A 144,179-nucleotide genomic window follows, 5' to 3' on the forward strand; every position below is an offset into this window, starting at 1 on the left:
GGGTCTTTCTGCTGGCATTGAAGCAGGATTTTTTGCCCATACTCGGATCTGAGTTGCAGGCCTGGGTGGCAGTCCCAGGGTGAAAAGGAACACTAGCATATCAGAGTTTGTGGCCACAGTGGAAGGGGGAACTGTCTCCACAGTTTCAGAGCAGAAGAGAGTTCTTGTGGTCTTCTTCTTCACAGACCAGAGCACAGGCGAGGAGAGTAGTTAACACCTCTCCTTAGAACATATTACCTTGGAAGAACTGAAAACTTACAGCTCCCTTGAAGTGTCTCTGAAAACAGCTTCACCTCTGAAGCTTGGGATAGTGTGCCCTCCACCATAGAAGCAGAGCCCTACCTTAACAAAGAGTTAAAAGTCAACTAACAGGCTGGGAAAATGAGCAAACAACAGGAAAAAACAACTCTGACAATAGAAAGTTACTATGGTGAGAAGGAAGATCAATCACACACTCAGAAGAAGACAAGAAGGTCAAAGCTCCTACATCCAAAGCCTCCAAGAGAAGTGTCAGTTGGTCTCAGGCCAAGTAGAGCTTAAAAAAAGAGGTAGAGGAAAAATTGGGAAGAGAAATGAGAGCCTGTCAGATTGGCTAAAATCACAAAACAGGAAAATGATAAATGCTGGAAAGGATGTGGGGAAATTGGAACATTGTTACATTGCTGGTGGAGTTGTGAGCTGATCCAGCCATTTTGGAGAGCAATTTGGAACTATGCCCAAAGGGCTATAAAAATGTTCATACCCTTTGACCCAGCAATACCACTTCTAGGGTTGTATCCCAAAGAAATCACACAAGCGGGAAAAGGACCCATATGTACAAGGATATTTATAGCGGCTCTCTTTGTGGTAGCCAAGAATTGGAAAACAAAGGGATGCCCATCAATTGGGGAATGGCTGAACAAGCTGTGGTATATGAACGTAATGGAATACTATTGTGCCATAAGAAATGGGGATGATACAGACTTCGTAACAACCTGGAAAAACCTACATGACATAATGCTGAGTGAGCGGAGCAGAGCCAGGAGAACATTGTACACAACCACAGATGTATGGATTCCGTGAAGACCAACCCTGACATACTTCGCTCTTCTCAGCAACGTAAGGTGCAAGGACAACTCCAGGGGACTCACGATGGAGAATGCTATCTTCATCCAGAGAAAGAACTGTGAAGTTTGAATACAGATTGAGGCGCACTACATGCTCGCCTTTTTTGCTTCTCTTTTGTTTTTGTTTTTGGGTTCTTTTTTTTGGTTCTGTATCTTCTTTCTCATGATTCATTCCATTGGTCATAATTCTTCTGCACAACTTGACTGTGTATAAATTAATTCAATACGAAGTTATACATGGTAGTTATATGAGATTCCAGGCCATCTTGGGGAGGGAGGGGGGAGGGAGGGGAGAAAATCTGGAATTCAAAATTATGTAGAACCATGTGTGGTAAACTAAAAATAAATAAATAAATTTTAAAAAAAATAAAAAAAAATTGGGAAGAGAAATGAGAGTGATGCAAGAAAATCATGAAAAAAGCCAATAGCCTAGTAAAGAAGACACAAAAAATACTGAAGAAAATAACACCTTAAAACCAGACTAGGACAAATGGCAAAAGAGATCCAAAAAGTCGATGAGGAAAACAAGGCCTTAAAAAGTAGAATTGGTCAAATGGAAAAGGAGGTCCAAAATTTCATTGAAGAAAATAATTCCTTAAAAATTAGAATGGACCAAATGGAAGCTAATGACTTTATGAGAAATCAAGAAATTATGAAATAGAACCAAAAGAATGAAAAAAAATAGAAGACAATGTGAAATATCTCATTGGAAAAACCACTGACCTAGAGAATAGACCCAGGAGAGATAATTTAAAAATTATCGGACTACCTGAAAGCCATGATCGAAAAAAGACCCTAGACATCATCTTTCAAGAAATTATCAAGGAAAACTACCCTGATATTCTATCAGAGGGGAAAATAGAAATTAAAAGAATCCACCAATCACCTCTGGAAAAATATCCTCAAAGGAAAACTCCTAGGAATATTGCCACCAAATTCCAGAGTTCCCAGGTCAAGGAGAAAATACTGCAAGCAGCCAGAAAGGAACAACTCGAGTATTGTGGAAACACAATCAAGATAACACAAGATCTAGCAGCTTCTACATTAAGAGGCCAGAGGGCTTGGAATATGATATTTTGGAGGTTAAAGGAGCTAGGATTAAAACCAAGAATCACCTACCCAGCAAAACTAAGTATAAGACCTTAGGGGAAAAATGAGCATTCAATGAAATAGAGGACTTTCAAGCATTCTTGATGAAAAGACCAGAGCTGAACAGAAAACTTGACTTTCAAATGCAAGACTCAAGAAAAGCATGAAAAGGTAAGCAGGAAAGAGAAAACATAAAGGACCTATTAGTTGAACTGTTTACATTCCTACATGGAAAGATGATATTTGCAACTCATGAGACCTCTTTCAGTATTAAGGCAGTTGAAGAGAATATACATACATACATACATACATACATACATACATGCATATATATATAGACATATAGATATATAGGCAGAGGGCACAGGGTGAGTTGAATATGAAGGGATGATATAAAAAAAATAAAATTTAAGGGGTGAGAGAGAGATATATTGGGAGAAGGAGAAAAGGAGAGATAGAAGAGAGTAAATTATCTCACATAAAATACTCAAGAAAAAGCCGTTACAATGGAGGGGAAGAGGTGGGAGGTGAAAGGGAATGAGTCAACCTTATTCTCATCTGATTTGGCTTGAGGAGGGAATAACATACACACTCAATTGAATATCTTGGGGGGAAGGGAATAAGAGGGGGCATGATAAAAAAGAGGGCAGATTGAGGGAGGGGGTGGTCAGAAGCAAACACTTTTGAAAAGGGACAGGGTCAAAGGAGAAAATAGAATAAATGGGGCTTGTGGGATAGGATGGAGGGAAATATAGTTAGTCTTTGACTCATGACTATTATGGAAATGTTTTGCATAACTATGTAATATGACTGTTATGGAAATGTTTTGCTATATCTATATCTATATTGAATTTCTTGCCTTCTTAATGAGGGTGAGTGGGGGGGAAGAAGGGAGAGAATCTGGAACTCAGAGTTTTAAAAACAAATGTTAAAAATTGTTTTTACAATCAACTGGGAAATACATTGTACAGGCAATGGGGTATAGGACTCTCTTTCCCTACAAGAAAGTAAGGGGGAAGGGAATAAAAGGGGGAGGGTGGGGTGAGAGAGGGGATGGTAGACTGGGTGAAGCAGTAATCAGAAAGCATGCCATCTTGGGGGGGGGAGGAGAGAAATGGGGAGAAAATTTGTAACTCAAAATCTTGTTGAAATGAATGTTGAAAACTATAAATAAATAAATAATAGAAATAAAATAAGACCAAAAATAAAAAAGAAAAGAAAGAAAACACAGGAAAAGACAATCAAAACAAATAAACTTGCTATGTTTTACACACTCATACAAACAATAAATAAGGCTCCAGGAAAAAAAATTTGAATGGAGCTTGTGGAAACTTTATGAGAAATCAATAAAACAAAACCGAAAGAATGAGAAAATAGAAGACAATGTGAAATATCTCAATGGAAAAACAACTGACCTGGAAAATAGATGCAGCAGAGAGCATTTAAAAATTAATAGATTACCTGAAAGTCATGTTCAAAAAAGAGCCTAGACATCATCTTTCAGGAAATTACCAAGGAAAATTGCCCAGACATCCTAGAACCAGAGGGTAAAATAGTCATTGAAAGAGATCCCAAAATGAAAACTGCCAGGAACATTATAGTCAAATCCAGAGTTCTCAGGTCAAGGAGAAAATATTGCAAACAGCCAGAAAGAAACCACTCAAATATCATGTAGACACCTTCAGGATGACACAAGATGTAGCAGCTTCTACATTAAAGGATCAGAGGGCTTGGAATATGATATTATGCAGAGCAAAAGAGTGAGGATTACAACCAAGAATCACTTCTTCAGAAAAGCTGAGTATAAAATCCTTTGGGGGAAAATAGGTATTCAATGAAATAGAGAACTTTCAGGCATTCTTGATGAAAAGACCAGAGCTGAATAGAAAATCTGACTTTCAAATACAAGGCTCAGGAGAAGCATAAAAAGGGAAATGAGAAAGAGAAATCATAAGGCATTCAATAAGGTTAAATTGTTGACATTCCTATATGGGAAGATGATACTTGTAACTTCTAAGAACTTTATCATTATGAGGACAGTCAGAAGGAATATACATAGAGGGTACAGATATGAGTTGAATACGATGGGATGATATCTCAAAAAGGAAAGTTAAAGGTTGAGAAAATACACTGGGGGAAGGGGAAAGAGAGGTAGAATGGGATAAATTATCTCACGTAAAAGAGGCAGGAAAGAAGCTTTTACAGTTGAGGGGAAGAAAGGAGAGGTAGAGGGGAGTGCTACAACCTTACTGTCATTGGAATCAGCTCAAAGAGGGAATAACATACACTCTTGAAGTCTATCTTATTCTTTATTTGCTCAGTTGTGTACAACTCTTTGTGAGCCCATGTACCATACACCCCAGGCCCTTCTATTCTACACTATTTCTCAAAGTCTGTCCAAGTTCATGTTCATTGCTTCCATGATATTATCTATCAATCTCATCCTCTGCTACCCCCTTTTCCTTTTACCTTCTATCTTTCCCAACATGAGGGTCTTGTCCAATGAATCCCGTCTTCTCATTATATAGCCAAGGTAGTTAAGCTTCAGCTTCAGTGTTTGACCTTCCAGTGAACAGCCTGAATTAATTTCTTTAAGTATTGACTGATTTGATCTACTTGCTGTCTTCTCTAGTACCACAATTCGAAAGTGCTGATTCTGCAATGCTCAGCTTTCCCTTTAGTCCAACTCTCATAGGCGTACGTGGCTGGAAAACCATACTGGAAAACCACTACTGGAAAAAACCATAGCTTTGATTATATGGTCCTTTGTTGGCAAGGTAATTTCTCTGTTTTTTAGTATGTTGTCTGGATTTGCCGTAGGTTTCATTCCAAGGAGAAAGCATCTTTTAATTCCATAGCTGCAGTCACCATCTGCACCGATCTTTGAGGCCAAAAATATGGAATCTGACACTGCTTCCATTTCTTCGCCCTCTTCTGTTTGCTGGGAAGTGGTGGAACCAGTTGCCAAGATCTTAGTCTGTTTTTTTGTTTGTTTGTTTGTTTTTTTAATGTTAAGCATCAAGCCAACTTTTATAATCTCCTCTTTTAGCAGATCTTATTGTGATGGAAAAAAACAACTAGAAATAGCATAACTTTTATGCTTCTTACTGTTTTACATATTTCTTTCCTCAATGGAAAGTTCATTCTTCCCAGACACATGATTATTATATGTCAAAAGTTATTGTGTGGTTAGTATGTGATAGCTTCACATTTTCTCTTTCAAATTGGCCAAACAATAATATGTTAGATAATTTAGTGCCAGTGTGTCAAGAAAAAACAAAACCCAAGTGTCTGGCAATACTGAATTAACTTTATTTATAGTTCATAGACTTCAATGCATTCTCATTGCTACAAATTAGCACATACTCTTCCCTCTCCCTGCCTAACTTTGTCTCTGCTTTCTGACTTTTTGAACCCTCCTGATTGATCCTTCAAGGTCCAACTCAAGTTTCACTTTCTCCAAATTGTGATGAATGAAAAGTGTGAGAGATGTAATTAATAATAACATTATTAGCTATGGCTAACAAATACATAACAGAGGCTTTCTCTTGTAAACTAAAGATGCTGCCTGGAGAACACTGAATGCTTAAAATGTCTTTGGGAAAAGGAGTGTACCTGAGGGTGGAAATCAACTCTGATTGGTTAAAAATCAATGAGGGGGTAGACATATTAATGAGAAGGTTGGCAAAATGTCTTCAGCTCCTTCTGTTGAGAATGTGACCTAATCATAAGACTTAGTCATCTCCAGCAATTGAGCCCAAAGAATCCATCTCTACCAGACCACTCTGCCTAGTTTTTCCCTTCATAAACTGGGTCACCTTAAATTCTAATGGAAAATTGCAAGGACAGGGGCTTATTACCTAAGAGCAAGATCTCACCTAGACTGCATTCTGTTTGTAAGGTCTTCTAATTAGGTAGGGTCCCACCCAAGATCTGAAAAGCATATACTCTGAGGATTTGGGCAACCTCTTCTATTAGCAATGTCCTTCAGAGACTGGCTGAATAACCTATAGGGGCTGGTTTCTAAATGAAGAAAGGAAGGGAAAACCTTAATCTTAATTTAATAATTGTTAATTAGTATGAGAGACAAATAATTTGTTGTGGTTGTTGAGTCAAATCTCACTCTTTGCAACCCCTGTTGGGGTTTTCCTGGCAAAGATACTAGAGTGTTTGCCATTTCTTTCTCCAGCTCATTTTACAGATGAGGAAACTGAGGCAAACAGGGTTAAGTGGCTTGCTCAGGGTCATACACAGTAAGCATCTAAGGCCAGATTTGAACTCAAGAAGATGATTCTATCTGATTCCAAGTCCAGTACTGATTTACGGAGCCACCTAGCTGCTCTCATGTAGCCTGTACCCTTTCTATATTATTCATTTGTTATTTACTTCCTTGTCATCTTTGTTTTTATCATTAAGAGTAGGGAATATGTTTTGTAATTTTTTGTATTTCTTACAACATCCAGCACAATATCTTACATAGGAAGGCTATAGGAATATATATATGTACATATATATTATTATTATTATTATTTTTAAATTTAATTTACTTAGTTCTTTTAAAAATATTTTTGAGATATTTTTAAATCTCAAAATTGGGAGCTCAGATGAAAGTCTTCCTTAAGACCTTCATTAGATCAGAGCTATATACAACTACTGTTTTGCACAATTCTGAAAAACATCCAAAAGTACTTTTTCAATTAAGGGGGAAAGAGGTCATCCTACATTGTACATAGTATTTTTCCCACAACAGGTTGCTACAGATTGATTTTATGTAATTGCTGGTGATCTTATATATCATATTTCATCTATCACAGATATTTGCCTATGCACCTTTTCATGAACAATATCTTTTGGTTAGCATAATATTGATATGTTCTAAAGTAGCTAAAATACATTGTCTTATTTCAGATTGTAAAAGCAAAACAAGTTTTTTTCTTTTCATTAATGAATTTTTTTTAGTTTTCAACATTCACTTCACATTATTTTGAGTTTCAAATTTTCTCCCTATCTCTTCCCACCCCCACCCAAAGACAGTGTGCATTCTGATTACCCCTTCCCCCAATCTGCCCTCCATTCTATCACAGCCTTCTTTCCCCCTCCCCCTGCTTCTCTTATCCCCTTCCCTTCTATTTTTCTGTAGGGCAAGATAGATTTCTATACCACATTGCCTGTGTATCGTATTTCCCAGTTGCATGTAAAACATTCATTTTAAAAACTTTCAGTTCCATTCTCTCTCTTCCTCCCTCCCCACCTACCCTAATTGAGAAGGCAAGCAATTCAATATAGATTAGACATGTGTAGTCATGCAAAACACTTCCATAATGGTCATGTTGTGAAAGACTAATTATATTTCCTTTCATCCTATCCCACCCCTCATTTACTCTCTTCTCTCATTTGATATTGTCCTTCCTCAAAAGTGTTTGCTTCTGACTACCCCCTCCTCCCATTTGCCCTCCCTTCTATCATCTACCCCTCTCTTAGCCACTTCCCCCCTGATTTCCTGTAGGGTAAGATAGATTCCCATACCTAGTTGAGTGTATGTGTCATTCCCTCCTTAAGCCAAATCTGATGAGAGTAAGGTTCACTCACTCCCTCTCACCACCCACCTCATCCCCTCCACTATTGAATGCTTTTTCTTGCCTCTTTTGTGTGAGATAATTTACCCTATTCTACCTCTCCCTTTCTCCTTCTCCTGGTACATTCCTCTCTCTCACTCCTATATTTCCTCCAACTACACTAAGAAAGGTCTCTTGAGTTACAAATATCATTTTTCCATGTGCGAATGCAAACAGTTTAACTTTAATAAGTCCCTCATGATTTCTCTTTCCTGTTTACCTTTTCATGTTTCTCTTGATTCCTATATTTGAAAGTCAAATTTCCTATTCAGCTCTGGCCTTTTCAACAAGAATGCTTCTTGAAAGCCTTCTATTTCATTGAATGTCCATTTTCCCCTCTGAAGTATTATACTTAGTTTTGCTTGGTAGGTGATTCTTGGTTTTAATCCTATCTCCTTTGACCTCTGGAATATCATATTCCAAGTCCTCTGAATCCCTTAATTAATGTAAAAGTTGCTAAATCTTGTGTTATCCTGATTGTGTTTCCCCAATACTTGAATTGTTTCTTTCTGGCTGCTTTCAGTATTTTGTCCTTGATCTGGGAGCTCTGGAATTTGGCTACAATATTCCTAGGAATTTTCCTTTTGGGATCTCTTTCAGGAGGTGATCAGTGGATTCTTTCTATTTCTATTTTCCCCTCTGATTCCAGAACATCAGTGCAGTTTTCCTTGATGATTTCTTGAAAGATGATGTGTAGGCTCTTTTTTTGATTATGGTTTTCAAGTAGTCCAGTAATTTTTAAATTATCTCTCCTGCATCTATTTTCCAGGTCAGTTGTTTTCCTTTTGTTTTTTAAATTTATTTTTTATTTTTAGTTTACAACACTCAGTTCCACAAATTTTTGAGTTCCAAATTCTCTCTCTCTCTCTCTCTCTCTCTCTCTCTCTCTCTCTCTCTCTCTCCCTCCTCTCTCTCCCTCTCTCTCTCTCTCTCCCCCTTTTTCCCAAGACAGCATGTAATCTGATATAGGTTCTACATATACCTTCACATTGAACTTATTTGCATAATAGTCCAGTTGTAAAGAAGAATTATAACCAATAGAATGAATCATGAGAAAGAAGAAATGAAACTGGGGCACGTAGATGGTGCAGCGAATAGACCACTGGCCCTGGAGTCAGGAGGAGCTGAGTTTCATTTGGGCCTCAGACACTTGACACAGACACTTGACACACTTACTAGTTGCGTGACCTTGAGCAAGTCAATTAACCCCAATTGCCCTGCCTTCCCCCCTCAAAAACAAACAAAAAAATGCTTAGAACTCCTCTTTTTCATTAAAGATCCACTAAAAAAGAAGAAATGAAACCAAAAAAGAAGGAAAAAAAGAGAGCAAACAGTTTGCCTCAATCTGCATTCAGACTCCATAATTCTTTCTCTGGATGTGCATTGCTTTTGCCATCTTCACTCTTTTGGAACTGTCTTTTAACCTTGCATTGATGAGAAGAGCCAAGTCTATCAAAGTTAGTCCTTACAGATATCATGTGTCTGGAATCATGTATAATGTTCTCCTGGTTCTGCTCCCCTCACTCAGCATCAGTTCATATAAGTCTTTACAGGATATAATGAAGTCTGTCTGCTCCTCATTTCTTATAGCACAATAAGTATTCCGTTACATTCATATACCACAACATGTTCAGCCATTACCCAATTGATGGGCATCCCCTTGATTTCCAGTTCTTTGCCACCACAAAAAGAACTGCTATAAGTATTTTTGTACATACTGGTCCATTTCCCACTTGTGTGATCTCTTTGGGATACAGCCCTAGATGTGGTATTGCTGGGTCAAAGGGTATGCACATTTTTATAGCCCTTTGAGCATAGTTCCAAATTGCTCTCCAGAATATCAGGATCAGTTCACAACTCCACCAACAATGTAACAGTGTTCCAATTTTCCCATATCCTCTCCAGCATTTATCATTTTCCTGTTTTGTCATGTTAGCCAATCTAACAGGAGAGATGTGATACCAAAGAATTATTTTGATTTGCATTTCTTTAATCAATAGTGATTTAGAGTATTTTTCATATGGCTATAGATATCTTTAATTACTTCCTCTGAAAACTGTCTGTTCATATCCTTCGACCATTTCTCAATTGGGGAATGAATGTACTCCTATAAGTTTGACTCATTTACCTGTATATTTTAGAAATGAGGCCTTTATCAGAGACACTGGTTGTAAAGATTCTTTCCCAATTTTCTGCTTCCCTCCTAATCTTTGTTGCATTGCCTTTGTTTGTACAAAAACTTTTCAATTTAACATAATCAAAATTATCATTTTGCATTTTATAATGCTCTCTATCTTGTTGTGTCATGAATTCTTTGCTTTTCCATAAATCTGATAGGTAAACTATTCCTTGCTCTTCCAAATTGCTTATAGTATCAGCCTTTATTCCTAAATCATGAACCCATTTTGACTTTATTTTTGTATACTGTGTAAAATATTGGCCTATGCCCAGTGTCTGCAATATTATTTTCCAATTTTCTCAGCAGTTTTTTGTGAAATAGTGAATTCTTAACCCAGAAGCTGGATTCTTTGGGTTTATCAAAGATTAGTTGCTGTGGCCATTGATTACTGCATTTTGTGTACCTAATCTATTACGCTGATCCACCACTGTGTTTCTTAGCCATTACCAAGTAGTTTTGATGACTGCTGCTTTATAATACAGTTTAATATCTGGTATGGCTAGGCCACCTTCCCTAGCATTTCTTTTCATTAATTCCCTTGATATTCTGGACCTTTTGTTTTTCCAGATGAATTTTGTTATTATTTTATCCAGCTCTGTAAAGTAATTTTTGGTAGTTTGATTGGTATGGCACTGAAAAAATATATTTAGGTAAAATTGTCATTTTTGTTGTATTAGCTCAGCCTAACCATGAGCAACTGATGCTTTTCCATTTATTTAGATCTGACTTTATTTGTCTGAAGAGTGTTTTGTAGTTGTGTTCATATAGGTCTTGGATTTGTCTTAGCAGGTAGACTCCCAAATATTTTGTAGTGTCGACAATACCTTCAATGAAATTTCTCTTTCTATCTCTTGCTGTTGGGCTTTGTTAGTAATGTATAGGAATGCCAAGGATTTATGTAAGTTTATTTTATATCCTGAAATTTTGTTAAAGTTAATTTATTATTTCAAGTAGTTTTTTGCTTGAATCTCTAGGATTCTCTAAGTAAATCATCATATCATCTGCAAAGAGTGTTAACTTAGTTTCTTCTTTGCCTATTCTAATTCCTTCAACTTTTTCTCCTCTTATTGCTAAAGCTACCATTTCTAATACTATATTGAATAATAGGGGTGATTGTAGACATCCTTGTTTCACCTCCTATCTTATTGGAAATGCATCTAGCTTATCCCCATTACATAAAATGCTTGCTGATGGTTTTAGTTAGATGCTACTTATAATTTTAAGGAAGACTCCACTTATTCCTGTGCTTTCTAGTATTTTTAATAGGAATGGGTGTTGTATTTTGTCAAAAGCTTTCTGCCTCTGTTGAGATAATCATATGGTTTCTGCTACTTTTGTTCTTGATATGATCAATTATGCTCATAGTTTTCCTAATATTGAACTAGCTTTGCATTCCTGCAATAAATCCTACCTGGTCACAGTGTATTATTCTCATGATGAGTTAGTGGAATCTTTGCTAACATTTTATTTAAATTTTTTTTTTACTTTTTTATTTTTTTAAATTTATTTTTAGTTTTCAGTTTTCATTTCACAAGATTTTTGAGTTACAAATTTTCTCCCCATCTCTACCCACCTGACAACGCAAGATGGCATGTATTCTGATCGCCCCTTTCCCCAGTCTGCCCTCCCTTCTATCAACCCACTCCCCACCCCCTTATCCCTTTTTCCCTTACTTCCTTGTAGGGCAAGATAGATTTCTATACCACATTGCCTGTATATCGTATTTCCCAGTTGCATGTAATAAACAATTTTTTTAAATATTTGTTTTTAGAACTCTGAGTTCTAAATTCTCTCCCTTCTTCCCTCCCCACCCATCCTCCTTCAGAAGGCAAGCAATTCAATATAGGTTATACATGTATCGTTATACAAAACACCTCCATAATGGTCATGTTGTGACAGACTGATTGTATTTCCCTCCATCCTATCCTATCTCCCTTTATTCAGTTTTCCCCTTTGACCCTGTCCCTTTTCAAAAGTGTTTGTTTTTGACTACCTCCTCTCCCAATCTGCCCTCCCTTCTATATCCCCCCCCCTTATCCCTTTCCCCCCTGCTTTCCTGTAGGGCAAGATACCCAATTGAGTATGTAAGTTATTCCCTCCTTAAGCTAAATCCAATGAGAGCAAGATTCACTCATTCCCTTTCACCCTCTTTCCTTCCATTACAACAGCTTTTTCTTGCCACTTTTATGAGATAATTTACCCTATTCTATCTCTCCTTTCCTCCTTCTCCCAATATATTCCTCTCTCACCCCTTAAATTTTATTTTTTTAGATATCATCCCTTCATATTCAACTCACCCTGTGCCCTCTGTCTATATATATGTATATTCCCTTCCATTACCCTAATACTGAGAAAGGTCTCATAAGTTATAAATATCATCTTTCCATGTAGGAATGTAAACAAAAAGTTCAACTTTAGTAAGGCCTTTATGATTTCTCTTTCCTGTTTACCTTTTCATGCTTCTCTTGATTCTTATATTTGAAAGTCAAATTTTCTCTTCAGCTCTGGTTTTTCCATCAAGAATGCTTGAAAGTCCTCTATTTCATTGAATGTTCATTTTCCCCCAAGGTCTTATACTCAGTTTTCCTTGGTAGGTGATTCTTGGTTTTAATCCTGGCTCCTTTGATCTCCAAAATATCATAGGCCATGTCCTTCAATCCCTTAATGTAGAAGCTGCTAGATCTTGTGTTATCCTGATTGTGTTTCTACAATACTCAAATTGTTGCTTTTTCAAGAGGTGATCAGTGGATTCTTTCAATTTCTATTTTACCCTCTGGTTCTAGAATATTAGGGCAGTTTGCTTTGATAATTTCTTGAAAGGTGATGTCTAGAGCCTTTTTTAACCATGACTTTCAGCTAGTCCAATAATTTTTAAATTATCTCTCCTGGATCTATTCTCCAGGCCAGTGGTTTTTCTAATGAGCTATTTCACATTGCCTTCCACTTTTTAATTCTTTTGGTTCTGTTTTATAATTTCTTGATTTCTCATAATGTCACTAGCTTACACTTGCTCCATTCCAATTTTTAAGGCATTATTTTCTTCAGTTAGCTTTTTAGACCTCCTTTTCCATTTGACTAATTATGCCTTTTAAGGCATTCTTCTCTTCATTGGCTTTTTGGAGCTATTTTGCCATTTGGGTTAGTCTATTCTTTTAAGTGTTATTTTCTTCAGTACTTTTTGGGTTCCCTTTAGCAAGCTGTTGACTCATTTTTCATGATTTTCTTGTATTACTCTCATTTCTCTTCCCAATTTTTCCTCCACTTCTCTTACTTGATTTTCCAAATCCTTTTTGAGCTCTTCCATGGCCTGAGACTAATTCATATTTTTCTTGGAGTCTTTTGATGTAGGATCTTTGACTTTGTTGACTTCTTCTGGCTGTACATTTTGATTTTCTTTGTCACCAAAAAAAGATTCTGTAGCCTGAGTCCTTTTCCTCTGCTTGCTCATGTTCCCAGCCTATTGCTTGACCCTTGAGCTTTTTGTCAGGGTATGAGTGCTTTCAGAGTGGAGAGTCTTTGTCCCAAGCTTCAGCGGTTTTGAGCTGCTGTTTTCAGATCTACGTCTATTCTGAGGTGGTATGATATTCCTCTCCTGGCCTGTGCTCTGCTGTGATTGCAAGCACTCCTTTCTGCCATGTAACTACAAGGATGACTCCCTCACCACAGTCACTGCCAGCTCTGCCACATCAGCACTCCTCCTCCCCCAAGGACCACCAACCAGGACTGCAACTCAGATCCAAACAGGGCAAAGCAAGAGAATCCTGCACTCCTGCTCTGATCAGATGCTTGAGTCCCACCCATACCCCCACTGTCTGTGCGCCTGGAGCTCTGGAAACAGCCCCCATTGCTGCTGCTGCTGCTGCTGCTATACCACTGCAACCACCTCCAGCACCACGGGGCTCTGGCTGGACCACACCCTTCTCTCCCCTAGGTCCAACAGAGTTTTCCCACTGACCTGCTAAGTTGTCTTTAGTGTTTGTGGGTTGAGAAGTCTGGAATCCACCAAAGCTGCCTGCTCTGCCCAGTCTGCTCTGGCCTGGTCTCTTTTTGCACTGCCCATGCTGGGCTGCACTCCACTTCCAGCATGGTTTGATAGATAGTGATCATCCAGGAAATTTCGGGCTGGAGACTTGTTTCACTCTGTCATTTTGTGGGTTCTGAAGCTCTAGAATTTGTTTAGAGTTATTTTTTACAGGTGTTTGGAGGGATTTGGGGGAGAGCTCAAGTGAGTCCTTGTTTTCATGCCTCCATCTTGGCTCCACCCCACTAGCTTATTTTTAAAAGCAATTTTATACACAAACTGGGATGGATAGTTTTAATTACCAGAAGATACTATAAAATAACATACACGACATATAAAATTACTTTTCTCAAACTGTTCTGCACAGTCCTGATGTTCCATACAATGTACATAGGACTTTCAGTAGAAGTTTCATGTATGTTAAAATTTTATATTGTTCTGGTTCCCCTGATCACTTTGCTCCCCCTTTCTGTCAGTATAGTAAATATTCTGTATAAAGTGGCAGTATCAGGAAGTAAGATTGCAAAGGGGAACCTACACATCATGTACAAACTTTCCAAAGATCAAAGGAGCATAATTTGCAGACCGTATCATATATTAGACAGAAATCACATCCTGAGACTATGGGCTAAATCAGGGAAAGTCATCTGGGCTTTGTTATCAGGGATTTTTGGTCCTATTATATATATATCTCAGAAAACTCCAGACATTAACAAGCAGAGCACCAAGGGGTGCTGATAACTTTGAGGTGACATGTATATGTTAAATTTAAAATTTTACTGACAACTTTGAGATGAAGTGGTATGTCAATGAGCTAACCCTAATGATGCCTTCCTTCCTCACCACCCTATCATGATCCCCACACCATCTGATTCTGTAAACTTTTTTGATGCTTGGCTCTGTACTCTCTGTGCTGTTTTCCCCCTACATTCTCTATGTCTTGTTAAAGTGTGATTGCCACCCAGCCTTCACACTGTCAATGTGATTTTTCCCAGAAGTACTGGAACAACTGGACTGCCTGTCCCACTTAATAATTTTAAATTAATTAGAAATTCAATTAAATTGGCACAGAGGGAAACAGTTTTGGCCAGCTAATTAGCTAGGTGGATCCAAGCATTTGGAATTTTAGCTAAGAGGTATAGAGGGCTAGCAATCACATTGCTTACTTTGTAATTATTCAGAGGTATCTTGCCTGCCTGTTGCACTGTCTGCTTCAGGAAGTAGCAGAACTCGTTCACATTCTCCAGCCTGCCAGAGAGCTATATGCTCCCTTTCAATTGAAGTGTATATAAAGGGTTAAAGCTGTTTTAATTTTAAAGAGGCAGGTTTTTTCTCTTCTGTGTACCTGGTGTCTTTGTACTTCACCTCTCTTCCACCTCCTCTTCACCCCCAACTGCTTCCTTCTTGCCCGTAGTAAATTCCTACCTGCCTTCACAATCTGTAGCCCTCATCCTCAAAATCACCCCAACCCTTCCTCTTTCCCACCAGGGGTGGTCCTTTACCCTTCTCTACTGCCCCACATCCACAGCAAACTGAAGCAACCCCATAACTTTTTCCTGGCTGTGTTCTCCCACCTCCCCTTAATACATGGAAATGTTTGTTAAAGGGTAGGGCCTTTTAGTCTAGGGAAAAAGAACCATTTTTATGCTCATGTAGAAGTCCCTGGAAAATGGACAGGCCAGGCTTGCAGTCAGGAAAACTCATCTTCCTAAGTTTAAATCTGGCCTTAGATACTTACTAGCTGTGTAACCCTGGGCAAGTCACTTAACCCTGTTTGCTTCAGTTTCCTTATCTATAAAATGGGCTAGAGAAGGAAATGCCAAACCATTGATCTTTGCCAAGAAAACCTCAAATGGGGTCACGAAGACACAACTGAACAACAACAGCTAAGTTGGGGTTTTTTTTGGCTAGTTAGGGGAAGGAAGACATTCCTTCTGTCATATAGAAGCATGGCCACAGGTGGACTGCTTGGCACCTCTCCAATGCTGGCCACAGTGGGAATACCCTGCACCTGCGGAAGAATAAGCCTGCATAAGGTAGTTTTGGGGAAAATGTAAGCACAAGCCACATGTCTGCAATGGACCTTAGGGGATCAGAGAACTGCCAACAGAAGTCCAACCCCCTCTCATTCCAGAGTCTTGAGGACTGTGTATCTCCTTCCTGGTTACTGGTTACCCTGGTAACCAACATAGCTAATGATATGATACAGAGGCAAGGAAGGTGGCTTGGAGTGTCATTGTCTTATATTTGCTATTGTTGTTGCTGGAGTTGCTTTCCTAGTCTGATGGATTCTGGCCTCTGCTGAATTCTTAGAAGGTCCCAATCTGAGTTTTGCTCTGAAAACTGGGCAAGTTTTGATTGAGAAATCCCCTGTTCCCTCACTCATTAAGGACCCTCAAGAAATCACCAATTTCGAGCATCTGTTGGGGCACTAGAGGAATTTGATTGCATTTGCCAACCGCTGCTTGTCACAATGATAATGGATAACAGTGGAGTGTCTTCTGAAGAGGTAAGCTGAATATTCACCTTGACTCTACCCATGCACCCCCTTCCCCTTCTAGGAAGACAGAGTTGAGGAAGCAGAAGAAGAAGATCTAAAAGGTAAGGCATCCAACCCCCATTGCTAGACCAAGCTTTCTCTCTCACCACGGGTAGGAAAGGAAGCTGATGACGGATTGGAACTGCATGATGAAGTTAGCTTGAGATACAGAACAGGGAAGACTTGACCCTGAAGGCCAGAGAAATGAAACGATTAGCCTCTATGTGTAGGGATGCATAGTCACTGAGTGCCCACCTAAAAAACCCTGGAGAACTTAGGAAAATAATCACACCAATGCCCGGAGGAGGGTTTTCTGGGCCTGGAGGGCTATATAGCCCTCCCTCTTGTCCATCACAGCTAAGGCACAGGCCCAATGGACTATTTTAGAGAAAGGCCAGGCTTTGGCTCAGCTCATGGGCAGGCACTATGTTGTGTGTTTATCACAGTACTGATATACCTACCTTGGAGGAGGTCTGGAAGAGACCAGAGAATGCCCAACTCGATGAGGAAGCCAAAGTTGTGTTTCTGAAAGGAGCCCCAGAGAACCTCTGTGCCATTCTCCTCATGATGGCAGGCACTGAGACTGTGCAGTCCCTGTTAGACATCCTGGACCTTGTAGAGAAACACTAAAGTAAGCCTGAGCTTCAGGTATTTGCCATCCAAGGGAATGGGGATCACAGAAAAAGGGGAGGCAAGTAGAATAATAATAGAGAGAACACTGATCAGGGACCAAGTCCCAATCTGAGCATAGCAAAAGGCATCCATGGCAAGGGTCCTTGAGACAAAGGACAAAAAGATTGGCATGTGACAGTACCCTGTACTGGAGAACAAGGGATTTAGACTTCTGCAGTTTTGTGCCAAAATCTCCAAAGAAATTCAGACCCTTATAGGTATAGTACATGGAAAAAGACAGGGAAGTTCCAACGCATGCCAGAGGCTCCAGACCTCTGGCAAAGTGTGTTTGGCAGAGTCCTTGAAGGACCCCATAGAAACCTGCCAGCTCTAAGGACACTGGGCCCCCTGTTTCAACAATCCGGCTAGCAGCTTCTGTCGGGGTGAAAAACCAACAATCAGCTCACAGAACGCTGCAAAAGCCCAGGTTCTTTTGATCTGCTTTACCAAGGAAAGCAACGTTAAGGGGTTGACAATCTTACTTTAATCCAGCATACAAATACCATTCACTTAGTTCAGGGGAAAAAGCCAGCACCCTGAACTTCAGAGCAAATACAAACAAATTACAAACATCAACAGACAGACCAAATACAATTCATAGTTACCAACATCTGAGTTCAGCCAGGGAGCTCATAACAATGGCTGGCCCAGAGTCACGCATGCCACTACTGCTGTGGGTCAGAGCTCCAAAACAGGAAAGCCAACCTCTGGGTTTATATGTCTTGTTCAGGGTCAAGGGTGAGTCACACATGCAACTCACCCACCTGACCTAAAACCATCACAAAAAATGTGACTTAAACCCATGTGGTCTAAAAGCCTCTGATGTCACAAACATGTCACTCAAACCCATGTAAACTAGGCTTTCCCTTGAGGCAAGGAGGACATCAAGGACTCCTAATTTAATCAAGGAAATAAAGGCCAAACTCTTCAAGGGCACTTGGTTGAATTAAGTGCTAAGAGCCCATTTTGATTGCCAATACGCCCCCTCAAGACAATCACCTGTTCATGACACGGTGCTGTGGGACCCTGGAAACCAGCAGTATTTTAATAAGCTGCTGAACACTGGATTTCATGTCACCCCAGTCCCAGGCATGTACAATGGGGCCCCACTAACCCCATATAGGTAATGATAGATGCCACTCTTCAAGGCACCCAGACTACCATGGATCTCATTATGGGAGAAATCAGAGTACATCGCTCTCAGTAGTTAGAATCCCTGAGCATTCTACTCCCTTGCCCATAATTGGCATGGATGTCCTATGACATCATCTGGCCACTTGGAAAAAACCTAAGCTGTTAGTATTGACCATAGGTAAGGCCAAGTGGGAGCCAGTGTCTTCGCCCCTCCCCATGAGAATTGCTAACACCCCATGGTATAAGCTTAGGCAAGGGACAGAATGCCAGCATTCCATTGTAAAGGATTTACTTATTGAAGGTGATTATCCTCATAGTCTCTCCATTCATAGTCTCACCAGTCTGGCCTGTCCAGAAAGCAGGCAAAGATGAATGGAGATTAACTGTGAACTATAGGAATTTGAATAAGGTTGTTTCATCAATTAAAGCCCTACTATCTAGTATTATAGAGGTGAGAGAGGACGTTCAATCCTCTGGCTACTCTTGGTTTGCTGTCAAGTAGACTTACCTAATATGTTTTACCCTGTGCCCATATCTGCACCCCCAAATTGCTTTTACATTTGAGGGGGTACAATATATTTTCACCAGGCTACCTGTGGAATATCTGAATAGCCCCATAGATCCCCATAAAATACAAGCCCCCTCACAGTATGCAAAATTCTTAGGATACATATGGATCCATAAGGTCAAGGACATCCCTGCCCCAGTCTGAGATTAGCTAGCTACTCCTCCACAAAGCCCTCATTGCTGTTAAGAGGGCACAACATCCAGTAGGTATGTTTGGGTTTTGGAGACAACATATTCCCCACTTCAGAGCCATACTTGCTCCCACTTATCTGGTCACACCAAAGTCCTCCACCTTTCAGTGGGCCCCAGAGCAACAGAAGGCTCTAAGTGAAGTCAAGCATTGCCACTAGTACCACCAAGGGATGACTTCTAGGTAGAGGCCTTAGCCACAACCACCCATACGTCCTGGAATCTATAGACTCACCATGATGGCAAAAGACTATCAATGGGATTCTGGAGCAAGAAGCTCACAGACGCTGCTACAAGGCATTCATTCCTGTGCTGGCTGCCTACTGGGCTCTGATGGTCACAGAACCCCTTGACAGGCACACATCCTGTCTCTCTAAGAACCGAATTAACTATATAGCCCTAGGCTGAAGAAAACAGTCCCTGTTAAAATGGAAATGGTATTTGTAGGACAGGGTAAAACCAGGCCCATAGGGAGTTAGCAAGCTAAGTGAGTGACACAAATCCCATTATGACCACTTGTTTTTGGAGATACACACCCTCCCCCACTGATCCATTCACTAAGTGGGGCCCACAGAATCAGCTGGCAAATGCTGATAGGAGTGACGCTTATTTCACAGAAGGCAATGCTTCTGGTTCTAGTGAGAATTGCCACTGGGTAGCTGCAGCCTTCCACCCTGCAACTACTACCTCCTTGAAGGCTAATGGCTAAGGACATAACACTAGTGGGCAAAGCTGAAGTCCATTGATCTATCCATGAGGGACTTGATGAAGCACGACAGGAGCTCCCTCCTTATCTACACTGACTCCTGGGCAGTTGCTAATGGACTTGCAGTCTGGTCTGGCAAGCAGGCCCAAGGTGTCTAGCAGATCTGAGGTCATTCAGTATGGGGAGCTGAACATTGGAAGGACCTTGCAGGATATGCACAGATCTATCTCATTTGGGTCAGTCATGTCTCCACCCAAATAGGAAGGGCTACAGAGGCAACAACTCAACTTCGTGGTTGACATCCTCACATGACCAGTTACCAAGAGTGCTCCTGTTACTGCACAGGACATACCCCATATGGAAAGAGGGCTTGTGAAATGGGCACATGAATGCTCTTGACATTTAGGGACTGCTGGACTTACACAATGGTTGAGGAGAGACAACCTCCACCACACCCATTGACCAGGTCACAAGGGAATGTGAGATAGTATTGCATTCTGCCTCTGGAAACACGGTAGCATTGTTAAAGAGTCTGCATCTCACCAAATTTAGCAGGTGGACTTGATTGGATCTTTACCCTTTCAAGCTGGGGCTATTAAATATGCCCTCACCACTTCCAAACTGGAGCTATTGAATATGCCCTCACCACACTTTGGGGGAGGTGGTGAGGTAGTACAGTGGATAGAGTACTGGGCCTGAGGTCAGGAAGACTCATCTTCCTAAGTTCAAACTGGACCTCAGATACTCACTAACTGTGTCACCCCGGGCAAATCACATAACCCTGTTTCCTTCAGGTCCCCATCTGTTAAAAATGAGCTAGAGAAGGAAATGGCAAACCACTCCAGTGTCCTTGCCAAGAACACCCCAAAATAGGGTCATGAAGAGTTGGATGTGGCTGAAATGACTGAACAACAAAAATAATAGACCCTTATATGAAACTTTTGCTGTATCACTCATGTAGGAGTCCCATAGCCAATGACGTCACAATTGGACTGTCAAAGGAAATTCTTGCACCTTTTGACCCTCCCATAGCCACTCATAGTAATCAGGGCATGCATTTTGTAGGCTGGACCATGCAGCAATAGGCAGATGACACTGGTATTTAGAGGTCTATCCAATTGCTTACAGGAGCATAATGGACTCTTAAAAATCACCCTGCTCAAGCTTCTAGGAGGAAATCAGAACCCAAGTGGGTGCAGATGCCTGAAGCATTCTGCACACTGAACAGCCCCTCTTCACCCCATGGCTCCTTAAGCTCCCAATCCAACACCTACAGTCCACCTCCTTGTCCTTGCCTCATTCTCCAGGGCAAAGCCAATGGCCTCAAATGAAACCCTAAGGGAATCCTAGACCTTCCAACCACCAGCTTTAAGGGGAACTACACTGCTTTCCCTCATAGTGGTCATGGACCAGAGGGTGAAGGAGGATGAATTGGTATGGGTGGCCATGGAATCCCCTAACCATAGAAGAAAGGGAAACACCCATAGTGGCAGTAATCAAGCCATCTCAGGCTACCAAGTTCACAACAGGTGGGATGATGAGGGCAGCCCTGAGCACTGATGGCGTGATTCCTTCTCCCCTCCCCCATGCTCCCCACCTCTCTCATGTAACTGCCAAACCACAGTGGCAGGGGAGGGGGTAGGGAATGGAATGAATAAGCCATAAGACCAGTAGAGCCTTTCACCCAACAACACCAAGGTGATAGTCTCAGCTCCCAACAAGGGACACTGAGACTATCAGAAGGAAATTAGAACATATACTCCAACCTTCAAGAAGGCAGCAAGTAGCACAGAGAGTGCCAAAGAAACTACTGCACTGCTGACGCAAGACACTCATGAACCAACAACTGATGGACTCGTCTCCAGAGGCGTTGACTCCTGGTAACAAATCTGCCGTGCCACCAGCTATGGAAGACCAGGTAGCCCCTAGACCCCATCTGCCCTTCACAGAGTCCCCAGCCATCACCTGTTTAATAATCTACTTGCCCTCAGCCCCAGCTGGAGAGGAACCCACTGACTTTCTTCTTCCTTTTCCATTAGAAGAAGAAGAAGGAGGAGAGGGATCAACTGCAGGTACAGCAACTTGGGGTACAGCAGTGGAACTTCCTGGGTGATCAAATGGGGAATTCCTCAGGAGGACCCCCAAGAAACCCCAGAAGCTTTGACCAACCCAGAAGTCCCCCAGGTGCAGGGCCAAAGGACAGCTAGAACCCAGAGTCAGGCCTCAAGCCCTACCAGTCCATATGGGACCTCATATGTGCTATTTTTCCAGGACCCCAAACACTGATAAATACAGCCCTCACAACTGCATCCATTCCTCTAATCGTCCCAATCTTAGGAACATGGAGACACTCAGTGATACCCATTGGATCCATTCTACCTGAACTGACCTTTTTTATTTATTTAATTTAATTTTAGTTTACAACATTCAGTTCCACAAGCTTTTGAGTTCCAAATTTTCTCCCTGTCCCTTCCCCCTTCCCAAGACAGCATGCAATCTGATATAGGCTCTACATATACATTCACATTAAACATTTTCACATTAGTCATGTTGCAAAGAAGCATCATAACCAATGGAATGAACCACAAGAAAGAGGAAACAAAATAAAACAAAAAAGAGCAAATAGTGTGATTTGATCTGCATTCAGACTCTGTAATTCTTTCTCTGGATGTGGATAGCATTTTCCATCATGAGTCTTTTGACTCACTTTTGATTTGAGTTGTCTTAGAACCTTGCATTGCTCAGAAGAGCCAAGTCTATCAAAGTTAGTCATTGCACAATGTGGCTGTAACTGTGTACAATGTTCTCCTGTTTCTGCACCCCTCACTCAGCATCAGTTCATATGAGTCTTTCCAGGTTTTTATGAAGTCCATCTCCTCATCATTTCTTATAGCACAATAATATCCATTACATTCATATACCACAACTTGTTTAGCCACTCCCTAATTGATGGACATCTCCTCAATTTCCAGTTCTTTGCCACCACAGAAAGAGCTGCTATAAATATTTTTGTAGATGTGGGTTCTTTTCTCATTTGTATGATCTCCTTAGGATACAGCCCTAGAAGTGGTATTGCAGGGTCAAAGGTATACACATTTTTATAGCCCTTTGGGCATAGTTCCAAATTGCTCTCCACAATGGTTGGATTAGTTCACAACTCCACCAACAATGTATTATTTTTCCAATTTCCCCACATCTTCTCCAGCATTTATAGTTTTACTGTTTTGTCATGTTAGCCAGTTGGACAGGTGTGATATGGTACCTAAGAGTTGTTTTGATTTGCATTTTTCTGAACTGACATGTCTTAACCAGTTAGCTCAACATTCTATCCAGGTGCAAATGGGGACCATTGAGACCCATGCATCTGCTCCCACATCCTGGCCACCTTCATGTGTCTATGTGACAGATGAAATCTGAAATAACCGAGGAAAAAAATGGTTCAAGGTTCCAAGCAGATCAATTTATTAAGCAGTGCATGCCAATTGCATAATAGATCAGAACCGGAACTCTTCAATTTGTTACTGAACCTGAAATGCAAGAGGGGAGACAGATTTTTATGCATTAAAAGAAAACAATTAACAGGATCTAAACCAGGATGCAAGATTAGGTCATCTGATGTCTAATTGGAGGAAAGATTAGGAACTTTTCTGTGTAGGGAGAAGATAAATGAGTTTTGAGAGTGGGGGGGGAGAGCAAGCAGGTGGATTTCTCTGGATGTGAAACAGGCATGATTAGCAAGAAGGCGGAATTTACAGGAAAATGAAACTTGGGTCTTAATGGAGTCAGTTTCACAAAACAGAGTGAGTTTAGTTCACATAAGTTCTTCAATTCCCCACTTTGATTAATGAGGGAATGGTCAGCCCACTCCTGCTATGGATCACTTATCTATAAGATTTTTAACGTGATCATGCTCACCATCAACATTACAGAACAAGAAAAGACCATTGGGAAGCATCTTCTCAAATTGATTAGTACAACAGCCACAGAGTCTTACAACGATAATAATGATATACAAACCTCGTTAAATAGACTCTATAGGTAAACTAAGTCAAGCTATAGATCAGACTACTTAGAGCACTCACAATGGACTAATTTTGAGAGAGGAGATTTCCATGTCATCAAGGTGACCAAGAAAACTCAGCAAACACAAACAACATGAAACAAAAAGCCAAAGCAATACAATGATGATCATCAATATTAATAACATCAAATCTTCTTGTATGCTAGTAACCCACTCCCAATGTCTATTTAATCATCATATTTTGAGTCTCAGATGTCCCATGTGTGGGAAATCTGGTGCCTGGAAATATCTTCTCATAGACATTCTGGAATAGGCTTCATACTCAGGACAGCTCTGAAGGGAGCTCTGCTCCTTTGGTTCAGAGTCACTCGTAGAGATTCCTAGATAATTCTACTAAAATGTGCTAATAGAAAAACTTAGTACAATCTCTTAAATTTGTTTCTCTAAATCTGAAACTTCAGAGAATTTCAGTTTTTATATAGTACTTGCTGTTTCTTTCTTTACCTAAATCCTGTACCTGATATAAGAATCTTAAAAAAAGAAAATTCATGGGGGTCTGACTTGTAAAACCAACTCTTCTCTTTTAAAATTACCAGATACTTTAAAATGGGAAAATAATTCCACTTTCTTTACAATTATAAATGCAATTTTATATGTAAAACCCTTAATCCAATTTTGAAAACTTATTTTTAAAACATACTTAAAGCCTGAATTTCCACAATAAATACATTTGGAAGTCACTCATATGCATATGTATATAGTTCTCAAAGGAAACAGTCTAATCCTGTTGCTTTCTCAAAATTTACTATTCCATTTAATTAGAAAACTTTTCTATTACATTTTAATCTTATTACTTTGTCTAATTCCTCCACTTAGCAGAATATCTATTAGACAAACACATATTTGTCATTCAAACAACATGGCCAGCCCATAGGAGTTGTGCTCTCTTCAGTAGAGTTTGAATTCTTGGCAGTTCAGCTCAAGAAAGGACCTCAGTGTCCAGCATCTTATCTTTTTCAGGTGATCTTCAGAATTTTCCTAAGACAATTCAAATAGAAGCACTTCAATCTTCTGGCATGGCACTGGTAGACTGTCCAAGTTTCGTAAGTATACAACAATGATGTCAGCACAATGACTCTGTAGACCTTCAGTTTGATAGGCAGCCTAATACTTCCCCTTTCTTACACTTTTGGAGCGTCCCAAACCCTGAGCTAGCTCTGGCAATGCGTGCATCAACCTCATCATCTATGTGTACATCCCTGGAAAGTATACTGCCAAGACAAGTGAACTTATCCACAGCATTCAAAATTTCTCTGTTTGCTGTAACTGATGGTTCCATGTATGGGCAACTCCAATGGACTGGCCACATTGTTCTAAAGCCAAACGTACATTTACCTAAAAGACTATGTTACAAAAAATTCACAGTCAGAAGAAACAGCATGGAGACATTCTCAAGGTGTTCTCCAAAGAACTTCGACATTGATTGTGAGACATGGGAGGGACTGGCACAGTACCATCCAGCATGGCATGCCTGCATCAAAGAAGGAGCTGTGCTCCATGAGCAAAGCCAAAATACAGTAACTCAAAAGAAATGTATGAAAATTTAGAGACCTCTCCAGTCCAAATGTTCTTTCTGCCTGACCTGTGGTAGAGCCTTCCAAGTTCATACTGGCCTGACCAGGCACAGCCAGACACATTGTACACTGACCTCAACATCATGATGTCATTTTGGTCCTCTTCAAGTACAAAGGACAACAATAGCAATAGGAGGACATTATCTCTATGTTATTTGACCACAAATACAGATTAAAATTAGAAGATTTTTCATACTTGCATCCTATTATAGGAATTCAGAGATGTTTCAATATCAATTTATTAATTAACATATTTAGTTTATGCACTTACAAAACTTCTGCTGCTCACCTGCCCTGATTATAGAAATTTACTATGAAAGGAAAAGAAGGGACATAGTTATAACAATGTCAAGACTTGTTCCCTCAAGGGCACAGACTGACTTAACACAAGCCATAACAGAGGAAAACCTCCCTTAGCTCTGTTTGATTCTAGGCACATCATATCTGACAACTAATTATGTAGTAAAGCTCCACATTGTTCACAGGGTATCAAAAGCCAGACTCGGGATTAACCAGGTAGGGAAAGTCCCTATCCAGAAAGGAAGTAGCACAACGGGGAAACTGAAGTTCCTACCTTAGGCCACTCCAAGGTTGTCCCCTCAACCTTTCCCAGGTACAAACATTGACCCATAGCAGTTCTCACACTGCAGTACATGCCATTTTCTACTATTACCTTCATGACAATTCAGACAATTATTCCTATAATTAAAATGAAATTACAGTCCCAAGAGTTTTTACCTCAAATAGCAAAATTTCACTAACTATGACTTAGGGCTTGAATGTTATTGATTTTCTCATGTTTCCCTAACTGTTACATGTCATTTATCCTTTATTTATAAATCAAAACTAAACACATTCTGGGGTTTCAAATATACGTTGAATACCTGAGCGTTGACTCAATGTAATGAAGCTACATCTTCAAAAGACTCCATATATTTTCATAATTTTTAAGTGATAGCCCAAAGTTTTCAAATGAAAATTCACTCTTTATTATAGTAAACTTATAAATTTCCTTTCTTTTGGCAGAATGTGGTTAGTTTTGATTTATAAATAAAGGATAAATGACATGTAACAGGGAAACATGAGAAGAGGGGATCCTATTTTTTCAGTAAGGTTCTCAAACTTCAGTACTTTAGATTTTGCACCATGTGGTCAGGTGGAGTGATAAGATCTTATGATCTTATCTTGATCTTACTTGAATACAAAGTCTAAAGGGACCTCACAGATAAATATATATATATATATGTATATACATATATATATATGCATATGTATGTATGTTTTTTAGCTTTTATTTATTTTTTTATTTTCCCTAGTTACATGTAAAAACAATTTTTAACGTTCATTTTTAAAACTTTGAGTTCCAAATTCTCTCCTTTCCTCCCTTCTCAACAACCCCCCATTGAGAAGGCAAGCAATTTGATATAGGTTATACATATGTAGTCATGCAAAACATATCCATAATAATCATGTTGTGAAAGAAAATAAAGACAAAAAAACCTCAAGAAAAATGATGAAAGCTTAAAAAGTATGCTTCAATCTGTATTCAGACACCATCAGTCATTTCTCTGGGGATGGATATCACCTTTTATCATAAGTTCTTCAGAGTTGTCTTGAATTGTTGTATTGCTGAGAATAGCTAAGTCATTCATAGCTGATCATCTTACAATATTGCTGTTGCTTTGTATACAATAAAGTTCACTTTGCATCAGCCAATGCAAGTCTTTCCAGGTTTCCCTGCTCATCATTTCTTATAGTACAATAGTATTCTATTGTATATCACAATTTGTTCAGTCATTTCCCAATTGATGGGCTTCCCCATAACTTCTAATTCTTTACCCCAAGAAAAGAACTGCTATAAATATTTTTGTACATGTGGGTCTTTTTCCTTTTTGTTTTTTATTTCTTTTGAGATACAGACCTAATAGTGGTATTTTTACGTCAAAGGGTATGCATGGTTTTATAGCCCTTTGGGCATAGTTCCAAATTGCTCTACAGAATGATTGAATCAGTTCACAACTCCACCAGCAGTACATTAAAGTCTCATTTTTTCCACATCCCCTCCAACATTTGTCATTTACCTTTTCTGTCTTATTGGCCAATCTAATAAGTATGAAGTAGTTCCTCAGAGTTGGTTTAATTTGCATTTTTCCAATAAACAGTGAGTCAGAGTATTTTTTCATATAGCTATAGATAGCTTTTATTCATCTGAAAACCGGTCATATTCTTTGATCATTTATCAGTTGGGGAATGGATCTTATTTTTAAAAATTTGACTCAGTTCTCTATATGTTTGAGAAATGAGGCCTTTATTAGAGAAATCTTCAAAACTTTTTTTCACAGTTACTATTGCTAACTGTATTTCCCTCCATCCCATCCCTACCCCCATTTATTCTATTCTCTCTCTCTTTTCACCTGTCCCTTGCATCGCTCTCATTTCTCCTCCCAAATTTTCCCCTACCTCTCTTACTTGATTTTCAAAATCCCTTTTGAGCTCTTCCATGGCATGAGACCAATTCATGTTTTTCTTGGAGGCTTTGAATGTAGGAGCTTTGACTTTGTTGTCTTCTTCCAAGTGTATGTTTTGATCTTCCTTATCACCATAGTAACTTTTTTTCTATTGTTTGCTCCTTTCCCCAGCCTATTAGTTTATTCTTAACTCTTTGTTAAAGTGGGGCTCTGCTTCCAGGTTTGAGGGCGCATTGTCCCAAGCTTCAGGGGTTTTTGTGCAGCTTTTTTCAGAAATACTTCTGTGGGCCTGTAAGTTTTCAGTTTTTCCAAGGTGGTATCTAAGGAGAGGTGTTTACTACTCTCTTGGCCTGTGCTCTGGTCTGTGAGTGACAACGAGCTCTCTTTTCTGCTGTGTGAGGAGTGACTCCCTCCACAGCTGCCCCAAGCTCTGCTATGCTAGTGCTCCTCCTTGCCCTAGGACTGCCACCCAGTACCCGGATCCAAGTATGAGCAAAGCCACAGAATCCTGCCTTAGTGCTGAGCAAAATGCCCCCTATAATCTCCTTCTGACCAGTTATTCGATGTGGGCTGAAAGCTCCAGGAGCAGCCACAGCCACTGCTGATTCAGTCACTTCCAAGGCTAGCTGGTTTGTTGGGGCCAGGGCTGTTCTGGTGTGGCCTGTGCTGGACTATGCTCCACTCTCACCCAGGTGCATTAGACTTTTCTTGCTGAATTTCCACGTTGTCTTGGTCTGAAAATTTCTTTCACTCTGTCTTTTTGTGACTTCTGCTGCTCTAGAATTTGTTTAAGTCATTTTTAAAGTGATTTGAAAGGGTTTGGAGGAGAGCTTAGGTGAGTCCCTGCCTTCGCTTGGCCATATTGGCTCTGCTTCCCCCAGGTAAAATATCTTTTTTTAAAAAATTCATATAGTTTATTCCCTTGAAGCTAGCAGATACATGATCATGGAATCAGAAGCAAACTTCTCTGATTGACTGGAAGAAGAAAGACAAGGTTTAAGTAACAATTCCAACTCCAGTTTATAATCTCCATATCAAAGAAAGGAAGTTCTTAGGTAAACAAGACAATTGACAAGGTAGGATCACTTAGAGATTACAATCACAAGATGCAAATGTCTCCAGAATATCAAGATAAGAGAAATCCCACTATTCAGGCTGCAGACATTTTGTCACCAACAGGAAGGATACCCCTTGTCAATCTTATCTGGTCTTTGAAGTTGCTGACACAGAAAGGGGCATTTTTAGAATAGAGCAAAAGCAGTTTGAATGCTTTGGATGTTATTGGGGTTCAAATAATCTGAAGGGATTGACATTTCCTCTTTTTGGTTGAAGGTGAGCGAAAGCAACACCTGTAGACCAAGAAAGGTATGACTCTTCTTCAGGGAATGGGAAAGGAATTTCTAAAAAATTCTTCCTTTGCTGACCAGGGAGCTGAGCTAATCTCTGTATCTGGAGTGGGCCCCTCAGACAGAGGGAAAACAACCCTGGACGGCAATATTCTGTTTGCTAAGGCGGTAGAACATTTGCAGGCCAAAGTCAGCCTAGTCGTACCCCTGGTAACAGGAGAAAACAATAATGCAATTGTCCCTTTAAGATTCAAAAGTCTCTTCCCACACAGCTGTCTGGCAGGGGGCATCATCAGTGAAGTCCTCTGGTCCTTGGTATTTGTTCCAGCCATCTCTAGCACAGCATCTCAGCATCTTCTTCTTCTTGGCTTCTTGTGGGAACCAGCTTTCTTTCCATTTTCCTACAAAAGTTACCTTAGCATAATTTTAAGTTACCATTCTAATCCTAATACCCTGATCATTTTTACAAATTCAAAATTGGAACCTTGACCAATTGTCATGTTTAAGAAATTCACATCAGGACCCAATTTCTTATACTTTACATTAACCTATTATTAATTTCCCCACCAGGAGAATGAGATTTCACTAAGGAATTAACAACAGGCTCCAGTACATACATAACTACATTAAATGACCAATTTTAAACACAGTACACATAAAATCTTAACCTTTTAGTCATGCCATGTTTCTTTGATGGCATTTACAAAATAAACCACAAGCCATTCTTCTTTTAACATTACTAATTGTAACAAACACATCTGTGTGACTTTTAACCCCAAATAGTAAATTAATATTAACTATTTTAAAACAAAATATACTCCATTAAATATTGAACAATTTTCAAGTATCTAGTTTTATCATATACTTTTAACAGCTCAATTCATAATCTAATAGCATCCAGACAGAAAAAGAGAAGTTATTTTGTCTAACAATTTTTCTGACAATGGTTTCTCAAATTTCACAATATAAGAAAAATTTTAAGAAGTACAATAACATGCATGATATCACGTATTTAAAACACAGAGAAAAATTTATTACCACTCAGATGACACCAATTCAGTTTTCTGTATTACTTTGTGTAAAAAATATCATTTGGCATTTTATACTAATCACATTCACATATAATTATATACTAATCACACACAATCATAATCACATGTAATCACACACTAATCACTAATCACCTTATATAAAGTGATCCAATTAAAGAAATAATCCATAATAATAATAGTCAACATTTAGATAGAGCTTACCATCTTATCAAACACTTCACAACCACTATATAATTTTCATCGTCACAACAACCTTTGATATAATTTTCCCTACAGATCAGGAAGCCGAGGTGAACAGTGATAAGATAACTTGCTTAAGCTCACACAGCTAATAAATTTCTGAGATGGGAGTATAACTCAGGTTTGCCTGATCTGTGGAGTTTTCTAGCATTTTTTTTTTATTTGATGCCATAATTAATTGTTGTTCATTCAGCTATGGCTATGGTTCATGGGGTTTTCTTGGCAAAGATACTGGAGTGGTTTGCCATTTCCTTCTTTAGTGGATCCAATGGATCTTTTTTTTTTTTTTTGTCAGATAAGCAGAGGTTAAATGACTTGCTCAGGGTCACATAACTAGAAAGTATCTGAGGCTGGGTCTACCTGACTCCAGGCCCAATGTTCTATCCATTGGCTTACCAGCTTCCTGCCACAATTAATAGGAGAATACATTTTGCCATATCATAATTTAGTTGCAGGACAAATCTAAATTTAATCCAATCTGGATTTACAATCAAAAATCAAAATCTCAATTTCCCAAGGCTAGTAGGCACTTGTGCTTAAAATTTACTACCCAAAGTTAACAATTAGCTCAATTTCAAAGGTTCCTGATAGCACTTCTACCTTTCCATAAACTCTTTATGTATTTTCTTTCAAATGTCACCCAAAGAGCCAAATGAATTCCTTTCATATTCATAACCTAGCCCTACCCTCTCTTTCCCTAAGGTTTTTCAGTTTTAACCTCAAGTGAAAGATAAGGAGAAATTCCATGTGGCAGCCTCAAATTCCCATCCCCTTGCTTTGGAATTTACACTGTGGAATACACCCCTGAAATGATCTTTCCACTGAATTTCCAATCATATCCCAAACTATCTAAATAATCTTTATTCCACTGAATTTATCCTTTGAAATTTATCACAAAATTTTACATAACCCCAATTAATAGCAATACTGTTACCTTTTTGGGTTCCTAAGAGCTTGCAAGTGTATGATTACTTTCTAATTTTCTTTGGTTATATTGCTTCTAGTTTATTTAAACAATTAATTGTTATATAAAGTTTTGGAAGTTCTATTTCAACCTTCCTAAAAGATATTCCTAGTTCCTGATCACCTCCCCCCTTCCCAGAATTGTGAGTATCTATCCAGGGCCTAGCAGTCCATGATGAAAGTGGGGGTGGGGCTGGCAATCACTCCTCATGGAACCCTCTTCAGTTTAAATCCCTTTGCACTCTTTAAATTTTACTCATTTTAAAGTTTCTCCTTGATGCAAACAAGCTTTTCTCTTTTCATGGTCAAGAAAGAGTTAATAAGAGGCAACTGTTAAATTCAGATAAATTTCAAAATGCAAACCACACACTATTTTTTTTTTCACTCTGGGATTTCTTTCAAACTAGCTGCTTTCCTTCATTATACTAAAACAATAACTCAGTCTTCAGAGAAAAAGTGATCTATGTACTTTTTAGCCCTGAAACTTTCACAGAATTTAATTCTTATTTTTCCTTAAAGCAAATTCTACAGAGTGCTATCCCAAAATTCACAAACATATTTCAGCTTATGTTAAGCTTCTGCTAAATGCTTTATCAGATAGGACAAAGAGAGAGGGTTAGTTCCTGGAATTACCCAAGGTCCCAAGAGTTCTCCCCTATAATTTAAAAATGATTAATCTCTAATCTCCTTAATCTCCAAACCTCCAAAATCTGCTAAGGTGTTTTTAGCAGTTAGCATAATTTGGAATCTCTAATTCATTTATGATGCCACACATTCCTACAAAGCAGGAAAAAGTTTTCCTTTCTTTGATTATCTGACTTTATCTCTCTAATCCCAACATAGCCAGGGCTGAAATGACAGAGAGTGTCTTGCAGGTTTTTCTTCCTCTTTAATCCAATCTCCTGCTGAAAGCCTAAAGTGGGAGTTACTCCCTCTTACTGGGACAGAGTTTGGCATCACTTTCAAATAGAAAATTATGAAATGTCATTAATCTTCCCCAGCGTACTTAGCTCTCTGGCTGCAACTTTTTCCAGCAGTCTTTAAGGCTGGCTGCATTTTCTCCTTAGAAATCTTTCAAGGTAGCATAATCTACAGACAATGAAAATAACACAAGACAAAGATTTTCTGAGCATTTTACAAAGAAACAAAAACACAAACAAAATAACACAAACATACTTTCTTGCCTCCTTATCTCCTACTGAAAGTCTAATCTCAAAGTCTTCAATTTGTCATAATTAAAAGTCCCTTCCTCAGGCCAATTTTGGGATCCATTTGGATTTTTACATATTTTAGCATAACCTGAGAGCTCTATCTCTTAGCTACCTTCTCCATTCCTGTTTGAGAAGTTCCAAGGCAATAAGAATTTCCCTAAGACCCTGTCAATTTAACAGCTGACACTTCCTGTGGTCTCATGGCAAGAGAAATTTTTTCCAAGGGGGAATCTTTTGGTATTTTACTGTTACTGGAACCCATCATTTCCTTAAAGGGAGTATCTCTTCCCCAGCAAGAGGGGGGTAAACTGTCCCAGGAAACACCTGCCCCAATAATGTGGGGGCTTACCTTAGCTTGGAAGAATTTGAGATTGAGGAAGGGAGTCTGATCTCTGGGAGTAGTCTTCCGTGAAGTTTCTGAAAGCCTGTCCTGGGTGTCTGTGTCCTGGCTGGCTTCACCAAAAGCTGTGACTGGTGAAATCTGAAATAACTGAGGAAACAAGTATTTGAGCTTCTGGGAATATTGATTTATTAATCAATGCATGCTAATTGCATAACAAATTGGGACCATGCCTCCTCAGTTTAGCCCTGGACTCCAAATACAAGGGGAGACATATGTGTTGTTGTTCAGTTGTGTCCAATTCTTCATGACACTTTTCTTGGCAGCGATACTGGAGTGGTTTGCCATTTCCTTCTCCAGTGTGTCCCCATTTTACCAATGAGGAACTGTGACAAATAGAGGTTAAGTGACTCTCCCAGGGTCACACAGCTAGTAAGTGTCTGAACCTGGCATTGAACTCAGATCTTCCTGACTCCAAGTCCAGTGCTCTACCCACTGCACTGCCTAGCCTGCCATTTTATGCACTAAAAGATATAAACCGGGATACAAAATTAGGTGATCTGATTTCTAATTGGAGGAAAGATTAGTGACTTTCAGAGCTGTTATGGGAATGAGTGAATTTCAAGAGTTGGGAGCCAGGAGAGTGAGCAGGTGAACTTTTCTGGGTGTGAAACAGGATGTCACTCAATTCCAACAATTGAAAACAGGTAGAATTGACAGGAAAATGAAACTCACATCTTGGAATCTTATAATGTGGAGTCAATTTGGTTCACACAATTCTTTCTACTCCCTTATCTAGGAGGATTTTGTGAAACTCCAAACTGTGTAAGTTTCTTGAAATTTGCTGGCCTGTCTTGCAACAATTTCCTGAATAGGCTGGACTACCCCCTATCTGGCTGGTCCAGTATAGAGGCTCCCTAGCAAAGAGCAATCTCCGCATGGCAATGGCCAAAGCTGATGCCTCCACACAGAATCTTACTCAATGTTGGGCATGTTACAACCCACCAGAATTTGGGGGAGGATGATTCACCAACACAGCTAACTCCTGCACACTTCATCTCACTAAAGTTTTGCAACTAGATGAGGGAAAAACACCTTTCAGTCATTCACTGCCCATGGACTACTTCAGCCCCATAGCACAGGACTCTGTGTAGCATTCCTGACAACACCAGTAGGTGTCACAAATTGTTCAGGTACTGCCCCCACAAGATGTCTCCAGATATGTGCCCCCAATGGTCAAACTTCAACACTATAGTGTTGTTCTAGGAAACCTAGAAGTCACAAAGATCAAAGGAGCATAATTTGCAAACCATAGTATAGAAACCATAAAATTACATCCTGAGACTATGGGCTAAATCAGGGGACACCATTTAGTCTTTGTTGTCAGGGCCTTTTTGTCCTATGATATATACACCTCAGGTAAGCTTTATTCTAAACATCCACAGTAAAAACAGCAGAATGCTAAATGATGCTGATAATTCTGAGATGATGTGGATATGTTATCTTTAATGTTTTCCTGACAACTTTGAGATGGTTTAGATATATTAATGAGCTAGCTTCAAGGTGGTATGGATAAGAGTTAGTCCCCTGCCAATAAAAACTCTAAAAATGAAACCCCAAACTCTTTCCCTCCCCTCCGCACTCTTCTTCCATCTTCATCTAGGTCCACGCTACTGAGTGCTTCCAATTCTAATCCATTGGTTACTCTCTGTGCCTCCCTTCCTCCCCATTCTCTTCCTCACACTGCACTTCAATGCCCCATCCCCATCTCCATGCTATTGGCCTCTGTACCCCTCCCCACTTTCCACTACTTGTCTCTGTGCTTTCTGTGCTATTTGCCGCTGTACCCTCTGTGCTTTATTAAAATGTGATTGAGGACTCATTTTTCACTGCCATTGTGTTCTTTCCTGGCAAGTGCCCAAAGAACTGGGCATCTGCCCCATTTGGTAATTTAACAAATTAATTAGCAATTTACCATACTAGTGATATTTTACCATCTAAAAATAATAAATATAAAATAATGGACTTAATTTCCTCTATTTTGCTTCAACATTTCCTCAAGCTCCCTCCCATCCTAGTTTCTATCCCAAGGTCTTTCATATATAATAGCTCGTATTTTTAGGGATATAAAACAATTTGTATACATTGTCTCATTTGACTCTCAACAACACTTTGAGTAATAATAATAACTAATATTTATATAGCAGTTTGAGGTTTGTAAAGTACTTTATTATCTCATTGGATCCTATTAAGGAGTAGGTACGATTATAATCCACATTTTATATATGAAGAAGCAACTAAGAGAAATTAGCTTGCCAGAATCTGAGACAGGATTCAAACTAGGCCTTCTTGCCTTCACATCCACTATTTTATACTGTGCTATATTTATTTATTTATTTAATATATATTATATATATTATTTATACCACTGCCCACTGAACAAAAAGTGCACAGCCACAAAAGTGAATATTTTATATCACAAATGTTACTTTTTTCTATTTCTAAACTTGAAGCTACTTAACTATAGTGCAAAATAAACTCTCCCCAAAATGATCTTTTGTCTCCGTATTGTACTGTAAATGTAATTTACATTTTATTTATTTGTTTTTCTTACTTTTCTTTCTTTATGCAGACCGAAGGAACAGCCTCACTGAAAATGTCTATTTTTAACTTATCCAACTCCATTATGGGCAGTGGAATTTTAGGACTTTCATTTGCTCTAGCAAACACAGGAATGATACTATTTTTGTAAGTATCAATAATGAAGTGATTTGGCTTTGACATCCACTCCAAAGTGTTTGCATTTTTAGAATAAGATTTGGAAAATGTTTTTGGTAGTTGAGAACTTTCTGATTTTCTTGCTATTACTAGAAGATATTTAGGTAGCAGTCTATATTTTAAAATTATATATATATGTGTGTGTATATATAGATGCATATACATATATGGATATATATATATATATATTCATATACATCTATATTATTTCATTTGATCCTCATGATGGCCCTGTGAGGTTTAAGTAGTAAAAGTAGAATTATCTTCATTTTGTAGGTGTGGAAACTTAGCTATAGAGAGGTTGACTTAACCAAGGTTATAGAGCTAGCAAGTGACAAAATTCATGCTTTGTGACTTCAGATCTACTGCTTTTTCTGTTACCAGAGCTGCCTCTCACTAACTTGGGTAATTCACCAGTTCTTTCCCCCTAAATTCCAAGGTCCATTTTTTACAAATGGGTGTGTCAGTCTCAAAATGACTATTATTTGATTACTTAGAGTTCACCTAGCTATTAAGTAAAAGGAAAATGGGAAATCATTTTTAAAACAGTATGTGCCATGTATCATAGTGACATTTGAAAATAGAAATTTAATATGTGTGTCTTCTTTGTTACTTCAAAACTGGTTTGTGTGGACCTGGTCATCAGAGCTTAGCAAGAACTATTAGGTGCTCTCTTATTATCTCTTTACTATTAACTCTCTAACAAGGAACTTTCAACTCTCTATTAGCCATTTTGTTCTCATTATAAGAGAAGACAAAATTGAAATAAGCCTGAATAGTTTTGCCTTTTCTTTTTTGTTCATTATTTTTTCCATCCATGGGACCATTTCCCTTAAAAAGCCACAGAAATGAGTTGTGTAGGAATGATACTGATTTTCAGGGTGTTTGAAAGGGATATGGAGGTTCTAGAGTCTCAGCTCTATTATTGATTTCTTGTGGAACCTTGGATGAATCATTTTTGTCTGTACCAATGAGACTTCAATCTCCCTCTGCACATGAGATTTCTAACTCCTTTGGCTCCCACCTAATCTCCAACCTCAAGTGAGAAGAGGAGTGACCACTCTCCCTCCATCTCCTGCTGTATATGGCCCCTGATGGAAGAGGAAGAAGAAAGTTAGTGGGGAGTGGGACTTCCATCTCCTGCTGGGCAGGTTTGACTTCTATCTCTTGCTGCATGTGGCCCCACATAGGAGAAGAAGAGGAAAAATTGGTGGGAAGGAGGACTTCTATCTCCTGCTACACTGTCTCCTGCCTTCTGAGGAAAAAGGAAAAGTGAAACAGGGCATTCCATCTGATGGTATGCCTTCTATCTTTTGCCATACTTGTCTTCTAACTGATCTCCAGCATTTTCTGGGAAGTGTAGGGTCACCTTGGATTCAGTGATAAATATTCTAACACTTAGTCATGCCCTAAACATTCCAGTGATTCTGAACTCCTGTAGGTCATCATTCAAATCCTATTCTTCATGCCCCATGACCCAAATACTTATTCCTACCCGCTCAACCCTCTCACTACATATTCCCAATGAAATACAACCTACTCCTACCACTGTACTAGAAAGCCTGTTTCATAGGCAACGAACTTCCCTTCATCCTAAATCTTTTCCTTTCCCATTCCTTCCATTTTGTAGCAATTTCCAAGACCTGGTTCCTCCCTGTGCACACAATCTCCCAATCACACCTTTCCAGTCGCAGGTGCACCTTCACTCATTTTCCTCAGCTCATTGGTTTAGGCAGGTGAACCAGAATAGTCTTTGCTCTTTACTGCCACTTCTGAGTTTTATCCCTACCTCTACCACTCAGTAACCTCTTCTCTTGAGGTTAATGCAGTCCATATTTACCAACCAATAAATCCTGGTTTCTGTACCCCTCCAGCTCACTCTCTCAGTGAGTTCAGTGCCTGGCTCACAATTTTTCTCTCCTGTCCAAATCTCGCTCTCATACTAGGGAACTTTAGCATACATATTGACTCTCCCTCAAAAACCAAACACCTGCTCATTTCCCATGACCTGCTCCTCTGCCCCACCTCAGTCACACACAAAAATGGTCACACCCTTGATCTTGCCATCTCCCTCCATTTTCAAGAAGTCTGAAATCCTCTTATCTGATCATAATCTATTGACTTTCCATATCTCCCTCTCTCCTCTCTTACCAAACCCTACTCTTCATCTACACTATGATCTCCAATCCCTCCACCCATCAAGTATGTCCTGGGCCATCACTCTTCTCCCTAGCCACTATCTCCTATTTTCCCCATCTTGACCCATTGGTGAACCAATTCATATCTGCACCATCTTCTTCTCCTGTGTCTCTGGCCCACTTATCATATCACTCATTGCTCCCTGCCAAGCCTTGGATCATTCCCACTATCCAGTGCCTTTGCTCCTACACACATGCTGCTGAACAAAGGTGGAAAAAGTCATGCAATTGTTCTGAGTCCACTACAAATTTATGTTACACAGCATCAACTGATTCCTCATTGCTGCTAGGCAAACCTTCACCTCTCATCAATTCATGCTCCTACCCTTCACACCAGCTCTTCCAAACCTCTGCATCCTTTCTCAAATGTTCTTCCTCCCCCGCCTTCTCAGCTGAGAACCTCACCTAATATTTTACAGAAAAAAATGAGGCTATCTGCTGTGAGCTTCCTGGAACTTCTCCCCTCTTCCTCATCTACTGTCACTTAGGTGTCTTCTGCAACTCTTTCCTTCTTCACCCCCATCTCACATGATGAAGGGGCCTTATTTCTTACCAAGGTTTATCCCTTTTCCCTGCTTGAGACTTTATTTCATACAATTTCCTCCAACAAATTTTCCCCTCTGCCATTCCCATCATCTCACAGACCTTCAATCTTTCCCTGTCTATTGGCTCCTTCCCTACAACCCACAAATATGCCCATGTCTCCCCCATCCTCCAAAAACTCTCACTTGATCATTTCATCCCTGCTGCTAGCCTATATTCTGCCATTTGTGGCTAAAGTCCTTGAGAAGGCGATCTACGATAGATGCCTCTGTTTTCTCTCCTCATACTCTCTTCTTAACCTCTTACAATCTGGCTTCTGATTTCATCCTTACACCAAAACTGCTCTCTCTAAAGTTATCAGTGATCTCTTAATTATTAAATCTAATAGTCAATCCTCATCTTCTTGACCTCTCTGCAGCAGTTTTTGATATTGTTAATTACCATCTTTCCCTTGATACTCTCTTCTCTCTAGGTTTTTGGAACACCACTCTTGGTTCTCCTCTTACCTATCAGACCACTCCTTCTTACTCTTCTTTAGCCTTACTCTCCTTTCCTTACTCCTACTTTCCTTAACCTTCCTTTTGCATATACTCTACAGGATATTTCTTCTTCTCCTTATTTCCATTTTTAAGACCAAGATATAACAGAACCACTGCTAGGCCTTGTTTAATTGGACTCCTCCTATGAACCTTGATAATGATAGCGTACACAGAGGACACACATATCATCTCCCCATATCTGAATGTAAGCAGTTTATACTTGTTTAGTCCTTTAGTGTTTTTAGAAAACAGAAATGAGTGTTGTATCTTTCAAAAACCTTTTACTTATCTGTTTATATAATCATGTGATTTGTATTTCTTTTTTATCAATATGGTTATTGATATTCATATTTGTTATTATTGTTACTGACATGAGTTATATTTAGATGAGTTATATTTAGAGTTTTCCTGGTATTTCTTGCTAGAACAGCCCTGAATTCTGATTTAAATATAAACTAGTTGTAGCCTATTGTAGCCTATTTCATTTAAAATTTTCCATCAGTAGCCAAGATGATGGAGTAGAGGCAGCAATCAAGATGAATTGTCTCAAAATTTCCCTCCAAACAACTTTAAAATAATGCCTGAAATCAAATTCTGGAGTGGCAGTGCCAACAAAAGTTCAGAGTGAGACATTTTTCTAGGCTAATGCAATTTAAGAGATCAACAGGAGAGGTCTACAATTACTAGATTGGATTCCAGGCCTGGAGAACACCAGCTACAGGCCTTGGCAGTGCCTACAATAATGGTAGTGGAAGTGCCCAGAGTTCACAGCCCAGAGATGACAAGGAAATTAGAAAGAGATTACAGGGGACCCTTTGCTGTCACTGAGTGCAGGACCTGGTTCTGTGTGTCAACTCTATTGCCCATACGCAGTTCTGAGTCACATTTCCAGTACACAGAGGAGCATTTGTGGTCAATAACAAGGGAGAAATGCATGTGGTCACAGTTCCAAGACACAGGGGAGTACTTGTACTTGCAGCTTCAGGGGAATAGATGGCTTGTGTACAATTTCAGAATTAAGAGGAGAGGTTGCAGGGGAGCAAGGGCCCTTCCTGGGTAAAGACCAAAGAGCAGATCAGGTGTGCAGAGACCACACCTCTCCCCAGATCACACCACATTGGAAGCACCTAAAACTTACAGACCCCCAGAACTAGCTCTGAAAGCAACAGCATGAAAAAACCTGAAGCTTGAAACAAGGTCACTCCTTCATCCCCCAGGGGAACAGAGCCCAACTCTTACATAGAGTCCAAAGTCAAGAAATAAGTTGGAGAAAATGAGCAAACAACAACAACAAAAAACTTGACCATAAAAAGCTACTACAGTGGCAGGGAAGACCAAAACACACACTCAGAAAAAGACAACAACATGGAAACAACTACAAGCAAAGCTGAAAAGAAAAATGCATATTAAGCCCAAGTCCAACAAGAATTCCTAGAAGATTTAAAGAAAAAAATAGCAAAAGAAGAGTGATGCAAGAAAATCCTGAAAAGAGAACTAATAGTATAGTAAAAGGGGAACAAAAATACCAAAGAAAATAAGATCTTAAAAAACCAGAATTGGCCAAAAGTAAAAGAGGCACAAAAATTCACTGAAGAAAAGAATTCCTTGAAAAGAGGCTAGATGGTGCAATGGATAGAGCACTGGGCTTGGAATCAGGAAGACCTGAATTCAAATTTGGCCTCAGACACTGACTAGCTGTGTGACTGTGGGCAAGACACTGTAAAGCCAATCAGGAAGTGAAAAGATCTTTCCCACCCATTGAATAGGCTTCAGGTGGGGCCAACAAAGGGAGGTCTGATTAGAGACAGGCCCACACCCTTTCACTAATTAGGTGTGAGGCCTCAGGCTGGTTAGCAAACTAGTTGTCTAGTTTGAGAGAGATGGGAAGCCCTCAGAGCCCTAAGGGGAGTTGCTAAGACCAGAGTCAATGATATATGCCTGAGTTCTAGTCAATCAGATGATGGCTAAGGACTGTATAAAAAGCGAATAGAGCTTGGAAATGGCAGAAGCTACAGAAACTGAGAAACGGAGGACTAGGAGCAAGAAGGAGAAGCTGAAGAAACCGAGAAATGGATTCAGGAGCTGAGGGCCAGCTTCCAGAGGGTGCAGAGAGGAGAGTGCTGAACACAAGAGGGAGTTTCAGAACTTAGAGTCAGCAGAGCCACAGGAGAGAGTGCCAAGCAGTGACTTAGGATTTGTGAGTGATCTTCTTATAGGAGGGTCCTAGCATTGAGGGGAAGCACAAATATGTTCTGGCTTGCTTCTATAATATTCTGTTGTAAACTGCTTGTTACTCTAGTGAGGTGGGATTATTGGTTTTGGAATGTTGTTGCCATGATATTGAGTTGGGGGCATTGGTCTTTGGGTCTGATCCTTTGCAGTCTAAATAAATGTTATGCTTCCTCTGCCTTCTACCTAGAGAATTCATTATATCCTGTACTTCCAAACCATTCAGGCATGCTCATGGTCCTCTTCAAGGTCATGAATTTTGCCTTAATGATATAGACACTAAACCCCTATTTGCCTCGGTTTCTCATCCATAAAATGAGGAAACACTGAAGAAGGAAATGGCAAACCATTCCAGTATCTTTGCCAAGAAAAGCTCATAGACAAATCCATGGAGTCACTAAGAGTCAGGCATGACTGAACAACTAAATAAATGAATGAATGAATGAATGAATAAATGAAAAGCAGAATAGGTCAAATGGAAAAGGAAGTACTAAAGCTCACTGAAGAAAATAATTCCTTAAAAATTAGAATTGGGTAAGTGGAAGCTAAAGACTCCATGAAACATCAAGAAATAATAAAAAGAACAAAAAAAAATAGAAGAAAATGTGAAATATCTCATCGGAAAAACAGCTGACCTGGAAAATAGATCTAGGATAGACCATTTAAGAATTATTGAACTACCTGAAAGCCATGATCAAAAAAAGACCCTAGATATCATCTTTCAAAAACTTATCAAGGAAAACTTCCCTGATAACCTAGAACTAGAGGGCAAAATAGAAATTGATCACCTGAAACTGATAACCTCCTGAAAGAAATGTCAAAAGGAAAGGAGAGAGAGAGAGAGAAAGAGAGAGAGAGAGAGAGAGAGAGAGAGAGAGAGAGAGAGAGAGAGAGAGAGAGAATAAGATGAAGGGAAATACACAAATACAGTTAGTCATCACCACTGTGAATGTGAATGGGACGAACTTACTGACAAAATGGAAGTGGATAGCAGAATGGATTAAAAACTAGAATCCTACAATTTATTTACAAGAAACTCACTTGAAGCAGAGAGACACAGAGTAAGGGAAAGCAGCTGGAACAGAATCTATTATACATCGGCTGAATTAAAAACAAAACAGGGGTAGCAATAATAATCTCAGAGAAAGCAAAAGCAAAAATTAGACCTAAAAGAGTTAAGGAAGAAACAACATCTTGCTAAAAGGTACCATAGAGAATGAAGTAACATATCAATACAAAACATATATGTGCAAAACATACATGGTATAGCATCCAAATTCTTAAAGGAGAAGTTAAACAAGTTATAAGAAGAAATAGACAGTAAAATTATACTAGGAGGGGAACCCCAATTTTCCCCTCTAAGAACTAGACAAATCTAACCACAAAATAAACAAGAAGAAGTAACTAGACTTGTAGAAAAGTTAAATATGATAGACTTCTAGGGAAAATTGAATAGAGATAGAAAGGAATATACATTTTTCTCAGTGGTACATGGCAGTTACACAAAAATTGAGCATATAGTAGGGCGTAAAAACCTCACAAGCAAATTCAGAAAGGCAGAACCTTTTTCAGACCATAATGCAATAACAATTATTTTCAATAAATGTCCATGGAAAGATAGATGAAAATTTAATTGGAAACAAAATGATCTAATCATAAAGAATGAGTCAAACAACAAATCATAAAATAATAATTTCATTAAAGAGGATGATAACAATGAGACAATATACCAAAATATTGAGATGCAGCCACAGAAGTACTCAGGGGAAATATGTATCTTTAAACCCTTACATCAATAAAATGGGGAAAGAGCGGATCAATGAATTGGGCATGCAACTAAAAAAAAACTTTAAAAAGAACAAATTAAAAATCTCCAATTAAACACCAAAATGGAAATCCTGAAGATTAAAGGAAAGCTTAATAAAATTGAAAGCAATATAATAAATAATACTTGGAAGTGGTTTTATGAAAAAAAATAAAATAAATAAACCATTGGTTAATTTGTTTTTTTTTTAAAAAAAAGGAAAACCAAACTACCAGTATCAAAAATAGAAAGGGTGAATTCACCACCAATGAAGAGGAAAATAAAGCAATTATTAGGAACTGCTTTGCCCAATTGTATGCCAATGAATCTGACAATCTAAGTGAAATAAATATTTAAAAAAAATATAAGTTGCCCAGATTAACAGGAGAGGAAATAGAATGCTTAAATAACCCCATCTTTACAAAAAAAAACTGAACAAGCCATTAATAAATTCCTTAAGAAAAAATCCCCAAGGCCAGATAGATTCACAAGTGATATCTACCCAAACATTTAAAGAACAATTGATTTTAATACTATATTAACTATTTTTAAAAGTACACAGTAGTAAATGACCTTAGGATTCTAGTATTTGATAAACTGTAAAATCCAAGCTTTTGAAACAACAAATCACTATTTGACAAAAATTGCTGGAAAAACTAGAAAGAAATTTGGCAGAAACTAAGTAGAGACTAACATCTCATCCCATATACCTAGATAAGGTTAAAGTGTGTACATAATTTAGACATAAAAGGTGGTATTATAAAGCAAATTAAGGGAGCATGGAAAATTTTACCTGTCATATCTAGATAAGGGAAGAATTTGTGACCAAACAAGAGACATAGAGCATTACAAGATATAAATTGGATAACATTTATTACATTAAATTAAAAGTTTTTACATGAAGAAAACCAATGCTGCCATACCCCACTGGGGTGGGGTATGATTATAACAAGTTTCTCATAAAGGCCTCATTTCTCAAATATATAGAGAACTGAGTCAAATGTATAAGAATATAAGTCATTCTCCAATTGATAAATGGTCAAAGGATATAAACAGATAGTTTTCAGAATAAATGAAAGAACTATTATAGTGGAGGAAAAGATAGGTGGGGGTGGCTGGTAGGCAATTTTTGAACCCTACTCTTATAGGAACTGGCTCAAAGAGGGAATAATATACACATTCAGTTGGGTATAGAAATTTATTTTAACCTACAGAGGAGTATGAGGGGAAGGAGATAAGAGAAGGAAGGACTGATAAAAGGTATGACTGATTGGGGGAAGTGGTGGTCAGAAGCAAAACACTTTTGAGAAGGGACAGGTGAAATGAGAGAGGAGAATAAACAGGGGTAAAGTAGGTTGGAAATGCACAGTAATCATATCTGTGAGAAATAATTATACCAAGTTTCTCTGATAAAAGCCTCATTTCTCAAATATATAGACAATGGAATCAAATTTATGAGTATAAGTTATTTTCCAATTGACAAATGGTCAGAAGATATGAACAGGCAGTTTTCAGATTAAGAAATCAAAATTATCTATAGTAATATAAAAATGCTCCAAATCACTATTGATTAGAGAAATGTAAATTAAAACGACTCTGAGGTACCACCTTACACCTGCCAGATTAATTAATATGATGGAAAAGAAAAATGATAAATGTTGGAGGGGATGTGGGAAAATTGGGACACTTAATGCACTGTTGGTGGAGTTGTAAACAGATCCAACCATTCTGAAGAGCAATTTGGGACTGTGCCCAAAGGGCTATCAGTCTATACATACTTGTTGACCCAGGTCAAAGTTCAAAGGCTTCTGTATCCCAAAGAGATAAAAGAAAAAGGCCCTATATGTACAAAGATATTTATAGCAGCTCTTTTTGTAGTGGCAAAGAATTAGGATTTGAGTGGATGCCCATCATTTGGGGAATGGTGGGACAAGTTGTGATATATGATTGTGCTGGAATACTATTGTGCTATAAGAAATGTTGAGAAGGGGTTTTCAGAGAAACCTGGGAAGACTTATATGAATTAATGTAATGTGAAGTGAGCAGAACCAGGAAAACATTGTACATGGTAATAGTAATATTGTATGATGATCAACTATGAATGATTTAGCTATTCTCAGCAATATAATGATCCAAGATGATGCCAAAGGATTTATGATGCAAAATGATATATACCTCCAGAGACAGAACTAGTGGAGTCTGAATGCAAATGTGGAAGCATACTTTTTAAAATTTTATTTTTCTAGGGTTTTTTGTTTGTGTTTTCTTTTGCAACATGGCTTATATGGAAATATTTGTTAATGACTACACATATATAAACTAACAAATTGCTTGCCTTCTTAAGCAGGAAGAGAGGGTAGTAAGGGAGGAAGAAAATTAGAAAAAAAACAGGTAAAATAAATCAATAAATAAAATAACTGGGTGGTTACAAAATATTTCTCAAAGACAGATTTAAATATCTTAACAAATATTCACTCAATATAATTTAAAATGATAATACTACCTAAATTAATTCAATTATTAATTGCCTTGTAATCAAAGAATTACTTTATAGAGCTAGGAAATTTAATTAAAATATTTATCTGGAGGAAAAAAATGTCAAGAATATCAAGGAAATTTGAAAAAATGAGAAGAAAACAGTTATGAGATCTCAAGCTTTACTATAAAGCTAAAATTGTCAAAACAATTTGTAAGTGAATAAGATATTAAAGTTTGATCAGTGGAACCAATTAAACACACAATAGACAAATGAGCTTAGTAACCTAATGTTTATCAAAGCAAAAGATATCAGCTATTGGGGTATGAATTCACAACAAAAACTGGGGGGAAAACTAAAAAGTGGTCTGGCTGAAAATGGCATAGATTAACATTTCATATTGTAAATCAACATGAGCCATAAAAGATTATAACTTAAACAAATTTTTGGAGCATAGAAGAAATTGCTTTTTGTATCTATGGAAAGAAGAATTTATGACCAAGCAAGAGATAGCTTCATATGACGTAAAATACATAATTTTGATTACATAAAATTAAAATGTTTTTTCACAAACAAAACAAACGAAGCTAAAATTAGAAGAAAAGCAAGAAACTGGAGGGGGGGCAGGGAGAGAAATCCTGGTAGCACATTTCTCTGATAAAGTTCTCACTTCTTAAATAGATAGGGAACTAAATCTAATAACAAGAAGAGCCAATCCCCTATTGATAAATGGTCAAAGGTTATGAATAGGCAGTTTTCAGGGGAAGAAATCAAAGCTATCAATAGCCATATTAAAAAATGCTTTAAATCACTGATAATTATGCAAATTAAAACAACTCTGAGGTACTGCCTCAAACCTGCCAGATTAGCTAAAATGACAGAAAAGAAAGTGACAAAAGCTGGTAGAGTTGTGGGAAAATCAGTATACTAATGTGCTGTTGGTGGAACTGTGAACTGGTCTAATCATTGGGAAAAAATTTTGGAACTATGCCCCAAAAAGCTATTAAACTATGCCTATCCTTTTGAATCAGCAATACTGCTGGTTAATCTATATCCCAAAGAGATTTTCAAAAGAGGAGAATGCCCCATATGTATAAAAATATTTACAGCAACTCTTTTTCTGGTGGTCAAAAATTAGAAACTGGGGGAGGGAATGCCTACCAGTCGGGGAATGACTAAACAAGTTATGATATCTGAATGTGTTGGAACATTATTGTGCTGTAGAAAATGAAGGGGATGGTTTCAGAAAATCCTGGGAACATCTCTATGAGCTAATTCAAAGTAAAGGAAGGAGAACCAGGAGAACAATAAAAATAGTAATTAATAAAATAGTAATTAATATAAAAATAATCAAATTTCAAAGACTTATTCTCTCTGATCTACACAATGGCCAACCAGAATTACAAAGGACTCATGATGAGACATTCTATCCCACACCAGAAAGAGAATTAATGGACTCAGAGTGCAGAATGAAACATATTTTTTAAATTGCATAGATGATATAGAAATGTGTTTTGCAAGTCTATACATATGTGTAAGAGTTTTGTTTTTCTTGCCTTCTCAATGGGTAGGGAAAGGTAGGGTCATAGAAAGAATTTGGAAATGAAAAAACTTAAAAGTGTTTATGCATTAAAATATAACATTCAAATAAAGTATAAAACTTGGCATCAATATTCATTAGAGATGTTAGTCTATAGTTTTCTTTCTGTTTTAACTCTCCCAAGTACAGGTATCAAGACCATATTTGTATCAGAGAAGGAATTTGATAGGACCTCTTCTTTTCCTATTGTTTCAGGCAGCTTTCATTATATTAGAACTAATTATTCCTCAAATGTTTGATTGAATTCATTTGCAAATTATTCTGGCCTGGTAGCTCATAGCTTATCCAATTTCTTTTTTTTTTTGATATTGGGTTTTTAAGCCCTGTATTTCTTGTTTTATTGATCTCGTCTTTATAATATTCATCCATGTCATTTGTGTTCTAATAATTTCCTTATTTCTTCTTCATTTGTTACAAATTTATCTTTTTTTTCCACTTTTTAATTAGATTTTCTTTCATTCAAAAAAAAATCACTTAGCTAATGCTTTATCTATTTTAATTTTTTTCCTCCAAGAAACCAGCTCCTAGTTTTATATAATCAATTCAGTGGGTTTTTTTTACTCCCAGTTTTGTTTTCTTCATTGTTTTCTTTTAAAATGTTCTTTGATTTTCATTTTTGTGTTTAATTGACATTTTAAAATGTTCGTCTTTAGTTTTTAAAGTTTTTTTGTTGTTTTTCTAGTTGCATTCCCCAGTCATTGATATGTTCCTTCTCTCTTTCATTTATTAGTGTTTAATTATATAAAATTTCCCCCAAGTACTGCTTTGTCCACATTCCATAAATTTTTGAAAGTTTTTTTCATTGTCATAATCGTCAATGAAATAAGCTATTGTTTCTATAATTTATACTTTAAGATTACACACTCTTTGGGAATGTTAATTTCCAGTTAATTTTAATAATTTACTTGGCAGTTTTTATTAATTATAATGTTTCTTGTATTTTGTTCCATGTTTCATAGTTCTGCTTTTTTTTTTTTCAATTTTGTGAGGTTTAATGCCATAGTATATGGTCAATTTATATAAAGGTGACATGCACAGTTGAAAACCTATCCCCATTTCTATTCCAATTTGATAATAACTAGAAGTCCATCATCTCTAACTTTTCTAAAATTCTATTCAAGTCCTTACTTTCTTGTTTATTTTTTTGGTTAGATTTGTCTAGCACTAAAAGGAATACATTGAGGACTATCATTTATTATATCTCTAGTGACTATATCTCTATAACTCATTTAGCTTTTCAATTTAGTATTTAGGTACCATAGTACACACATGTGCATTTATATAATACACATGCATATATATGTGTATTTAACATTGGTATTGATTCATTGCCTATGATATCTTTCATTTTAATGTAGTTTCCCTGTTTATCTGTCATAATCAAGTCTAGTTTTGCTTTTTTGTCTGAGATAATGATTGCTAATCTTTAGTTGAAGTATGTTAGATTATCTTACAGTCCCTTATATAATTCTCAGTTAACATTTAAGTGTTTCTTGTAAATAAATACTATTGAATTTTGCTTTCCAATCCATTCTTTATCCTTTTCCATTTTGTGGATGAGTCACCCTATTCACATTTATGGTTATGACAGTTAAGTATATTGATTTCTCTCCATTCCATTCTCTTATAATTTTTCCTTTCTTTGTTTCCTGACTCCTCTTTACAACAAAGAAGGTGATAAGAAAGAAGTGTTTTATGCCTGGTGACACCTGCTCCTACTTCTCTTGCCCAGAGCCCAGTCATAGTTTCTATCCTTTCTTTTTCCCTTTTAAACACCTCTTTTCAATCTATGCTCCAAGAATAGTTTATTTTAGTTATGGCTAATCCCTACCTAAATCTACCTTCCTTCTTATTTCCGCCTCTCCCTGCTCCACTTTTCTCCTGTTTCTCTGTTGAGTGAAGTGTATTCTGCACTAAACTCTGTGTATATATGTATTGTAGAATTGAAAATTGGTGTCTCACTTTTTTACATTATTTTATTGTCTTAATTAATTTACTATTTATTAATAATCAAGTTGCTGTGTGTTGTTACTGTTCAGTTGTTTCAGTCATGTCTGACTCTTTGTGACCCCATTTAGAGTTTTTTTGGCAAGGATACTGGTGTGGCTTGCCATTTTACAGATGAGGAAATTGAGGCAAACAAGGTTAAATGATTTGCCCAAGGTCACACAGCTAGTAAGTATCTGAGGCCAAATTTGAACTCAGGTCCTTTTGACTCCTAGTGTAGCACCACCTAGGTGTCCCTTGTGTAATTAGTTACTCTTCCTTAATATGTGAACTTGAACTCCCTCTGAACACCTTAAACCCACAGCTGTTAGTTCCCTATTTATAACACAAGCCACCCTCCACCCATTAAGTTCTCTCCCTCAGTACTGGCCAGCCACAGAATTCTAATCTATATTCTAATTTATCAGAAATCAGGAATATGTAAATCACATGCTCTCTGTTCTCCCTCAGAAATTGCCAACCATGGGACTTTCCAGAGGATATCCTGCTGATAAACTGTTGTAACTTGTGATTAGTAACCTATACTTTTGTTATGTCAGATTTATGTCCCTGTCTATTTTTAAGGTTTCTTTGTATGACTATAAACAAGCTAATTTGATTGTCAGATGTATCCTTGGCTACTGAAAAAGTTTAGATCCCTTTCACTGGCATTTGCTATCCTTGCTATTAAATTGAATGTGCTCAAAACTTTATTGCCTCAGTTTCTCTTTATCACAGATTTCACTCACAACAATATTCTTCTTTCCTCTGCCCAATCCATACGAAAGTGAAGTTTGCATATCACCTGTTCTCCCCCAAATAGAAGGGTCCTGCTGCTGGGTTCCTACAAGCTTTTTTTGCTCCCAAAGTGGTTTGATCCAGGTCAAAGCAAGAAAACTGCTTTCTTGATATGAATTCTGAAAGGGCCTCACCTGGATTTGGGTCTGAACAGCACACCTGTGGGTTTTGCCCCTAATTGGAGCTTCAATAGGCTGCTGCTAGACACAACCACTGTTAGCTAGCTGGAAGCTCCCAGGAAATGGAACTACAGGGTCTGCTTTGGTCTGACCTCCATGTCCTGATTATTCAGACTAAGCTGAGGACTGCTTAGTTCTGTTCCTGCTCCTTGCCCAGTACACAGCTTTGGGCTCCTGATCCCTTCTGGCTTTGGGCTCCTACTCCTAGCCTTCTGCACCAGATTTGCAACCTAACTCTGGGGTACCAGGGACAGAGATGCCACTTGATACCTATTATTGCTCCCTGGATAATGTTAGGCCTACCCCCAAGTAGTATATCCAGGATCTCTTCTTGCCCTAATATTTACAGCCCCCAGTTCAGTCTCTGTCTTGGAAAGTTTCACATAGTGCCTTTCTTGCTAAATCCTGTCCCTTGTCCACAGACCTCTCTGTCTTTTTATACCAACCTAGGCCAAAAAAATAATCACTCACTGGGATTTTTCCTTGGGTTTCCCAATTGGGAAGTTTTTTTAGATCTTAGAAGAGTAGGTGTGATGTGAAGCTGTTTTGACTAGTCTTTTCAACATGTATCTTGCCAAGATATGCTGCTTGTCTGTGATATTGTCCTTTCTCTTTTCTTCTTTGCATTAAAGAATTCAGTGACTCAGTTTTCTTTCTATTATTTTCTTTTTAATTTGCCAATCTATCCCTAGCTCTCTTCTCTCTACCCCCACCCACTGAAAACAAAAGCCTTGTAACAATTATGCTAGCCAAGTGAAACAAATTCCCACACTGACCAGGTCTGAAAATGTGTCTTACTCTGTACCTTGAATCTATTACCTCTCTGTTAATAGATGTGTAGCATGATTCACCATTGGGCCTCTGGAATTGTGGTTGGTCATTGCATTGATCCAAGTTTTTAAGTCTTTCAAAGTTGTTTTTTTCCTACAATAATGTCATTACATAAATTTATCTCCTTGTTCTATTTGCTTCATTCACAAGTCTGCTCCAGTTTCTCTGAAAGCATCTTTTTCATGATTTTTTACGGCACAAGAATAGTTCATCACATTCATGTACCATAATATGTTCAGCCATTCCAAAATTGATAGAATTCCATACATATTTTTAATACCTATTCATCTATGTGGCACGGTGAACATAGAGATGGACCTAGAATCAGGAAGACCTAAGTTCAAATCCTGCCTCAGACACTTAGCTGTGTGATTCTGGGCAAATACCTTGAACTCTCCTAGCCTTAGTTTCTTCATCTATAAAATGGGAAAATGATAACACCAATTCACAGAGTTGTTATGAAGGAACTCAACTGGAGATCTATTTCTAAGTTGATTTTGAACCACTGATGATTTAGTGATGACAGTGAATTGAGTAACGTTTAGTTTCAAAAGATGATCATGTAGTCTCAGAGGGACAAAGAGAGTCTTAAGATTGAATAAACTAACAAGGGTTAATTTGAAATGCTAGTTGATGAAAATGAATGTGTTTGGATCTTTTTCTTTTAGAGGAAAGCTTCACTGTTAAAATATGATGGTGCTAGTTTAATCATGAAGATAAGTGACCTACACATATGACTATGGGAGAAAATGGCAAACATGAGCTAATCCCAATCCTGTCATTACTAAATAAGTAGGCATGAAGGCAAGATATTTTTTGAAGACAGACTAGAAAAAAAATGGTGGAGTAGGAAGAAGCACCATAGCCCAGGTCTCTCCCACAACTACTCCAATAAAGAGCATCAGACCAAGGAAATCCAAGAAAAATATGAGTTGATCATTTTTTCCATCCCAGATCAGCATAGGAATACAGTTTACTGAGGACACTGAGTCCAGGGACTGAATTGGGGCTTATGGTTGTTCACCAAGGAAAGAAGAGGTCCTGGATCTAGCAGGAATGAGCCTGGTGATGTGCAGGAAGCAGGAACAAAAGCCAGCTGTGCTTCTCTTTCTACTGACTGCTTCCCTGCTGTCTACAAATATGTTTATGATTTTAAAACCAAAATGAGATTTCTGGAGGAAAGAACCAGAAAAGAAATGAAAGCTTTGAAGGAAAGCCATATGTGTATAATGTGAAAAAATAGTGTAGTACAAACAGTATAAAGTCTTTTCTGAGCAAGAGAATACTTGAAAATTTGAATAGACTAAGTTAATGACTCCATAAAACAACAAGAAATATTTTTTAAAAGTAAAAAGACTGAAGAAATAGGAGAAAATGTAAGGCACCTGAGAAACAACTCACCTGGAAAAAAAAGATCAACTAGAGACAATTTAAGAATCATCGGACTACTGAAACCCAGGACCAAAAGGAAGTATAGATATCATATTTTGGAAATTTCCAAGAGTTATTAGAACCAGAAGGCAGAGTACAAATGGAAAGAATTCACTGGTCACCCTCAAAAAGAACCCCCAAAATGAAAACTCCCCAAAATATCATAGCCAAAATCTAGAACTTCTAGGTCAAAGGAAAAAATTGCTACAGACAGCCGGAAAGAAAGAATTTAAGTAATAAGGAGCATTAGCTGAACTCTGAATGTCAGGAAGCAAGGTTGGGGAGTGGGCAGTGGCAGGGGGTGGCACCTGATTAGTGATGTCAGATAAAGCAACAGCAAAAACAGACTTGACTAAAATATAATTACAAGGAAACTTACTTATGATGAAAAGTACCGTAGGCAATGAATTAATATGTGTACTTAATGTATATAAACCAAATGACATCTAAATATATAAAGGGAAAGCTAACCAAATTATGGGGAGAGATAGCAAAGATACCTTTTGCACCTTTTCCATTCTACTAACAAACTTATGCCTCAGCAACCTTAACAGGGTCCATGGGGGTAGAAGCCCTGTCCTTTATTGCTATAGAACTCAAGGCTAAGAAGCAAGGTGAGCGTATTCAGTAAAGATATCAAGTGCTTCACAGACTTATGAAAAGAAAATATTTTTATTAAAATAATAAAGACACTTTTAATTACTTAAAATAGACTGGAGACAGTGATATGTTGTGCTCTATTAAGTCAGGAAATGGATGGATTCTGAAGCAATACCTTGTCAAAAGTTTCTTTTATTTTCTCAAGTAGATTTTCTGTTTTGAAAAAAATCAGAAAAAGAAGAATATATGACATATATATAATATATATATGTATGTATACATGTCTTGTTGATCTTTTTCTCATCTCAACTTTGGCTTAATTACTAAGGATTTCAAGTAAATGACCTTTTCTTCAGAAGAGGATAATGAAAAACATTAATAAAAACATTACAAAAACATTAATGTTACTGTTCAGATTGTCCCTTTTATTTTGCATGAATATTAAGATTCTAACACCAGTCAGGAGATGATTAATCATTATTATAAAGGAACCAGAGATTTAAAAACAACAAACTTCTCTATGCTCCAAATACACATATCCAAAAAAAAGTTACAGAATTTTGTAGCTAGAAGAAACTAGCATTAAAAAATTTAAGCCCCTCATTTTTCAAATTGGTGAAACCAAGGCTCAGAAGAGTAGTTTGTTGTTGGTTTTTTGTTTGGTAGGTTGGTTTTGCTCCCAGTTAACACGACATATCACTGGTTTTAAGAGTCCTCATTCCCCTTTGCTCCCATATCCTGTTTAAAAGATGAGCCACAAATGCATATTTAAAATGTAAAAAAAATTTTTTTCATAATGTTATTTAAGAATTACCTGTACAGATCCAAGGAAAGAATTGGGGTTTTGAACTGGACAAGGGCTTTTATAGTTACTTGGGTTCTGATTAGCAATTTTTAAAAGTATGTTCTTAATGTAGATTTTTAAAGAGGGAATGAGTAATAGACTGCAACCTTGGGGTTCTCTTAGCAGAATGATTTTGCCCATTTAAATAAATCTTTGCCTGTCTAAAAGTCCAATTCCAAAGACATTTTCTTTTTAGCTAATTATAACAAATTTTCCCCTTGTTTTAGGTTCCTTTTCATTTTGGTATCAGGCCTGACTAGTTATTCAATCTATGTTTTGTTGTCATGTGCAGAGATGACAGGTAAGTTGTAACAAGATTAAATTTAGTTAAGTGGAAGAAGGACAGAGGGAAAGATTTTCATAATGATTTTATTAGCCAAATTTCCTTTTGCCCTTTCAGGAGCCTGATTATGTAGAAACAGCAATTGGAATAGCAGTCAAGAAATGTCTTTGGTGCTCACTTGGGGCCAAGGCAAAAATGCAGTATCGATTGCATACTTTCAGTGTACATAAAGCAAGTGAGAAGTACAATTTAAAAGGAACTTTCAATTAGGCTTTTCTCAGTTGATATCTTACTCTTAAGAGTTCTACTTTATTCCCCAGTCCATATGATATTTAAAAACAAGTATCCTATGTCTTCGAATTGTAACCTCCAGATTTTAAAAGGAAACGGATTTATTCATTCTCTCTTGGGCAAGTTCCAAAGAGAAAACATTACTTCTGAGCTAACCTTGAAGTATCTACTATTAAATTACCTTAAAAGTATAATCCCTGAAGGTTTATTTTCTAGTCTTGTTCCATGCTGAATTATATTTGCAATATATTTTCTACATTAGCCAGAGCATTTAGATACTTGTTATTGTACACAGACTATTACAAGAACCCGGAACATTTGGCTCTAAATTGAGGATCTAGCTGTTTTTGTTTTCCTTTGAGCACTAGGTTTTGGAAAACCTAAGTATTTTGAGCACAAGTCATAAAGAAATGTAAACAGGATGTAAAAGAAAAGAATGGATTTGTCTTCCAGTAACCATTTAAATCAGCACCTTAAATGCTTTGAATTTCAGTTCGTGTGCATTGGGCTCTGGCAGACATATCTGTCATTCTCATTTTCTTCCTCGGTATTTTGATAGCTTGATTTGAGCACCCCAAGTAAATTCTTTTATTTATGAAGCATAGTCATTGATAGAATGAAATTAAGAAAAAACATATCAACCCAAAAATAATAGGAAAAAAATACATAAAACCCAATTTCATATAACTTCAATTACTTCAGTCAAGGCAAATGCAAGCATAAGCTTGATTATTTGAGCAACTCAAAGCAAAACACTGTTTTGGTGGGGCGAGAGGAGGAGCACCAGTGTAATTGCATCAGTCCTCTATTTCATTTTTACTAGGTAAACTGGGCCTAGGATTAAGATTTAAACAGTAAGAATGTCCAAAACAGAACTCCGCTTACTTGAAACAATTAAAAAATAAGCCATTAGATTACTTTGTATGCTTTTACAGCCAAATCAAAAAAGAGAAATAGTGATCATGCTTTATACTTAAACATTTTTAATGAGGAAGTTTTGAAATAATACTTCATTCTTATGACAGCCCAGAACACTGCCTGTTTTTGGCAGGATAGGAATAACAGGATTGAAGAATGATCACTGGATCTTGGTTGTTTTGATGTTATGAATTCTATCACTTTTTATGTTCCTTTAAATTTACATAGGATGTCTGAATTTTGAAGAGATGGGTGGGAAAGTCTATGGCAAAAAAGGAAAGTATGTCATATTTGGAACCACCTTTGTCCAGAACCTGGGAGGTAAATGCAACATGATCTTCCCCCCTTGTCTCCCTGCCCTAACCCACTACCTAACAAGCATGTCTCTGTACACACTTTAAAATGGAATGAATGAAAGTATTTTTCCTTTTAGTAGTTGTGCTTTGTTGGCCTCATCGATTTAATGTGAGAAAACCATGGACATTACCTGCCCTTATAGCTAAAATGATGTGTAATGTGCAGTATAGACTAATCTCATCTTTTGCTTATAGCCAATTAAATTCCCAGGATTTGGCAATACTGGTTTTCTATCTTAATGAATTAGCCTGAGAACAAGGCTTTGTAACCTTTTGTATGGCTTGCGATATGAACTACACTGTCTCCTTTCTAAATAATGTTCTTATTTTCCTCCTTAGCCATGCTGAGCTACCTTTTTATAATAAAAAATGAACTGCCCTGTGTCATAAAAGTTCTTATAGGAAAGCAAGATGAATTTTTGTAAGTTAAAAGACTATTTTTCTGTTCTAACTTTAAATTTATATGTGGACTAATCAGAGTTTTGATCTTAATAAAATTCTAGTTGACTGAACCTTTGGTAGATTGATTGGGGATGAGAAAAATAAAGGGGGAAAAAGTGAGACACATAGGTAGGAAACTTAAAAGGTTTGGTAGATAAAAACTCATTTAACATGAAACAAAGGGATACTGTTGGAATTTTCTAGGACCCTAAACTGAAGCCTGTATCTAGTTTACATGAAATTAAATTTATTGCAGTATTTTCAACAGACTTACAGCTTGCAAAAATGGAAGTTATAACCACATTGTTGAAGAAAGGACATGCTAGGAATGAGTGTTTTATATGATCTGGACCTTCCCACAAAAGATTCAAGTAGTCTTGGACACATCTGACCTATAAGTCATACTTTGATTCCATTTTATTTAGCAATTCCCTTTTACTGTTATTTTTTCTTTTTTCCTTCAAGGGAAAATTATAGAAGCCTGTAGTCCTAAACCACTCATTCTTATCATAACATGCTAAATATAGGGAAGTAGTGGGGAAAAAACCTACCTCTCATGAATTTTTACTTGCTGACACTAGCTTTACAAAACATACAAAAGCATTTTCTTTTAATAATTGATAGTATGTATATATTATAACCTGACTGAATTTGATATGTGCATTCAATTTTGAAGTCATTTCAATAATTCAAAATGAATGCCATATTTCAAACAGTGGGTAAGAAAAAAGAGTATTAGAAAGGTAAAATTATATAAAATCTTAAATTATGGAAAAAGAATAAGAAATATACTATAAAATTGATATTTGAGTGAAAATAAGTTTCTAACAAAATGTTTTTTATATTTAAAATATCTTACAGAGCATGGTATGTGGATGGTCGACTACTTGTTGTTTTAGTTACCTTTGTTATTATTTTTCCTCTCTGTCTCATGAAGCACTTAGGTAAGGAAAGATTCTGTATTACTTTACTTTTAGTTATGCCTAAGTGAATTAAAGACTCAGAAAAATGCAGCTACTTTCATGTCTGTTGTTACTAGTATAAAGAGGAAACATGCATGTCAGATTCAACCTTGAAAATTTGTGCCTTCTGCTATAGCACATCTTTTATGCCCACTCTTCTTCTTTTTTCATTGCTAAGACATCTCCCTCCACTATCTCCTCTTAGATGAAGAAGTGGCCCTCTGCTTGACAAAGAAATGCCTCTGCATGTGCCCTTAACCTTATCCCTTCATGACTGCTATAGCAAATTGTTCTCACTATCATTTCTCCTCTCCCTTACTTTCCATATCTTCATATCTACTGTCTCCTTCCCTGCTGCCTATGAATATACCTTATTTTCTTCATCCCTAAAAAAAACCCTCACCTGATATGATCATTCACATTTGTCCTTCCCTTCACAGTTAAATTTCTCAAGAAAATTGCATACAATTGGTGCCTTCATTCCTTTCCTTTTTCTCTGTTCTCTACCCCCTGCAATCTGGTTTCTGATCTTCACAACTGAAAATATCTTCTTTAGAGTTGTAAGTCTCATTTTAATCGCCATATTTAATAGCCTTTTTTAACCCTGATCACTCATGTTATTGTTGAACATTCTTCTTCTGGATATTCTCTCCTCTCTAGATTTTCATAACAGTGCTCTTTCCTGGTTCTCCTTTTGACTATTTGCTGTTTTTTTTCTATTGCATTATAATCTTTAAAATATGTGTTTAACAATTCTGCTTTTCTGAGTTGCTTTGCAAGCTTTTTATGTCCTAGTGTGTGTTCAGTTTTTCTTAAGATGCCATGTACAACTGAGAAATATGCATACTCCTTTCTAATCCTATCCAAGAATCCATAAAAGTTTATCATGCCAAACTCTTTAAAGAATTCTATTCAGGTCCTTCATTTCTTCCCTGTCTTATTTGTCTTATTCTTCCCTGCTACCATATTAACTCTTTATCATAGGACTTTTTGTTTGTGTGTATGTGTATGTGTATATGTGTGTATGTTTGCTCATTCTTGTAGCCTACCTCTAGACTGTGGACTTTATGGTAAGACTGAGCTCTGTGCATTGTGGGCTTCAGACTAGAAGCTAAAACTGAGATCTTGCTCTGCTCCCAGAGTCAGAGCCACATTGCAGCTGCTTCCTCTGAACTTCCTTCTTTCTCAACACACATTGTAGGACCCACAACTATTCCCTGTCCCCAAATCCCACCCCTGGTTTAGTCCCTCATGATCTCAAACCTGGACTATTGCAATAGCCTATTGCAATAGATTAGTCTCTATACCAGAAATCTCTACTTACAGTCATCTGTCAGCTTATTTGCTGCAGACATGAATTTCCTAAGGCTTAAGTCTGATCTTGTCACATTCCTCAGTAAACTCCAGTAGCTCCTTATTACTTCCAGGATCATATATAAGGTCATCTATTTACTTCTAAATCCCTCACTTCCAAATACAAGATACAAAAGAAGCATAAAAAGCCAAACAGGAAAGAGAAACAACAAGGGACTCAATAAGATTAAACTGTTTATATTTCTATATGGGAAAATGATATTTATACTCCTTAAAAATTTTCTCATTATTAAGGTAGTTAGAAGGAGTAGACATAGAAAACAAAGGTGTAGGTTGAATGTGATGATATGTTAAATTAAGGGATGAGAAAGAAGAATGTGCTGGCAGAAGGAGAAAGGGAAAAGTAGAATGGGATAAATCATCTGACACAAAAGAGGCCTGAAAGAGATTTTATAGTGGAGGGGGGAATGAGAGAAGCAGGGAGAGGAGCACATGAACCTTACTCTCATCAGAACTGACTCAAAAGGGAACAACATACACACCCAGTTGGGTGTAGAAATCCATCTTATAATACAGGAAAATTGGAACAAAGAGTATCAGAGAAAGGCAAGGGAGCTGATAGAAGGGAGAGCAATGTGGGGGAGGTAAATGTCAGAAGCAAAACACTTCTGAGAATGGACAGGGTAAAAGGAGAGAGAGAGTAGGATAAACAGGAAGGAAATAGGATGGAGGGAAATACATAGTTAATAATCATTACTTGTGAAAAAAAATTGTTACAGTGCATTTCGTTGATAAAGACTTCATTTCTCAAACATAGAAATTGATTCGAGTTTATAGAAATGAGTCATTCTTCCATTGACAAATGGTCAAAAGATATGAACAGTTGGGTTTCAAAGTAATCAAAGCTACCTATAGTCATATGAAAAAAATGCTCTAAATCACTATTGATGAGAGAAATGCAAATTAAAACAACTCTGAGCTATTACCTCACAGCTGTCAGGTTGACTAATAGGACAGAAAAGGAAAATCACAGATGTTGGAGGGGATGTGGGAAAATTAAAACACTAATGTACTATTGCTGAAATTGTATACTGATTCCACCATTCTGGAGAATGATTTGTAACTATGCCCACGAATCTATAAAACCAAGCATACTCTTTAACCAAGCAATTCCACTACTACTAGGTCTGTATCCCAAAGAGAGAAAAACAAAAAAGAAAAGGACCTATGCATACAAAAAATATTTACAACAGTTCTTTCAGTGTTGGCAAAGAATTGGAAATTGAGGGAATGTTTTTTGATTGGAGAATGGCTGAACAAGTTGTTCTATATGATTGTCTTGAAATACTATTATGCTTTAAGAAATGATGAGCGGGATGCTTTCAGAAAAACATGGAAAGATGTATGTGAATTGATGCAAAATAAAATGAGCAGAACCGGGAGAACATTGTACACAGTAACAGCAGTATTATATGATGATCTACTTAGCTATTCTCAACAATACAATGACCCAAAACAGTTCTGTAAGACTTATCATGAAAGGTGCTATCACCAGAGAAAGAACTGGTAGAGCCCAAATGCAAATCAGAGATGCTTTTTCTTTATTTTCCTTATTTTTTTCTGTTTTCTTTCACAGAATGACATACATGGAAATGTGTTTTGCATGACTGCACATGTGTAACCTACGTCAAAATTGCTTGCCCTCTCAATGGAGAGGGTGGGGGAGGGGCACAGGAGAGAATCTGGAACTCAAAATGTGAAAAAGTGAATGTTAAAATTGTTTTTCCATGTAAATGGGAAAATAAAATATTGAATAAAAAAGAAGTATTGATGCTTATACTTAGGTGCATTATCCACTACACCACCTAGCTGCATCTACCCTTTTTTGTCAAATACTTTCTATAGTATTGGAAATAACTTTTCTTTAAATTTTTTTAGAATTCACTGGTGAATCCATCTGGTCATGGGGATTTGTTTTCATAAGGAGTTCATTTATCACTTGTACAATTACTTTTTTTAAGATAGCTTTTTAATTTTTTATTTTTTTTATTCCTCACTCTTTTTTTAATATTTTTTAATTTTAATTATTTTCTCTTAACAATTATTTTATTATTTAATATTTTAGTTTTCAACATTGATTTCAACAAGATTTTGAGTTACAAATTTTCTCCCCATTTCTACCCTCCCCCCACTCCAAGATGGCATATATTCTGATTGCCCCATTCCCCAGTCAGCCGTCCCTTCTGTCACCCCACTCCCCCCCCCATTCCCTTTCCCCTTACTTTCTTGTGCAGCAGGATAGATTTCTATGCCCCATTCCCTATATATCTTATTTCTCAGTTGCATGCAAAACAACTTTTTTTTGAGCATCTGCTTTTAAAACTTTGAGTTCCAAATTCTTTTTCCTCTTCCCTTCTCACCCACCCTCCCTAAGAAGGCAAGCAATTCAACATAGATCACACATGTACCATAATACTTCTATACCATATACCATACCATAATACCACACACTTCCATAATACTCCTCTTGTGAAAGACTAACTACATTTCCCTCCATCCTATCCTGTCCCCCTTTATTCAAATTTCTCCCTTGACCCTGTCCCCTCTCAAAAGAGTTTCCTTCTGATTACCTCCTCCCCCTATCTGCCCTCCCTTCTATCATGCCCCCCTTTTTATCCCCTTCCCCCTACTTTCCTGTGGGGTAAGATACCTGATTGAGTGTGTATTTTATTCCCTCCTCAAGCCAAATCCAGTGAGAGCAAGATTCACTCATTCCCCCTCACCTGCCCCCTCTTCCCCTCCAACAGAACTGCTCCTTCTTGCCACCTTTATGTGAGATAACCCACCCCACTCCATCTCTCCCCCTCTCCCTCTCTCAATATATTCCTCTCTCATCCCTCAATTTTATTTTACTTTTTTAGATATAACCCCTTCATATTCAACTCACCCTGTGCCCCCTGTCTATATATACATATATGTATATATATATGTATTTATATATGTATATATGTGTGTGTGTGTGTGTGTGTATGTATGCCCCCTTCAACTACTCTAATACTGAGAAAGGTCTCATGAACTGCACACATCACCTTTCTATGTAGGGATATAAACAAAACGGTTCAACTTTAGTAAGTCCCCTATGATTTCTCCCTTCTGTCTACCATTTCACACTTCTCTTGATTCTTGAGTTTGACTTCTTTAAATAACCATCCCATCATATTCAACTCACACCCATGCCTACTGTCTGTGTCTACTCCTAACTGCCCTAATAATGAGAAAGTTCTTAATAGTCACAAGTATCATTTTCTTGTGTAGGAATTTAAACAGCTTACCCTTGTTAAATCCCTTATGATTTCTCTTACCTGTTTACCTTTTTATGTTCTTTTGAGTCTCGCATTTGAAAGTCAAATTTTCTATTCAGCTCTCGTCTTTTCATCAAGAATGCTTAAAAGTCCTCAATTTCATTTAATATCCATTTTTCACCCTGAAGGATTATACTCAGTTTTATTGGGTAGGTGATTCTTGATTGCAATCCTAGCTCCTTTGCCCTCCAGAATATAGTATTCCAAGCCCTCTGGTCCCTTAATGTAAAAACTGCTAAATCTTGTGTTATCTTGACTATGACTCCACGATGTTTGGCTTGTTTCTTTCTGGCTGCTTGCAATATTTTCTCCTTGACCTGAGAACTCTGGAATTTGGCTATAATATTCCTGGGAGTTTTATCCCAAAATGAAAACTCCCAGGAATATTATAGCCAAATTCCAGAGGTGATTGGTGGATTCTTTTCATTTCTAGTTTACCATCTGGTTTGGGAGTATCAGGACAGTTTTCCTTGATAAGTTTTTGAAAGACAATGTGTAGGCTTTTTTTTTTTGATCATGGCTTTCAGGTAGTCCAATAATTCTTAAATTATCTCTCCTGGATCTATTTTCCAGATCAGTTGTTTTTCCAATGAGATATTTCATATTGTCTTCTTTTTTATCCTTTTGATTTTGTTTTATTGTTTCTTGATATCTCAAAAAGTCGTTAGCTTCCACTTGCTCAATTCAGATTCTTGAGGAATTATTTTCTGCAATGAGTTTTTGTACCTACTTTTCTGTTTGTCCAATTCTGCTTTTTAAGGAATAACTTTTGTATGTCTTTTTTCCATTCATACAGTTTTGCTTTTGAAGGCATTCTTCTCCTTATTGTATTTTTGTGCCTCTTTTACCACGTAGCCTATTCTGCTTTTAAAGGTATTGTTTTCTTCAGTACATTTTGTGCCTACTTTACCAAGCTGTTGACTCTTTTTTCATGATTTACGGGCATAAATCCAACCTATTCACAGCATGTATTTTTTGTGATGTATTGCTGAAGTCTCCTTGCCAGTATTTTATTTGAAATTTTTATATGAAGTTCTCTTAGGCCTAGTAGTCCACAGTTCTCTCTGATTTCAGTAATAAGACTATTTTTAAATCATAGAGAAACTTTGGTTTGACCCCTTGTTTATATTATAAAAAGCAGGAAACCTTTTTTTTAGAAAGCAGATTATATAATATTGGAATTAATTGTTCTTTGAATTTTGATAGAACTTGCTTGCAAATAGATCTGGTCCTCAGGTTTTTTTCCTTTGGGTATTCATTTACTTTTTCAATTTCTTTTTCTGAAATTAGATTATTTAAATCCAATGTCCTGTCCTGTTTATTTTGGATATTTTATATTTTTATAAATACTCTCATATTTTATTCAAGTTATTGGTTTTATTGGCATATAATTGAGAAAAATTGCTTCTAATAATTTCCTTTATTTCTTCATTTTTACTAAATACTTCATTTTTGATACTAGTAAACATGGTTTTCACCTTTCCAGTTAAACATAAATTAGCTAATGCTTTATCAATTTTATTAGTTTTTTTTAATAAAAATAGCTCCTGGTGTTATTGACTATTTAATTAATTGGGTTTCTTGTTTTCAAGATTCTAAATCTGTTGAGTTTCAGAATTTTTCTTTTAATGTTGTTTTCTAATATTTTTTAGCTTTGTTCTCAATTTGTCGGTCTATTCTTTCTCTCTTTTTTTGATCAAAGTGTTTAGAGATCTGATTTTTCCCCCAAGGTCTACTTTGGCTTTATCCCAAAAAATTTAGCATGTTTTTTTATTGTTGTCATTATCTTTAGTGAAATTATTGAGTGTTTCTATTTTTTCTTGATTCACCAATTATTCAGAATCCAATTAAACCATAGCCCTTTCTTCAATGACTATTATTTTAATATAATTTTATTTCATTGTAGTCAATAAAGAATGTGTACTATGTTTCCGCTTTTCATCATAGGTTTGTGAGTCAATTTTTGTAAATGTTCCATGGATAGTTGAGAAATAGGTGCACTCCTTTTTTTTCCATTCAGTAATCACCACAAGTTTGTCAGAGTCTCTTCAGGTTGTTAAATTCTTTCTCCTTTTTTGGTTTAGATTTCTCTAGGAATGTAAGGGATACATTGTGGTCCTCCATTATTACAGTTTATTGTCTATTTCTCATTAAACTTTTCCATTAAATATTTAGATGTTTTAACATTTGATGCATACATGGTTAGCACTGATATTAATTCATTGCTTTTCAGTAAAATTTAGTTTCTCTGTTTATTTTTTAATTGAATCCACTTTTGCTGTTGCCATGACTGAGATCACTTCCCCAGCCATTTTGAGTTCAGCTAAAGCATAATAGATTTTATTACAGCTCCTTATTTTTGTTCTTTCTGAATTTATATGTTTTTAATGTGTTTCATGTAAATAACATATTGATGAATTCCATTTTCTAATCCATTCTGCTTTATTTTATGAGTGAGTTTATCACACAAAATGGCACAAAGGGAATGTACTTCCCTTCATCCTTTTCTCTTGTACTTTGTCTTATCTTTATTTTTTGCTATCTCTTCACAAGAAAATGGTTGTGTGAGGTACACTGTGTTCAGTAACAGTGCTCTCTGCTTGACTCAATCTGCATCTTTCCTTCCTTTCTTTCCCTTTACCAGAGCCTAATCACAGGTTCTTAACCTTTATTTCTTTCCTTTTAAATCCCTCTGTTCAAACCACCCTTCTAGTGATAGAGTTTGCTTTGATTCAGTTGCCTTGAAACTATCCCCACTTTTATTCCTCACTCTCCTCCCTCCATTTTCTCTTTTCCCCTGTTGAATGAGAAGCTTTCTGCTGCACAACTCTGTGTGTCACTTCTACCTTTCTTTGACCAGTTCAGATGAAAGTGAAGTTCAGATGTGGCCCATTCCTCCTTTTCTGATCATCCTTACTTGCATAGGCTTAAGTAACCCGATTATCATAGATATTTTCTTCCACCCTTCCTCCCCATTTCTTCTTTAGTGTATTCTTCTTTCCTCTTATTTAAAGATCATCAAAACATACCAAAACTACTCTTGGGCCTTCTGTCTTACTTAACTGTCTATGAGGACTCTGAGGGGACAAATAATTCATTCTATTAGAATGTAAGTACTAAATATGTAATGTAACTATTAAAATGTAAACCCTAATTCCTTGTTTAGTTTTTTCCAATTACTTACTTGTATTTGCCTTTTTATATTTCTCTTTGCTCTTGTAATTCTTTGTATTTGAAAGTTCTTACTCAGCTATGGTCTTTTCATCAGGAATGCTTGGACTTCTATTTCATCAAAAGTCCACCCCCCCCCCATAGGATTATATTTACTTTTGCTAGGTAAGATTTTCTTGGTTGTGAACCCATATCTTTTGCCTTTTGGAATATCATATTCCAAGCGCTTCACTCCTTTTTATTAAATCTTCTGATACTCAATAGCTCCTCAGTGCTTGAACTCTTTTTATCTGATTATAGTGTTTCTTCTTTAGTTGATCTTTTTTTAAATTTCTGGGTCTGATGTTTCTTATATGAGATGCCTTTTATATTCTCCTTTTTTCAGTCTTTTGACTTTGTTTTAATATTTCTCATTTGGCTGACTCACTGACTTTTCTCATGAAGTCATTATAGTCTCTTGCTTGGGTAAGGTTTTATGTCTCTTGTACTATTATATTAATTTTTCTTCTGTGACTTTCCTCTAAAGTTTATTTTATCATTTATTTTATTTCCCCCAGTTTTTCTAGTTGTAAATTTCCAGCTGTTTATTGAGAGAGATTTTAGAAGAGAGAAGGAGCGTTCTTTACAAAAGTGATCAATATTAACCAACTGTCATTGACCAAAAGCAAAAGAGACAAAGATAGGCAGACATTTCGCACTCTCCCCACTCTACCTTCCTCCCACCCCCTGCTGCTTCGACTAGAGTATGGAATGAAAGACCTTGAGCATATCCTAAGTTTGATAACAATTGCTAAGGGCATAATTGGCAGAGGGGTAGATCCTTGTCTAGAAGAGAGGCTAAGTGCTTGTCATTGCTCTCAGAGGCAGTGAGAAGAGCATCACATAATGAGCAGTTGTGGTTTGCAGCTCCTGAGAGGGGCTGAGGTATTCTATTCTGATTTCTTTTTTTATCTCTTTTTATTTTAGACTTAAATACTAAAACTTAAATATATAATGAGAAAAGAAAAAGAAACATAAGCTTAAATATTAAAACTTAAACCTAAAATAAGAAAAGAAAAAAACATGTCACGCACAGCAGAGCATAAGAGAGGATTCAAAATATATAGCAATAAATTTCCATTTCAGTAAATCTTTTCATAATCTTCTTGTTTTTATTGGATTTTTTTCTTTTTTTTAGTTTTTCCTCAACCTCTCTCATTTGATTTTTAAAGTTTTTTTTAAGTTCTTCTATGAATTCTTTTTGGTCAGGTGGCCAGTTGACATTACTCTTTGGGATAGAAGAGGGTTTCTTTGCTTCAGTAACCTCCTCTGAAGATGAACCATGGTCTTCTCTATTCCCATGGCTGGATTCTTTCTCCTTTGCCTGTCCATCTTTTGTGGGTTTTTAGTAATAGATTAGTTTTTGTAATCACCTCTAGTCCTGGGATATGGTGGGTGCCTCTGACTTAAGATCCTCCTTCAGTTCTCTCCTCTGACCTTGAACCCAAATCAAGACCTCCAGTCTCCTGTAAGTGCGCATAGTCAGTGGCATCCTGCCCCACTGCTTCTGCACTCACCAGGTGTTAGCTGGTTCCTTCTCACCCTAGTCTACATCTCCACAGCACAGTTGGGTCTGGTGTTCCTGGTCAGCAGGGGTTCCCTCAGTCTTCCCCAGCTTAGACACTTAACTCCCTTCACTGTCCTCAGGGGTAAAAGTTCCTTTAGCTGGGGCTAAGGTTGCCTCCCAAACCAGCTAACCCCAGGTCTTCCTGCTTGCTGTTTAAGTGGATTTATGACCTAGCCTGGAGGTATTTACTCTTCTCAGGGACCAAACTTCATCCTGGGACTTTTCTTCAGATTTTCTCCAATTGTCCCAGGAGGACCCCTGTTCTGCCCCTACTTTTGTTTATTTTTACCACTCTATATTCTACCTGAGGTGCTATTTCATCTCTTTTGTGGGAAAAAAATCTTGAGAGCTTGCAATTTTCTGACCTACTCTGACCTCCATCTTCCCAGAATCCTCTCCATTCTACTTTCATTTCACATATCACTCAGATATTTGCAGGCAAATTCAGGCAGCACAAAATGTGTGCAGTAAATGTCTGAGCTGTAGTATTTAAGATTCATCTTCTCAGATTGTGTTTGTGTGGAATTCTGTACTATTCTCAAAACTGGCTGCAAAGTATAAACCTAGTTCAACTTCTGGGTTACATGAGGATGGTTCTACAACAGGGAACAGAGACTTGCGAAACTATTTCACCTTCTTGATGAGGTTCAGGTTCAGCCACTGGCAATCACTCTGATAGTTGAGGATGCAGTCTCCTTTTAGTGATGCTTTCATCAACTAGTAATAATACTTTTTAGACAAGTTTCTTGTTTAAACCAAGACCTATAGGGTTCCAAAGATAACATCAAAGTCATCGTGGTTCTGCTGCATGAAATTCAAGCTGCTTTGCACATACAAGGTCAGCTTTGGACTATAGTAACCCACTACCATGCATGACATTTTTTAGAGACCTAGATCAGTAAATCATCCAGTCAACAAGCATTTATTAAGCACTTATTATGTTCCAGGCATTGTGCAAAATACTAGGAATGCAAGCAGAAAGAAAGTACCATCTCCCAAGAAAGTTACATTGTAATGTATTATTTTTAAAAAAGTAACTGAAATTTAAGGAGAGATTGGGGCAGGGTTGGGAAAATAAAGGTGAGGGGACATGGTGAAGGGACATGGTAGAGAAAGTTGAAGTGCAGTCTAGAGAAGAATGAAGTTATTCTGGTACCTGGGCACCTTCCTTAAATGAAAGTTCTGGGAAGCAATTAATCCAGGTAACAAGCCTTTGGAGCTTGGATTTGAACCCAGGTCTACTGACTCAAAATCTAGAATAACCTGAACTATTTGATCCTAGCATAATTAAGAATTTATCTTTCCATTTATATTATATAATCTCTGGGTTGAAAGGGGCTTCAAAAACAATCTGGTTCAAACCATTAACAAAATTTTCCTAAGGAACACAATGCACAGGAGAATCAACCAGTCTTTGTTTGAATTGCCCTCTTCACCTCTGTGAACCTTAGCTTAAAATAAATCAGGAAGGATTCCTGCTCCCACAACATCCTTATCAATCTAATACTGCTCTGTGACTCCACTGAAGGTAGGAGTTATTTTTTACCTTCTTTTTGTCCCCAGTATAGAAGCTCGGCTCATAGAAAGCACTTGACTGACTTAATGACTGACAAAGAAACATCATCTGCTTAAAAGTTGTTACATTCACTAAATGTTATGACCCATTTAAAAATTTTCATATTGTATAACTTTCATTTGTTGTTCAGTCATTCAATCATGTCCAACTCTTTGTGACCCCATGGACCATAGTACAACCTCCACTATCTCCTGAAGTCTGTTCAAGTTCATGTTCATTGCTTCCATGACACTTATCTATCCATCTCACTCTATACCTCCCACTTCTCCTTTTGCTTTCAATCTTTCCCAACACCAGGGGCTTTTCCAATGAGTTCTCTCTTCTCATTGTGTGGCCAAAGTATTTAAGTTTCAACTTCAGTATTTGTCCTTCCAGTGAACAGTCTGAATTAATTTCTTTAAGTATTGACTGATTTGATCTCCTTGCTGTCCAAGGGACTCTCAAAAGTCTTCTCCAGCACCACAATGTGAAACCATCAATTATGCAATGCTCAGCTTTCTTCAGAGTCTAGCTCTCACAACCATACATTGCTACTGGAAAAACCATAGCTTTGCCTATATGGACCTTTGTTGACAAGATAGTGTCTCTGCTTTTTAGCTTGTTGTCCAGATTTGCCATAGCCTGCCTTCCAAGAAGCAAATGTCATTTAAGTTCATGACTGCAATAGCCATCTGCAGTGATCTTTGTGCCCAAGAATACAAAATCTAATATTGCTTCCATTTTTCCTCCTTCTATTTGCCAGAAAATGATGGGACCAGTTGCCAGGAGGTTAGTTTTTTGTTTTGCCTTTATGTTTAAGCTTCAAACTTGCTCATACAATTTTCTCTTTCACCCTCATCAAGAGGCTTCTTAATTTCTCTTCACTTTCTGCCATCAGACTGGCACATCATCTGCATATCTGAGATTGTTGATATTTCTCCTGGCAACCTTAATTCTGGCTTTTAATTCATTCAGCCTTCCATTTCACATGAGGTACTCTGCATCTAAGTTGTATAAGTAAGGTGACACTATATAATCTTGTCATACCCCTTTTCCAACCACAAATCAATCATTTATTCCATGTTCAGTTCTAACCATTGCTTCTTGGCCCACATGTAGATTTCTCAGGAGACAAATTATATGATCTGGTACTCCCATCTCTTTGAGGATTTGCCTCTTTTTATTGTGATCCACACCATCAAAGGCTTTAGCATAGTCAATGAAGTAGATGCTTGTTTTTTTCTATAACTCCCTTACTTTCTCCATAATCTAGCAAAGGTTGGCAATTTGGTCTCTACTTTGTCTGCTTCTTCTAAAACCAGTCTGCTCTTCTGGTAATTGTCCGTTCACATATTATTGAAGCCTATCTTGTAGAATCTTAAGCATAACCTTGCTGGCACGTGAAATAAGGAGCATTCTCTGGCATTGTCCTTCTATAGGATTGGGACGTCAACTGATCTTTTCAAATACGATTTTCCAAATGTGCTGACATATTGAATGCAGCACTTTAATAGCATCATTGTTTATGATTTTAAATAGCTCATCTAGAATTCTGTCACCTCCACTAGCCTTATTGTTGACAATATTTCCTAAAACCCAAATGCCTTCATTTTCCAGGATATCTGGCTCTAGATTGTTAACCACACCATCATGGTTTACTGGTAATGTTAAGATCTTTCTTGTATAGTCCTTCTATTTATTCTTGTCACCTCTTCTTAATCTCTTCTACTTCTGTTAAGTCCCTACCAATTTTGTCTTTTATCATGTCCATTTTTGCACAAAATGTTCCCTTGATATCTCTTATTTTCCTGAAGAGATCTCTTGTGTTTCCCCATTCTATAGTTTTCTTTTATTTGTTTGCATTGTTCATTTAAGAAAGCAAATGTTTTCATTTAATTTAATAATTTTTTGTGAAAGCAGAAAAGGTTTTGTAACATTACTAGGCTAAATGAAAATATTTTAAATATATTTTTAATTTTCATTTCATCCTTGTGAAATGTTTTTAATGCTGATATAGTAATACATACATATAATTTGTGTATATGTAATTGACATAAACAAATATTAAATACGCATACTCAAAACATTTTTACTGGCACAGTCAAAAATGTTTGGAGACTGCTGCTTTAATCAATGAATTAAATTCAATAAAATATTATCATGTCAATGGAATCAGAGTATAAATAATTCCTAAGTCATTTTGATTTTATCTTGGAATGTGTTGTATTATTTATATTTAAATATAGATATCCAATGTTTTGGGAACTCACAAATCATGTAATAAATCCACACTGATTTAGGAAGAATTGCAAAACCATCTTGTCAATAGACCATCATTTAATTTTTTGAATTCTGGACTATCTGTCCAAAGTTGCTGATAATTTTCATGACTTACCAAGAAATGTTTCCCATATCTATTATGTCAAAATATCTTCAAGAATTTAAAACTTAATGCTGCCCAGGTCTCCAATCCTCAGGTTTCTTTTTTATGCATTTATGTATTTATGCATTTTATGCATATATTTGGGGCCAGGGGACCAGCAGAGGAGATTTTTCTCCCTGAAGTTTGAGGAAGTGAAGTGACTTTTAAATGATAACTGATAATGCTTTTTGATAGGTGAAACTTCTGTCAAAAGAAAAAATGTCTAGAAATACCCAGACAGTCTACTGGGATCAGGTTGGTCCCTAACAATTTACTCTTTCTCTTTGAATGTAACTCAGATTGGCAAAGAAGTGTTTAACAAAAATTTCTTGGATGGATTGATCTGAACATAGAACTTCAACTGCAAGACAAACAGCTGAGATCTCTGGCCCAGTCTTTCAGGATTTTCTTTCTCATGTAGGTTTGGAAATCTATGCTGCTTAGTGTAGAGCAAGAAGAGGATTCATTATAAACTAATATTTTAGTGTTCAAGATTAGTGTCTTAATTTCTGCTAAATAAGGTAGTATTGTCAAATAATATATTTCGTAGTTCCTGTGGTTATTTGACAGACGTGTAATGTTAGAACTTCAGCTGAATTTTGGAACTTCTGAGCTAAAAGGAGCATGAAGAAACATGAGAAATGACATGATGACTAGTAATTTTTAAATTATTGTTTCATTTAGGGATCCTTGGATATACCAGTGGATTTTCCTTGTCTTGCATGGTTTTCTTTCTCATAGTGGTAAGTTTGGTCAAAAGAGTTGGATTGAAGTTTCCATGACAGTTCCATTTAACAACTATTCTTGCTTTGCAACATAGAATCTACCATATTTCTTGTTTCATGTAATTGAAGATTATCTATGAGAAATTTCACATTCCTTGCCCCATGGAAAAGACAGCAACAGTTTCTAATGCAACAATTGAGAAAATGTGTACACCAAAATACTTTGTACTCAACTTTAAGGTATGGTTTTTAAAATAAAATTTATTTCTCATTAATTATTATTAACATTATTAATCAACTCCTTGTAAAATTGTATGGAGGTATGGGCAGTTCCTTTTCCTCTCTTTCTTCCAAGTGCCTAGGTTAATGGAGAAAGGCTACTGGAACAATTCAGTGTGTGATGGTGAGAATAATTGTTCTGGTGTTAAAAGATTTATTCTTAAATCTAAATGGTGACATTAGTGGATGGACAAGTTGCTTGATCTCTCTGAAGCTGTTTCATCATCTATAAAATGGGGATAATAATTTCTGAATTACCAACCTCACAAAGCTATTGCAAGGAAAGTGGTGTGCAAACTTTGAGTACCATCTAATGAGTGGTTATTACTAAAGGATTTCCAACCTAAAAACTACAAAGTCGATTACATCAGAGTGAAGGATAAGTAGGTGTGGCATTCAGATGGTGCTCAATGAAATCATCAGAGCTAACACAGATGAAGCATTTTGGTGTTGTGTAGTAAGGACCCTGAACAGCAGCATTTTGACAATAAATGCCATGAGAATAATGACAGATGACCAGCTTCCATGTTGTGGCATTTTGTTTTAAAAAGCACTTACTGTCTTTTGTTTCCATATATCTCTCCATGATCCCCTACCCAGTGTTTCTTAATCCAAATCTAGCCATCCCTTGCAATAAAGAATAAAAAGAAAGAGAAAAAAGGCAATTCAGTAAATGTAATCAACAAACCAATTGAGTCAAACAATACATGCAATGTCCCACAGCCATTAAAATTGTACAGTGTTTACTTTCTTTCTTCTTTCTTCTCTCTTTCCCTTCTTTTTGTGTTATTTTCATTCACATTGTAATTGTTTTGTGTACTGCTTTTTGGGTCACTTGACATTAGTTCATGTAAGTCTTCATTTACTTTTCTGAATTAATTCTTCATGTTTTCGTTTCTTATGTGTGCCCTTTTTATCCCCTAAGCCCCCAGAACTGGTGTCTCTACACTCTTATTTTAAATTATCCATGATTTGGTGTCTACTTCTCATTCAAGTTACGACTCTTTAGGGTGTCTGAATTTCATCAACCAATAAGCTATTCAATATGAAACTCAGTTTGACTAATTTTTTCATCGAATTGATTTGTTGCTTCTATGAATTAGCCAAATCTACAAATTGTTTTGGTGGTGTATAGACACAGCTTTTATTTCCTCTTTCGTAACCAGAAAGTGGGTTCCAAACAGAATTCTTCAAAATATCTTTTGTTAAATGCTGAAGGTCCTTTTTTTTAAGCAGAAAAGTAGACTGAGAAATCTTGAGTTTTTATTCAGTGAAATGCAACATGGTCAAAAACTGAAAAAAGATAATAGGAAAATAGCTAGAAGACATAAAAGGAATGAAAGAATGTCATTTCTTGAAATGTTTTATTCTAAAAACTTCTTCTAGTTACTATATATGTTTTTCATATAGATGTTAGTGTTAAAATAGTACAAGGTAAAATCTATGTACATATTTGTACACGCATATACATACGCACAACAACTACCTTTCACTATTTTAACTTCAAAGTCTATATGAAAAATACTTCATGATAGATTAACTTTCCTGAAAGAGATACTGCTGTTAAGTAGATCAAATACTTCCTAACAGTAACTTAAGAGCCTTGCAAAGGTTAAGAGAGAAAATGAGAACTCCAGAAAGTCAGTGCTAAATAATTTGTGTGGAAAGTGACTTTTCCTAATACATCAATTTCTTTTCTCTCAGAGTGTTTATGCTTTACCCACTATTGCATTTGCATATGTGTGCCATCAAGCAGTCCTTCCAGTTTACAGAGATCTTAAAGAGTAAGACATGTAATTTAATTTTTATGGCTAAATAGTTTGCCTATGAAATACAATTTCTTTGTAGTCCTACTTCCCCTTACTGCTGTTTCAGTGAAATGTGAAAATGGGAATAATAAAAAAATCTGTAGCATCCATGAGTTGAGGCTATATGAAAAATCTGAAGTGTGTAGGTCATAGGTTTTTTGTTTTTGTTTTAATTATATTGATTTTGGAGCATTAACCTCCTTGTATTGCTAGACATCAAGGAGTTCTACCAGACACTGAGTGGTCATTGTCAAGGATCTTGTTTTAAACATTCATCTAGTAGGTAAGGAGATAGTAGGGATAGTAGGTAAGGACCTTGAACAGCAGCATTTTGACAATAAATCCCATGAGAATAATGACAGATGACCAGTTTCCGTGTTGTGGCATTTTGTTTTAAAAAGCACTTACTGTCTTTTGTTTCCATATATCTCTCCATGATCCCCTACCCAGTGTCCCTACCAATGCTAAGGGGCTGTGATTCTAAGTTACTCATATTTGTATCATAAGTCTACAGAGGTATTTATTAAACTTAATCTCTGGATATGCTAATATAATTAGAGCTGTTTACCATTACTTTCCCAACCAAACAATGAACATAAGGCATAGCAATAGAAAAAATAATATTACCAACCATGAACTGTATAACACATACTGCCGTGCTACTATAACCAGTTGCCTTTCCATTTGAGAATTAAAAGTTCTCATGTACAGGCAGCTAGGTGGTACAGTGAGTAGAGCACAGGCCCTGGAGTCAGGAGGACCTGAGTTCAGCCTCAGACACTTGATACACTTACTAGCTGTGTGACCTTGGGCAAGTCACTTAACCCCAATTGTCCTGCCTTCCCCCTTAAAAAAAAAAGAAATAAAAGTTCTCATGTATTCTTTTTCTAGCATGTTGGAGTACCTATGTATTATAGTGTTGTGGCAGCAATATTACATATAAATCTTTTTTCTTCATTTTAAGTTCTCAAGAAAGTGAAAAAAGTTGCAATAAATTTGACAGCAAATTTACTCTGATGTTTCGCAATGAAATTGTTTATTCAACTTTAGAAATAAATATGGGACAACACTATTTTTTCCTATGATTTAAATTCAAATGTGCCCTTGAAGTTCTAAAAAAAATACTCAAACTAAAAATTTCAATTTCTTCTGTCTTTCTTCAATACAGACTTCAATTTTGGCACATCCTTTGCAATTCTCCTCCAAATGTTTTTGACTTACCAATTTGCCAAGTTTGACATTCTCTCAAAAGACAGAAAGATGCATTTGGGGCAGTCTAGTAAATTTTAGGGCACACGCCAACAACAGAGTCATGTTTGCACTAGAAAATGCCCAGAATCATTAGGGAAACTTTAAAGGTCTCTAACCAATGTTGTGGAGACCATATGCAGTATCTTTTTCACAAGACTCCTCAAAAAAAAGGAGCACCATAAAGATGGAATACCTGAGTGCCAAATCTCATTGATCTCTTCTGGGAATTGTAGAAGAGTAATTTAAATATGTTATGCCAGTTTTTTTACACACAGGTGATAATGGAAAAAAATTACTATCAAATATAAATATTAAAACAGTATTTTCAGATCCCCCAAAAGTGGAAGTTAACATAGGAGATTGCTGGTATCATGGGTTCCTTCTCTGACTAATCACAGTGGATATTTTAAAATATTTAATCAATATAGATATACTATGGCAAGTCAGATAACAGTTTTTGCATTTAGCTGAACTAACTAGGTGATTCCATCTGTGAATCTTTAAGTTTATGGAAGAACATTAATTATTTTTCTGAAATTTAGGAACTTATTCTACAATTTTAATACCATTGAACAAATACCATGCACATACTTTTAATGCTAAAAATTTTTTTTAACAGTCGTTCAATCAAAAAGATGGAGATTGTTTCTAATGCCTCCATTTTGTCCATGTGCTTTATGTATCTCTTGACTGCATATTTTGGCTACCTGACATTCTATGGTAAGCAAGTAACCTTTGTCAACATTTTAGATATGTATATTACCTATGTATTTAAATCAATACATTTATTTTATTTCAATTATATCAATATGTATTGAATTTAGTAAGAAATAGTAAACAAAAGAATCAGTGCCATTTAAGTCAAAGAAAGCAATTAAACATTACATGATTGTAATTCTTCTTCTTAAAGAAAAGAGGTGTTTTATGTTCATTAAGCTAAATACTTATGTGCTCTACTATTTTTTCTTAGGAATTTCCATAGACATAAATTGGGTTTTAATAGACTTTTTTTTACTGAGAAAACTTGATAATAGATTGAAAAATATAAAGGGAAGACTCCCCTAGTTGGTACTCGTAAATGAGAACAAAGTACCTAAATAGAAAAGCAATGCTGAGATACATGTTGATAGCTAGAAAGACTGCTCACAATATTTAAGATGCTATTCTTCAATTAAAAATAAAATTCTTAATTGTTCACTGGACTAAAACATCACAACAATTTGAAGGAGGAAATGGAAAGTTAAAAGAAATGCTCTTTGAAAAAGAAAATAAGGTATTGTCAGTTTATTGTCTTCATTGAACCTGGGCCCACTTATCTAACTTCTTTTCTCACTACTCTAACTATTCAGAAAATCACTAGTGCCTTCTATTCTTTGGCTTATTTAATGATATTAGGTCATCAGGGGATGAATAGCGTTTTTCATCATAAGTTCTCCAGAGTTGTCTTGGATCATTGTATTGCTGAGAATAACTAAGTCATTTATTCTCCAGCACTGCTGGTATTTTGCACATAGTATGTTTCACTTTCCATCAGTTCAAGCGAGTCTTTCTAGGTTTTTCTGAGAGAATCCAGCCCATCATTTCTTATAGCACAATAAATTCCATCATAATCATATACTAAAATTTGTTCAGGAATTCCTCAATTGGTGGGCATCCCCTCAATTTCCAATTCTTGGCTATTGGAAAAGAGCTGCTACAGATAATTTTGTACATATAGGTGCTTTTCCTTTCTGCTGTTTTAATCTCTTTTGGGATGCAGACCTAATAGTGATATTTCTAGGTCAAACAGTTTTATGGTTTTATAGCCCTTTCGGCATAGTTCCAAATTGCTCTACAGAATGGTTGAATCAGCTCACAACTCCACCAACAGTGCATTAATGTCTTATTTTTCCCACATCCCCTCCAACATTTGTCATTTTCCTCTTCTGTCCTATTAGCCAATACAATAGGTATGAAGTAGTACTTTAGAATTGTTTTAATTTGCATTTCTCCAATCAATAGTGAGTTAGAGAATTTTTTTCATATGCATATAGATAGCTTTGATTGCCTCATCTGAAAACTGTTCATGCCTTTTGATAATTTATCAATTGGGGAATGGCTCTTATTTTTACAAATTTGACTCAGTTCTCTATACGTTTGAGAAATGAGGTCTTGAAAAGAGAAACCTGCTTCAAATTTTTTTCACAGTTACTATAGCTAACTGTATTTCCCTGTATCCTATTCTTCCCCTCCCCCATTTATTCCAACATCTCTCCTTTCATCCTGTCCTTCTTCAAAAGTATTTTGCTTCTAAGTACTGCTTCCCCAATTTGTCCTCCCTTTTTCCACTCCATCTTCTCTTATCCTCTTTACCTCCTACTTTCCTGTAGGATACATTTCTGTCCCCAATTGAGTGTGCATGTTATTCCCTCTTTGAGTCAATTCTGATGAGAGTAAGGTTCACTCACTATTCCTTACCTCCCTCTTCTTCCCCTCCACTGTAAAAGCTTTTTCTTGCCTCTTTTATGTGAGATAATTTACCCCATTCTAACTCTCCCTTCCTACTTCTCCCAGTATATTCCCTTCTTACCCCTTAATTTTTTTTTAGTTATCATCCCTCCATTTCAACTCATACCTGTGCCCTCTGTCTGTATTATATACTCCTTCTAACTGCCCTAATAATAAGAAAGTTCTAATGAGTTACAAGTATCACGTTCCATGACTTGTTTGGCCATTTCCCACATCTTCTCCAGTACTTATCATTTTCCTGTTTTCTCATGTTAGCCAATCTGATAGGTGTGATGTGGTATCTCAGAGTTGTTTTGATTTGCATTTCTCTAGTCAGTAATGATTTAGAGCATTTTATTATATGACTGTAGATATCTTTAATTTCTTCCTCTGATAACTGCCTGTTCACACCTTCTGACCATTTATCAATTGGGGGATGACTGTATTCTTATAAATTTGACTCAGTTCTCTATATGTTTTAGAAATGAGGCCTTTATCAGAGACCCCAAATTGTAAAAATTCTTTCCCACTTTTCTGCTTCCCTTCTAATCTTGGTTGCTTTGACTTTGTTTGTACAAAACCTTTCCAAATGAATGTAATCAAAATTATCTGTGTTGCATTTCATAATGTTCTTTAACTCTCGTTTGGTTATAAATTCCTCCATTCTCCTTCAATCTGACAGGTAAACTATTCCTTGCTCTCCTAATTTGCTTATAGTATCAGCTTTTGTATCTAAATCGTGTAACCATTTGAACTTTATTTTGGTTTACAGTGTAAGATGTTGGTCTATGCCTAGTTTCTGCCATGCTGTATCTGTTTCTGTCAAATAGTGAGTTCTTATCCCAGAAGCTAGAGTCTGTGGGCTTATAAAACAGTAGATTCCTATACTCATTGACAACCTATTCCACTGATCCACTACCCTGTTTCTTAGCCAATACTAAGTAGTTTTGATGATCACTGCTTTATAATACAATTTAAGATCTGGTATGGCTAGATCACATTCCCTAGCATTTCTTTTCATTAATTACCTTGATATTCTGGACCTTTTGTTCTTCCAGATGAATGATTATTTTTTTCTAGCTCTATGAAATAGTTTTTGGTAGTTTGATTGGTATGGCACTGAATAATTAAATTAGGTACTAATTCTACATGTTAAGGAGGTTTTATTTTTCAGTGAATTTTTGTGCCTCTATTCCCATTTGGCCTGTTCTCCTTTTCAAGGCATCCTTCTCCTCCTTGGCTTTTTGTACCTCTTTTAACATTTGACTTAGTTTTTTTTAAGGTATTATTTTCTTCAGTATTTTTTGCATGCCTCCTTTAGTAAGCTGTTGACTCTTTTTTCGTAATTTTCTTGCATCACTCTCATTTCTATTTCCAATTTTTCCTCTACCTCTCTTACTTGATTTTTAAAATCCTTTTTGAACACTTCCATGGCCAATTGGAAGACCAATTTAAATTTTTCTTGGAGGCTGTGGATGTAGGAGCTTTGACATCATTGTTTTTTTCTGAGTGTGTTTTGATCTACCTTGTTACCACGGTAACTTTCTATGGTCAGAAGTTTTTTTTTCTGTTGTTTACTCATTTTCCCAGCTTATTAGTGGACATTTAACTCTTTGTTAAGTAAGGCTCTTGGAGGGCACACTATCCCAAGTTTTACTCTTTTTCTGCACTGTTTTCAGAGTTCTAGGTTCTTGTAAATTTTGAGTTTTTCCAAGGTGGTGAGATCTAGGGAGAGGTGTGTTTACCACTGTCCTGTACTGTGCACTGGTCTATAAGTGACCACAAGTACTCTTTTTTTGCCCTAAAATTGTGAGGATGGTCTCCACTCCATTGCAGCAGCAAGTTCTGATGTGGTAGTGCTCCTCCTCTCCCTGGGACTGCCCCCAAGGACTGCGACCTGGATCTGAGTATGGGCAAAGCAACAGGGTCCTGCCACAGTGCTAGCAAAGAGACCCTTGTAATCTCCTGACCAGTTGTTCGATCTCCTTACCATCTGTGGGCTGAGAGCCCTGGAAGTAGCTACCACTGCTGCAGATTCAGTCACTCCCAAGGCCTGCTCCTGGTTTTCTGGTTCTGTGCTGGCTTATCTTTTGCTGGACTCTGCTCCACTCTCATCCGGGTGTGACAGACCTTTCATGCTGATCTAAGTTGTCTTTGGCTGGGAAATTATTTTACCCATCCTTTTGCAGGTTCTGCTGCTCTAGGAATTGTTTTATGGTGTTATTTAAAGGTGTTTGGAGATGTTCTGGGAAGAGCTCAGGCAAGTCACTGCCTTTTCTCTGTCATCTTGGTTCCACTGTCACAAAAGGAATTTGTCAACAAGAAACATCGAAGGAAAAGAATTTCGGTTGCAAGCTTAAAATTTTGCTTATGTGTCTAGCAGCCACAGAGTCTAAAAGACAAAAAAGAAATTACTCTTCATAGCAAATAAGCTTTATCTAATCCTATCAGTGACCATAATTAGTAACAATATTATCTGGCTGAACTTTTCCTTCAGAAAAAATATAAAAAAGGAACAAATCTGTAACCTTATAGGACAGAGATATGGAAAAGAAGACAGCTATTTTTCTGATGGTTGTCAAGTCCCCTTTGTTCCCTTAACAATGGAAGTGGGTTACAAGTAAAGTTAGAAATACTAAGCTGTAGTCTCAAACTCTCTAGAGACAGCTGAACAGCCAGAGAGGCCAGAAAACAAGAAAAGTAAACACTGATTTTGTATTTTATTTCATTATGTAATTGATCTCATTTTGTAACTTTATTCTGTATTTTGTATAGTGATCTAATCCCTTTACTCTGTCTCTGAGTGAAGAAGCTCATGAGTTCAAAAGATCAGTTCCCTTCTCATATTAGATGCAAGGACTTAAGTTTTCCCACAATCACTTTTAATTAAAGAAAAACTCAAAACTTCTAGAGGAACTGTTACCTCAAAACTATCTGCAAGTAACTTTGTGCCAAGGAAATGTGTTATCCCCCATAATTTCATCTTCTGAGAATCTCTGACATCTGTATGTTATCTTTGACAGACTACAAGCTGACCCAGTCCAATCTTAGCCCGTCTTTGCCTAATTAAAAGTGGTATCATCTCATTTCCAGGAGCCAGTAAGTCTACTCTCCCTGGTGCACTATCAATAGCATCAGGAATCACCTGAGTCCCATAAATCAATAAAGCATTCCTCTAAGACTTGTCTTTACATGTGTGTTTGCCTGTTTTCCTTAAAGTAACCAGTCACATCACCCTTACCTCCTTGATACTGCCAAACCTGTAACCAATTATATTTCCTTTCCTATCCTGTTCTGTTCTTTGTTCTATGGTTATAAGAAGGAGTTGCATTTCCATCTTGGAATCTTTAGACCTCAACTAAGATAGTCATTGAGCAATTAGGTTGCACAGTGGATAGAATGAGGGGCCTGGAGTCAAAAAGACTCATCTTCCTGAATTTAAATCTAGCCTCAGACAGTCACTAGCTGTGTGACCCTGGGAAAATAACTTAACCCTCTTTGCCTCAGTTCCTCAACTCTGAAATTGAGGCACACTGGAGAAGAAATGGCAAACCACTCCAGTATCTTTTCCAAGAAAACCCCATGGACAAGAGGAAATACTAGCTTAAAAATACCAGTTTCTTGTTTCTCAGTAGAACTTTTGCTTATAATCCCAGTTCACATGTTACCACTTCTATTCAGTGATGACTTTAGATGGAAGAAAATTTCCAAATAGCTTTTAAAATCTTTGATTAAATAGTGAAGTCTCATTCATTGAGAATTAGTCTCCATAGATTTAAAAATTGTCTTCTAAGTTCAAATTGTTCAATTCCATGCCTTGTTGTTTGCTTCTAAATCACTGGTTGTTCAGGAAAAGTTGTAAAGTGATGTGAATGACTTGTCTCTTTTAAAAATATTTGTCTCATTTTTTTTCCTTTTTAGGTGAGGTACATTCAAGCCTGCTTCATAAATACCCAGATGATGATATTCTCATTATAATAGTACGATTGTCAGTAATGATGGCAGTCACCCTCACAGTTCCAGTATTATTTCTCACAGTAAGTTGAAGTTAGGTGCAATATGAGAAAAGCAAAGGTATTACCTTTCCATATACATTTGGGAAATTGCCACAGAGGAAACCACATTGGGTAAGGTTCCTAAGCTATTGAAATTATAACAAAGAAGGTTTCCCAAGGGTGTTTAAGTCTATTTGGGAAAACAAAAGTGACAGGTAATAAGTTTACTCTATAGTAGATGATAGTTCTAATATTCTCTCCTTCCCTATTTAATAGGAACTGTTTATTAAATAAAGTAATTGGAGCCAAGGTCACAAATAACAAGATAAAATGGAAAGAATAAAATAGAAATTAGTTTTAAATTTGGTATTCAGAGAAAATAAATATCTATTTATCCCTCACTCCCAAACCCCCCTCTAAACATTTACAAACAAAGATGCCTTTAGTCTTAAGACTTAATCCAATCTCAAATCACTAAATTTGAGCTATATATAGCAATAATTAATAGGAGCAGAGCCAAGACATTGGAATAGCTAGAAAAAGTATAACACAAACACAGAAAGTATAACACAAAACACAACTCCACAAAGATTCAGAAAACACTCCAGACTAAGTTCTGACAAAGAAATCAAAGAAAAAAATCATTATAGTTTTTCCAGTCCAGGTTGGCACATGGAGACAAATAGAAAGGGCTGCAGACACTGAGGACAGGGGACTAACCAGGAGCACATCATGCAGAGCATCAGGGCAAGAAGAGGTTCCAAATCTACATGAAGGGACCCAGTTTTGTGTGAGATGAAGGAATGGATGGCAATTGGCAACTTGGTTGATCATTACCCATTTTGGTTTTAATCTGCAGAGCAGATTAAAGAAGGGATATATTCCTAGGGGTGGAGTTCCAAGAACAGGATTGGTTATAGGCTTTAGGTTGAGTACTGAGAAAAAAGGAAGTTCAAAAACAAGCAGCAGTTGTATAACTGATCCCAGAAGTGGAGAGAGGTCTCAGTTCCAGCTTCCAGTCAAGGAGAGGAATCACGAAAATCTTCAGTTCTACAACTCAGAACCAGCAGAATTTTCCATCTCACTGATACATTTATTCCAGTGATAATCTAATGGAAATCCAATGAGACAAGCCCACAACCATGCTCCTCAGACCCAAAACTAGATCAGAAACTTAGAGGGTTCCAACCATGAGGGCAGTGATGATACTATGCCCTGGATTAGACTACTTTGGGAAGACTGAACACTTATAGGTCCCCAGCCTGAGCTGTCTCTGAGCCTAGAACAATGTAACACTTAATACTCTAAGAAAACAGCAAAGACCCAAGAAGACAAAAACTTATCCTAGACATTCCCTTCAGAACTGTGTGCAGGAGTGGGGAACCTCTAGCATCAAGGCTACATGTGGCCCTCTAGGCCCTTTGACTGAATCCAGACTTCACAGAAGTGGCCACCCCCTTGAAGGGCTTAGCCCTAACATAAAATCTGAAGTCAGAAAGCAGACTGACTGAAAGAATTACCAAATTGGGGGAGGGGGGAAAATTCTACTTTAAAGTGTGATTATGACAACCATAAACCCAGAAGAAGAGAATGACCCCAAATATCTGCAAATAAAACCTTAAATAAAAACATAGCTTTGTTATGAGTTTAACCAGAATTCTCAGAAGAAATGAAACAAAAGTGCTAAAAATAATTTTCTAAATTAAATGAGAGTACTAGAAAAAAGAAATTGAAAAAGAAGTGAAAGTTTTATGGAAAAAAAGAATTGGAAAGAGAATTGATAGCTTGGCAAAAATTTTATCCAAGAAACAAACTCCCTAAAGATTAGAATGAACCAAATAGAAGCTGTAGACTTCGTTAGACAGTAAGAAATACTAAGCAGTACTCTCAGCCCATGGATATGGAAGGAGGTGGGGTTGGACAAGTGATTGGAAGGAGATTGAAGGGGACTCTTTGCTGACACTGGATTCAGGACCTGTTGCATTTGCACATACACAGTTCCCACTTCTAGTTCCAAGGCCAAAACAAGTGACAGCACTTGTGTCCATAAGGGAGCAGGGACCCTAGACATAGTTCCAGGTGAGAGAAAAGTACTTGTGGTCACTCACAGGGGAATAATATAGAGGGGAGCACTAGCAATTGTGGTTGCAGGAGAGCAGGGTTCCTGGTCACAGTCTTAGGGCCAGGAGTAGTGCTAGTGCTGGTGGATATAAGGCAACAAGATTCATTCCTGGGTAAAGTCCAGTGCACAAGCCAAGAGAGAACTAACCATACATCTCCTTGGAAACACCGAAGAGCTACAACACCCAAAGCTAACACTGAAAAGAGCAGCAAGAAAGATCTGATCATTGGTACAATGTCCCCTTAGCCTTGGGAGCAGAGCCCAACTTGAACATAAAGTTAAAAGTTAAAATAAATAGGATGGAGAATGAGCAAACAAGAGAGAACCTGACCATAACAAGTTATTAAGGGTGACAGTGAAGATCAAGACACAAACCCAGAACAAAACTATATCAAAGCAGCTACATGCAAAGCCTCAAAGAAAATCTAAATTGGATACAGCCCCAACAAAAATTTCTAGAAGAGCTCAAAATGGATTTTAAAAATTGAGTAAGAGAGGTAGAGGAAAAATTGGGAAATGAAATGAGAATGATTCAAGAAAATTATGAAAAAAAGAGTCAATAGCTTGGTAAAAAGAGGAATAAAAAATACTGTAAAAAAAAACACCATAAAAAAACCAGAATTGGCCAAATGGTAAAAGACATACAAAAATTCACTGAAAAAAAAATTCCTTAAGAAGTAAAAAACCTCACTGAACAAAATAATTTCTTAAAAATTAGAATTGGGCAAGTGGAAGCTAATGACTGCATGAGACATCGAGAAACAATAAAACAAAGCCAAAGAACAAAAAAGGAAGAAAATGTGAACTATCTCAATCAGAAGAACAACTGATCTGGAAAATAGATCGAGGAGAGATAGTTTCCAGAGGTCTATCATATAAAACTTTTCTAAAATTCTATTCATCTATTTGACTTTTCTTATTTATTTTGTGGTTTTAGAATTATCTAGCTCTGATAGGGAAAGGTTGAGGTCCCCCATTAGTCTGTTAAGGTGTTATGTTCTTCAGTATCGTTGTGCCCCCCTTATCAAGCTATTAATTATCTTTTCCTACTTTTTTCCCCTTGCTTTCATTTCTTTACCCATGTTTTCCTCTACTACTCTTATTTCCTTTTGAAAATCAAAATTTTAAAGCCCTTCCAGGAATTCTTTTTGGCCTTGTATCCAATTCACATTTTTTGAGACTTTGCTTATAGCTGTTTTGACTTCATTCTCTTCTTCTGAGTTTGTATCTTGATCTTACCTGTCTCCATGATAGCTTTTTACAGTCAGGTTCCTGTTGTTTGTGCGTTTTTCTAGCCTATTTCGTGACTGGGAACTTCATGTTAAGGTTTAGCTCTGTTCTCTGATAGTTTTGGGAAGTTGAAAGTTTTTGGTGCTTCCAAGGTGGTGTGATCTAGGGAGAGATGTAGTCCTGCTCTTCTGGTCTGTATTCTGGCCCTTACCCATGAAGGGTCCCTATTCCCTTGGGATTGCAATCAGTACTATCACTCTAAGGCTCTTTTCCCTTGGGACTGATAATGATGCTGTTCTTTAGGGTCCCTGGTCCTAGGGATTTCCACTCCATCTTGACCAAAAGTGTTCATCCCTACCTTGAGGTATGACTCTGAAGTAGGCAATGGAGTTGCCAAACAGTTGCCCTTCAGGATTCCTGCTCCCTCTTCACAGAACATGATCCTTTCCACCCTTCAATGATGACCCAGAAGTGGATATAGGCCACAGAGTTGCCAAACAGTATCTGGTCTTTGTCGAGGGGATAGAAGTCCACTGTCATCTCTGAGCAGTGGCCAGGTCTCCTTACTATCTCTGGCTGGAGGACACCTGAAACTGCTGCTGCTTCTGTTGCCATCACCTAGTCCCACCACTGGTGTTTCATCCACTTGGGCTCCAAGTCAGCCTCCTCCTCCATGTCACAGATCTTTCCTTATAACCTCCTATGTTGTCTTGGGCTGGAAGAATATCTCACTCTGAACTTTTGTTGACTCTGCCACTCCAGAATTCAATCTGAGGTGTTATTTTAAAGTTGTTTGGAGGGGAATATAGGGATAGTTTGACTCAGCTGAGCACATTCTATATTCCACCATCTTGGCTTGATTCCTGGAAATTCTTTTTAAAAAATTACATACAATTAGGAAATAGTTAATGAAATAAATTAAAAATTAACAATTAACAATATTATAAAGACAAATAACCTTGAAAGACTTAGGGACTATGATCAATGCAATAACCAACTATTATTCCAGAGGACTCATGATGAAATATGCTACCCATCTCCAAACAGAGAGGTGATGGACTCAGAGTGCAGAACGAAACATATTTTCTTTTGGAAATCACTAATGCAATAATTTGTTCTCCTTGGCCATACATGTTTGTTATCAGTGTTTTGCTTTTCTTGCTTTTTTCAGTGATGAGGAAAGGAGAAGGAGATAGAATGGAGAGGAAGCAGAATTTCATTGATTAAAAAATTAAGTTTAAGAAATAAATAATAAAAACATTTTAGAGGCATATATTGAGGTACTATTTTTTTGTATTTGTATCCCCATCATTTAATTAAAATAAAAATAAGTACTTAATGATAGGATATTTGTTAATTTTATAAATAGTAATAACTTGGAACAAAATATATCTAATTTTTTATTTACACACAACTCAAGAATGTTTTGATTCACAGTTTATTAGGTATCTTTTGTTCTAGAGATTCTACTTGCTCAAAAACCTGTTGAAATTGTTAATATGGTTGTTATCACTATTATTTCACAGATAGAAAAACTGAGCTATGACCTTCAAAATAATGGAAAGATCTCGAAAATAAATGTCTATTTCCCACCTTTTCTGAACATCCATGAACATTTAAAAAATTAGCTTGTATGGTTATCTTAAAAAATATAACAACTAATATGAAATTTTTAACAACCTTCACAACAAATCTGAAATAAGATTAGATTAAAATAAACCAAACAAATAGTTAATTACTTGCTTTAATCTAGAGGAAAAATTCCCTGTTGCATTCTTCCAGTGAATCTGTCATCTGACACATGCTGATCAATATTTTTACCAAAAGTTTGGATGAAGGCAAAGATAACATGTTTATTCATTTACTGGTGTTAAAAAGATGCAGGATAATTAACACATTGAATGGCATTCAGGACACAAAAGGATTTTTTTTTGGCTATAATGATAGGCAGAATCCCATAAAGTGAAATTCAATAGAGATATAAGTAAAGTTCCAGATTTAGATTCAAAAAATCAAATTAATAAGAGTAAGATTATGGTTATATATATATATATATATGTGTGTGTGTGTGTGTGTGTGTGTGTGTGTGTGTGTGTGTGTGTGTTTTAGTGTACTGCAAATTCAATATAAGTTAGCAGTGTTAAAGACAGCCAAAAAAAGTGAAAATGATTGTAAGTTACAGAGCAGTATGATTTCTAGGAAGAGAGGAGATAGTTTTATTATATTCTGATCTAGTCAAACCAAATCTAAAGAATAGTTTTCAGTTTTGAATACCATGTTTAAGGAGGACAAGTCAGACAAGTCAGAGTGTTATGTGGAAAAGTAAAATCTGTCCTATAAGGTAGGGTGGTAAGACTAGAGACTGCCATTTGAGGATTGATTGAGGGACCTAAGGATATGTTGCCTTGATTATAGCAAACTTAGGAGAAAAATAAAAGCTATTCTTCATGAATTTAAATGATTATTACATGGAAAAGGTATAAAAAGGGATAAATTTTTGCTCAGTGTCTATTAAAATTTCCAAAAAGTAGAATCCAAACTGGAATGAGCTACCTTTCTCTGTCATTGGAGGTCATCAAGAAAAAGGCCAAACACCTTACCCATACCAGATCTAAAACTGTATTATAAAGCAGCAATTATCAAAACTAGCTGGTACTGGCTAAGAAATAGAGTGGTAGATCAGTGGAATAGGTTAAGTACACAAGACTATAGTAGTCTATTGTTTGATAAACCCAAAGACTGCAGCTTCTGGGATAAGAACTCGCTATTTGTCAAAACTGCTGGGTAAACTGGAAAACAGTAGGCCATAGACCATAGACATAGACCAACACCTCACACCATATACCAAGATAAAGTCAAAATGGGTACGTGATTTAGACATAAAGGGTGATACTTTAAGCAAATTAGGAGAGCAAGGAATACTTTACCTATCATATCTATGGAGAAGGGGAGAATTTATGACCAAACAAGACGGAGAATATTATGAAATACAAAATAGATAATGTTGATTACATTGAATTAAAAAGGTTTTGCACAAACAAAACTGATGCACCCAAGATTAGAAGGGAAGTATAAAGCTGGGAAACAATTTTTACAGCCAGTGTCTCTGATAAAGGCCTCATCTCTAAAATATAGAGAGAACTAAGTCAAATTTATAAGAATATAAGCTTTTCCCCAATTGATACATGGTCAAAGAATATGGACAAGCAGTTTTCAGATGAAGAAATTAAAACTATCTATAGTCATATAAAGTAAAATCAAATCATTTTTGATTAAAGAAATGCAAATTAAAACAACTCTGATATACCGCATCACACCTATTAGATTGGCTAACATGACAAAACAGGAAAATGATAAATGTTGGACAAGATGTGGGAAAAATGGAACACTAATGCATTATTGTTGAAGTTGTGAACTGATCCAACCATTCTGGAGAGCAATTTGGAACTATGCCCAAAGGGTTATAAAACTGTGTATACCCTTGGATCTAGCAATCCCACTACTAGGTCTGTATCCCAAAGAGATAATAAAAAAAGGAAAGGACCCATATGTAAAAGATATAACATCTCTTTTTGTGGTAATGAAGAATTGGAAATTGAGGGGATATCCATCAATTTGGGAATGGCTGAAGTCGTAGTATATGAATAGGAATAGGAATGCTATTGTTCCATAAGAAGATGAGCAGGAAGGGGTGGAGCCAAGATGGGGGCAGGAAAGCAGGGACCAAATCCCTCCAAACCCCTGTAAAAAATGGCTTTGAACAAATTCTAGAGCTGCAGAACCCAGGAAATAGCAGAGGGAAACAGATTTCCAGCCCAGGAGAGCCTGGACGGTCACCAGGAAGGGTCTATCGCATGGTGCTAAGAGTGGAGGGCAGCCCAGCGTGGGCTGTGCAAGGACAGACCAGACCCAGAGTTAGCCAGCTGGAAGAGGTCTTCGGGCCATGGAACAGTGAGCTGTGGCAGTTACCAGACTTCTCAACCCACAAATGCCAAAGAGCAGCTTATGGAGAAACTGGGATTGAGTTCAGAGTGGTTCAGCCACCAGCTCTAGGGGTAGAGGAGGTCATGCAGTGGTGGAGGTAGCAGCAGCGGGAAACTCCTGAGGCTGCTTCCAGAGTGCCAGCATCAGCGGCTTCCCGAGTCCCTGGCTCACAAGGTGGGAATAATCCAGCAGCAGATCAGAGCAGGAATGCAAGGAGTGCTTTTTGGGCACAAAGGCAGATTCTCTTGCTGTGCCCTGCTTGGATCTGAATTGCAGTTCTGGTTGGCAGTTCTTGGGGGAGGAGGAGCACTGCTGTGACAGAGCCTGGGCTGATGATGGAGTAGAAGTAGCTCTGAAAACAGCAGTGCTTAGACCCTAAAGCTTGGGACAAAGTACTCCATACTCTACAAGCAGTCATATCCTAACAAAAAACTCAAGGGTCAAGTAGTTGTCTGGAAACATGAACAGGCAGCAAAAACAAACTCACACTCAAACTCAGACTCAAACTCAAACTCTAGATTCCTTTTTTGTTGACAAAGAAGATCAAATCACACAGCCAGAAAAAGTCAATGAAGTCAAAGAGCCTACATCAAAAGCCTCCAAGAAAGGTATGAATTGGGCTCAGGCCATGGAAGAGCTCAAAAAGCATTTGGAAAATCAAGTAAGAGAAGTAGTGGAAAAATTGGGAAGAGAAATGAGAGTGATGCGAGAAAATCTTGAAAAACAAATCAATGACTTGCTAAAAGAGACCCAAAAAATACTGAAGAAAATAACACCTTAAAGAATAGACTAACTCAAATGGCAAAAGAGCTCCAAAAAGCCAACGAGGAGGAGAATGCCTTGAAAGGCAGAATTAACCAAATGCAAAGGCAGATCCATAAGACCACTGAAGAAAATAGCACCTTAAAAATTAGATTGGAGCAAAAAGTGGAAGCTAGTGACTTGATGAGAAATCAAGATATAAAACAGAACCAAAGGAATGAAAAAATGGCAGACAATGTGAACTATCTCATTGGAAAAACCACTGACCTGGAGAATAGATCAAAGAGAGATCATTTTAAAATTATTGAACTACCTGAAAGCCATGATCAAAAAAAGAGCCTAGACATCATCTTTCAAGAAATTATCAAGGAAAACTGCCCTGATATTCTAGAACCAGAGGGTAAAATACAAATTGAAAGAATCTGCTGATTGGCTCTTGACAAAGATCCCAAAAAGAAAATTCCTAGGAATATTGTCACCAAATTCCAGAGTTTCCAGGTCAAGGAGAAAATACTGTAAGCAGCCAGAAAGAAACAATTTGAATATTGTGGAAACACAATCAGAATAATATAAGAGCTAGCAGCTTCTACATTAAGGGATCCAAGAGCTTGGAATATGATATTCCGGAGGTCAAAGGAGCTAGGATTAAAACCAAGAATCACCTACCCAGCAAAACTGAGTATCATGCTCCAAGGCAAAATATGGATTTTTCAATAAAATAGAGGACTTTTAAGCTTTCTCAGTGAAAAGATCAGAGCTGAATAGAAAATTTGACTTTCATATACAAGAATGAAGAGAAGCATGAAAAAGGTAAACAAGAAAGAGAAATCATAAGGGACTTACTAAAGTTGAACTGTTTTGTTTACATTCCTCTATGGAAAGATGGTGTGTGTAATTCAGGAGACCTTTCTCAGTACTAGGGGAGTTGAAGGGAATATAGACAGAGGTCACAGGATGAGTTGAATATGAAGGGATGATATCTAAAAAAAGATATAAATTTAAGGGGTTAGAGAGGAATATATTGAGAGAGGGAGAAAGGGAGAGATAGAATGGGGTAAATTTTCTCACATAAAAGTGGCAAGAGAAAGCAGTTCTGTTGGAAGGGAAGAGGGGGCAGATGCGGGGGAATGAGCGAATCTTACTTTCATTGGATTCAACTTGAGGAGGCAATAACATACACACTCAATTGGGTATCTTACTCCACAGGAAAGTAAGGGGAAGGGGATAAAAAAGGGGGATTATAGAAGGGAGGGCAGATCGGGGGGAGGTGATCAAAAGCAAACACATTTGAAAAGGGTCAGGGTCAAGGGAGTAAATTGAATAAAGTGGGACAGGATAGGATGGAAATATAGTTAGCCTTTCACAACATGAACATAGTGGAAGTGTTTTGCATAATGATACATGTGTGATCTGTATTGAATTGCTTACCTTCCTAGGGAAGGTGGATGGGAAGGGAAGAGGAGAGAGAATTTGGAACTCAAAATTTTAAAAGCAGATGCTTAAAAAAATTAAAAAAAAATTTTTTGCCTGCAGCTGTGGAACAAGATATATAGGGAATGGGGCATAGAAATCTATCCTGCCCTACAAGAAAGTGAGGGGAAAGGGGATGGGGGGGAATGGGGTGAAAGAGGGAAGGGCTGACTGGGGAATGAGGCAATCAGAATATATGCCATCTTGGAATGGGGGGAGATAGAAATGGGGAAAAAATTTGTAACCCAAAATCTTGTGGAAATCAATGTTGAAAACTAAAATATTAAATAAAATATATACAGGGAAAAAAGAAATGATGAGCAGGCAGACTTCAGAAAAAACCTGGAGAGACTTGGATGAACTGATGCTGAATGAACAGAACCAGAAGAACACTGTACACAGTAACAGCAACATTGTGTGATGACCAACTTTCATAGACAGCTCTTCTGAGCAATGCAACGATCTAAGACAATTCCAAGACTCATGTTGGAAAATGCTATCCACATGCAGAGAAAAAACTATGGAGTTTGAATGCAGATAGAAACATGCTATTTTCTCTTTTTTTCTTGTTTTTTCTTTCTTGTGGTTTTTCCCTTTATTCTGATTCTTCTTTCACAGCATGACTAATGTGGAAATATGTTTAGTATGATTGTACACATGTACAGATAGCCTATATCAGATTGCATGCCGTCTTGGGGAGAGGGGAAAAATTTAGAAATCATAATCTTATAAAAATGAGTGTTGAAAACTAAAAATAAATTAATTAGTTAAAAAAAGCTAAAAATAGAAAAGGCCAAATGACCACTTGTTAAAAGATGCTATGAAGGAGAGACCTGTTCAGACATGGGTTCAGTTAGGTGACTTCTAAGGTCCCTTCCAATTCTGATATTCCATAATTCTGAGATTCCATAACTGTAAAATTTTATGCATTGTAGAAAACCTTTGAGTGTTGTATGCTATCTACTGACAGAATTCTTTGCTTTCTTTTCCTACAGTCTCGTGAATCTCTGGCTGAGATACTTAAGAGAGCAAGTTTCAAATTAGGCGAACGTATTGCAATAGCTGTGATAATCTTAAGTTGTATTAACCTTCTTGTAATCTCTGTACCCAGCATGAAAGACATTTTTGGAGTCCTGGGTATGATATGGCAATTTTATATTAATTGTTCAGTAACAATTTTTAGGGAGTTTAAATTCCATAATAACAAAAAACTTTTTTGTTTTGGTCACTCTATAGGGACAACAACTTCCAATATGTTGATCTTCGTTATTCCTACAACTCTGTTTTTAAAAATCACAAGCCATGATAGTGACAAAAAAGGTCAAAGATTTGGGGTATGTTTTATGGCTACCATTTACATATATTTTTCATTTTGTACATCATTAAAACTTACCAAACAATTAGTTTGTAAAATATTTAGTCATACTGCAAATATGTTGTAAGTTGCTATTGCCTTGATGGGATACAGAGCACTCTGATTAGTCAAGTTAAAATAGAACATCATTCTTTTCACTTCTATCAGAAAATGTTTATCAGATTTAACTTAAATTATAGGGAAATCTACTAGGTTAGTTATACCTCTTTATGTATCTATAGGGCAATGCCTACTTCTAAACACAATTTAGGGCAGGCCATCTCCATGAGGATACCTCATACAGCCAAAAGAACATAAAGTTATATAATTTAAATAAAATATATGAATTAGTTAAAACAATCTTCCCATGTTAAACAGGTAAGATAACTATTAGTAAATTTATACTATGATGCCTCATTGTGGCATGAAAATGACACTGGGTATTAAAAGGCTCTGCTAGGAGAACACAAGTTCTGACAGGTAGGTGCAGCCAATCTGGAAAGAATATAGATCCAGACAAGCAAAGGACTGAATGATTTTTATCTAAGAACCAGACTGGCTAAATTTAGAAGTCTGGCCATTAAATATGTTTTTTTTCCTAGCCATGGCAACTTATAGAAACTGTCTACTAAGGTGCAAAGATATGATCTTCATTGGTAGCAGAAATACCCACACTGATAAGACCATAAATCCTTAAAAATTTAGGGAAGTAGTTTTGACAAAAGTGCCAAGTAGGCCTGGATTCAGAAACTACTTTCCCATATTTGGGAAGCTTGTTTCCAAATCTGATTAAGTTCAATGGCATCTTGAAATTTCTTATACTTGGAGACTAGACAGTAAAGAATGCAGTGGTGCAATGGCTACCACAATGAATACCTTCCGGAGGACCATTTTTGTTATCCTGAGAAAGGCTTCTCAGTTACTTTTTCAACTAGTGTAAACACGGTCATTGCATGTGCTACCTGAGATGATAGTTGTCCCAAAATGAGCACATGGGGAGCTACTTTGAATTAGTCTACACTGCTATTCTAATTAAATTGATAGTAGACATTTTCAAGTGTATTTGAGAAATATCATCTGCACTTGATAAAATATGAGACTTACAAATCTCCATTGTATTTATTTTGTTTCTTCTGTGTTTATTTAGCTATATAAATGTTGTCTCCTCTGTAGAATGTAAGCTCCTTTGGAATAGGAGTTGTTTTATTTTTTCATGATTGTATCTCCAGTGCCTAGCACAGTACCCAGTACATTTATAAATGCTTGTTGATTGAACAATTAATCAATTGCATCAAGTTGAGTGGAGATTAAATTTTAAAATGGTGAAGATGTGTTATCCATAAATCTTGTTTATCAAGCCACTTTCCTTTTCTAATAAAAACTGATTGCTCTGTATTTCTTAATTTTATTTGCTCTTCCTTCTTCCCTGACCAGAATTGCTCTCATCCTTTTCCAGTTTTTCATCTTAACAAGGAAAAAGCAAGATCAGGGAACAGGGAAAGTAATTTTTACCAAAAATCTTTTTTTTTTAGGAAAATACTACCTTACCTAAAAATGTGTACTTTATTTTCCTCCCAGGTTTATTGTCTCTTGGGATTAGGAATCATATTCTCCTCCTTCAGCATTCCTTTGGTCATCTATGATTGGGTAACTTCTATAACTCCATCTGAAACAAACTGAGAGCACTCTAGATTTGGAAAATAATATATTCTTGTTTGTTGCTTATCCAACTTGCCTTCAATCAAATCTTCTACTTCATTTCTTTGTTTGCCAGTTTACACAGAGAAAAGAAAATTGTAAACAGTTGAGAATGTAAAACCCATTTGAAATATAGTTATATCCCTCTCTTGTTTGGGATCACTTTAAGGATTTTGTCATTAGTTTTTCATATTTCTTTGTAATCCTGCTTATAATTTTCATAACCAATTACTTTTAATTTGCCCATCTCTAGATTTTGAGGTTTTATAGTCTCTTAGGACTTTGAAAACAATTCTCAATCACTGAGCCAGGAATTTTATTTATTACATATCCAGGTTATGAAATACTTTTTCTACAAGGAAAGTTCCAGTTGCTGGATTGTGCCCAATACTTGAGACTTTTCTGAAAAATAGTGAGGTTGGCCAGCCCAGTAGCTTGGCTGATAATAAATACATTATCACACTCCTATACACAGGCATGCTCTGTGGCAAATGACCTCTCAAATCAAGATTATAATTTTGGAGAATATCTTAAATTTCAAATTTGAAGACATTTCTTCATAAATGACAAAATTTAACCCTTTTATCTATGCTTCAAGTCAACTTCAGATAAGAGTATAGTGCCTTTGCAGTGATGCACCGATAAGAAGTCATTTAACATTTTGCCTAAGATGTCTAGAAAATATTATGTTGATGCAAAGCAATCTACCTTGCTATTGTTAAAGAGAGAAAGCCCTATAGCTTTATTTATACCCCTTAGCTTTTGCATTGTATGATGTATAAAATGTCTTCATGAAAATGAGTCTTCCAGATTTCAAGTCCAGCACTCTATTTACCATATCACCAACTGCCCTTAAAATATTTAAAATATATTTATTTAGCAAGAAGCTTGAGTTTGCTGATGCCTGTGCTGCAGTATTTTTAATCTGCTTTTTGTGTTTATTGACTCTTAGCACAATTTAATATACCACAATGTAATTTGGTATATTTGAGCAGCTAGATGGCATAGTGAACAGAGTGGATAGAGTACCAAGCCTGAAGTAAAAAATGCTCATCTTTGTAGTTACTGTACCTTCTCTGCAATTTACAGTCGTTAGAAAACTGCCTAGAGCACTAGAAAGTTAAGCGTCTTGCTCAGAGTCACACACAAACCAGTATATATCAGAGATGGGACATGAACCCAGGTCTTCATGGATTTAAGCAGCTATCTATCCACACATTCCATTTCTCCATTCCCCTCACCTGACAACACCTGCCATAATTTATAGAAATTGAAAAGAAGAGAGAGGATTTCTTGGGGCACCTAGTGTTTGTATGTGCAAGGCAAGAGCAATAGTCTTCAGTGGGTCTAACCCATAAGGTGTTTTAACAGTCCAGCTAGCGCTTCTGTGGGGGCGTAAGATCCACCCACAGCCAGCACCCAGGAGGCTGCCGGCATGCCGGGAAAGCACAGGTTCTTTTTATATGCTCAAACAAGGAAAGCATGGTGAAGGGGTTGACCAGCTTACTTTAATCCAGCTTACAGACAGCATTCAGTTAGTTCAGGGGAAAAAAAAAACAGCCAGCACCCTGAACTTTAGAACATTCATTTAGTTCAGGGGAAAAAACCAGCACCCCGAACTTCAGAACAAAATACAAATAAATTACAAATATCAACAGACAGACCCAATACAATTCATAGTTACCGACATCTAGGTTCAGCCCAAGAGCTCGGGCTGGCCCAGAGTCACGCTCGCCACTGCTGCCATGCCAACCGGAAAGGAATCTTCAAGCTGTCTTCTCCCCTCTTATAGAGTTTTTGACATCATCAAGCACCGCCTGAATGACCAGGGCCGATTGGTTCTTGAGTTGGCCCCTTCCTCTAGGACCCTGGGAGGTTCACATCCACGCAGACCAGGTCAATACCCAACAGAGGCAGACCCAAACCCACGTGGTCCAAAAGCCTCTGCTGTCCCAGACATGTAAACTAGGCCTTCCCTGGAGTTAGCCCTAACAGGGGTCCAGCACCCAGCAAGGCTCAATGAGATAAACTGAGTTACTCAAAGAAAACAAAGGTCATTCTGCTCACATAAGGGCATTTCTTATAACTGACTGACTTTCTAGTGAATCCTTTTCTTTTCTTAGACACAAAGCAAGATTGGCTTCCTGTTTCCTTTTTTCTCCTTCTCTATAAGAACAAAATACAGTTTCATAAGAACCTTGTCCTCTGGTCTATGAAGCCAACAACAACAACAACAACATACATACATACATACACACACACACACACACACACACACACGTCTTGAGTTTCCTAAGGATGTTTTTTATGGGTATGCTATGCTTTCACTTACACCTTTTTTCACTTAGACTCCATAGGAAAACACAAAGCCCATAGAAATAATACTTTTGTATTCTAAGTCTCACAAAGACTATTTTCCACAGTAAAACCTTGCCCCAACTGTTTTGAATATTTTCTTTTTTTTACATAGTGGCAACTTTATCAGTCATTTTATCATATGTGAAAACATGAAAATCCAAGATGTTAGCATATGTTTTCTTTTCCTTTTTTAAATTATTTATTTTTTAACATTCTTTTAAAAAAATTGAGTTCCAAATTCTCTCTTTCTTATCCCTAACTCAACTTACTGAAAAGGCAAGCAATATATCAATTACACATATGAATCATGCAAAGCATATTTCCAAATTAGCCGTATCACAAAAAAGGAAGAAAAAGTGAGGAAATTATCCTACAACTTGTACTCAAAGTTCATCAGTTCATCACTAAGTCTTCCACAGTTGTTCATCATTAAAAGTGTACAGTGATCTCCTGGTTATGCTCACTTCACTTTGCTTCAGTTCATATAGATCTTCCCATATTTTTCTGAAATCATCCCCCTTGTCGTTTCTTAGGACACAGTAGTACTCCATCACAACCATATGCCACAATTTGTTCAGCCATTTTCCAATTGATAAGCATCCCCTCAATTTGCCACTACAAAAGAGAGCTGTTATATTTTTGTACCTATAGCTGTATCAGTAAGGCAATAATAATGTAGATGATAATTGTCAAAATCCCTATGTAGTTTTGTATCACAAAGTATATGAGACTCTCTACATAGAAGGCAGAAGAAGTAAACCATTTATTCAGACACCAGAGAACCATATCCCACAAGCCATTTATCCAATCTATCAGAGCAGTAAAGCATTCAATATACAATATCACAACCTGGAGCCTCACCAGCCCAAAATCTCTCCAACCCCCTGCTGGGGTCTTCCCAAAAACAAGCTCACAGTACGGCTAAGTCAGCCTATTTAGCTCTAACTATCATGATGGTGGCCATTAGCAGCCATAACTGTTCTCTCTCTCTCTTTCTCTGAATTTCCTGTGACAAAACTTCTTTTTCCTGTCAGGAGTCTCCTCCCACCACGTGTGACTTAAGCTTCCTGTGACACAAGTAGGTCACATGGCCTATAAATGGGTGGGAAAGACCTGCAAATCTAAATTGCTATTATAGTAGGTCCTTTTCCTTTTTCTTTGATTTCTTTGGGGTGCAGATGTCTTTGTTGGTATTGCTGGACCAAAAGGTGTGCATATTTTTATTGCCCTTTGGGTATAGTTCCAAATTGTTCTCCAAAACGGTTGGACTGGTTGCCTCTTCCACCAATAGTTCATTAGTGTACCTATTGTCTTTTATCCCCTCCAGCATTTGTCATTTCTGATAGGAGTGAGATGGTTTCTCAGAGTTGTTTTAATTTGCCTTTCTCTAATCATTGGTGGGAGCAGCTAGATGGCAGACTGGATAGACTGATGGGCCTGAAGTCAGGAAGACTCACCTTCCTGAATTTGAATCTGGCCTCAGACACTTACTAGCTGTAAGACTCTGAGTAAGTCACTTAACCCCATTTGCCTCATTTCATCATCTGTAAAATGAGTTGGAAAAGAAAATGGCATGCCACTCTGGTATCTTTGTCAAAAAAAAAAAAAAACAAATGGAATGATGAAGAGTTGGCTGTGACTGAAACAACTGAACAACAACCATTAGTGATTTAGAGCATTTTTTTCATATATCTTTGATTTATTCTTCTGAAAACCACTTGTTCCTATTCTTTGATCATTTATCACTTGGGGAATGGCTCTTATTTTTATAAATTTGAATCAGTTCTTTAAATATTTGAGAAATGGGGCCTTTATCGGAGACATTTGATATAAAAATTTTTATATTCATTGTCTATGGTACCTTTTAGCAAAATGTAGTTTCCCTGATTATCTCTTTTAATTAGATCTATTTTTGCTTTTGCTTTGTCTGAGATCATGATTGCTACCCTTGCCTTTTTTACTTCCAATGAAGCATAACAGATTCTGCTCCAGACCTTTATTTTAACTCTGTGTGCATACATCTTTCTGTTTCAAGTGTGCTTCTGGGCCCATGGGGCCAGGATACTGTACCCACTGCCTTTTGTAAAGGGCCCTGCTGCTCTGGATCTGGGTATGTAGTCTGACCAGGTTCAGTCTTGAGGAGCCTGGTCACTAACAAAAATATACTCCCTTTTCTCATAGTCCCCAGTTCATTAAACCCCTATCCTAGTGCCTTGGAGATGATTTGATTACAGCTTAAGTTTAGTTTCATCCCTGTGGTATTCCTAAAAGGAATAGGGAATGGTTGTCAAGGTGCAATATGAATCAGGTATGAGACAATTTTTTTTTATTTCCTGCACACCAGTTTAAAGCAGATAAAAATCTCAGAAGTGCTCACTGATAATAAAATTTAAAAGATTTAGTAACATTTCATAACTACAGTTATATCCTTAGGAAGTTAATACTCAAACCTTAGCAGAACATAGAGTAGTTTCTGGGATTATTCATTAGGCCTTTTAGATTTTACTTCATTCTTCCTTGTCCAAATAAGTCCTAGTACATATCTACTGGTCAAACAGCCAGACTTGACCAATCTTCAGCCTTCCTTTCTAATGTAAATAAGCTTCCGTTACCACCAGGCTGTTCCCACTCATTGGGTCCAGGAACTCTGGACCTCTCAAACACATGAGGTCACCTCCACACCTGGATATTACCACCTCTAGGCTACTTAAGAAAGGAAACACAAAACAAAAGGCATCCAGGATCCTAAACACAAGATCACTTAGTTGAGTTCATGGGGACAGAGGTGCAGTGGGAAGGAGCATAGCTACCTGCCTTACCACTTCACAGGGAGTAGAAAGAGCACACTTTTGCCAATAGGGCATAGGAGTAGGGGGAGATTAAAGCAAGAGGGAACAAGATTGCAGAGATAGCCAGAAGCTAGCTATCCTGTTAAAAAATCTGTGGAGCCATCTGCTTCTCTGGCTCAGCACATAGTGGGGGGAATCACTTTGTCATTTGAAAGCACTCATGTCCTTCAGTACTAAGTCATCACATTATTAGAGGCAGATGGGAAATTCATCATTTCTGAAAAGCCAAATGCTAATGTCCTTGAAGTCCCCAGAAGTTTCCTTGGGAGCTAGTAGTGTACGTCCTCCTGAATAGCCTATTCAAACTTTTGCTGTAGTAGCAAGATCTGTTTCCAATTTCATTATGATAAATTACTGGCACATAATAAAAATGTTCAAATATTTTATTCACATTCAATTTTCCTGCTTTGGTGGTCAGTACCGTTAAAAGTTTTTAACACAGAGGGAGATTTCTGCCATTTTTTATTTCAATGCACATTCCTTCTTGGAGGTCCAAAACATGAAAAAAAACCTATTTCACCAGTCTTTAGGTCCATTTTACCATCACAACAGCTTTGAGCAAGGCCAGCCTGCAATCTAATGTTGCTTCATTTAGTTTGTAGATTCATAGAAGCAATTTCATCTCACTAGCTGAGGTGCTAAACCAATCAATTGAGAAATTCAAATCAATTCTACTTTGTAATCGATTCTATATAACATTGATTTCATATTGTAATTGCTTAGGTCCCATTTTTATGTCCTTTAAGTCCAGGAATTTAGCTTTCCCTTCAGAGCTAGTTTATTTTCTTCAGTATTTTTTGGGTCTCCTTTAGCAAGTCGTTGACTTGTTTTTCATGATTTTCTTGCATCACTCTCATTTCTCTTCCCAATTTTTCCTCTACTCCTCTTACTTGCTTTTCCAAATCCTTTTTGAGCTCTTTCATGGCCTGAGACCAATTCATACTTTTCTTGGAGGCTTTTGATGTAGGATCTTTGACTTTGTTGACTTCTTCTGGTTGTATGTTTGATCTTCTTTGTCACCAAAAAAAAGATTCTATAGTCTGAGTCTGAGTCCTTTTGCATTGCCGGTTCATGTTGCCAGCCAACTACTTGACCTTTAAGCTTTTTGTCAGGATATGACTGCTTATAGAGTAGAGAGTACTTTGTCCCAAGCTTTAGGGGCTGTGTTGCTGTTTTCAGAGCTACTTCTACTCCACCATCACTGCAAGCTCTGCCACAGCAGTGCTCCTCCTCTCCAAAGAACCACCAACCGGGACCATGACCCAGATCCAAGAAGGGCAAAGCAAGAGAACCCAGCCTCTGTGCCAGCAAAGTGCTCCCTGCACTCCTGCTCTGATCTGCAGCTTTATTCCTCCCACTGTGTGGGCCAGGGACTCCAGAAGCAGCTGACTCTGGAGCTCTGGAAGCAGCCACAAGAGCTTCCTGCTGCTGCTGCTGCTGCCTCCGCTGCACCACCTCCACCACCCCCAGGGCTGGGGCTGAACAGCTCTCACCCAGATCCAACAGTTTTCCCACTAACCTGCTCCGTGGTATTCAGCGTTGTGGGTTGAAAGGTCTGGTAACTGCTACAGCTCAGTGATTCATGGCCCTAACACCTGCTCCAGCTGACTCTCGGTCTGGTCTGTCCTGGTGCTGCCCATGCTAGGCGGCCCTCTGCTCCCAGTGTGACTGTCTACACTGTCCTGGGCTGGAGACCTGCTTCCCTCTGCTATTTTGTGGGTTCCACAGCTCTAGAATTTGTTCAGAGCCATTTTTCACAGGTTTGTGGAGGGATTTAGGGGAAAGCTTAGGTGAGTCCCTGCTTTTCAGCCACCAACTTGGCTCCACCCCACCTCAGAGCTAGTTTAAAAATCAGTCCGACCCTAAATCGTTGTAATTAAAAGGAAAAGATTGTCATCATCTATACCACTAGCTCTTGGGTAAATACCAAGACATCTGTTGTTATCCCTATGCTGTTAGCTAGCTCTAAGAGATATGTTGTCCCTGAAGATTAAGGAAAGCTGTGATCTTCCTAAAAAACCTTTCTTGGTACCAAGGAGGTGACTAACTTTGATCCACTAGCAAAAATTACAAGATGCAGATGGATCCCATAAATCAATCAGCATTTTTTAATGACAGAGTGAAGTGGTCACTAGCCCAAAAGGAAAATTCAATCATAATGTTCATGCTCCCATGATGATGTCAGCCCTACCACCAATCATATTGTTTTCCCAATCCTGTTCTTTGTTCTGTAGTAATAAAAAGGGTTGCCTCTGCTCATTTTTGTCTCTTGTATAGTTGAGGAATTCATTTTATTTATCCTCTTTATTAATAAATTAAAACTTTATTAAGAAACTAATAGTGCTGGGAGCTCTACCTCAGTTTGCCTTTGTTTACTACCATGACACAGTGGTATTGCCAAAGACCAAATGGGTAGCATTTCAGTGTTCTTGAGAAGCCTTCAAAGATATGTTGGAGAGGGATTGGTTTTGCACAAACAAAGGCAATGCAACCAAGATTAGAAGGGAAGTAGAAAGCTGGAGAACAATTTATATAGGCAATGTCTCTGAAAAAAAGCCTCATCTCTAAAACACAGAGAATTGAGTTAAAATAATAAGAATATAAGCCATTCCCCAATTGATACATGGTCAATACCCTTTGTTAAAACTGACCCTCCTTCCAAAATAACTCTCAGAGGAAAGCAAGGCTTTGGTTCTACTGATGGAGTAAAATTGGGAGCTAAGGTGTGGGTAAAATGGAAGCCAGATGATATTCCAAAGGCTGCAGAAGTCATAGCCCATGGGAAGGACAACACTGTAACAGTTGTCTATTCAGGGGAAGATAATTACCGAATCGTACCCCTAAACCATATATTTTACCGTGAATAGGGCTATAATGATAGATTCATGGACTCCAGAAGTACGGCTGATGCTGATAAATGCCACAAGCCACTCAGAGGGACGGTGATCTTGTGTGATTAACAGATGAAAGTTTGTATGTGGGGAAAAGGCTTGAAGGGTAATCCTAGTGTACATCCAGGATGGGACCCTTCTGGATTAGTTTCCTTATTGTGTTCCCTTTGAAAAGAAACATTTCCTACTTGAGTTAGGCTATGAGATCAAAAGAGTCAACAGCTTGGTAAAGGAGACCTAAAATACAGTGAAGAAAGTAACACCTTAAAAACAGACTGGGCCAAATGGCAAAAGCGGTCTAACTAAGGGAGTGGGGCCAACTAAGGAAGGTCTGATTAGATCTTTGCTCCTAAGTCTGCCCCAAACCCCTAATTACTAGGTGCTAAGCCCATGTGGGTGTGAAGCTCCCAGGGTCCTAAGGGGAGGTGCTAAGACCAGAGCCAATCATAGGAGCTTAAATTCTGATCACTCAGAGGACATGTGATGACATCTGAAACTGTATAAAAAGAGAAAACACAGTTTGGAGATTGAGATGTGTCCAAGGCAGGAAAAGCAGCAGCGACATCAACAGTGGCATTGACAGTGGTAGCAACAGTGGCAGCAACAGTGGCAGCCGAAGCCAAAGCAGAAGGAGCTGAAGCAGCAGGCACTGCTGGTAGCAGGGCTGACTGGTGTGTGGACCAGAGAGTGCTGAGCAAGGACTTGAGGTCAGTGGGTAATCATCTTACCGGAGAGGGGAAGCACGAATATGATTTGGTTTAATGTCATCATGTTTTTCTGTAACCTCCTGGTTATTCTTGTGAGGCAGACTTATTGGGCCTGGAAGCTTTTTGGCTAGGATATCGAATTGGGGGCCCTGGTTCACAGGTCTGTTACTTTGGAGCTTGAATAAATGCTTCAATTCTTCTACCTTCTACTTAGAGAATTCCTTATATCTTGCAGTTCTGAACCATTCAGGCATATATATTATTTTCTTTGAAATCATGAATTCTGCCTTCATGATATATCTTGCCACACCAGCACTCCTCCTCCCTCAAGAAATGCCAAACGGAACCACGACCCAGATTTAAGCAGAGCAAAGCAAGAGAACCATGCCTCTGCACCATCAAAGCACTCTCTACACTCCTGCTTTGATCTGCTGCTTGACTCCTTCCACCATGTGGGCCAGGTACTCCAGATGCAGCTGACACTGGGGCTCTAGAAGCAGCAGCCAGAGCTTCCTGCTGCTGCTACCTGCCACCCCCAGGCCTGGGGCTGGAGAGTGCATTTCTCTCACCCAGATGTAACAGTTTTCCCACTGACCTGCTCCATTTTCTCTGAGGTTTGTGGGTTGAGAAGTCTGGTAACTGCTATGGCTCAGTGATTCATGGCCCTGAGGCCTGCTCTGCCCAATCTACTCCAGGCCTGGTCTTTACCGCTGTAGCTCCCAGTACAGTGAGATACACCTTTCCCAGTGACCATCCAGGCCATCCTGGTCTGGAAACAAGCTTCCCTCTGCTATTTTGAGGGTTCTGTAGTCCAAGAATTTGATCAGAGCCATTTTTTACAGGTGTTTGGAAGGATTTGGGGGAGACCTTAAGCTAGTCCATGTTTTCCAGCTGCCATCTTGGCTCCACCCCCTCAACACCCATTTCTATTAAAAACACTAGAAAGGGGGGCAGAGCCAAGATGGCAGCTGGAAATCAGGGAATTGCTTAAACTTTCCCCCAGGTCCCATCAAACACCTACAAAAATGGTTCTGAACAAATTCTAGAGCTAAAGAACCCACAAAATAGCAAAGGGAAGCAGGGCTCCAGCCCAGGACAGCCTGGATGGATGCTCAGAAGGGTCTATCACACAGAACTGGGAGCAGAGCGGAGCACAGCCCAGGACAGGCCACTCCAGGATGAACCAGACTGGGAGCCTGGCAGAACAGGCCATAGGGCCCTGAATCATTGAGCTATGGCAGTTACCAGACTTCTCAACCCACAAATGCCAAAGACAACAGAGCAGGTTAGTGGGAAAAGCTGCTGGGACAGAGTGGAAGGAGTTCACAGTTGGCCACTGCCCTAGGGCAGTGGAGGTGGTGCAGCTCTGAGGCTGCTTCCAGAGCTACAGCTGCAGTTACTTCCAGCCCCAGGCCCACCTGGTGGGAGAAATTAAGTGGCAGATTAGAGCAGGAGTGCAAAGCCTGCTTTGCCCTCCCTGGATCTGTGCTGCAATCCTGGTTGGGAATTCTTGGGGGAGAAGGAGGGCTGCTGTGGCAGAGCTTGCTGGGTAGAAGTAGCTCTGAAAACAGCAGCACAGCCCCTCAAGCTTGGGACAAAGTACTCTCTACTCCACAAGCAGTCACACCCAGACAAAAATCTCAAGGGTCAAGTAGTTGGCTGGGAACATGAACAGGCAGCAAAAATGGTCTCAGATTCAGACTCAGACTTTGGAATCTTTTCTTGGTGACAAAGAAGAGCAAAACATACAGCCAGAAGAAGTCGACAAAGTCAAAGAGATTTCATCAAAAGCCTTCAAGAAAAATATGAACTGGTCTCAGGCCATGGAAGAGCTCAAAAAGTTTTTTGGAAAAGCAAATAAGAGAAGTAGAGGAAAAATTGGGAAGAGAAATGAGAATGACGCCAGAAAACCACGAAAAACAAGTCAATGACTTGATAAAGGAGACCCCCAAAAGTACTGAAGAAAATAACACCTTAAAAAACAGACTAACTCAAGTGGCAAAAGAGCTCCAAAAAGCCAATGAGGAGAAGAATACCTTGAAAGGCAGAATTAGCAAAATGGAAAAGGAGGTCCAAAAGACCAATGAAGAAAATGCTACCTTAAAAATTAGATTGGAGCAAGTGGAAGCTAGTGACTTGATGAGAAATGAAGATACTATAAAACAGAACCAAAGGAATGAAAAAATGGAAGACAATGTGAACTATCTCATTGGAAAAACCACTGACCTGGAGAATAGATCAAAGAGAGATAATTTTAAAATTATTGAACTACCTGAAAGCCATGATCAAAAAAAGAGCCTAGACATCATCTTTCAAGAAATTATCAGGAAAACTGCCCTGATATTCTAGAACCAGAGGGTAAAATAGAAATTAAAAGAATCCACCAATCACCTCTTGACAAAGATCCCAAAAAGAAAATTTCTAGGAATATTGTCACCAAATTCCTGAGCTCCCAGGTCAAGGAGAAAATACTTCAAACAGCCAGAAAGAAACAATTCGAGTATTGTGGAAACACAATCAGGAAAACACAATATCTAGCAGTTTCTACATTAAGGGATCGAAGGGCTTGGAATATGATATTCTGGAGGTCAAAGGAGCTAGGATTAAAAGCAAGAATCACCTACCCAGAAAAACTGAGTATCATGCTCCAAGGCAAAATATGGATTTTCAATAAAATAGAGGACTTTCAAGCTTTCTCAGTGAAAAGACCAGAGCTGAATAGAAAATTTAACTTTCAAACAAAAGAATCCAGAGAAGCATGAAAAGGTAAACAAGGGGCAGCTAGGTGGCACAGTGAATAGAGCACTGGCCCTGTAGTCACGAGGACATGAGTTCTAATCCAGCCTCAGACACTTGACACACTTGCTAGCTGTGTGACCTCGGGCAAGTCACTTGACCCCAATTGCCCTGCCTTACCTCCTCAAAAAAAAAGTAAAGGTAAACAAGAGAGAGAAATCATAAGGGAGTTACTAAAGTTGAACTGTTTTGTTTACATTCCTACATGGAAAGATGATGTGTGTAATTCATGAGACCTCAGTATTAGGGTAGCTGAAGGGAATACACACACACACACACACACACACACACACACACACACACATATACACATACATATAGACAGAGGGCACAGGGTGAGTTGAATATGAAGGGATGATATCTAAAAAAATAAAATCAAATTAAGGGATGAGAGAGTAATATGTTGAGAGAGGGAGAAATGGAGAGATAGAATACGGTAAATTTCCTCACAAACAAGTGGCAAGAAAAAGCAGTTTGTTGGAAGGGAAGAGGGGGCAGGTGAGGGGGAATGAGTGAATCTTGCTCTCATTGGATTTGACTTGAGGAGGTGTAGCCAGAATGGACTTTGTTTTCTTTGAATGACTCAGCTCGCCTCGTTGAGCTTCCCTGGATGCTGGGGCTTGCTCTTCCGGGGCAGGACCAGAGCTTCCTGTGTGATGAGTCGTGGCGCTGGCTGAGGGGAGGTGTGTTAACGTGGTCTACGCTGGGGGAGGGGCCAAGTCAAGAACCAATCGGCCCTGGTCGTTCAGGCGGCCCTTGATGATGTCAAAAACTCTATAAGAGGGGAGAGGACAGCTTGAAGATCCTCCTTTCCTTTTCCGGTTGGAGCCAGAGACACCTACAGCTGAAGCTGAGCTGCCAGTAGCAGAGCTGACTAGAGGCTAGTGGGTAATCTTCTTACCGTAGAGGGGAAGCATGTATACGATTTTGCCTTATACCATCTCGCTTCTCTGTGGCCTTCTGATTACCCTTGTAAGGCGGACTTATTGGGCCTGGAAGCTTTTGATGAAAATATCAAAATGGGGATGCTGGTTTGTGGGCTTGTTATTGTGGAGTGTAAATACATGCTTTAGTTCTCCTGCCTTCTGCCTAGAGAATTCCTTATATCCTGCGGTTCCGGACCTTTTAGGCACATATGAGATTCTCTTTGAAATCATAAATTCTGCCTTCCTAATATAGGAGGGAATAACATACACACTCAATTGGGTATCTTACCCCACAGGGAAGAAGGAGGAAGGAGATAAAAAAGGGAGGATGATAGAAGGGAGGGCAGATGGATGGAAGACATAATCAAAAGCAAACACTTTCGAAAAGGGACAGAGTCAAGGGAGAAAACTGAATAAAGAGGGACAGGATAGGGGGGAGCAAAATACACTTAGTCTTTCACAACATGAGTATTGTGGAAGGGTTTTGCATAATGATATGTGTGACCTATGTTGAATTGCTTGCCTTCTTAGGGAGGGTGGGTGGGGAGGGAAGAGCAGAGAGAATATGGAACTCAAAGTTTTAAAAACAGATGTTCAAAAAAAAGTTGTTTTTACACTCAACTGGGAAATAAGATATACAGGCAATGTGGCATAGAAATCTATCTTGCCGTACAAGAAAGTAAGGGAAAATGGTATGGGGGCGGGGTGGTGGTAGGGTGACAGAAGGGAGGGCTGACTGGGGAACGGGGCAATCAGAATATATGACATCTTGGAGTGGGGGGGGAAGGGTAGAAATGGGGAGAAAATTTGTAATTCAAAATCTTGTGAAAATCAATGCTGAAAACTAAAAATATTAAATAAATAATAAAATATAAAAATCAATAAATAAGTGCATGAATAAACAGTAGAAAGTGTAGGAATTAACACAGTCTTCCTTTTTTAAAATTATTTTTTATTTAATATATTTAGTTTTCAGCAATGATTTTCACAAGAGTTTGAATTACAAATTTTCTCCCCATTTCTACCCTCCCCCCACTCCAAAATGGCATATATTCTGGTTGTCCTGTTCCCCAGTCAACCCTCCCTTCTGTCACCCCACTCCCCTCCCATCCCCTTTTCCCTTCCTTTCTTGTAGGGCAAGATAAATTTCTACGCCCCATTGCCTGTGTATCTTATTTTCTAGTTGCATGCAAAAACTTTTTTTTTGTTTTTGTTTTTGAACATCTATTTTTAAAACTTTGAGTTCCAAATTCTCTCCCCTCTTCCCTTCCCACCCATCCTCCCTAATAAGTCAAGCAATTCAACATAGGCCACATGTGTATCATTATGTATAACCCTTCCACAATACTCAGGTTGCGAAAAACTAACTGTATTTTGCTTCTTCCTAACCTATCCCCCTTTATTGAATTTTCTCCCTTGACCCTGTCCCTTTTCAAAAGTGTTTGTTTTTGATTACCTCCACCCCCATCTGCCTTCCCTTCTATCATTCCCCCTTTTTTATCTTCTTCCTCCTTCTTTCCTGTGGGGTAAGATACCCAATTGAGTATGTATGGTATTCCCTCTTCAGGTCAAATCTGATGAGAGCAAGATTCACTCATTCCCCCTCACCTGCCTTCTCTTCTCTTCCTACAGAACTGCTTTTTCTTGCCACTTTTATGCGAGATAATTTACCCCATTCTATCTCTCCCTATCTCCCTCTCTCAATATATTCCTCTCTCATCCCTTAATTTGATTTTATTTCTTTTAGATATCTTCCCTTCATCTTCAACCCACCCTGTGCCCACTCTCTCTCTTTCTCTCTCTCTCTCTCTATATATATACACATACATATATACATACACACACTCTCACATATACATATATATATATATAGATATAGATATAGATATATATATACACATGCATATTCCCTTCAGCTACCCTAATACTGAAGTCTCATGAATCATACAAATCATCTTTCCATGTAGGAATGCAAGCAAAACAGTTCAACTTTAGTAAGTCCCTTGCAATTTCTTTTTCTTGTTGTTTTTCTTGATTACCTTTTCATGCTTCTCTTGATTCTTGTGTTTGAAAGTCAAATTTTCTATTCAGCTCTGGTCTTTTCACTGAGAAAGCTTGAAAGTCCTCTATTTTATTGAAAATCCATATTGTTCCTTGGAGCATGATACTCAGTTTTGCTGGGTAGGTGACTCTTGGTTTAAATCCTAGCTCCATTGACCTCCGGAATATCGTATTCCAAGCCCTTCAATCTCTTAATGTAGAAGCTGCCAGATCTTGGGTTATTCTGATTGTGTTTCCAGAATACTCAAATTGTTTCTTTCTGGCTGCTTGCAGTATTTTCTCCTTGATCTGGGAGCTCTGGAATTTGGTTACAATATTCCTAGGAGTTTTCTTTTTGGAATCTATTTGAGGAGGCGATCAGCTGATTCTTTCAATTTCTATTTTACCCTGTGGCTCTAGAATATCAGGGAAGTTCTCCTTGATAATTTCTTGAAAGATGATATCTAGGCTCTTTTTTTGATCATGACTTTCAGGTAGTCCAATAATTTTTAAATTATCTCTCCTGGATCTATTTTCCAGGTCAGTGGTTTTTCTAATGAGATATTTTACATTGTCTTCCCCTTTTTATTCCTTTGGTTCTGTTTTATAACATCTTGATTTCTCATCAAGTCACTAGCTTCCACTTTTTGCTCCAATCTACTTTTTAAGGTGGTATTTTCTTCAGTGGACTTTTGGACCTCCTTTTCCATTTGGCTAATTCTGCCTTTCAAGGCATTCTTCTCCTCATTGGCTTTTTGGAGCTCTTTTGTCATTTGAGTTAGTCTATTTTTTAAGGTGTTGTTTTCTTCAGTATATTTTTCAGTATTTTTTTGGGTCTCCTTTAGCAAGTCATTGACTTGTTTTTCATGGTTTTCTCACATCCTTCTCATTTCTCTTCCCAATTTTTCCTCTACTTCTCTAACTTGCTTTTCCAAATCCTTTTTGAGCTCTTCCATGGCCTGAAATCAGTTCATGTTTTTCTTGGAGGCTTTTGTTGTAGGCTCTTCGACTTTGTTGACTTCTTCTGGCTGTATATTTTGGTCTTCTTTGTCACCAAAGAAAGATTCCAAAGTCCGAGACTGAATCTGGGTGCGTTTTTGCTGCCTCGCCATGTTCCCAGCCAATTTACTTGACCCTTGAGTTTTTCAGCGGGGTATGACTGCTTGTAGAGCAAAGAGTTCTATGTTCCAAGCTTGGGGGGATGCACCAGCTCTGCCACAGCAGCACTCCTCCTTCCCCAAGAACCCCCAACCAGGACTGGACTTAGATCTTCAGCAGGCTCTTCCCTCCTGCCCTGATCTGCCACTTAACTCCTCCCAGCAGGTGGGCCTGGGGGCAGAAGCAACTGCAGCTGTAGTTCTGTAGCTGCCCCACCTCTGCTGCCCTGGGGGCAGTAGCTGAACCTCAAACTCTATCCCCCTGTCCCCAGAAGCTTTTCCCACTAACCTTCTCTGTTGTCTTTGGTGTTTGCGGGTTGAGAAGTCGATAACTGCTGCAGCTCACTGATTCAGGGTGCTAGGGCCCGCTCCGTCCGGCTCCTGGTCTGGTTGGTCTGTGCCGCCCACACTGGGCTGTGCTCTGCTCCCCTCCTGCTCCCAGCTCATGCACGCTAGACCTCACCCAGAGACCCTCCAGGCTGTCCTGGGCTGGAGCCCTGCTTCCCTCTGCTATTTTGTGGGTTCTGCAGTTCTAGAATTGGTTCAGAGCCATTTTTTATAGGTTTTTGGAGGGAGTTGGAAGGGAGCTCATGCTAGTCCCTGCTTTCCAGGTGCCATCTTGGCTCCTCCCCCTAACACAGTCTTCCTTAAAATAATAAGTAGCATCTACCTCAAACCATCAGCAAGCATTATATGTAATGGGGATAAGCTAGATGCATTCCCAAAAAGATTGTCCATTATCACCCCTATTATTCAGTTTGGTACTAGAGATGTTAGCTTTAGCAATGAGAAGAAAAAGAAATTGAAGTAATTAGAATAGGCAAAGAAGAAACTAAGCTATCACTGCTGGCTGATGATATGATGATTTACTTAGAGAATCCTAGAGAATCAAGTAAAAAACTACTTGAAATGATAAAGAACTTTAGTGAATTTGTAGGATATAAAATAAACCTACATAAATCCTTGGCATTCCTATATATTACTAATAAAGGCCAACAGCAAGAGATAGAAAGAGAAATTCCATTTAAAGTGACTCTAGACACTATAAAATATTTGGGAGTCTACCTGCCAAGACAAACCCAGGACCTACTTGAATGCAATTACAAAACACTTTGCACATAAATAAAGTCAGATCAAAATAAATGGAAAAACATCAGTTGTTCTTGGTTAGGCTGATCTAATACAATAAAAATGACAATTTTACCAAAATTAATTTACTTATCCAGTGCCATACCAATCAAACTACCAAAAAATTATTTTACAGAGCTGGACAAAATAATAACAAAATTCATCTGGAAGAACAAAAGGTCCAAAATATGAAAGGAATTAATGAAAAGAAATGCTAGGGAAAGTGGCCTAGCCATACCAGATATTAAACTGTAATATAAAGCAGCAGTCATCAAAACTACTTGGTACTGGCTAAGAAACAGAGTAGTGGATCAGTGGAATAGGTTAAGTACACAAGAAGCTGTAGTCAACAACTATAGCAATCTACTCTTTGATAAACCCTAAGAATCCAGCTTCTGGGTTAAGAATTCACTATTTCACAAAAACTGCTTGGAAAACTGGAAAATAGTATGGCAGAAGCTGGGCATAGACCAATGACTTAAACCATATACCAAAATAAAGTCAAAATGCATTCATGATTTAGGAATAAAGGCTGATTACTATAAGCAATTTGGGAGAGCAAGGAATAGTTTACCTGTCAGATTAATGAGAAGGAGAAGGATTCATAACTAAATGAGAGAGAGAGTGTTACACAATGTGAAATGGATAATTTTGATTATGTTAAATTGAAAACTTTTTGTATAAACAAAGGCAATGCGACAAAGATTAGGAGGGAAGCAGAAAATTGGGAAAGAATCTTTATAAACAGTGTCTCTGATAAAGGCCTCATCTCTCAAATACACAGGGAACTGAGTCAAATTTATAGGAATACAAGTCATTCCCCAACTGAGAAATGGTCAAAGGATATGAACAGGCAGTTTTCAGAGGCAGAAATTAAAGATATCTATAGCCATATGAAAAAATGCTGTAAATCACTATTGATTAGAGAAGTGCAAATCAAAATAACTCTGGTATCACATCTCTCCTGTCAAATTGGCTAACAAGACAAAGCAGGAAAATGATAAATGCTGGAGAGGATGTGGGAAAATTGGAATGTTGTTGATAGAGTTGTGAACTGATGCAGACATTCTGGAGAGAAATTTAGAACTGTGCTCAAAGGGCTATAAAAATGTGCATATCCTTTGACCTAGCAATACCACTTCTAGGGCTGTATCCCAAAGAGATCACAGAAGTGGGAAATGGACCAGTATGTATAAAAATATTTATAGCAGCTGTTTTTGTGGAGGCAAAGAATTGGAAATCAAGGGGATGCCCATCAGCTGGGGAATGGCTAAACAAATTGTGGCATAAGAATGTAATGGAATACTTATTGTGCTATAAGAAATGAGGAGCAGATGGACTTCATTATAATCTGGAAAGACTTATATGAACTGATGCTGAGTGAGGAAACAGAACCAGGAGATCATTACACACGATTACAGACACACGGTGTCTGTAAGGACTAACTTGATAGACTTGGCTCCTCTCATCAATGCAAGGTTCAAAGACAGCTCCGAAAGACTCAAGATGGAAAAAGCTATGCACATCCAGAGAAAGAATTATGGAGTCTGAATGCAGATTGAGGCAAACTATTTGCTCTTTTTTCTTTCCTTCTTTTTTGGTTTCATTTCTTCTTTCTCACAATTCATTCCATTGGTTATAATTCTTCTTTACAACTGGACTATTATGTAAATGTGAAGGTACATGTAGAACCTACATTGGATTACATGCTGTCTTGCGGGGAGGAGGAGGAGAGGGAGAGAAAATTTGGAACCCCAAAACTTGGGGAATTGAAAGTTGTAAATTAAAAATAAAAAATAAATTTGTAGTTAAAAAAAAGTCAGCAACACAAACTCCTATGATAACCACTAGTTAATCAGATCATTGGGCACACATGAAGTTATTTTTAAATATTCCTGGAAACCTCAAATTGTTATGAACAAAATACAGAAAACAATGATTGCAAAAAAAACAAACAACAACAAAAAAAAACAAGAATCACCTACCCAGGAAAAGTGATTGTGATCAATGAGGGTGAAAATTTGATATTCAATGACATAGAAGAATTTAATGCATTCTTGAGAAGTTGGAGCTGAATAGAACAATTGACTTTCAAGTATAAGACTCAAGAGAAGCATGAAAAGGTAAACAAGAAAGAGAAATTATAAGGGACTTATTGAAGTTGAACTGTTTACATTCATACATGGAAAGATGATATTTGTAACTCATGAGACATTTCTCATTATTAGGGTAGTTGAAAGGAATATATATAGACAAAGGGCACAGGGTGAGTTGAATATGAGGGGATGATATCTAAAAAATAAAATTAAGTGGTAAGAGAGGAATGTACTGGGAGAAGAAGAAAAGGAGAGGTAGAATGAGGTAGATTATCTCACATAAAAGAGGCAAGAAAAAGATTTTACAGTGGAGGGGAAGACAGAACAGGTGAGTGGGAATGAATGAACCTTGCTCTCATCTGATTTGGCTTAAGGAGGGAATAACATACACACTCATTTGGGTATGGAAATCTCTTAGCCTACAGAAAAGTAAGGGGGAAGGGGATAAAACAGGAGGGATAATTGAAGGGAGGTCAGATTGGGGGAGAGGGTAATCAGAAGCAAACTCTTTGGAGGAGTGAGAGGGTCAAAGGAGAGAATAGAATAAATAAGGGGCAGGATAGGATGGAGGGAAATATTTACAACACGACTATTATGGAAGTGTTTTGCATGACTATACATGTACGACCTGTATCAAATTGTTTGCCCTCTCAGTGAGAGTGGGTAGGGTGGGAGGAAGGGAGAGAATTTGGAACTCAAAGTTCTAAAAAAAGAATGTTAAAAATTGTTTTTACATGCAACTGGAAAATAAGATACACAGACAATGGGATATAGAAATCTAGCTTACCCTACAGAGAAAGGGATAAGGGGTGGGGAGGTGATAAAAGGGAAGGAAAATTGGGGGAAGGGGCAATCAGAATGCATGCCCTCAGGGGGTGAGAGGAGGGGAGAGATGGGGAGAAAATTTGGAACTCAAAATCTTGTAGAAGTGAATGTTGAAAACTAAAATAAATAAATAAATTGAAGTGTGAAAAAAAAATAAACAGTAGACATTATAAAATACTTGGGAGTCTACCTGCCAAAAAAAAAACCATAGAAACTATATACACACAATTACAAAACATTTTCACACAAATAAAGTCAGAGCTAAATAATTGGGAAAATATCAGTTGCCCAAGAGTAGTTCAAGCTATTATAATAAAAATGACAGTTCTATCTAAACTAATTTATTTATTCTGTGTCATACCGATGAAACTACCAAAAAATTATTATAAAAAGTTAGAAAGAATAATAGCAAAATTCATCTGGAAGAACAGAAAGTCCAGAATATCAAGGAGATTAATGAAAAGATATGCAAGGGAAAGTGGTTTAGCATACCAGATCTTAAATTGTATTATAAAGCAATCATCATCAAAACTACTCTGTACTGGCCAAGAAATAGAGTGACAGATCAGTGGAATAGGTTAGGTACACAAGACACAGTAGTCAATGAATATGGTAATCTGCTCTTTGATAAACCCAAAGACTCCAACTTCTGGGATAAAAACTCACTATTTAACAAAAACTATTAGAAAACTGAAAAATAGTATGATAGAAACTAGGCCTAGACCAATATCTTACACCATATACTGAGATAAAGTCAAAATGGGTACACAATTTAGATATAAAGCCTGATATTATAAGCAAACTAGGAGAGCAAGGAATAGTTTACCTGTCAGATTTGTGGAGATCAGAAGAATTTACGACCAAACAAGAGATACAGAACATTATGAAATACAAAATGGATAATTTTGATTACATTAAATTGAAAAGGTTTCAAACAGACAAAACCAATACAACCAAGATTAGGAGGGAAGCAGAAACCTGGGAAACAATTTTACAGCCAATGTCTCTGATAAATACCTCATTTCTAAAATATATAGAGAACTAAGTCAAATTTATAAGAATACAAGTCATTCCCTGATTGACTGATTGGCTATCTATAGCCATATGAAAAAAATGCTCTAAACCTCTATTGGTTGGAGAAATCCAAATCAAAATAACTCTGAGGTACCACATTACACCTATTAGGTTGGCTAGTATGCCACAACAAGAAAATGATAAATGTTGGAGAAGATGTGGGGAAAATTGGAACACTAATGCATTATTGGTGGAGTTGTGAACTGATCCAGCCATTCTGGGGAACAACTTGGAACTATGCCCAAAGGACTCTAAAAATGTGCATACCCTTTGACTCAGCAATACCGCTGTTAGGGCTGTATCCCAAAGAGATCATAATAATCATGAAAGGACTCACACGAACAAAAATATTTATAGCAGCTTTCTGCAGTGGCCAAGACTTGGAAATGGAGGGGATTCCTATCAGTTGGGGAGTCTTATATGATCTGATGCTGAGTAAAGTGAGCAGGACCAGGAGAACATTGTACACAGTAACAGTCACATTGTGAAATGACTAACTTTCATAGACTTAGCTCTTCTCACCTATGCTAGGATCTAGGACAACTCCAAAAGACTCATGATAGAAAATGCTATCCACTTCCAGAAAAAAAGAACTATGGAGTCTGGATGCAGATGGAAGCATGCTATTTGCTGTCCTTTTTGCTTTGTTTCTTCTTTCCTGTGATTCCTCCCTTTTGTTCTAATTCTTCTTTACAACATGACTAATGTGAAAAAATGTTTAATATGAAAGTATATGTAGAGCCTATGTCAGATTGTGCACTGTCTTGGGGAGGGGGGAGGAAGAGAGGGGGAGAAAATTCAAAACTCAAAATCTTATTGAAGGGAATGTTGAAAACTAAAAATAAATACATTAATTTTTTTTAAAAAGTACCAGTATCATCCTCCCATGTAGGGATGTAAACAATTTAGCCTTATTGAATCTCTTGTGTTTTCTCTTTCCTTTTTACCTTTTTACACTTCTCTTAAGTCTTGATATTGAGAATAATTCTTTTTTCAGCTCTGGTCTTTTCTTCAGAAAAGCTTGAAAGACTTCTATTTTATTGAATGACCGTTTTTTCCCCTTGAAGGATTATGCTCAATTTCGATTTTCAGTTGAAGTGCTAGTGCTTAACTTCCAGAATATCGTATTATATGACCTCTGACACTTTAATGCTCCAGCTGCTAAGTCCTGTGTAATCTTGACTATAGCTCCTCAATATATGAATTTTCTTTCTGGCTGCTTGCGATATTTTTTTTTCTTGACCTGGGAGTTCTGGAATTTGTCTATATATAATGTTCCTGAAAGTTTTCATTTTGGGATCTTTTCCCAGAGGTGATCAATAGATTCTTTCAATGTCTGTTTTACCCTCTGGTTCTAGGATAGCAAGGCAATTTTCTTTGGTAATTTCTTGAAGTATGATATCTAGGTCCTCTTTTTGATCATGACTTTCAGATAGTCCAGTGATTCTTAAATTATCTCTCCTGAGTCTGTTTTCCAGGTCAGTTGTTTTTCCAGTGAGGTATTTTACATTTTCTTCTATTTTTCATTCTTTTGATTCTGTTTATTGATTCTTGATGTCTCATACAGTCATTAGCTTCCAGGTGTCCAATTCTAATCTTTAAGGAGTTATTGTCCTCAGAAAGCTTTCTTAACCTGCTTTTCCATTTGGCCAATTTTACTTTTTAACTAGTTGTTTTCTTTTCCCAAACTCTTGACTCTTTTTTTCATGATTCTCTTGCAGCATTCTCATTTTTTCCCCAATTTTTCTTCTACTTCTCTTATTTGAGTTCTTTTTAGGCTTGAGTCCAATTCACAGTTTTCTTTGGGGAGCTTTGCATGTAGAAGTTTTGACATTGTTGTCCTCTTCTGAATTTGTATCTTGATCTTTTTTGTCACCGTAAAGTTCTATGATTGGAGTCTTTTTCTTCTTATTTCTTTTTTTGTTCTTTTCCAGCCCTTTTCCTTATTTTAAAATTTTAACTCTGCTCCTGGGGTGGAAGGGGCACTGTCCAAAGCTTCTTGTGTGAGGTGCTTCAGGCTCTGACTGTTTACATGTTGCTGTACTGGTGCTGCCCTGAGACCCATGGGGGACCCTTGTGCTGCAACACTGCAGGTCTCTGTGTGGATGGGGAATAGGGGGGAACAGGGGGATCTCGGCACTGGCACCTTCTCATTTGCCAGGAGCTACAAGGCACATGGGGGAGATCCCCAGCACTGGTGTCTGCCTGGTGCTACACTGAGGCATGTGGGGTGTGTTGGTGTTTACCTGATCACCTGGCACTACACTAAGGCTCAGAGCCTATGTGGCTGGCTTGCTGAGGTAGAGCCTGCTGCTGACTTGCCAGGACACTTCCTGTCTTGGACTATGTTCTCTATCTCCACGTGAGACAGACTTTTTCTACTGACCTTCCAAGTTTCTTGGGCTAGACGATTGTTCCACCATGGTTTGGTTTTTTTGTTGGTTCTGCCATTCTAGAATTCGTTTTGGGTGCTTATTTTATAGTTGGTTGTAGAGGAATGTCAGAGAGTTCAGGTGATTTCCTGCTTACTCTGCCATCTTGGCTCCCAGAAATCCATTCTTCTGACATTTCTTTCAGCTAGTCCATTGTCTCATTTTGCTAATTAGGATACTCTGGTCCAGTGAGAATAAAGGACTTTCCCAAAACCGCAAAGCCAGTAAAAAGAAAATTTTAAATGTGGTGACTTGAACCCAAGTTCTCTCCCATGCCAAGTCCAGCTATACACACCGAAATAACCCAGGCTATAATGTTCTAATTGGATTTTAATTTATAAAAGGTGATCAGATTAGATTGGTCAAGACCTAACTACAATTAAATCGATATATGCTGTAAATACTGATAATCCACAGATCTGAATGTGAGGTGAGATTATCAATGTAATTCAAGTTATAAAATCTAGGATTACAAGTTGTTAGAATTAAATTATTGTATTTGTGAAATAAGTGAGACAATCATGGAACATTTTTAAATGCTCTGGTTCACATTACAATTCAAAAACAGATTAATTGTTTTTCTCCCATTTTAATTAAATAATGATGTACTGCCATCTACTGACCACAACTAAAATCAGGTTAGAAAAAATAACATGAAGAGAAGTTAATCAATTTTTGATGAGTGTCTTCATATATAATTTCTGTAAATAAATAGGCATTTAGTCATTTTTTTCAAGCAGGAAAATTAACACTTTCCAGATTTCAACTTTAGAAAAAAAAGCACAATGCAAATTGTAGAGGGAAGATTTGTGTATATATTAACCCTGCAAAGAAAGAAAATCAAATGACAGGCATTTAATAATGTACCAGGCACTATTCTAGGTACCAGGGATATAAATACAAACATGAAATGATCCCTCCCCTCAAGGAGTTTCCGTACTGTAGAAAGAGCATATGTGCAATAAGTACATGTACAATTATATGCAAAAATAAATAAAAGGTAATTAGGTGTGAGAGGCACTAGCAGCTGGCAGAATCAGGGAAGAAGTCATATAGTAGGTGGCTTCTAGGCTGAGCTTTGAAGGAAACTAGGAGTTCTTCAGGGTAGAAGTGAAGAGATATATGCCAGGCATGGAAAACAATCTAAGTAAAGATTTGGCTGAAACACTGAGTACATGAAGGACAGTAATACACAATGCTATAAAAGTAGCATGAAGTCAAGCTGTGAAGAGCTTTAAATACCTAACATATTTGTGTAGTACTGCCTCTGTGCTGTGTCTTCCAACTTCGATCCCCAGAAGGAAGTTGCTGCCATGGGTTTGGGGGCTGGGGGGAAGTACTCTTCTGGTACTCAGTCTTAACACATAAGCCCCCATCAATGTGTTTCCCATTAAAAATCAGACAGTAGCCACAGTGAGCTCATAGCAAAGGCATTTAATAAGATGGCATTGTGAAAACAGTAGCTGAAGGACATAACCTTCATAAAATATAAGCCCAATCTCCTACAAATACAAACACCTGTGGAAGAGTGGGTACAAACAGAATACTATGGTGGTGAGGCACATATGTAGGAAACACGTGTAGTCAAGGCTCCTCACTCCTTTGGTATTTCTAGGCTCCAAATCTTCTCTCTTCATGCAGTACTCACAAAACTCAACTCTCAATTGCCCAGGCTAGCCCTCTCAAATCTATAGCCAGCTCACTTCTCTCTTCCAGGAGTCATGGTCCTTAATGCTGCTTCTGCTTCTGTATATGTGTTTGTCTGAAACATGTCTCTGTTCCCTCAATTTCACCTCAAACCCTACTGAGTTGACTTGCCACTGCTGGAGGGAATTTTTGCCTTCAGGTTTCTATTTTTAGATATCGTGGTCAGTAGGATGGAGGAAAGATAAATCTCCTCCTACTCCACAAGAGATGAAGAACTAGATTCCACCCTGCTTGCTAGCTCCTGAATCTTCAGCTTTCCTGGACTATCTAATTGTCATATTCCCTTCCCAATATTTGCTTTAGATTCTAGAAGTAAAATGGAATCACTGAAGTTTATTGAATAGGGAAGTAACATAGCCAGACCTGTGTTTTATAATTATTACATTGGCATGTAAGCAGAGAAAAAGTGAAGGACTTGAGGCAAGGAGACTTCTTAGGAGGCTCTGCAATATTTCAAGTGAGGAAGTTTTGGTTAAGATAGTGACATTAAATGTCCCTGACAGACAATTGCCAGATGAAGCAAAGATTAACAAAACCAAAAGAAACACAAATAAGTTTCTTAATCCTGTCTAGCACTACACAGGAAGATAGGTAAAATTCCTGCTACTGCTCTTGGGGGAGATATGTAGGTGAGGGTGAGAGAAGTTGAAGAGGAAGGCTGAATCTAGTATGATCTCTGGGAAATGGGACTTGAAGTCAAAAGGACCTCAACTTTGACCTGTTAGAGCCAGAGCAGAGAATAAAGTTAGTACATGAGGGGACTTTTCATGAAGATAAAGATGGCTTTACTTGAGGCAGTATATCTCAGGGACTTCCTGGAGTCAGTGCCTGAAGTCAACATACTCTCTGCAACAGCCCAAAGAGAAATTCCCTCAGAAAAGAAGAGCTAAAACAACGGGGGGAAGGGTTCTAGAAGGCCTGACACCAGTACTATCTCTGATACTTTATCAGATCTTCACCAAGGGACAAAGCCAACTTCCAGTTGGTGATTGCCTAAGGAAAAGGATGTAGAGAGTGAGCAATGGCCAGAATCCAACATGGGCTACCAGGAGAGAGAAGTAAAGCAAGATCTGGCCCTAGCCACATCACCCAAAACTGAGACAGGGTGTAACAGGTAGCATTCAGACCACAAAGGGCATAGGACCAAGAGAGAGGGAGGAGATAGAGTTTAGTCCTGGAAAAAGTTCTAATGCAGGAAGTGAGGTTCTTTACTCATATATAAACAGAAGAAAACTCCTAATATAATGAAGATACATGTAGCAAAGCTGTCTTGATTTGGCTCACAGAGAGGCAAAAACAGATATATCTTTAACATTTCTATCCCCCACCTTCTCTCATAAGGGAGATTAATTCCTATCATAGAGGAAGCAGGAGGTGGAGGGCAGAGGCTGAACAATCATTCTGCTCTCCTCAGAAGGAATGTTATCAGGCTAAAATTCTCTGCTCATTTCAATGTGAGTCATGGGGACATAGTTTTCAGGTTCAAGATATATGTCTGATCTCTATTTCTTCATAGACAAGGAGAGCACCAAGCATTATAGCCAAGACTTGATGCATTTCTCACCCCATACCAGTTCCACAATGAGCACACATAGCAGATGGCAAAGAAACCCATTTAGCCAAGATAACAAAACAGAAATCAGAGAAAGTACATAGAGGAGAACATGTACCAAACAATACAAAATAAAAGAACTTCCTCAATGACAGCATGTAATTCAGCTCAACTAAGGGAGAGAGAGAAAGTCTCAGATCTAAAACAAAACAGAAATTCTCTGAAGTTTCTAGTGTAATAAGCTAGGTATAGAGAAACGAAGGAGATTATCAGTTCCTCTCATGTCAGCTTCTTTCTAGATTCTTTTTCCCTTCAGCAAACTAAAGTGGTGTTGGCATTGTCCATCTTTTTGCTCAAAGCTGGAAACTAGAAGAATACAAAGAGATTGGACAGCCTGAAGAGACTGAAGATATCTCTCATCTTACTGCTCCCACCAAGTCCACCTAGAAGTGTGGGGTCTTGATCTATACCAACAAGGAGAAAGTCCCATTTTAATGGGTTTGGGGACACAGGTTACATTCTTTCTCTGGGGCAAAACTTTTTGCAGTCTCTTGCAAAGATCAATTGGTGCAAGTTCAAATTTTTGGCTATGCAATATAAATATAAACATTGGCAATTTGAAACAAGGGTGATTTTTCTGGTGTCCCAAGTTATCAACTTTTGGTACCACTGAAATGAAAATAAAATAAATCCACATTAACAGCACATTGAGTAGAAATGGCACTGGAGGATAGTACCAGGACAACATGTCTAACTATAAAAATAACATATGTATATTTCAACAGTTCATGCAGATCTATAGTACACAGCAATTATCAAAAGCAATGAGTGTGGCTAACTAACAAAGCAAGAGAGATGATAAGAGTATGAACTATGGATATGGCCAGGAGAGTGGAAGAAAGGTGATAAATGTAGTATTTTAATGGGTGATCAAGAGATATTAAGGTAGTAAAATTAACAAGATTTATGCAATTGAGGATGTAGTAGGATGTAGTGAGATTGTAGGAGTGAGTGAATGAGACTGAGGAGTTAAGGATGACACCTAGGTTGCAAACCTGGGTGACTAGAAGGATGATGGTACCCTCAACCAAAATAGGGTAGGTAGAAAGTGAGGTGAGTTTATGGGAAAAGATAAGGAGAATTGTTTTGGGTATCCTAGATTTGAAGTATCTACATAGCTCTGAGTTTGAAATATTTAAGAGGCATTTGGGCTACAAAACTGGAGTTCACTGTAAGAATAAATAAATGGAAAAAAATCATTAAGCATAGCTATTAGTATCCATACAAAATACAGTCAGACTTCTGGACAAAATGGCTGCCTTAACAGAAACAGCCATTTTTAACAAAACAAAAAAACCCCAACAAAACAAAAACTGCACCTCTAAAAATCATGGCAGACAAGAATAATTATCCAGCAAGTCAATGAAAATCTACAATAAGCCGAGTTAAATCAATAAGCATTTATTTAGCATCTACTATGTGCCTGTCACTGTGTTCAGTACTGGGGATAAAAAAGAAAGGCAAAAGCAGTTTCTGCTTTTAAGAAACTCCCAATCTAATGGAGGAAACAATGTGCTAACAATTATATAAAAAGAAGATATATACAGGATAAATCTAGGTAATTTCAGAGAGAAAGCTCTCAGAAAAAACATCTTTAAAAAGTAAGATTTTTATTCTTAGAAGGAAACCAACAGGCAAAGATGAGGAGGGAGAGAATTACAGGTATGGGGTATAGCGCCGGAAAATACACAAAGTTGTGAGATGGAGTGTCTTGTACAAGGAAAAGCTATGAGGCCAATGTCATTGGATCATATGTGGAAAGGAGTAAGGTAGAATAGGACTGAAAAGATAGAAAGGGGACAGGCTATGAAGGGTTTTAAAAGCCAAACATGGGGTTTTATATTTGGTCTTAGAGGTAATATGGAACCATTAAAGTTTACTAAATAAATAAGTTGAAGGCAGGAGGGTGTTATGTGTGATATTGTCAGACCTGCAGTTTAGGAAGATCAACTTGATAGGCTCAGTGAAGGATGGATGGAAATGAGGAGAGACTATGGCTCTGGATGCATATACCTTCTTCAAGAAAAATAAGATAAGTAAAAGTTTGGGTGGGGTAGCATGTTATATAAAGATAATATACTCGGGGCAGCTAGGTGGTGCAGTGAGTAGAGTACCAGCCCTGGAGTCAGGAGGACCTGAGTTCAAATCCAGCCTCAGACACTTGACACATGTACTAGCTGTGTGACCTTGGGCAAGTCACTTAACCCCAATTGCCCTGCCTTCCCCCACCAAAAAAAATAAAATAAAATAAAGATAGTATACTCAATATGAGGAAATATAGGAACTAGAAAGAGAAAAATTGAGAATATTTCAAGGAAGGAGGGAAAAAAAATAAGTGGTTTTGCCTTTGCAGTATGCTACAGACCATGTGGTGAAAAAGAGGAAGTATGGTAGGAATTTGAGAAACAAATGCCTAGGGGCAGCTAGGTGACACAGTGAATAGAGCACCGGGCCTGGAGTCCGCAGGACCTGAGTTCAAATCTGGCCTCAGACACTTGACACTTATTAGCTGTGTGACCTTGGGCAAGTCACTTGATCCCAATTGCCTTGCCTTCCCCCCTCCAAAAAAAACGCAAAAAAGAGTCTAGACACTATAGCATCAAGGCATGCTATCACACGTGTAGTATTGATGGGGAACTTATCTGCTGGACCAAAGAAGGGATAGGACATTTGCTTGGGGTGGATGGTATGATAATAACCAATAACAGAAAGAAAGAAGAGCTCTTCTGTTCTTATTTGATTTCAATTTTCTCTGCAAAGGTGAATGACCTTCACACTGGAAATGATGGGGAATTAATACTTATGTATTGTGATAGTAAGAGCATTTAGCTGTTCTTGATGAATTCAAGACATCTGACATAAATGAACTGCATCCTTAGGTTCTGAAAGAACTGTCAGATATAATTGATGAGACACTGTCAATGATTTTTAAAAAATCATGGAAAAGAGAGAAGGAAATTATGGGAAGATGGCAGAATATGGCAGGAAACTACCTCTCTCTCCCAAATTTCCCCCCAAATAATTTAAAGTAATGCCTCAAAGTAAATTTTAGAGTGGCAGAAATAATTAAAAGTTGGGGTAGGGCAGTCATCCAGACTTGAGAGGAAGTTAGGAAAGATCTGACCTCTTGGGGTGGTGGTCTGACCTGACTGAATTTCAAATACCTCCAGGCATATATTGCTGAATCTACTAATGGCAAGCCCTGGGGCTAGTTGTGTTGACACTGCCTTAGTTTCAGGAACTTTCTCCCTATGGATGGTGGGGGGGGTTGGGCAACTGATCAAAGGAAGATTATGGGGCCTTCCACTGGTGCTGTACATGGGGCCCAGGTATGCTGACCAGATGGGGTCCCAGGCTGTGGTTGCCAGTAAGGAGGAGTGAGCATCTGCCTTGTGTTCACTTACAAGAAATTGAAGTCTTTGGTTTTGATTCCAAGGCAGAGAGGCAAGCTGACCCTTGCAGTCACCTGAGGGACTACAAAGAGCAAGAGCTTTTGTGGTGGCAGCTCTTCATGGTCCCTGGTCACAGTTCAGGTGTTGAGCGGATTACCTGAGGTTGCTTATAGACTGAGGCAGGAACTGGAAGAGCAGTAACCACACCTGGCTTTGGATTCATTGAAAGAGTCAAGAGCTCAAAGGCCCCCAGATACTCAGAAAACAACAGCATGAAAAATCTTTAGCCTGAGCCATTAACCCTCACACCCCAAGAGAAGAGTCCAACATTAACATAAAATTAATAACCATTTTAAAAAATGAATAAAAAAACTGAGAAACAACTCAACCATGGAAAGCTACTATGGTGATAGAAAAGATCAGGATTCAAACTCAGAAACGGACAAAACAGCTTACAAAAGAAAGATGTAAAATGATCACAAGACCAAAAAGAGGTATTGAAAGAGCTTAAAAAAAGACTTCAAAATAAAAAGAGGTCCAGGAAAAATTGGGAAAAGAAATGAGTAATGCAAGAAAATTATGAAAAGAAGGTTAACCAAAGGAAAAAGAGATCCAAAAACCTACCAAAGATAATAACTTCTTAAAAACTAGAATCAGGGAAAGGGAAGCTAATGACTACATAAGACATCAAGAAACAATAAAAAAATCAAAAGAATGAAAAAATAGAAGAGGAGGTGAAACATCTCATTTAAAAAAAACTGACCTGGAGAACAGGCTGAGGAGAGATGATATAAGAATTGTTGGACTACCTGAGAGTTATGATCAAAAAAAGAGTCTAGACACTATATATACTTTAAGAAATTATTGAGGAAAATTGCCCTGAAGTTCTAGAACTACACAATAAAATAGAAATTGAAAAAGATCTACTGATCACTGCCTGAATGAGACCCAAAATTGAAAACTCACAAGGACAATATAGCTAGGTTTCTAAGCTCCTGGGTCAAGTAGAAAATACTATAACTCTCAAGATAATACAAGATTTAGCAGCTTCTACATTAAAAGACTAAAGGACGTGGAATATAATATTCCAAAGACCAAAGGAGCTAGGTTTGCAACCAAGAATAACCTACCCAGCAAAGCTGGGTGTAATCCTTCAAGGGAAAAATAAATATTTAATGAACTAAAAGACTTTCAGGTATTCTTAAGGAAAAGAAAAGAACTGAACAGAAAATCTTGCCTACAAAAATATAGGAAAAACATAAGAAGGTAAACATGAAAGAGTAATTATAAAGGATTAATAAGGTTGAGCTGTTTGCTTCTTATATGGGAAAACATTAGCTGCAACTCTTAAGAATGTTGTCATTACTAGGGTAGTCAGAAAGAACATACAAAGATAGAAGGCTTAGAGTTGAGTTGATTATGATGGGAAGATCCTAAAAAAATAAAATTGGGTATGGAGAGGTAAAATGGAGCAAATTATCTCATACAAAATAGGCATGAATGGAAGAACTGCTACAGTAGTGGAGGGCAGTCAGTGGAGGAAACCTGTTCTCATTACAACTGGGTTAAAGAGGGAGTAACATACATTTAGTAGGGTATAAATGTCTTCCTAACTTACATGGACGTAAGAGGGCAAGGGAATACGACAAGAGAGGGACTTTTAGAAAGGTGTACAGCTTAGGGAGGCAGAGGTCAGGAGTCTATTAGATTTATGAAGAGAGACAGAGACAGAGAAGGATAAACATAAAAATAGAATGGAGGGAAATTCACAACTAGTAATTATAACTTTGAATGTGAATAAAATGAACTCACCCATAAAATAGAAATGGATAGCAGAATGGATCAAAAACCAATACCTAACAATATGTTGCTCACAAGAAACACGTTTGAAAGTGAGAGGCACATACAGAGTAAAAGCAAAGGGCTCGAGCAAATTTTATTATGCTTCAACTGATGTAAAAAAAGCAGGAGTGGCTATCATGTTCTCAGATGAAGTTAAAGCTAAAAGAGATTTAATTGAAAGAGATAAGCAGGGAAACTAAATTATGTTAAAAAGTACCATAGATAATGAAGTAACATCATTACTAAACATATATTCACCAAATGCTGTAGCATGAAATTTTTTAAAGAAATTGGTAAGTGATTACAGGTATAAATAGATAGCAAACTATAATAATGAAGGATTTCAACTTTCCCCTCTCAGAACTAGATAAGCTTAACCAAAAAATTGATAAGAGAGAAATCAGGGAGATTAATAGAATCTTAGATAAGCTAAATGTCTTAGACATTTGGAGATAACTGAATGGGAATAGAATGGAATATACCTTTTTCTCTGTGGTACATGGCATCTTTACAAAAATTGACCATATATTAGACCTAAAAACTTTATAGTTAAATGCAGAAAATCAGAAATATCAAGTGCATCTTTTTCAGATCATAATGCAATAAAAATAACATTTAATAAAGGACCATGGAAACACAGATTAGAAATTAATTGGAGACTAAATAACCTAATTTTAAAGAATGAGTGGAGTGAAGAACAAGTCACAGAAACAGTAAATAATTTTATTAAAGAGAATGATAATAATGAGATAGCATATCAAAATTTGTGGGATACAGCAAAAGAAGTAATTAAAGGAAAATTTATATCTCCAAATGCTTACATCAATAAAATAAAGAGCATACTAATAAGTTGATATGAAATTTAAAAAACTAGAAAAAGAACAAATTGAAATCCCCAATTAAACCCCAAATTGGAAAACTTGAAAATTAAAGATAAAATTAATAAAACTGAATGTAAGAAAACTGTTGAATTAATATATAAAACTAAGAGTTGGTTTTATGAAAAAAACTAATAAAATAGATAAACCATGGATTAATAAGTTTTTAAAAAGAGAAGAAAACAAAATTGCTAGTGTCAAAAATGGAAAGGGTGAATACACCACTAATGAAGATGAAATTAAAGCAATTATTAGGCATTATTTTGTCCAATTATATACCAATCAATTTAATAATTTAAATGAAATGGAAAAATATTTACAAATATATAAACTGCCTAGATCAACAGAAGAAAACACAGACTAAATAAACCTACTTCAGAAAAAGAAATTGATCAGGCTATAAATGAACTTCCTAAGAAAAAAGCAGCAGGACCAGAAGAATATGCAAGCGAACTCTACAAAACATTTAAAGGTCAACTAATTCCAAAATTTAAAAAATATATATTTTAAATAATAAGCAAAGAAGGGGTCCTGCCAAACTCCTTTTATGAAACAAATGTGGTACTGATACCTAAATCAGGAAGAACAAAAACAGAGAAAAAATTATTGACCAATTTACTAATGTAGATAGATGCAAAAGCCTAAATAAAATATTAGCTAGAAGGCTACAACAATATGTCACAAAGATTATTCATTATGACCAAGTGGGATTTACACCAGGAAGGCAGGGCTGGTTCAATATAAGGAAAACTATTAATATAAATTATTATATCAATAACAAAAGTAACAAAAATCACATGATTATATCAGTAAATGCAAAAAAAAGCCTTTCACAAAATACAACACACATTCCTATTAAAACACTTGAAAGCACAAGTATAAATGGATTTTTCCTTAAAATGCTAGAAACATATACCTATAGCCATCATCAAGTATTATCTGTAATGGGGATAAGTTAGAAGCCTTCCCAATAAGATCAGGAATGAAGCAAGACAGCTCATTATTACCAATGTTATTCAAAATTGTACTAGAAATGCTAGCAATAGCATTGAGAAGAAAAAGAAATTGAAGGAATCAGAATGGGCAATGAGGTAACAAAATTAACTCTTTTTGAAGACAATATGATGGTATACTTGGAAAATCCTAGAGATTCACTAAAAAAAACTGGTTGAAACAATAAATAATTTTAACAAAGTATCAGAATATAAAATAAATCCACATAAATCACCAGCATTTCTATATGTCCCAACAAAGTCCTGCAAGAAGAGATAGTAAGAGATGTCCCATTTAAAATAACGGTAGATAGCAGTAAATACCAGGGAACATACCTGCCAAGACAAACCCAGGAATTATATGAACATGACTATAAAACACTTTCTAGACAAACAAGGTCAGACTTAAATCATTGGAAAAATAGTTATTGTTCATGAGTGGGCCAAGTCAATATAATAAAAATGACAATTCTGTCTAAATTAATCTACTCATTCAGTGCCATCCCAATTAAATTATCAAAAGATTGTTTTGTTGAGCTAGAAAAATAATAAGAAAATTCATTTAGAAGAACTGAAGGTCAAGAATATCTAAGGAATTAATGAAAATATATATACATTTATGTATATATGTGGATATATATATATATACATATATATATGATCCTCCATATTACAGTGCAGGCCCTGCATGTATGTATCAGGTTGTCCTCTGCATGAACTCGCTCACGTGATCAGGCTTTGAGCAAAGAATGCCAAATATCCTTGAGGTACAAAGCCAGTTCCTTGAGGTTAAATAAACATCTGGAGAAACTGCCATTCTAAGAACCTAGCCAGTTCTTAAGAACGAAATATCTCACAAGACCCCATTGGGAGGGGTGGCTCCCCTCCCAGAGGGAAACATCCAGGACAGTTAGCAGTGAGCCTTCTTTATTCAAAGTCCTATTTAAGTCTCCCCGTGAGTGAGTTGCATTGGAATCTTACCCATGGAGAGGACGCTCTGCTGTGGGACCTTCCCATTCGGGACCCTGATAACTGTACCCCAGGATTTCCCAGCTTGAAAACTCAGGTGTTGGTGCTTCCCCCAAATTGGTGATGCTTTCTGTTGTTGTCTATGTCTGTTCTTCTTTTGCCATGTTAGCCGTGTTATTAGGAATTGTTAGTAATTGCTGTTGTGAATCCAATGTAGTATTCCCTGTCCTTTTAATAAAAGCATTATTCCATTGGGAATGTGTCTTATTGCAGGTGTGAATCCAAACCCAACTAAGCTTAATTGCATAGGGCCAAAGATGATTAAAAGAAGAGAGGTATAAAGTACTGTTTCTTTAAGACCCTTTTAATGAACAGCAGTTAATGACGAAGAGGGTAGAAAAAGAGTTTTTGTATAAAGGAAGAAATTGATACTAATTTTCTAATTATGTGAGATGTTACCATTGTTATGGATGTACATTTTGATTCCCAATACAAATAGAAAAAAAACTTTGTTTTATTATACATTGTCAATATATGTATATGAAGAAAGCTTTTAGATAGGATTTAAACAGAAATTTTGGGATTTTGAAGAGAAAATCATGTGTAGTGTCAATTAACCATCATCCTTAAGAGGATATTAGAAATTGTTAGCTCTTAATGTGAATGGTAGTTGTCTTTATCTTATAAAACTACAAAAAGTCATTTCACTGGCTATCTCTGGGCTACAAAGACTAGTCCAATTAGCTATTTACTTACCTAGAACATACACTACATAATCAGAACAGAAGTTTTAGCCTTTTACATGAGCACAGAAATATGTGGACAGATTTCAGCTTCTTTCTGTAAGCCAGAAACTAGTAAATCACAGCTGTTTTAAAACCCTTTGCTTTTGCTTTTCAAGCCATAATTGACATCTGAGGCCAAACAGCCTTCAAAAAAGCTACATTTTTAGCCCTGGAGGACAATAGACATCATTGGAACTCAAGCAATGAAATCAGTTCTCTCCAAGAAATCAGGAAAAACTTGGTGGAAGCTTTCTCTCAGTTGACTGCTTCCAGCTGTCACAGTTCTTGATAAACCTGTTTAAACTTGTAAAAATATTTAGACCTTTGACCTTACTATGAGATCCTTATGGACTGCAGGTCCATAGAATAAGGTTTGCCTGCTGGCCTAGAAACCCTGAATAAACCTTAAAAGCAAAATCCCTTTGTGGGAGCTCCACATGTTTTCTAGGCTTACTTGATACTGTTTTCTCTCCTCTTTAGCTGAATCTATTAACTTTAACTGAGTCTATTATATTTTTAGGTGAGTTTAACTTTAAGTGAGTCTATTATATTTTAGGGAAACTTAACTGAGTGTATTATATTTTTAGGGGAGTTTGAAATTTTATTTGATTAGCCTTGCAATTGGAGGGATCAATTGGAGAAATTTGAGGTGTCCTTGGAAATAATGGCTCAAGGGGAGGAGCCAAGATGGCAGCTGGAAAGCAGGGACTAGCGTGAGCTCCCCACTGAGCCCCTCCAAAAACCTATAAAAAATGGCTCTGAACCAATTCTAGAACTGCAGAACCCAGAAAATAGCAGAAAGAAGCAGGGCTCCAGCCCAGGACAGCCTGGATGGTCTCTGGGTGAGGTCTATCCTGCACAGAGCTGGGAGCAGAGCAGAGCGGAGCAGAGCAGAGCCCAGCGTGGGTGGTGCTAGAGCCCTGAATCAGTGAGCTGCAGCAGTTACCAGACTTCTCAATCCACAAACACCAAAGACAACAGAGAAGGTTAGTGGGAAAAGCTGTGGGAGTAGAAGGAGTTCGAGGTTTGGCCATCGCCCTCCGGGGCAGCAGAGGTGGGGCAGCTACAGAACTACAGCTGCAGTTGCTTCCGGCCTCAGGCCCACCTGGTGGGAGGAATTAAGTGGCAGATCAGAGCAGGAGGGAAGAGCCTGCTGAAGATCTAAGTCCAGTCCGGGTTGGGGATTCTTGGGGAAGGAGGAGTGCTGGTGTGGCAGAGCTGGCACATCCCTCCAGGCTTAGAACATAGTTCTCTTAACTCTACAAGCAGTCATACCCCGCTGAAAAACTCAAGGGTCAAGTTAGTTGGCTGGAAATATGGCTAGGCAGCAAAAACGCACCCAGATTCAGTCTCAAACTCTGGAATCTTTCTTTGGTGACAAAGAAGACCAAAACGCACAGCCAGAAGAAGTCAACAAAGTCGAAGAGCCTACAACAAAAGCCTCCAAGAAAAATATGAACTGGTCTCAGGCCATGGAAGAGCTCAAAAAGGATTTGGAAAAGCAAGTTAGAGAAGTAGAGGAAAAATTGGGAAGAGAAATGAGAAGGATGTGAGAAAACCATGAAAAACAAGTCAATGACTTGCTAAAGGAGACCCAAAAAAATACTGAAAAATATACTGAAGAAAACAACACCTTAAAAAATAGACTAACTCAAATGGCAAAAGAGCTCCAAAAAGCCAATGAGGAGAAGAATGCCTTGAAAGGCAGAATTAGCCAAATGGAAAAGGAGGTCCAAAAGACCACTGAAGAAAATACTACTTTAAAAATTAGATTGGAGCAAGTGGAAGCTAGTGACTTTATGAGAAATCAAGATATTATAAAACAGAACCAAAGGAATGAAAAAATGGAAGACAACGTGAACTATCTCATTGGAAAAACCACTGACCTGGAAAATAGATCCAGGAGAGATAATTTAAAAATTATTGGACTACCTGAAAGCCATGATCAAAAAAAGAGCCTAGATATCATCTTTCAAGAAATTATCAAGGAGAACTTCCCTGATATTCTAGAGCCACAGGGCAAAATAGAAATTGAAAGAATCCACTGATCGCCTCCTCAAATAGATCCCAAAAAGAAATCTCCTAGGAATATTGTGGCCAAATTCCAGAGCTCCCAGATCAAGGAGAAAATACTGCAAGCAGCCAGAAAGAAACAATTTGAGTATTCTGGAAACATAATCAGAATAACCCAAGATCTAGCAGTTTCTACATTAAGAGATTGAAGGGCTTGGAATACGATATTCCGGAGGTCAATGGAGCTAGGATTTAAACCAAGAATCACCTACCCAGCAAAACTGAGTATCATGCTCCAAGGCAAAATATGGATTTTTAATAAAATAGAGGACTTTCAAGCTTTCTCAGTGAAAAGACCAGAGCTGAATAGAAAATCTGACTTTCAAACACAAGAATCAAGAGAAGCATGAAAAGGTAATAAAGAAAAAGAACAAGAAAAAGAAATTGCAAGGGACTTACTAAAGTTGAACTGTTTTGTTTACATTCCTATATGGAAAGATGATGTGTATGATTCATGAGACCTCAGTATTAGGGTAGCTGAAGGGAACAGGCATACATATATATATATATATATATATATATATATATATATATATGTATATGTGAGTGCGTATGTATATATGTATGTGTGTGTGTATATATATGTGTATATATATATCTTTATGTATATATATGTATATGTGAGTGCATATGTATGTATATATGTATGTGTGTGTGTGTGTGTATATATACAGAGAGAGAGAGAGAGAGAGAGAGAGAGAGAGAGAGGGCACAGGGTGAGTTGAAGATGAAGGGAAGATATCTAAAAGAAATAAAATCAAATTAAGGGATGAGAGAGGAATATATTGAGAGAGGGAGATAGGGAGAGATAGAATGGGGTAAATTATCTTGCATAAAAGTGGCAAGACAAAGCAGTTCTGTAGGAAGAGAAGAGAAGGCAGGTGAGGGGGAATGAGTGAATCTTGCTCTCATCAAATTTGACCTGAACAGGGAATACCATACATACTCATTTGGGTATCTTACCCCACAGGAAAGAAGGAGGAAGAAGATTAAAAAAAGGGGAGGTGATAGAAGGGAGGGCAGATGGGGGTGGAAGTAATCAAAAACAAACACTTTTGAAGGGGACAGGGCCAAAGGAGAAAATTCAATAAAGGGGATAGATTAGGAAGGAGCAAAATATGGTTAGTCTTTGACAACATGAGTATTGTGGAAGGGTTTTACATAATGATACGCATGTGGCCTATGTTGAATTGCTTGACTTCTTAGGGAGGGTGGGTGGGAAGGGAAGAAGGGAGAGAATTTAGAACTCAAAGTTTTAAAAACAGATGTTCGAAAACAAAACAAAAAAAAAGTTTTTGCATGCTACTAGAAAATAAGATACACATGCAATGGGGCGTAGAAATTTATCTTGCCCTACAAGAAAGGAAGGGAAAAGGGGATGGGAGGGGAATGGGGTGACAGAAGGGAGGGCTGACTGGGGAACAGGGCAACCAGAATATATGCCATCTTGGAGTGGGGGGGAGCGTAGAAATGGGGAGAAAATTTGTAATTCAAACTCTTGTGAAAATCAATGCTGAAAACTAAATTTAAAAAAAATTTGTGCATTTAAAAAAAAAAAAGAAAGAAATAATGGCCCAGAGGAAATTTGCCTGGATTTTTATAAACAGATATCAATGGTTTGTTCAGTCATTTATTCACATCTGACTCTTCATGACTCTGTCCCCTCGGGCCAGAGCACCCCAGGCCCTTCTGACATGAGGAACTCATTAATGGTACAGAGACCCTTAAAGAAATTTCGGTGTGCCATGTATATAAACAGATACCTGTTGATTTTGTCTGGACTTCCACTTTGATTCTTTTTTTTAAGTATTTCATTTTTCCCCAATTACCAATAAAAACAATTTTAACATGTTTTTCAAAATTCTGATTTCCAAATTCTCTACCTCCCTCCATGTCCCCTTCATTGAGAAGGCAAGCAATTTGATATAGGTTATGTATGTGCAGTCATGCAAAACATATTTCCACTTTAATCATGTTATAAAAAAAAACATAGACCAAAAAAAAGGAAAAATAAATGCTTCAATCTGCATTCAGACTCTACCAGTTCTTTCTCTGGAGATTTATAAGTCCCCCTGAATTGTCTTGGATCATTGCATTGCTGAGAATAGTTAAGTCATTCATAGATAATCTTCATACAATATTACTGTTATCATTTTCTTCTGGTTCTGCTCACTTCATTTTTCATCAGTTCATGTAAGACTTTACAAGATTTTCTGAGAGAATTCTGCTCCTTATTTCTTATAGCACAATAATATTCCATCACAATCATATTCCACAACTTGCTTATCCACTCCCCAATTGATGGGCATCCCCTCAATTTCCAATTCTTTGCCACCACTAAAAGAGAGGCTATAAATATTTTTGTACATATAAGTCCTTTTCCTTTTTGTCTTTTATCTCTTTGGGATATAGATATAGTGGTACTACTGAGTCAAAGTGTATGCATGGTTTTATAGCCCTTTGGGCATAGTTCCAAATTATTCTACAAAATGATTGAATCAGGTGACAACTCCACCAACAATGCATTAGTGTCTCAATTTTCCCATATCCACTCTAATTTTGTCATTTTTTGTCATATTAACCAATCTGATAGGTATGAGATGGTCCCTCTTAATTGTTTTAATTTGCATTTCTCTAATCAATAGTGATTTAGAACATTTTTTCATATGGCTACAGACAGCTTTGATTGCTTTGTCTGAAAACTGCTTCATAACTTTTGCCCATTTACCAATTGGGGAATGAGTTGTATTCTTATAAATTTGACTCATTTCTCTATATATTTGAGAAACGAGGCCTTGAGATACTTGCTGTTAAATTTTTTCACAGTTATGATTACTAACTACATATTCCTCCATCATATTTTTCCCATCTCTCTCTCTCTCTCTCTCTCTCTCTCTCTCTCTCTCTCTCTCTCTCTCTCTCCACCCCCTCTCTCTTTTTCCTTTTACCCTGACCATCTCAAAAGTGTTTTGCTTTTGACTACTTCCCCCCCGCCACAATCTTTCCTCCCCTCTAGCACTGAGAATGGAGAGTGCACTACACCAGTGAAGGTGGTGCCCCAGAAAACCAGGAGCAGGCCCTGGAGCCATATTTTTCATTGAAGCTATAAAGAACATTTTGGTATCTTTTTTTCTTTTTAAAAAATTTATTTAGTATTTTATTTTTCCCCAGTTACGTGTAAAAACATTTTTTAATATTCATTTTTAAACCTTTGAGTTCTAAATACTCTCCCCCCTCCTTCCCTCCCTCCTTCATTGAGAAGGCAACCAATTTGAAGGTTATACATGTGCAATCATGCAAAATATTTCCATAATAGTCATATTATGAAACAAAATATAGATCAAGAAAAAACACTCAAGAAAAATAAAATAAAAAAAGCTTCAATCTGTATTCAGAAACCATGAGTTCTTTCTCTGGGGGTGGATAGTATTTTTCATCATAAGTCCTTCAGAGTAGTATTGGATCATTGTATTGCTGAGAATAGCTAAGTCATTCACAGCTGATCATCTTACAACGTTGCTGTTGCTTTGTATATAATATATTTCTCTTTGCATCAGCTCATGTAAGTCTTTCCAGGTTTTTCTGAGAGCATTCTGCTCATCATTTCTTATAGCACAATAATATTCCATCATAATCACATGTCACAATTTGTTCAGCCATTCCCCAATAGAGGATTATCCCCTCGATATCCTATTCTTTGTCCCCAGAAAAGAGTTGTTATAGATATTTTTGTACATATAGGTGCTTTTCCTGTTGGTTTTTTTTAAATTTCTTTTGGGATACAGACCTAATTGTGGTATTGCTAGGTTGAATGGTTTTATAGCCCTTTTGGCATAGTTCCAAATTGCTCTACAGAATGGTTGAATCAGTTCATAACTCCATCAACAATGTATTAATGTCTCATTTTTCCCACATCCTCTCCGATATCTGTCATTTTCCTTTTCTGTCCTATTAGCCAATTTAACAGGTATGAGGCAGTACCTCAGAATTGTTTTAATTTGCATTTCTCCAAACAATAGTAAGTTTTTCTTCATATGGCTATAAGACAGCTTTGATTGTTTCATCTGTAAACTGTTCATATCTTTTGATCATTTATCAATTGAGGAATTGCTCTTATTTTTATAAATTTGACTCAGCTTTCTATTTATTTGAAAAATGAGGTCTTTATCAGAGAAACTTGCTTCAAAATTTTTTTTTCAAAGTACTTCCCTCCATACTAGTCTTCCCTGTTTATTCCGTTCTCTCTCTTTTTTCACCTTGTCCCTCCTCAAAAGTGTTTTGCTTTTGACTATCTTCCCCCATCTGCCCTCCCTTCTATTAACACCCTTGTGCTTCTCTTATCCTTTCCTCTGCTGTTCACTCTGTATGTTATTCTCTCTTTGAGCCAATTCTAATGAAGTAAAGTTCATTCATTTCTCCTTACCTCTTCCCTCTTCCCCTGCTCTGTTAAAGCTTTTTCTTGTTTCTTTTATGTGAGATTATTTACCCCATTCTACATCTCCCTTTCCTTTTCTCTCAGTATATTCCCTTTTTACCTCTTAATTTTATTTTTTAGATATCATCCCCTCATATTAAACACAAACAAGTACATTCTGTCTATGTATAATCCTAACTACCCTAATAAAGAAAAAGTTCTTATGAGTTACAAGTATCATCTTTGCATGTAGAAATATAAACAGTTTAACCCTATCAAATCCCTCATGATTTCTCTTTTCTGTTTATCTTTTTATGCTTTTCTTGAGTCTTGTATTTGAAAGTCAAATTTCTGTTCACTTCCAGTGTTTTTATCAAGAATGTTTGAATGTCCTCTATTTCATTGAATATCCACTTTTTCCCCTGAAAGATTATACTCAGTTTTTCTGGGGAGGTGATTCTTGGTTGTAATCCTAACTCCTTTCTCTCCAGAATATCATATTCTAAGCCCTCTGATCCTTTAATATAGAAGCAGCTAAATCTTGTGTTATACTAACTGTGGCTATGTGATATTTTAATTGTTTCTTTTTGTCTGCATGCAGTATTTTCTCTTTGATCTGGGAGCTCTGGAATTTGGCTATAATATTCCTGGGAGTTTTCATTTTAGGAACTCTTTCAGGAGGTTATTGGTGAATTCCCTCAATTTCTATTTTACTCTCTAGTTCTGGGATATCAGGACAGTTTTCCTTGATAATTTCTTGAAAGATGATGTCTAAGCTCTTTTTTGATTTTGACTTTCAGGTAATCCAATAATTTTCAAAGCATCTCTCCTGAATCTATTTTCCAGGCCAGTTGTTTTTGCAATAAGATATGCACATTGTCTTCTATTTTTTCATTCTTTTGGTTTTGTTTTATTATTTTTTGATTTCTCATAAAGCCATTAACTTCCATTTACTCCATTCTAATTTTTAAGGAATTGTTTTCTTTCTTCTTTTTTTTAATTTATTTTTAATTTTCAACATTCATTTCCATAACATTTTGAGTTCCAAATTTTCTCCCCATCTCTCCCCTACCCCCTGGCCCAAGACAGCATACGTTCTGGTTACCCCATCCCCTAGTCTTCCCTCCCTTCTGTCATCCCCCATATTATTCCCCCTTACTTTCTTGCAGGGCAAGATAGACTTCTATATCCCATTGCCTGTGTATCTGATTTCCCAGTTGCATTTCCCAGTAAGAACAATTTTTAACATTTGTTTTTAAAACTTTGATTTCCAGATTCCCTTTTTACCTCCACACCCACCATCATTGAGAAGACAAGCAATTCAGTATAGGTTATACATGTTAGTTTTGCAAAACATTTCCATAACAGTCATGTTGTGAAAAGCTAACTATATGTCTGTCCATCCTATCCTGCCCCCCCCATTTATTTTATTTTCTTCTTTGATCCTGTCCCTTTTCAAAAGTGTTTGCTTTTGACTACCACCTCTCCTAATTTTCTCATCCTTTTATCATCCCCCCCTCTTATCTCCTGTAATGTTAAGCAGGGTGGACTTTTTTTTTTTTTTTTACTATTTTCTCTTTTGGAATGTGAAGGCAATCAAGTGCCTTTAATGAATCTTGCCTTTGTTTGAATTGGCAAGTGGGACCTTTTGTTGTTCTTTCGTTTTGGGGTGCTTCTCAGCACTGAGGCAATTGGGTGACTTTGAGTCTTGCCTTTTCTTGAATCGAGTCATTGATTGGGGAGGAGCCAAGATGGCGCTGTGAAAGGAAGGAACTACCGGAGCTCTCTCACAAATTCTGTCAGATACGTCTAAAAAAATGAATCTGAGCAGATTTGAGAGAGTTAGAAGCCACTAGTATACTGAGAGGGGTAGGAGCACCAGGCTTGCAGAATAGCAGCAGACCAAATCAACTGGGAACAGCAGAGGAATCCAGCCAGTGCGCTGGTCTGGGAGAGTGCTGGGTGAGGGAAACGCCGGAGCAGAAACAGGCCCAGGGAGGAAGTACCAGCTATAGCCGCAACCAAGCCCCAGGCATCTCAGTCCAGAACAGGAGTCTGTCAAAGGGCAGAGCCTGTGACTGCAGGAACAGCTAGCCTGGAGGCCTCCAACCCACAGTCTAAAGGTTTGAAACTCACCTTCTTGAACTTTCAAGAGCCATGATGTCCAGGTAAAATGGCTCTTATCCCTCCCTTGAATAAACTCAGAGAATAATACCTCAGGAGAAACAGAGGAGCCAGAAGGGGGGCTTCAGTACCGAGAGAAGTGGAGGAGAGGGCCATTCCTGTGGAGGTGGAAGGAGACTAGTGCATGAAGAGAGGTGTCCCAGAAGCCCTCACCTCAAAAGAACAACAAGAGTAACTGAGCCATGGGGGTGGAGCTAACTAAGTTCTATGCCAGGACCCCAGATGTGGCTTTGCACAGCCAGGGCAAATGGCAGACACCAGCACAGACAAGAGCTGAGACCACCCATGCTGTAAAACAGTCCTGGGGAAGAAGAGACTCCCAGCAGGCAAACCACCCCTCTCCCATACCTCACGAAACCAGAGGCCATAGAACATAAAGCCACTGAGCACGCCCAGAGATTTCAACACAAGAAACTTGGGACACAGCATTCTGAGCCTCAGAAACAGAGATCCACTTCAGAAGCCAGGAGGAAAAAAAACACCATGAAAAAACATGCTAAAAAACCAAATACCACTGATTCATATTATGGAGATGGGGAAGACCAAAATATCAATTCAGAAGAGGACAGCATGGACACTATACCCATATCTGAAACCTCAAAAAGGAAAGTGAACTGGTTGCCAGACCTAAAAGCATTCCTGGAAAAACTCAAGGAGGACTTTAAAAACCAGATTAAGGAGGTAAAAAAAATGAAAAAAAATGGAAAAAAAATCAATGAGGAAAACAAATCTTTAAAAATTAAAATTGGTGAAATGGTAAGGAAATGGTTAAGGAAAATCAGAATATAAATGGAGAAAATGTCTCATTGAAAAGTATAATCAACCAAATGGAAAAGGAGAGAGAACATAAAGGAAGAAAACAAAACAATAAAAATTAGTATTGGGCAATTAGAAGCTAATGACTCTATGAGACATCAAGAATCAGTCAAACAAAATTTAAACAATGAAAAAATAGAAGAAAATGTGAAATATCTGATCGGAAAAACAACTGACCTGGAAAATAGATCCAGGAGAGACAATCTAAGAATTATTGGTCTACCTGAAAGCTATGATGAAAAAAAAAGAACCTGGACAGTATCTTCCATGAAATCCTTAAGGAAAATTGCCCAGAGGTCCTAGAACCAGTGAAAATTGTCATTGAAAGAATCCATCATCACCCCCTGAAAAAAGATCCCAAATTGAAAACTCCAAGAAACCAAATTCCAGAACTACCAGGTCAAGGAGAAAATACTGCAAGCAGCTAGGAAAAAACAACTCAAATATCAAGGAACTACAGTCAGGATCTCATGGGATCTTTCAGCTTCTACATTAAATGACAGGAGAAATTGGAATATGATATTCCAAAAGGCAAAGGAGCTTGGACTACAACCAAGGATCAACTACCCACTGAAACTGAGCATAATTTTTCTGGCAAGGAGATGGACATTCAATGAAATAAGGGAATTCCAGACCTTCCTGATGAAAAGGCCAGAGCTCAAAGGGAATATTTCATCTCCAAATACAAAACTCAAGAGAGACATACAAAGGTAAACGGTGGAGAAAAAAAACCCTAGTTAATCAATAAGGCTAATTAATTATGTCTTTGTACAGGATTGTTTTGTTTTATATGTGTTTTATATATATGTCAATCTTGAGAATAGTATAGTTATTATGACAATTGAAAGGAATATTCACAGACCGTGGGTATCAGTATAAAGTAATCTATATAATGATAAAAATATATAATTAAGAGATATAAAGTGATGGTTCTGAGAGAAGAGGTAAGGAGGTAGTAGAAAAGGGTAAATTACATCACATGAAGAGGCAAAAAACATATTGCAGAGGGAAAGAAGGGAGGGAGAAGAGCAGTATTTGAACATTGCTCTCATCTGATTTGGTTTAAGAAGGGAAAAACATACCCTGAAAATTAGAGAAATCTAACTTGTCTACAGACAGTAGGAGAGGAAAGGGAAAAAAGGAAGGGGGGTGGTCAGAAGGGAGGAAAGAAGTATCAAGTGGAAAACAGCAAGATATGGGAGGGGAATCAAGATGGAGGGTAAACTGAGGAAGGCAGTGGTCAAAAGAAAAACTGTTGAGGAGCGGAAGGGAAAAGGGAAAAATACAAGCATAAACAGGGGGGAAATAGGATGGAGAAAAAGACACAGATAGTAATCATAACTGTGAATGTGAATGGGATGAGCTCTCCCATAAAACAGAAGTGGATAAGCAGAATGAATTAAAAACCATAATCCTACAATATGCTGTTTACAAGAAACACATTTGAAACAGGGGGCTACACACAGGGTAAAGGTAAAAAGCTGGAGTAGAATATATTGTGCTTCAGCTAACGTATAAAAATCAGGGATAGCAATCCTAATCTCAGACAAAGCAGAAGCAAAGATAGATCTAATTAAAAGAGATAAGGAAGGACACTACATCCTGCTAAAAGGCAGCATAAACAATGAAGCAATATCATTGCTTAACAAATATGCACCAAGTGGTATACATGCAAATTCTTAGAGGAGTAGTTAAGGGAGTTACAGGAAGAAATAGACAGCAAAACAATACTAGTGGGGGACTATAGCAATGGGAGACTTCAACCTCCCCCTCTCTGAACTTGATAAATCTAACAAAATAAAGAAGAAAGAAGTTAAAGAGGTGAATAGAATTTTAGAAAAGGCAGATATGATACGGCTCTAGAGAAAACTGAATGGGGATGAGAAGGAATATACTTTTTCTCAGAGGTACACGGCACAGACTCAAAAATTGACCATAGAAACCTCACAATCCAGTGCAGAAAGTCAGAAGTAGTCAAAGCATCCTTTTCAGATCATGATGCAATAAAAATTATTTGCAATAAAGAACCATGGAAAAATAAGCTAAAAAGTAATTGGAAACTAAATAATCTAATTCTAAAGAATCAGTGGGCCAAAGAACAAATCATAAAAACAAAATAACTTCATTCAAGAGAATGACAATAACTAGACAACATACCAAAATATTTGGGATGCAGCAAAAGCAGTTCTTAGGGGAAGTTTTTTCTTCTTTTTTTCCTTTTCTTTTTATTAAGATTTTTTATTTTTAATTTGCAACACTCAGTTCTGCATGACCCTGAGTTCCAGATTTTCTTTCCCCCCTTCCCACCTCCTCCCCAAGACGGCATGAAATCCAATATATCTTCTGCATATAACTTCACATTGAACTTATTTACACAATACTCAAGTTGTAAAGAAGAATTATTATCAATGGAATGAATCTTGAGAAAGAAGAAATGAAGCCAAAAAAAAAAAAACAAAAAGAAAAGAAAGAAGAGCAAACAGTTTGCCTCAATCTGCATTCAGTCTCCATAGTTCTTTCTCTGGATGTGGATTTCTCTCTCCCTCATGAGTCCTTTGGAGTTGTTTTTGAACCTTATATTGCTGAGAAGAGCTAAGTCTATCAAGGTTAGTTATCACCAAATCCATATATCTGTGGTTATGTACTGTGTTCTCCTAGTTCTGCCCTGCTCACTCAGCATTATATCTTGTAGGTTTTTCCAGGTTATTATGAAGTCCATATCTTCCCCATTTCTTATAGCACAATAGTATTTCATTACATTTATATAGCACAACTTTTTCAGCCGGGGAAGATTTATATCTCTAAATGATTACATGAATAAAATAGAGAAAAAGGAGATCAATGAATTGGGCATGCAAAATCTAGGAAAAGAACAAATTGAAAAATGCCAATCAAATACCAAATTAGAAATACTAAAAATCAAAGGATAAATTAATAAAATTGAAATCAAGAAAACTATTAAATTAATAAATGAAGCAAAGAGCTGGTTTTATGAAAAAACCAATAAAATTGAGAAAACTTTGGTAAATTTGATTAAAAAAAAGAAGAAAATCAAATTACCAGTACCAAAAATAAAAAGGGCGTATTCACCTCCAAATGAAGAGGAAAGTAAGACAATAATTAGGAATTATTTTGCCCAATTGTATGCCCATAAATTTGACAACCTTAGGGATATGGATGAATATTTACAAAAATATAAATTGCCCGGGTTAACAGAAGAGGAAGTAAAATACCTAAATAACCCCATTTCAGAAAAAGAAATTGAGCAAGCCATCAATGAACTCCCTAGGAAAAAAAATCTCCAGGGCCAGATGGTTTTACATGTGAATTTTATCAAACATTTAAAGAACAATTAATTCCTATACTTTATAGACTATTGTAGCAACAATCTGGCTACCAGCTGCTGTGGGGGTGTAAAACAAACAACAACCAGCTCACAGAATGCTGTAAGTCCAGGTTCTTTCAATCTGCTTTACTAAGGAAAGCAACTTTAAGGGGTTAACAATCTTACTTTGATCCAGTATACAAATATTATTCACTCAGTTCAGGGGGAAAAGCCAGCACCCTGAGCTTCAAAGCAAATACAAACAAATTACAAACATCAACAGACAGACCTTATCTGATTCATATCTCAATGCACATTTACCAGAGTTTAACCAAGTCCGAACATCCGGGTAAGCTGGAGGGCTCTTAACTACAGCTGCCTGGAGTCTCTACATCAGCGCACCACCAAAAGTGAGAGCCCTTCCCTTTTTATGCACTCTTTAGCCATCATCAAACATCATTTAAGTAACCAGAACTTAAGCTCTTACTGTTGCTTCTGGAGTTAGCACTCCCCTTTACTGGCCCCACCTGGAGCCCCACCTTGGTTACCAATTCACACCCAGATAGGCTTAGCACCTAATAGATAGGGGTTTAGGCCTGGGGCTTAGCACCTAGTAAGACTCAATCAAAAACACTGAAATAATCAAAGGAAACAAAGGCCAAACTCTTCAAGGGGACTTCCTTGAATAAGTGCTAGGAGCCCATCTTGATCCCCAATACAACTATTTAGGAAAATAGGTGAAGAAGTAATCCTACCAAATTCTTTTTATGACACAAATATGGTACTAATACCCAAACCAGGAAGAGTCAAAACAGAGAAAGAAAATTATAGACCAATTTCCCTAATGAATATTGATGCAAAAATTTTAAATAAAACATTAGCAAAAAGATTGCAAGAACTTATCACGAGAATAATACACTATGACCAGGTAGGATTTACTCCATGAATGCAAAGATGGCTCAGTATTAGGAAAACTATCAGCATAATTGATCATATCAACAACAAAACTAGCAGAAACCATATGATCATCTCAATAACCGCAGAAAAAGCCTTTGACAAAATACAACATCTGTTCCTATGAAAAACACTAGAAAGCATAAGGAGCCTTCCTTAAAATTATAAATAGCATCTACCTAAACCATCAACAAGCATTATTTGTAACGAGGATAAGCTAGATGCATTCCCAATAAGATCAGGAGTGAAACAAGGATGTCCACTATCACCCCTATTATTCGATTTGGTACTAGAAATGTAAGCTGTAGCCATAAGAGAAGAAAAAGAAATTGAAGGAATTAGAATAGGCAAAGAAGAAACTAGATTATCACTTTTTGCAGATAATATGATGATTTACTTAGAGAACCCTAGAAATTCAAGCAAAAAACTGCTTGAAATAATAAACAACTTTAGCAAAGTTGCAGGATATAAAATAAACCCACATAAATCCTCAGCATTCCTATACATCACTAACAAAGCCCAACAGCAAGAGATAGAAAGAGAAATTCCATTTAAAGTTACTGTAGACACTATAAACTATTTGGAAGTCAATCTGCCAAGACAAACTCAGGGTCTATATGAACGCAATTATGAAACACTTCTCACACAAATAAAGTCAGATCTAAATAAATGAGAAAATATCAATTGCTCATGGTTAGGTCGACATAATATAATAAAAATGACAATTTTACCTAAATTAATTTATTTATTCAGTGACACAATCAAACTACCAAAAAATTGTTTTACAGAGATGGATAAAATACTAACAAAATTCACCTGGAAGAACAAGAGGTCTAGAATATCTAGGGAATTAATGAAAAAAAAATGCTAGGGAAGGCAGCCTAGCCATGCCAGATATTAAACTGTACTATAAAGCAGCAGTCATCAAAACTACTTAGTACTGGCCAAGAAACAAAGTGGTGGATCAGTGCAATAGGTTAGGTATGCAAGATGCAGTAGTCAATGACTATAGCCATCTACTCTTTGATAAACCCAAAGAATCCAGCTTCTGGGCTAAGAATTCACTATTTCACAAAAACTTCTGGGAAGATTGGGAAATGATGTGGCAGCGACTGGGCATAGACCACTATCTTACACCATATGCCAAAATAAAGTCAAAATGGGTTCATGATTTAGGAATAAA

General features: G+C 37.5%; 1 protein-coding gene across 4 annotated transcripts; it reads left to right on the top strand.

Annotated features, from left to right (window-relative positions):
* Positions 1–16,198: 16,198 nt before the first annotated feature.
* On the top strand, positions 16,199–93,940 carry SLC38A1 (solute carrier family 38 member 1). 4 transcript variants are annotated; one of them, XM_036761319.1, is made up of 15 exons: positions 21,433–21,735; positions 21,857–21,889; positions 35,725–35,840; positions 54,156–54,229; positions 55,649–55,741; positions 56,116–56,197; positions 57,079–57,161; positions 71,294–71,352; positions 71,464–71,574; positions 73,318–73,397; positions 75,292–75,392; positions 81,081–81,196; positions 91,718–91,859; positions 91,959–92,056; positions 93,655–93,940. In XM_036761319.1, exons 1-15 carry the CDS (start codon positions 21,652–21,654, stop codon positions 93,754–93,756), a joined length of 1,374 nt encoding a protein of 457 aa, XP_036617214.1. In that variant the 5' UTR covers positions 21,433–21,651; the 3' UTR covers positions 93,757–93,940. The 4 variants fall into 4 exon arrangements, with proteins under 4 accessions (XP_036617216.1, XP_036617215.1, XP_036617214.1 ...); XM_036761321.1 differs by lacking the exons at positions 21,433–21,735; positions 21,857–21,889 and adding an exon at positions 16,199–16,519; XM_036761320.1 differs by lacking the exon at positions 21,857–21,889 and having other exon boundaries at positions 21,013–21,735.
* Positions 93,941–144,179: the final 50,239 nt, after the last annotated feature.

The sequence above is a fragment of the Trichosurus vulpecula genome, chromosome 5 (genome assembly GCF_011100635.1).
Source record: "Trichosurus vulpecula isolate mTriVul1 chromosome 5, mTriVul1.pri, whole genome shotgun sequence".
Classification (NCBI taxonomy): Eukaryota; Metazoa; Chordata; class Mammalia; order Diprotodontia; family Phalangeridae; genus Trichosurus; species Trichosurus vulpecula.

Excerpts from the sequence above, each read along its gene's own strand:
- SLC38A1 (XM_036761319.1), top strand. The coding sequence starts at position 21,652 with ATGAACCAACAACTGATGGACTCGTCTCCAGAGGCGTTGACTCCTGGT. Across the intron at positions 35,841-54,155 it reads ACAGGAATGATACTATTTTT|GTTCCTTTTCATTTTGGTAT; the intron begins GTAAGTATCAAT and ends CCCTTGTTTTAG. Across the intron at positions 92,057-93,654 it reads AAAAAGGTCAAAGATTTGGG|GTTTATTGTCTCTTGGGATT; the intron begins GTATGTTTTATG and ends TTTTCCTCCCAG.